The 133,878-nt window shown below is 39.9% G+C and overlaps 1 protein-coding gene across 3 annotated transcripts; it reads left to right on the top strand.

The window, feature by feature from the left end:
* The first annotated feature begins 12,249 nt into the window (after positions 1-12,249).
* On the top strand, positions 12,250-103,585 carry LOC307029140 (partitioning defective 3 homolog B-like). Of its 3 annotated transcripts, XM_079664808.1 has the most exons (8): positions 12,250-12,425; positions 12,553-12,915; positions 42,324-42,441; positions 80,100-80,176; positions 98,791-99,030; positions 99,061-99,081; positions 99,193-99,303; positions 99,419-103,585. In XM_079664808.1, exons 1-8 carry the CDS (start codon positions 12,265-12,267, stop codon positions 99,531-99,533), a joined length of 1,206 nt encoding a protein of 401 aa, XP_079520934.1. In that variant the 5' UTR covers positions 12,250-12,264; the 3' UTR covers positions 99,534-103,585. The 3 variants fall into 3 exon arrangements, with proteins under 3 accessions (XP_079520934.1, XP_079520933.1, XP_079520935.1); XM_079664807.1 differs by having other exon boundaries at positions 98,791-99,081; XM_079664809.1 differs by having other exon boundaries at positions 98,791-99,081; positions 99,193-99,336; positions 99,419-99,555.
* The last annotated feature ends 30,293 nt before the right edge of the window (positions 103,586-133,878 follow it).

Here is a 133,878-nt window from a genome sequence, read left to right as displayed (position 1 = left end):
GGAGCAACTGCCACAAAACCTTATGTCCCCCTGATAATTAAAAACAATTAAATTATGTAAGTTAATGATATCTACGGTAACGAACAACTCAATATCCTCTTAACATGAGGTCACAGTGTATACTGTCACACTGTAATTACAACAAACACCTTTATTTCATATCAACAAATCACATGATCCATCATCCCCAAAACGTAATTGTGTCAATAGGAGCACCTGCATTAGCACAATCTGTGCACAGTAATGCATTCACACTATATCAGACAAAAGTCACCCTTTAAAACATGAACACTGGGGACTTTTTTCCCTCTCTAACATGCACAAAAAGACCCCTCATAAGAGCAGTGCCCCAATTTCCTTCAGAGGCGCTGGAAGTAATCTGTCAGAACTATTTCATGTGATTAACTTTAAGACCATATCTTCCAGTGTGAATGGGACATTAACGTGGACACAGCCTGAATGGGGCAGAGTGTTCAACGAACACTTTGTACTTTCTACCTTAATTGCTACCTAAAATCTGGGGTGGGGGTTTCACCGTGGTTGTTTCTGAAATGGGATTTCACATGACCATTACATAGATAAACATCTTAGGAATAACACACAATTGTATCTAAAAATTGGAGCCGCAGCTTTTCCAAATACACTTACTGTACAAAAGCATTCTGTGTGAACCACATTACAGAAAAACACTTCCAGATTCAAAGTCCGACTATCACAGTAATTATATCTCAAAATTACATTTTACTTAAAGGGGCATTTTTACCAGAATTAGACCAATTTGCACATAGTTCACTTGATTTATTAAGCTCAGTGCTATTTTCTTTGAGGTCTCCACCTTTTTGTTAACCTTTTCACGTTGTTTTGCTAATTCTCACTTCAGCTTTCTCTCTCATACCCATAGGATTCAGTGATAAAGAAATGTTCTTATGGGAAGCAGAAATATTCCTTTTATGGTGTTAAAAAAAAAAAGAGTTAATAAATGACCCTTCATACCTAAACATGTTCAATAATCACATCTATTCAGATCTATTACACTGTACCAAACTGTACATTATGTTCTTCCCTTCTTTACCCACATGTTTTATTAGTAGTTTTACTTTAATGCCATACGGCGCAGTACCTACCTGCTTATCTTCCTCCCTCCATTCCCAAGGTGAAAGCTACCTGTCGTTACACAATATGCAACTCTGGATTGTATGTATGAAAAAAAAAACACATGACATTGCCTTTAGGATATTTTAAGATTATAAATATCATATATTTAGTCTTGAAGATGCAATTCTTCAAGACCTTTCGACATGGAAGAAAGCCCCTGGTCATCTGAATTTGATAAAGGGTCAGTTCACCCAAATCTTAAAAATTCTCTAACAATATATTTAATTAAGAACTGATTTCCACCAGCGATTATAAAAATCGTAGTATATAATTTAAAGTTGTGAAAGCATCCATACTAAGTTATGTTGTTATTTTCAGTAAAGTATTCTTCTATTTAAATATATATGTTTGTATCTTCCCATGTTTCGATAATCCCAAATGTTATCCTGTTCCCACTGCATTTTTACCCATAAACAAAAGAGAGGGCTTGTTCAAGAGTGAAAATATAAATATATATTTTTTATAATTTAGATGAACTGTCCCTTTTGAATTAATTCAATACAATTTCAAACCAGTTGTTTTTGTTCATAAAAAATATGTATTAGAGTTTTTGGATAGCAAATGAATAAGAAATTGAAATCTATAAGAACGCAAACACAACATTATATGCAGTGTAATACACAATGAAGGCCTCATCTGTAGAGTTGGGAACCGAAACTCGGTTCCAGATGAGAACCGATAAGAAAATGCCCCTGTGTTCTGTCGGCGAAACCGACCGTCTCAAGTCTCCTCTCGAGTTCCTAGAATATTGACCCAAATCTGACTCCATACAATCCCCCATTTATTTGGAGCTCCTTAAAAACTAAGCTGTAAAAGCCGTCTGACGTTCTATTTGGCACGATTTTCGAGCAATTGTAATTCTTTTGACAAACAGAAAAATAAAAATAGTTTCCAGGCATAACTTTAAAATGTTACGGGGAAAATCTGCATTTTGGTATTTTAGACAAAACCCTTAAAGTTGAAAATAAATGATAAATGCTGAATGTCCAGTATACTATGTTATGTCACCACTTATTATACTTAATTTACCTGGATATAGCTGTTATCCGACTCTCCTATAACCTTGATAATTACTTTCTAACGTCTTGTGCAGAAAGTCAAGCCATCTTGTTTTTTTAAATTGAGAAATTTGCCCATAGTAGTCAAACACAATTACATATGTATGCTGCTCTGCTTTGAATTTTGACTTTTACACACTGTGGTGTATGTTTCTTGGTTTTACGGACAAATATTCAAGCTACATGGTGGATCAAATGGATAATTGGTTGCACAATGTGATGAATTCCTATAAATGCACTGATTACACACCTCAGCTTCTCCATCATTTCCTCTCGGCTTACATTTTTATTCTATTGCATTTCCCTCTACAGCTCCAAGGCAATACATGACACATCTAAATGTTCTCCTGTCCTCGTTCCCTCTATGATCTGTCAGTCTTACCATTTTAGCAATGTTTGAAGTGCTTTAGTCTAGTAAAGGTTATGCCCAATCCCTTCTTTCCGTGTTCCTCCATCCCTCCTCCGCCTATCCGCCACATGTTATTATGGTCTGGACAACCTACGCATCACACCCAGAATATCTGCAGTTGAATCTGCCTCGATGCACCTATCCTTCCATTCACCCTTTCATCTAACCACTAATTCCCCCATCACATCTTGCCTTAAGTCCCTAAAGAAACCATATATTAGACTAAAGGATATTTTAGACCTTTCCTCTACACCCAACTCTCATCACCATAAGAGGGCCCTGATTGGAGCCCAGTGATAATCCTCTCCTCCCCCTCTTTCAAGACATATTTCTATAACCTCTCTCTTCACACCCCCAACCCCCGTAATTTTTGCATCATTCCAATTTGTTACTCTCCCTCCAGCTCCCCATCTGCATTTGATTGCATGTAATGAAGGTAGACTGAGAATGAAAATTGCTGTTATTCAGTACAGTTCGATCTGGGCCGTGCTGCTGATTTGTCATATTCATCCAAGGCCAGATTTGATTGGCCTAATGGTCCAGAGGAGAGGTGGTATGGGATACTCAACCTTACTCCAAGTTGTCTGGTTCTACAGTAATACATGTTAATGTGTATCATTGGTTAGTTCACACATTTGACACGCTATATGTTTTCTTTCTATGTCTATGCAGTAGCTACAAGGCCACATATTGGTATAATAGAGCGTTGCAGGAAGGACTCCAAACACATGCAAATTAGTTGGCATTTCCACTTTAGCCTCTTTTATCTCAAAGTAATTTTGTTAGCGTGTTCCATTATTTGTTGGTTCTACGACCTAACAAACGTCAGTAAATATCTCACTAGTCCAAAGCTTGTATGTCAAAGAAAATATGATAGCTAATATGTGGCTAAATGAGACTACAAAACGGCATCATATCGAACATTAGCGGCCTTAGCTTACTGGTGGTGATGCGCAGCTATGTATCATAAACGTGTGTTTGTCGAAGATCTTATTTTCCAATGTAACTTCCCATTGGTTTTTGGCGAGGCAGCCCTTATGATGATAACTTCTGGGTCGGCCTTCAATAATATGTCATCACTTAAGTCTATTACTGTCACTTTTCATTACCAAATGTCTATTGAAATGTACTGCAGAACTCCATTTATCGGTTTTTACTTATGAAACCGTTATAGTCCGAAAGGCCAAATTACATTAAGGTGTTTCACATTTATAAAGAGTGTAGAGAGTGAAAAAGTTGAATCGAATGAATGTCATTTCACATTTTTAACCCGGACATTAAAAACAGACTGTGAATGTTTGTTGAAAATGCCCTTTAAAGTGGACAGCTGGCTCCGTTACTGTGAACTGCCACCTGCCAATCAGTTGTGTGTGTGTGTGTGTGTGTGTGTGTGTGTGTGTGTGTGTGTGTGTGTGTGTGTGTGTGTGTGTGTGTGTGTGTGTGTGTGTGTGTGTGTGTGTGTGTGTGTGTGTGTGTGTGTGTGTGTGTGTGTGTGTGTGTGTGTGTGTGTGTGTGTGTGTGTGTGTGTGTGTGTGTGTGTGTGTGTGTGTGTGTGTGACTATACAACCGTCATGAATAATCATGTGGTGATAAAACATGATTGGTCACACAGTCAGATGGTTGGCATATAGTTGGCACGTGGCGGCTATGAATGTTCCTCAGACAGACTGTGTGTGTGTGTGTGTGTGTGTGTGTGTGTGTGTGTGTGTGTGTGTGTGTGTGTGTGTGTGTGTGTGTGTGTGTGTGTGTGTGTGTGTGTGTGTGTGTGTGTGTGTGTGTGTGTGTGTGTGTGTGTGTGTGTGTGTGTGTGTGTGTGTGTGTGTGGGTGTGTCCGCGTGTGTGTGTGTGTGTGTGTGTGTCTAAATGATCTGCAGTTTTGTGGCTCTTTGTTCATGTATGATCTTTTTTTCCCGGACATTTAAGGTTGATATTCGAACTAAATCTGGCAATTCTTTAAATATTCATATATTGCACATACAAATACAACCATACCGTAACTTAACGCTCGACAAACATAATTAACATGGGTTGAGAGTATGGTATTCCGAGCTGTTCTGTCGTGTGTGTGTGTGTGTGTGTGTGTGTGTGTGTGTGTGTGTGTGTGTGTGTGTGTGTGTGTGTGTGTGTGTGTGTGTGTGTGTGTGTGTGTGTGTGTGTGTGTGTGTGTGTGTGTGTGTGTGTGTGTGTGTGTGTGTGTGTGTGTGTGTGTGTGTGTGTGGCTGGAAATGTACAAGGTCTACCAGAAACATGAAGGGGACAGGCGCTGCTGTTATGCCAGTGCGTCATGTTTATGCAAGTGTTGATGGCCTTCGTAAATTATGTGTGCATGCTGTTCATTTTCAGTTTTCAAATTGTGTGAATCTCTTAGAATCTTTGGTAATAAATGCACCGTTGTCTGCTTGGTCGTAATTGTGATGCTGTACTGATCTACATCATCTAATTGTCTGTGGTTTTTCTGTCCACGGACATACAGTATATGTCGACTATTTGATGTTTTTTAACCAAAAAAGTACAAATAACTTCAGATTATAATTAGAGCCCCATCATTTTCTTTGAAAGCATTGAGTCTGCTTTTTTTTACCTCTCATTGAGGCAAATAATGTCACGCTGTGCCACATTATTTACCTATTTTTTCCCCTGTCTTTCTCCTCTCCCTGTCTCCAGCTGGTCATAATGCATTACCTCTGTTACACCATTAGTGCTCCATCCTTAGGATCATTATCCGTTTTCTCAGCGATGAGGGGGCTTTACCTAGCCATTGCTAATTAGCAAGGATATCTATTTTTCCCCTTCTCATTATTCCAAAACCAAGATAATCATTACAGCAAGGCATTGTATAAACGGTTTTAACCCTATTTAGAAGTGCAACAATGTGAACACATTGTATTGTGTTGCACTGTTGGAGGAGCCTGTGACCGAAGATTTTCGTTTTCATAACTACATTGTAGCTATGTACGTATGACTAATAAATGCCTTGAACCTTGAACACAGGTCAAAAGAGGATAAATAGGAAATACAGCGCACTAAAAATGAAACAAAAAAGGGAAATAAGAAAGTGTTTCTGTTCAAAATGTATTGAATTTGAAATCTCTCCAGTCATAACGTTTGGTGAAAATGATTCCCCTATGAACGATCTGAAGTGCACTTGCGTAAGGCATTGATGGAGGTTTTTTTTCAATATCATCTTCATACCTTGATGATGTCATCCTTTAAATAGCCTGCTGATCATTTGGTTTCAAAGCTCAATGATAAACAAAATATTTGATCGGATTCTCACATTTGTCCAGGACATTGAAATCTGCTCGGGCACCAATTTTTCATTCAAAGGAAACGTGAAATAAATAAAGAGAAATTAATAATAAAGATACAGTTTACTGACATTAAAGGAATACAGATATTTAAGTCTTTTGAGGACTTTTGATTAGCAATAATTTCCACTTTGTGGCAGCCGAACAAAATATGGTCAGGTTTGGGTGACGGCAACTGGAAATGTGGTGAAAGGAAGCTGTTTGGAGCTCTTTAAGTAGGTAAAACCCCGTCTTTTGACCAGACATTTACTGTCATTGTTTCATAATTAGAGAGCAAATGGTTGAAAGGAGGGGGGAGTACCCAGCAGCTGCCAATCAAATGACAGAAAGTCATTGAAGTGTCACACACTGATGTCATGCCTGTCAATCATCTCCCAAGTGTTAGCGAGTGTGTCTGTGTGTTTGCTTGCATTTGAATGTGCGCATCCTGACAGAGTCTGCATGCATGTGCTTGTTATCGCAGAAGACTTGTCAATCACCCATTCCCCCAGGGATCCATTTACCAATGATAGCAAAGGGGGGCGTGTCTACAGAGTGGCAGAGGGAGGGAGTGAAAGGAATCAGAAGAATAGAATGAATAGGTGAAGTGAGAGTCACAGATGTTTGCACTAATTTTCTGCTCGTTTGTCAGTGGCTTTTTCTTCTTGTGTACTATTCAGAAGCATAAGTGTGGAACAGCCCCTAGGTTCTCTCACTGTTCACTATTACATGTGGAATGTGTGTTTAAGCATTAAGTGTGGTGAGAAAATATAACGAGGTATCAGTCCCCTTTTTACCTTCCAACCCATCATTGTTCTGCTTTGATCAGTCAATGATTCCCTTAGAAAAGGTAGTTATTTTGTGTGCATTTTGGTTAAAAATCAAAAAGCCCTTTAAGCATAAATCAGGCAACACATTTTTAAAAGAGTAAAGAACAAACAAGCATGTTAATCTTGACAACCAGCACCTGTCTTTGACAAATGTAAGCCTAGGGTTAGGGTTAAGGCCCAGAATGACAGAGCAGTCAGGTTCGTACAGTCTATCTCATCATCTGCAATGTTGGTGTACCCAGAAGACATTTTGAAATATTTGGAGTGACTATAGCGTTTCTTACAGTGATAGACTGTTTTAGGCCCTGGCACACCCAGCTGATCAACCAACACATTACTTAAAGGGGACCTATCATGCAAAATGCACTTTGTGATGTCTTTTCTACATAAATGTGTGTCCCCGGTGCGTCGGGGAACTCATGTAGCGTCAGAAAAATAAAACCCTCTCTCTTTTACACCGGTACTCCAACAGATTTGCTGCCGATCTGACGTCAAATCGGCGGCGGACCCACAGAGAGTTGCTATTAGAAACAATGCCTGACGTGTTTTGGACGTAATCTCGTCTTTGACGAGCTAGCCTCGCTAACACTCAGAGCTAACCTGTACTAGAGCACATGTGTTTTAAAAAGCAGGAAATAAAAAAAGAACTCACCTTGTGATAAACCCGCAGGAGAAAAAGCATTTGAGCTCCATACTGTTTCAGAAATAATCCTAAATGTGGTTTAGAACAGGATGGCGTTTTATCACAGCAGAATTTAACTTTATATCCGATAGAATTCTGAACAGACATTTTTTTTTTTAGCTAAGGACCCAAAATCCGTGTTTCTCTAACAGGGCTTCAAAAGAGTGTTATGAGCAGTATGAGGCATGGTTACAATGGGTGATCTGTTTGGTATTTTAAGCCAAACACTTCACAGGCATGTTTTGTATAGGTATGGCCCTACAATATAATTTTCCAATAGAGCATGAGAGGTCCACTTTAAGTCAAGAGGGCACACACGGAGTCTTTTTACATTTGTTGTCTTCATCTCATCTGATCAATCCAACATGGCGATTTTGAACAAAGCTTAGTGGTGAGGGAGAGTGGTGTAAAAATGGTCTGCAAAAGCTGCTTTGTTTTAATTTTGGAATCATTACATCAGATGGTTTATCTTCTGTACAACATTTTTCTGAATTGCCTTTTTAAATGAGGATTCATATTGATATTGGTTACAGTATTACCTCTCACACAGGCAAAACGTATGAGATTGTTTATTGACTGTAGTGTTAGCTGGGTTTTCAGATATGACTCTTTGGCCAAGATGCCAAAGCCAAGTTGATTCTGCCAAAATGTTATTTTGGTTTGATCTGTCAGAGTCTTTACACTGTAACTGTTGCTGGTTGCTCTGTTAGATAAAGCTGATTTAGACATACGTATATTCAAGTAGACTGGCAAGGAACAAAGTGAGTTTAGTTTAAAAATCTTCTTGGTGCATAATTTCTTTTTTTTCATCAGATTTTGTGGTAAACACATGTTTTTTACCTGGAACTGTTTGGTAGCCCAACAAAATCCACATGAAAAGAACCAATAATTGTTTAAGATATATTTGTCCTTTGTCAGACATTAGATTCGATGGTTGACAGATTTTTTCCTCCTACCTTTTCCTACACAGATGGAGGCTTTAAAGAACCTGTGTATACGTCTAATTAAATCTTTCTCGCATGCTAATGAGTAGCCGTACACCTTCCATACAGATTGTGGTGTTACGTCATGAATATTCATAAGACATCATTCTGTTCCCAGTAATGGCAGAACAAGAGGTGATTTATTCATTCTAACTGGCTGTTAATCAGCTGTTTTTACTCTCACATCTCTCGTGAAATTCTGTCCAGGCGACAATGTCGTAACGTGTCAAATGTGAAACGTCTTCAGGACGCCTAGGCTACGTTCGCCAGCATGTGTGTATGATGGGCCTAAGAAATGTACTTGTTTTTCTATTATTAAACCCCATAGTCTCGCTCTATTTTCCACTTTTAAATGTATTCTTCAAAAAAAACAATATCTAAACATTAGTAATACAATTGGTATCTCTAGCACCTCCACGTTTTTACATGTGCACCACTAATAATTGGTGATTTAATTTTCTGATAACTTTAGATTTTAGAGGGCTAACAATTGAACATTTTCAGGAATTGCCTGTTCCTTGGTGAAGGTAGAGCAAAAAGGTCAGAGATGAGTGCCATGACATATGCCTATTTGCTTCCTAGTTACTTCACTTTTTTTCTAAATGGACTGGAGAGAGAGAGTAGATCTAATTTAGCTGACCATTATCTTATTCACTCTGTATCTTACCCACTGTTCCCTTCCATTTACTGTTACATATAGGCGACTCAAACATAGTTATGTTAATTGTAATTGGTCATGTTCATATTCACTGTAGAACTTGACCCTTTGGAGAAAAAGCCTCCACTGTCGTGGTTCAGAATGGCAGAGAATTAAGGAATGATGACATAAAAACAGATGATGGAAATGAAGAAAGTCTTGTGTGTCCAGAAGGCATAACACAAGCCTAAAACTGAGGGCACTTGTCTCAATAGCATGTTTTAAATTGAAGTTGTCTGAAGTCCTTACCACCAGCTGCTCTTGCAGTAATAAGTAGTGTACCTTTCTTACTGTCCTAATGTGCACAATGTAGTGACTGCTTTTTCGTCTTTTGTTTTCTTAGTTATATTCTCTGTATTGGATATGTTTGTGTTATGTGTAATGTGTAACGCTGCTGCCTTCTTGGCCAGGTCAGCATTGAAAATGAGATTTTATCTCAATGCTTTTATCTGATTAAATAAAGGTTAAATAAACATACTGTCAAGATAACTCCAAAACCATGTTAAGTATTTGTTAAATGCCCTCTTGACACAAGGTGCTTTTGTTACTTGTATTTTATCCAATGCCCCTATTTGTTTTCTTCCAAAGCCCTTATTGACTCTTGACCTACAATAATTGTCTTCCTTTTTCACATAGGCAAAAGTGTGCGTATTATTTGTTATTTTTCATGATGGATTTATGAGTCTGATTCAAAATATAGATGTTGATTTACCTTATGTATCTTTCTATACCAGTACATTTTCATCTCATGTCCAAATCCCTAGAACAAATAATATGTTGATATTGTGCAGAGATGGTCTCTGATGGATAATGTAGGCAAATAGTTGGATTGATCCTATTGTTTTTTTTGTATCAATCCATCCACCTGCATTATACAGTATATTGCCAATGTGTCGTTATGTGTATGGACTCTCATCTTGACTTGATAGTCATGAGGGTATAGGGTAACGATTTTCAGGGTTTTGAAATTAGTTTTCTGTTAGTTTTTTTATCAGAGGAGTCCGATTTCCTATCACTCCTTATATCTCTTGAAAGTAATACAAACATCCTGTAATCCAGCTTTTACCTTAATACCTTTCTTGCCTTTCACTTGCTGTTTGAACGCAGGAAAAGGGAACTGGGATGACAGCATAGAGGAGAGGAGGAGTTGGCAAAGGTTAAGTGCTGTGAGAGAAGTGTTTGGTACCGAGGGGCGACACGCCGAGCGAGGCATGGAGATGAAGGGGTGAAGGGGAGGTAAGCTCTGGATAGGAAAGGAACAGAAACGAGGTTAATGAGAGAAGGGAGGGAAAAAAGGAGGAAAAAGGTAACAAGGAGCGGTGAAAGAGGGGGAAGAAGGAGAGTTGAAGGAAAACGTAAGCCTCCAGTAGGTAGGTAGCAGTAATTATAGCGAGGCTTGTCCCCTGTGAGGCAAACACACACTCACGCTGTTAATGCACACACACACTTATCGCCCTTTGTTCCCCATTGAGCCCCCCTATGCGTGGTGAATATGCTCCTTTACCTCCCATTCCACATTTCAAAGAAACATTACCTTAGTGTACATACTACATCTTCTTTCCAGCAATGCACAAGCTGTATACTACAAAACAGTCACACATTTTTAAATGACCACAAATCTCGTCATAAATAATGCACAAACAGGTACTTCAAAAACATCAGTAGCAGTGGGTAGCGGAAGTGTAAACCAGAGGGTAATACATCAATACATTCAGCAGATAAATAAAACATAAGGCGTGTTATAAGGTCACGGTTTGCACGTTGGAGATATTAACTATTTAGCAGTTTTAACTGGCTCAATTAACCATATCCTACTCACTGTGTAGCTGCTGGGGTGTGGAGTTTAATAAGCTTCTATTATAGAGTCCCCTCGTTCGTAGCCTCAGCTTGTCTCCCTCCTAATGGCTCCTGATAACTATATCAATATTACTTTCAGTGCTTTACATCTTTATCTTGGATTAAGAAGGAAAAACTGCATACTGTAAAACACTTCATATCTCAATGTACATATTTTCCTTTTTTACGCCATTTTGATGCATTTATCCATGCATAGTTGCATTGGTACTGAAGAGAAATAGAGCATTTCTGACCAAAAGTGTATTTCTTTAAGGCATTAAACCTGTGTCTGATTCAGAGTATTCATTTATATTTCATTATGAATTGAAGGTGTGTGTGTGTGTGTGTGTGTGTGTGTGTGTGTGTGTGTGTGTGTGTGTGTGTGTGTGTGTGTGTGTGTGTGTGTGTGTGTGTGTGTGTGTGTGTGTGTGTGTGTGTGTGTGTGTGTGTGTGTGTGTGTGTGTGTGTGTGTGTGTGTGTGTGTGTGTGTGTGTGTGTGTGTGTGTGTGTGTGTGTGTGTGTGTGTGTGTGTGTGTGTGTGTGTGTGTGTGTGTGTGTGTGTGAAAAAGCCTTGTACAGGTAATGAGTGTCCAGTAGTGCTGAGTATGCTGTTGATGCTGACCACACACTCTATTGAGTGGTGTGGTTTGAGTATTGATATGTGGTCACTTAAAGGGCCTCTTAGTCTATTGTGTGTATGCCATCTTTTAATTTAGATTAGGCTATACAGAGTGCAATTGCCTACCTCCTTCTAATTTATTGAACTACTTACCCACCATTTATTCCACTGCTCAGTGCATTGCAAAGCCACTCTATGGGCTTGTTAATTATTGTTGATCTGTTTTTAAAAATATGTATCCTTAAACTCCTCACATTCCAGTGGTCTCCATGATATCTCAAACATGTATGTTAATAAACAGCAACGCCTGAAACGACTCCATTAAAATCATTTGTTTAAATCTGGAGCATAGTGTCATCAATGTGTAACACTTGCACTTATGTTGGCTAGCACTCTAACTCATTGTAGGTGATAGGCTAATGGGCGGGACATCTCTAAGTGGTTGACCAATCACAGCTGAGCCAGCCAGCTAACCAATAAGAGGGCTCTTGTTTCAGACAGAGGGTGAAAGAGGTGCTGCAGCAAAGGCACTATGAGCAATATAAATACCTTTTTGAACATTAAAGCATTCAAACCAGAATGAGCTGCCTTTAATGGAGAGGACATTTTGTAATACCAGCCATGTGTGTCAATGTTTGTTCCTCATCTGCTTCAACAGAACCACATCATGTTAAGGCTGTTAAACTTCCCATATTAAATTATTATATCATGATGTTTCTCTCTGATTTCCTTCATTGTGTCTTTTTGTCTCTGTCCAGATTTGGCAAGAAAAAAGATGAGAAGAAGGATGCAAAAGCAGCTCTACAGCGACAGAAGTCAGACGTCCTGAGTGATCATGAGTTCGAGAGGATGAAAGACGAGAGAGAAAGGTGGGGGGCTTTGAGTGGGGGGCTATTTGCATGTGCTTTAAATTTGCCGGAATACTCAGAGTATTTTCTCTTTCCGTTTGCATATCAAGAACATTTCTAGACGTGTCACTCTTCCTCCCTCTGTCAGGATCGAGGCGGGGCATCCTGAGTTGAGGCCCAGAGACCAGCAAGTTGGCGGGACATCCTATCCAGAATTTGAAGATGATGACGCAGACCCCAACTACGCCCGAATACAGACCTTCAGGGACCGTGATACGGCTCCGTTTCCGCAGCCACCATCTCAGTCACCTCCCTACAGTACCATTCAGCACGCCCATGCTGCAAACCCTCCCCCCCAAGGCCCTCCTGTCTTCCCAGGACATGCAAATCACGTTAACGACCCTGGAGCCATCCCTGACGACGACCCACTCGATAGGCTGTACGCCAAAGTCAATAAACCGAGGGGAGCTGGAACTACATCTCCTCCTGTCTCTGCTACTGCCAACGACAGGTAAGGCACCATGACCTTCTCAGGGCAAACTCACTTTTTGTCACTCTCTCAGGAGTTTGACAAAACAAGTTAAAGGGGGTAGATTGTGCACATGATCGTAATGGTTTGGTTCATCAGTTCAACCCACAGTGGTAAGTTTGGTACAATTTGCTGAACAACTATTATTATAACTTTACATTGTATGGCATTTAGCTGACACTTTTAACCAAAGCTACTTGCAATAAGTGCAATCAACCATAGGATATACATTCAGAAAAGACATTTCCTGCAAATATATTTTCTTCTAACAAGGCAGACCTTGTTTAAAAAAAGGGCCCTATTATGCTTTTGGGGTTTTTTCTCTTTCCTGTAGTGTGTTATAAAGGTTTATGTGCATGTAAATGTTCTGCAAAGGCAACAATCCCAAAGTTCCCTCCAGAGGGAGTTTCTCTTCCACACACTCCCCCCCCTTCCTGAAATGCCTCAATTAGACTCCTTTTTTTTCTTCTGTAACATAGTGACATCACTATGTACCACATGCACTTGTAATTGCTAGCGCTCCAACACATTGTAGGTGATATGCTAAGGGTCAGACCATCTTTAGGCAGTTGGCCAACCACAGCAGCTAACCAATCAGAGCAGACTCTGGTTTCAGACAGAGGGTGAAAAGAGGCGCTGCAGCACAGGCAGTATGAGAAAAATAAATACCTGTTTGAACATCAAAGCATGGACACATGTCACATTAACCTGGAAATGAGCATAATAGGGCCCCTTTAAGTGCCTCGTAGAGAAATATTGCATTTTTTTTTTGATGGCCAATTTGAGGTTAAAACATGTTGATGTTCAGTCTGAAAGGGAAGATGTGAGACCTGATATATAAATAGGGAGCTCATTCCACCACTTTAAAGCCAGTATAGCAAACAGTGGTGTTTTTGTTGAGGAACAACCAACTGGTGTCCCATTCACAGTGAGGGAGTGGTGGCCAATGCAGAACAGAGTACAGGTGCTAATGGTAGGATTTATCCATGTCCTGCATGTAGGAACATATAGAATATCTGCTAAACTATGAGTTTTGCCTTTTTGTATCACATCCTGGAGCTAGGCCTAGGCTGAAAGCTCTGAGGTTTCTTCCTGCTCTCTTCTTCTCTCCCACTTTACTTTTAAAGTACAGTATGACCGTGCTGATGCTCCATATTTCTCTCCCTCTCCTTTCCCATCAGCTGTCTTATTCAAGTTCATCTGCCAAAGGCCAGTTTGTGTGTGTGTTTGAGAACAAGAGAGAGAAAGAGACAGACAGACAAAAAGGGAAATATTGAATTGTTTGTGCTTGCTTTGAGCTTCAGTGTGAGAGCTTGTGTACTCCCATGCCCACTGACATGCATATTGTGTGTGTGTGTGTGTGTGTGTGTGTGTGTGTGTGTGTGTGTGTGTGTGTGTGTGTGTGTGTGTGTGTGTGTGTGTGTGTGTGTGTGTGTGTGTGTGTGTGTGTGTGTGTGTGTGTGTGTGTGTGTGTGTGTGTGTGTGTGTGTGTGTGTGTGTGTCCAATATAAATATCACCACAGGGCTCAATGTGTTCCTCTCAGCTCCACAATCCTTACTCCTTACCTTTATTATGTCAGTCACAGCTCACTTACTCTTCAATATATCTACCAGTACAGATATTTTCACACACACACACACACACACACACACACACACACACACACACACACACACACACACACACACACACACACACACACACACACACACACACACACACACACACACACACACACACACACACACACACACACACACACTTTATGTCTGCACCTGTCTTCATGTGGGGAAGTGAACCTGTTTGATGGACACTTCCAAGGCTTCATTGAGATGTTTCCTTACACAGTATTTGTCTTTGTGTTTCCTCCCTGCATAAATACTATGTTATTATGGAAAGCCAAGACGCAGTTGACCGTGGGTTGCAGGGTAGACCTTTTTAGTGAAGTAACCTCAAAACAAAATGGTGTAAATGCAAAAAACAGAATGGGTTACAACTAAGTTTATTGCAAATAAAGGTCATTTGCTTGAGCTTCAATGTACAACTAATAAGCCTATCACCGAAGACAGTTTAATATATGTAATACTAAAGCATCACATGTTTGTTTATTTTATATGTAATGCCAATGTTTCAGTTTCATACACTAACTTCTAACAATAACTGTATTCAGAAATCTCATAATTAACTGCAGCAGATGAATTAGTAGCTTTTGTTGCTACTTAGTTACATTCAACCAATATGCATGAACTTAAATGTTCCGTCGTTGTAAGAAGTAACAGGAGTCGGAGAATGTCTTGATTTTGTAGAAACCGTTATCCATGGCCACAGCAGTGCTGGCAGTGCTATTCATTTATCATCACTTCCTGAAACCTGATGATGCAGACAGAAGCAAGTCCAGGTATTGGCTGACAGTAATCGATGGTGCCAAAAAAAGAATGCAGTTGTGTCAGCGGTGTGTGTAGGTGTGTGTGTGCGTTTGTGTGCTTGACTTGCTGTTCCTGTACGTCAAGGCAGGCCAGAGCCCCGCTGTGCATGTGGGAAACGGAGATAAACAAAAACGAAAAGGACTCCATTCCATCAGCACCTCAGCTGGGCAAAGACAACACACACTCTTACACACTCATATACATTAAGAGTAATGCTGCAACAAAAACATGGAGCCAAACATTTACAAAGTTGTATGTGTGTGTGAATGCAGACAAAATAAAATATATAGATGGATTGCTCTCGGTTAGGAAGCATGTCATGGATATTAAAACTAAACCAACCATCCAACCAAAGCCAATACAAGTTTGAAGAGTCCGTGGAACTAATAACTTTAAGTAGGTTTTTATTCAAAAGTAAAGATCAGCTCAAATATTTGGCAGACTTCATAATTACGTGTGTGTGTGTGTGTGTGTGTGTGTGTGTGTGTGTGTGTGTGTGTGTGTGTGTGTGTGTGTGTGTGTGTGTGTGTGTGTGTGTGTGTGTGTGTGTGTGTGTGTGTGTGTGTGTGTGTGTGTGTGTGTGTGTGTGTGTGTGTGTGTGTGTGTGTGTGTGTGTGTGTGTGTGTGTGTGTGTGTGTGTGTGTGTGTGTGTGTGTGTGTGTGTGAGAGAGAGATGTATGTTTGTTATCAGTGCCTTACTTTAAACAGCATCATTATGGAAGGGTGGTTATTAAACCATGCAGCACTGTAATATATCACACTGTCTGCTTCTCATACAGCCCACCATCTTTAATTCTAAAGGCCAACGCCAGCTCAATTCCTTATGCATGGAAGAGTTTAATTCAGACTCATTTAGTAAACCCATTACACACCCACATTCACACAGACACACATCACACATTTGGTAAAGATTACAGTATGCATATATGAAGGCGTGAAAGTGTGTCTCACACTGGCCAAAATATAATCTAGTCTATTAAATGTTCTCTAAATGCTTTTCGCTCATATCATACCTCATCATCCTTGACGAGGCAAACTCCACTATCCGGTGTCTATTTTTAAAAACTTTATGTGAAACAATGGGGTGCTGTTTTCATGGGATATCAATGAAAGTCATCTAGCAAAATGCAAATAGATGCCGCTGAATGACAGCACCTTAAATATTTGATTCGCTGTATGACTTTTTTTTATAAATGATCACAGATTGGAATAGACACCGACAGAAAATGGTCTTCCTATACTTATTTCCACGCAGCCCCAGTCCAGGCTTATGTCATCGTCTTCACATTTACCGAATTCTAAAGACTGTTTTCAAAAGTCTCTCCGAGGTCAAAAGGTGGGTCTGGATAGAGTGCTAATCAGAAGGAAAACAAGATGCCTTTTCAAATGTAGCTAGCTTAGTGTAGACAAACAGTCGTTCTCCGGTTGTCCATCCTCGTTCATCTCTTCAGCTTCTCCTCTATCCCTGTGCACAGATGGACAGATTGGAGGGCCTAAGGGGCTCACATAGGGAAGGAAGTAGCAGTGGGAACCAGGCTTGGAGAAAAAAGGACACATGCAGATGAGCTCTTTAGAAGATTGTCAAGTGAAGGCTAGAAATCTTTGCCCACCCTCTGCTCTCACGCACATATATACCCACATGCACACCATCTTTCCTACTTGCTCCATGTCTTGTCTTATTCACTCTCTTAGGTGCATGTACACAACTGAGGTAGTTAGGATGTCAAACACACAAACATACACACACTCGCGCAGAGACACACTGAGTCCATTTTCTGAAGTGGCCACCCAAGCCTTGGATGAGTGCTGCCCTCCGTTTTTCTTGAGTGGGTGCCCCCTCCCACTCTCGCCCAACCACTACCACTACCACCACTACCTAACCCGACCAAGTGCCCCTTGCAGGTTACCATAACAACCACGACCTCTGGCACTCCACCAATTAGAAAACAATCAGTCTGGAGAGTGAGCTCCAGAGATAGAGGGGTACTGTAGCGCAGGAGTGCTAGATAAGTAGAGAGCAAATAACATGGAGAATGAAAGAAAGAAACATAAAGGCTAAAGTGGATTTATTAAGGAAGCCGAGCTCCTACCAACCTAAGAAAATATAAAGCAAGATGCAGCCATAATTATCAAAAATGTATATTGAAATTGAATGCAGTGGCCTTGCAACAGGTGGGTGTAGTCAGATTGTTGTTCAAAATAATCAGATTTGTGTTTTGAAGGCCAGACAGTCTACTTTTTTCTTCAAACATATTTTAGTACACATTTAAGGCCACAAAAACAAAAAGGATTTTACACTAGCCCTTCATTCCAGTGGTCATACCAAATCAAGCGAAATAAACATCTGCTACGTTGATAACGTCCCTGATCCTATCCCCGAACCCCCGACATCCTCCTTAGTGTTTCTCCATATGTATTTGTTTTTTGGGTCTGCTTGACTAAAGAGGATAAACATATTGGAAGTGATTTTGCTTTCACTTTTCCAACCATCTGCCATTGAAACTCTGACAAACTTTTGGTTTTATTTTTCGGGGAGAACTGCAATTATCTGACTGCTTAAATCAGATAGTAGAGTGATGACGTTTTTTTTTAGGCCAACCCAAAAGTTAGCACGCAGTGCCACCTCAATAAAAAGCAATTGTGTGTTTCCTTTGGATTTTGGAATATGGCAGAAAATAGGATTATTGGCAAAGAAACATTCATGATACTTACATATTTTGTTTAGCAGATAATCTCCACAAATTAACACCATGTATACATGTTGATAAAGTGGACATGTAATTGCCAGATGTAAACTGCTAACATAGGCTCTAAACCAGTGGTCACCAACCTTTTTAAGCCAAGATCCCCGACCTCGGCCCTGGTGAAAGGCGAGATCTACCTTTTGCAGAATTGAGTGAAACAGACAGCTAAAACAGTACTTCTAATTTGAGGCCGTTTACAGTATGTAGGCTAATTGCATCTGAATTACATCAAATAATTTGGTGCAACTTCCAATTTGATTAAACCAAGAACACAACATAACTAACATGTTAAAAATGATAAATATATATATTTACATCATACCTATCATTTTAAGTTTCATTCATTCCTTCATTACACTCCTAAATATAAATGTACCTAGCTTATTTTCCATTTGTTTGAGTGAATGAACATTATTTTGTTGACAGCAACAGCAACAAAGAAAAAAATAACATCTTGCAGTGAGCAGATAACATAAAGTGCCATTTTAACTGTGAGGCTTATCCACTGAATGCAAATTCAGTTGAATCAGAAAACCAAAACCGCAGCCGTTAGCTGTTAGCACTCAGAGCTCACAGCTCCTCATATCTGTTCAGAAACTGGACAAAAGTTAAACAAGTACAAACCGCAGACTTTCTGTGTCATGGCGAATACAGTCGCTGCTTTATTTCTGTCTTTAGGACGTTGTTGTGAGTTTGGACGGAGCAGCTATAACGTTATTTTAGCCCAGTGGTTCTCAAATGTCAAGCCCCCCGTTTGGAGAAAAAACACTGAGAGAGTCCTTTAGTTCACTGAGACTCTCAGTCTGACAGGAGAGGGCTCTCCTCCACTTTGTTGTTGAAAAAGCTCCTTATATCCGATAGCGTAGCTCGCTAGCACCAGAAGCTAACAACAACGATCTCCGGTACCGGTGCGCTCTCTCTCTCTCGCGCGCGCGTACGTACACAAAATGGCTCGTTCCACACACACACAGCGCCAAGCTTGAATGAAACACAGAGAACCAGACGTACTTGTACGGTGCTGTATCATATTATTTTCGAATCAATCATTTTTGAAATTATGATTATTATTTTTTTAAAACAATTGTTTCTCCTGGTCTCTCGCGCCCCCCATGTCATGCCTCTGCGCCCCCCACTTTGAGAAACGCTGGTTTAGCCTGATCGATCCGATCTCCATTCAGAAAACATGCATTTTAAATGTTTGTTTGCCTGCAGGCTTGTCAAAGCATTAATTCATGTTTTTAACTAACCGGTATCAGTATGTAATTATTCCGGCATCATTTTGAAACGTGTATTACAATTAAATCACGCTAAAATATGCTCATTTTGTTGTAGTTGGTATACTGTGCCATAAGAGCAGTTAGTTAAAAAATATGCAGCATCACTTGAAGTCAGTCTATTATTGTCTGGAGTGACAAGGAATGTCTCCAGATACGTCAATCGAGTGGCACCTGCTAACGGGGTGGTGGATGATAGGCTTACATCTAAAAAACTTTATTTAAAGTAAATAGGGGGCTCCGTATGTTTGCGACCACCGTTTAGTAAAAGCTTCACTAATTACCTTATTTTGTGAATCCGACCTAGAACTTCATCGACTTTGATAAGAGCATCCCTGAAGTGGTAAAATACTACTTCACTCTACAGGCTTTTCGTCTGTATAGCAACTGACCAGTTTTCTTGTTAAGTGTACTATTAAGTGTGACTCCTGATAAGATGTAGAGTCAAAATGGCTAGACTTCTTTCTTTCATTTATTGTATCTTACCTATCATATTTCACATGCTTATTGCGCTCGACTTACTTAACAGAGTGCATGAAGGGAAACAACACGCGCTCCCAAAATGCATATTAAGAATTGGGATGATGAAATAGATGCCACAAGAGACTGAGAGGGAGCTCATAAAGGAGAGTAAGATGAGCTTTGAGTATTGCTTGGCTAGCCACTGGAGAGGCTTTCTTCCCTCCATGATAATTAATCAGATGTTCTCTCAGCTCAATGAGGGCCACACACACACGCAGGCCATTTTTTACACAGTAATACATAATCACTGTCTTTATCTTGCACACGTCCGACACACACTAAGGGAGCTTTTAGTGGGTGCCAGGCTGGTGTGTGTGAGTTCTGCTTTCTTCATTACTCTGTTCTTGTAGGTAATTAGTTTTGTTGGGGTGGGGCCGTTTGTATGTGTGGGGGATGCATATTTAATAGCTTTGACATGTTTTTGCCACAAATAAGCATTAAAGCAAAGTCGAGAAGAAAAGCTCATTAGTGAATGAACAACTGAGGTAACATTTTTACAAAATGGTCTGAAATATAACTGCAGCAAGTTCATTAATTTAGAGGTCCGATTTGTTAAGATTTTAATCACCTTTCAGTTTATACTTAAGGGATTTTATGCAATTTCTATTGACTCTTTGTGAAATAGCCAAATGTATCTCATTGCCCTTTGACACGCTTCAATATCAAATAGCCAATTTTATTTCCTAACCGACTTCTACCGACAAATACCACAATCGTTACCTAATCTTAACTAATTAGTTTTATTTTATATATGTAAGCAAAAGAACATTTTAATATTATAAAAAATCTTTGGAAAGGGATTTGGAATTTCTTTCTAAATTAAAAACTCAGAAAAGCAAGCCGTTTCAAGGACCATGGCGGAAACGAGAGAAGTTTGGAGTTTTTCGGGAACTAGAAAGAATGTGGGGAAAGGGGTGAAATATAAGAGAGGTAGGGAGAAGAAAGAGCTAGGATAAGTGTTTCGGAACTGAAGGAACAAATTAGAAGAAGAAGGAAGTGTTGAAGAAAAGCGAGGATTTTATTCTAAAAGCTGGACAAAAAGTGGGGGATAAAGGTTAGGGAAAGCAGAGAAAATGGACAAAAGAACAGAATGAAAAGAAAATAGGAGCAACATGAGAAGGGACAGATGCATGTTTAGAGCTCTAAAAAAAGAAAGAACACACAAGGGATGATTTGAGGAATAGAAGGTCACATTTTTATAGCCTAAAAGGAAGCATAAGTGGACTCAAATAATTGCAGGAATGAGAAAAGAGGATAAATTAATGAAGGAAAAAAGAAGAAAATAAGAGGTAGCTGGGGTAAAAGGGGCTAAGTGGATGTTTAGGATAATTCAGATGAAAATAGGGAAAGAGTGAGGACATGCAAGGGGGGAAAGGAAGGGGTCAAGGAATATCAAGGACTAACGAATTCAACTAAAAAAAGAAATTGGAAAGTAGAAATAAGTAGACTGAATTGAGAGGACTCAAAGAGAGGAATGGGAAGAGGTTGGGGGAGCACGAGATGGAGAGCAGACGAGAAAAGGCCCAGAGTTTGTGTTTTCCGGACTCAAAGCGTGTGATTCAGCGCGGCTAATAAGAGAAAGCTCTCAAGAGGCACTCGTCGGCTCCATCCCTTCCTCCCACTTGCTCTCCTTCCCTTCAATATACCCTTTCTGTGTCTCTCTTCCCCCCGTTGAACTCTCTTCCTCTCATTTATGATTTCCGCCTCTCGTATTTGCACAAGTACTTCTCAATGAAGAATAAATTCCATGCAAAGGACATCCGCCCGCACTGGAGCACGCACGGTAAAAGGACACATGAGCATAATAACTCTCAAAAGGACACGCACAAGTTTTGAGCCACAAAATGTACACGCTCAGGGACGGCTCTCAATGTTATTTCCCTTCTACCTTCTTGTTGTTCCTTTACTTTTTTTTTATCTTTTACCCGTTTCATTCATTAGAGACTTGAAAAACTAAATGAAAATAGAAATTCAGGATTAACCTGTAGCTAAGCAACATGTGTTCTCTGTCTTTTGTGTGTATGTGATCAGATTATACTTGGCAAAGACCTTTATAATTTATACAAAGTGTATATATTTGCCTCTGTGCAATTACTTTTTGCACAGAAGAAATGTTTGAAGTATGTTTTTGGGTTAATGTTAGTAATTATACTTGGTTGGGTAAAATGATTCGGGTTTAAACACATTTAAATAGGGATAAATCACAGTCATGTATATTTCAACCAGTTGAATATAGCACTCAACACTAAACAATCCAAACCTGTGACTCATTGGGCATCTGTTCACCCCTTTTGTCAGGTATGAATCCAGCTTTAGAGAGATTCTATCAACTGCCATTGTGGTTGGCAGAAGCATTACACACATTGGCCTCCAGTCACACACGCATGGCTACTAGAGTCAAAGGGGAATGTTGAGCCAGACAGCCTGCCTACATTAATTTATGCCTGCCAGTTTACCACCTGTAGCTCTGCCTCGCTCTGTCTCTCACACACACACAGAGGGCTTGTCTAAATAATGTTATGCAAGACAATTTCAACCCGTACAATACACACACACACACACACACACACACACACACACACACACACACACTGACTATCATGGGGATAAAATGGCATCCTCTTCTGCCTCTGCGAGTGTCTCTATAGCACACGGCCACATTTAGACAGCTAGTCTGATTGATGTCATGGCAGTCAATAGAGCGCTAATTACTCCCCGTGCTTTGATGGCGCCGTGCAAGGAGCAATGTCACATCCTGTCAGCTGCGTCTTCAAAAACACGTGTCACTTCCTGTTAGCCTGTAGAGGCAACGGAGCATCCTGACAGCACATACACAATCTCACTGTTACATTTTCTTTCAAACTCTCTCTCTAGTCTTGCCCCCTTTTCCTTTTTCCTTCCCCCCGACCCACCTGCCAAGCTTTGGTGATCTTTTGTTGTCAGACTTCATTAGCGGCAATGTCAGCTAATTAGATCCTTGCAAAAGCTTGGGAGATTAGGAGGAGGGAGGGAGATATGGAGGGAGAGGGGATGGAGACGAGCAGATGAAGAAGAGATTAAGATGGAGTGGGAGGGAAGGATAGATGGATGGTATCAAAGTATGGATGGAAATGACGGCAAAGATGATTACCTGCATAAACTGTGGAGGGAAGGCTAGCGAGCGGGTAAGAGGATGAATTGAAACGGGACAGAACTGTGAATATTCTCCGCACTAAATGAGTCACAGTGAAGGAAAACGTGCAAGGCAATGTCAACACATAATATAGGTAAAAGCCAATATCCACGTCAACGCTTGACAGAAAATAACTCACATTGATTAAGTTGTTTGTGTGACTTGCAAGTAATCCTGTGATCGTGTATGTGTGTGAGAGCCGAGTAAGATACTAGATACAGGCAGGCAGAGAGATAATGCATTGACCTGAGTCCGCTGTTGTTATCCACCTAATCCTTGTAAGACACGGCTGCTAACGATCCTCCACACCACAACTAGACACCGGGGAGAACACACAAACCAGCGCACATTTGTGTATGTCCGGAAAGAAAAAAAAGACTACAACTCCCTCTTGTCACCATCAGTCAATATTAAACTCAATTTCCTCTGCTCAGTTATTGTCATGCCAAGGGATGATACCAACCGTAAAAATAACAATGTCGAATGGCTGGTATTGTTTTCGAGACTTAATCAGTGTGTTTTGTCATGACAAAATGTAAACCTGGAGACATCTACTCTAGCGGGAACTAGAAAAAAAAGTGAAATATGTCTGTTTTGTATTTGTCTGTGGACCAATTTTTTCGTGACTTTCGTAATGTCGTAACTGTGCAAAACGCAGTTTGAAAAGTTTTTACTTGAATAGTTGAGATTTCAAAAAAGTCTTAATAAAAAAATGGGCATGTTCAGTACGGGTGGTGAGCCGTGATTTTTATACCTACTGTAGGCCCTCTGACCCCCCCCTTCCCTCGAAAAAAAAAGAAGAGTTATTACATCACGTATACTTCTGCAGAATATCAAAACAGCGGCCTGGGGTGTAAAACGCATCAATGACAGCGACCCTCTACCACACAAAACAACACCATTTATATACACACATATCATGACAGGGAACCCACAGCAAAGTAACAATTACAAATGAATTAAGTCCGCACAGCGGCCCACATTGAAAATGACTTAACTTTGATGATCAAATCACTTAAACACAAAGTCCATCCTCCTGTCCTTTTGGATGAAGCACTTGATGGCGGGTCATGCAGCTGATCCTTTGCCACTCCAATTTATCATTGTAACTCAATCTTCAAAAAGACTCAATGTAATCACTATCACTGAAGTGAGCCATTATGAACAAACTTATGCTAATCATAAATCTATCAATCATAAATCTATCGATCAGATTTATGATTCGAAAATTATAAAAGTAGGTAGACATGTGGATATTATCCGGCTGAACAAAACATGCATTTATCTAACAGGTTCGTTTTCCACAGACCATATTTCGAGCTATTTTCCAAAACCCTATGGAGAAATCCAAGACCCCAGGAAGTGCGCCGGATTCAGATGAAAATATTCGTGCTGGCCAAACGGCGGTACTACACTTCCGTTTGGTTGCCAGGCCCGGAAACACTTTTTCCCATTGACTTACATGGGGAAAGAGTGGTCTGTAAATCGTTGGATAATTTTTTTTAAACTAAATAAACTACCCAGTATGAACGTTTGTATAGCCCTTATTAAAAACATTCGTTCCTCAAGTTGTAATAATGTGCTAATAACGTTATTCTGAGAGTTATATCCCTCTGCGTTATGAACGCGCATCTAACCCACGGGACCGCGCCGCCCGGCACGTTCATGTTACGTGTCCCGACTGTCCCGACCAATCAGAGCACACTGTGCTCACAGGGAGGGTGGGGGCTGGAGCTATTGGAGCTACAACGAGCCGTTAAAGGCAGAGAGTGAAATTCAGTGAATACACGTAGTTTACAGAGCTGCTGTTTGAGAAACCAATGTAAGTTGCGTTTATCTTTACCCATGGATGCACAATAAGAACGGACCCATATCGTCTTACTGCCATCCCACGGAGCTGTAATAATGGATATATTGCACATGTTTGCTGTAATTCATTATCATGGGCTGTATGATTAAATCGTGTACCGTAAATGTTGTATTAAATAAAGTTAATATTACCGACGTCAGATTAACGTCCCTGTAGCTTCTTATTGCACTAAGAAGCGTATTGCACTATACATATATATATACAGTGCAATCATTCTTTCATGCTAAATGAAGCTCTGTTGCTTGGATATCACTAGATCCTGTTACAGCGTAATATAAGTACATAACGATTGATGTGTACATTAGCGTAATTACTAGCTAGCCGCTAGCTGCTAGCTGCCGCCTCGTTAATATCAAATCCATCATAATAACAAATCATTACCATGCTGTTATGAACGTGCGGTGCTGTTACGTGTACGCAAATTGACGTGCTTGATGTGTGAACGAGCATTTTGGTTAAAGTTGCGCATGCTCTATGAGATCACATACGGGTACTTCTCAGGCATGCCGGGTAATCTGTGACGTTTCGCTCTCTCAAAAGTTGGGCCATTTTATCATCATGCGCCAATGAGCAACTCTCAGAGGAATGAATGAGGCCCCGCCTCCCACGCTGTATCCAGTTCTTATTATACATCCATGGAGAAATCCCATTGCTTTTTTGTCGAGGGAACCCATGCGCAGCTTACTTCCGGGTTTTAGGACGCGTCACTGCACCACTTTATACACATACATAAACTTCACCGCGGGCGGAACTTGTCATAAAGTCCGCGAAAATAAAGCCCACCCATTTAGAGGGAAGATATGATTGGTCAATTGTACTGTCATTTGACATTACTCTCTCGTGGAGTTACTATTGCGGGCCCTCTGTGAATTTACAGCAGGACCACCAATCAGCTCCTCTCTTCACAGTAACTCGCAGAAACGAGCTTCTTCAATTTAACCCTTCACATTCCAACAGAAACTGAACAGGCAGATTTGAAGGATTTATTTATTTGGAAAGGTTATTTTAAATACAATAAAATGAAGTTATTTTGGTCAAACTAATGAAAAATATAACTAAACAAATATTTAATAAAAAGATATTTTAAAATAAATCTTTTTTTTTTTTTTTCATGTTTTCAAATATAATTTTTTAGAATATCTTAGGCCCTCAGAGAGGGCCCTGACGGCTCACCACTGGTCAGAGCACAGGGGGACATAGGGGCCATCAGCCCGACCACTTTACGCTCATGGGCATTTTTTATTTCATGCATAAGAATCGGACTATCATTTTTGAATTGCTCATTTACGATTTCAAAATGCTTAAATACATACAAATGGTTTGCGCTGTGTAGCAATTTGATGTTTTGTTTAGTTGAATTACGTTATTTTGTATAACTAATATATGTATTGCTATATGTTTGTTGTTTACAAATGTTTTAAGGTTATTTCCTTTTTCAATCTCGTACAGAGTGGTTGTTGCATTGAAAAGGTTAAGACATTCATCTGTAACTGACATTTCTAAAGCACCGTTCTGTGCTGTATTGATTAATATCAGCAGGATGCAAATGCTCTCTTTCTATTCATATACAGTGTGTACCGTCTTTAAAGCTTTTAAATCAATTGGGGTTTATGTTCCGAAGCTATATTGATTTTTCCAAATGGCTATCATTACTATTAGCCGGTGCTGATAAAAGGAAATCCTACTATTACCACTGCCTCATCTTTTTTCAGAAGGTCAACAGCCCTGCAAATGGGGAGCATTTTTACCCTTTTCTTGTCTTTGCTCCTTGCAAGAATATACAACTGGCACTCTCTTACATGCATATTGTAATATTTGGAAGAACACTTATACTCCCTGTGAGAAGTAATGCCAGTAGACCATCAAACACAAATTATTTCCACAGGTTTTTCAATATTAGTTTTTTGTTTCTTTCGTAGCTTCTCGTTTTTCTCCACACTCTCACACACTTGCATTTGCCAAGATGTGATAAATCAGACCAAGCTGAGTCTGAATGACATATTCCCCCTGTGCCACATCTAAGAGTACACTATACATCACGTGTGTGTGTGTGTGCGTGTGTGTGTGTGTGTGTGTGTGTGTGTGTGTGTGTGTGTGTGTGTGTGTGTGTGTGTGTGTGTGTGTGTGTGTGTGTGTGTGTGTGTGTGTGTGTGTGTGTGTGTGTGTGTGTGTGTGTGTGTGTGTGTGTGTGTGTGTGTGTGTGTGTGTGTGTGTGTGTGTGTGTGTGTGTGTGTGTGTGTGTGTGTGTGTCAGAGCGTCAGAGCGTCAGAGCGTTGGCCATTTTGTGTCAGATTTATGAAACATTTCAGCTCAAAGTCATATGTTAGAAAGCACACCAAAAAAACATGCCTGACCTGTCCTTCCTCTCTTTCTTAGTCTTACTCTTATTGTATTATATCCATGTATTCATCTCTGTCTTTCTTAGTATGCATCCATTTTATTTTTTCTGATGGAAGGAGAAAACTAACAACTGATCAGGTGGACATTACAACATTGCTGTTTTCCTTTACCAGCACTGTGATGGCAATATATTTTCCACGGCGTGTTTACTTGAATTATTTATATGGTTATTAAGTCTAGCTTAAAGTGAGCCCAGCTGGTAATGCCTTTCCAAGGTATTTACACTTAATGTGGGCATTAGAGTGTAAATAAATAAAGCACATTTCCAAGTATGTATACCTATGCATAGTATATGTTCCCTAAATGGATTGTGTTTGCACAGGCTTTGACAGATCTAGTCATTAATAATTCATGTTTAATATACATGACCTATGGTCACGTCACAATCCAAAAAAGGGTTTTTGCTTCAATTGCACCTTCCAAAACCAAGCTGAGGTACCAGGGTAAATATGTATAAACTTTATTACAGAAACATATTTCACATTTTTATTAATGGAACATAAGTCTTAATTATTAATAGCAGCATTATTAACAGCTATGCTGGAATATGATTCTGATTTTAAACATTTATGGAATTATTATTGGTGTGGCAGAGCAAGAGCAGGAGATTGATCTCCCTTGTGTTGTGTGTATGTGTGTGCATGTACATGTCTTGCTATATTTGTGAGGACCACATTTTGAGAAACAACCTGTTCTGTGAGGACATATCAGTGTGTGTGTGTGTGTGTGTGTGTGTGTGTGTGTGTGTGTGTGTGTGTGTGTGTGTGTGTGTGTGTGTGTGTGTGTGTGTGTGTGTGTGTGTGTGTGTGTGTGTGTGTGTGTGTGTGTGTGTGTGTGTGTGTGTGTGTGTGTGTGTGTGTGTGTGTGTGTGTGTGTGAGAGAGAGAGAGATATAGTTCAAATCAAGCTTGTGCTATCATTTTTGAAACATGTAAGCTTTATATACAAATGATCAATCTTATATATAAATAATCAGAAACAAAAGTTCCTGTTCCTGATATGAGATGTAGGTAGTTGAGGAAAGAAACACAAAGGCAAATGTTTTCAGTAGGGAGTCATCTACTGAATCACACACAAACACAGAACAATGCCTTTAGGCTATAAACACAGGAACCTACCCTGTTGCTGTTTAATGACCGAGAGGTAGTTAAAAAGTGAAGTCACACAAGTATTTTCTTTTCTTTTTTTTACGGTTTTGTTTTTATTAAGCTAATCAATAGCTTTCTTAGTCTGTGGTTGTGGAACTATTTGCATAAATGTGTGCGTGTGTTTGTGTGACTGTTGTGTTATTGCTTTGTTTATCATATTTATTTATTCTTGAGCCCACCTTCTTCTTTTTATACCGGGTCATAAATCGTATAAAGTACCCTTTGTGTGCGAGCGTGTGCACTTGTGTGTGTCTGTTGTATGTGATCATTTCTACTGTGATGCATAAACATGAAACAGCACAGCAGAAAGCTCAGAAAAGAGCAAAGCAGGACAAAGAATCAGGACAAAGAATCGCATAGGAATAGAATCAGTGGTTGCGTTAGACTTTTTTGTTGTCCGTTTTTGACGGACAGGATCGTAACATTTCCGTCATAATCCATTATTACCCGTCATTTTATTTTTCATGTTTTAATGATGAAAAGAGAAATATTTAATATTTATGTTTGGGTACTGAGCAGCAAATGTTCATTCATTCATTTTTTTGTAATGATTCATACAGAGCTTTTAATTAAGGGCATGGAGAAAAAAAAGATGAACAGCGACACCGACCGTGTGGTCACTTCTCATGTCAACACGAACATGAATGATTTATTTTTTCCTGGACTGGCAGCACAGTAGAGGGGGGCAGAGGCCGCTAAAAACACCACGACCATTGTGCCTAAACAGGCAAATATGAATAATGCCATCATTTTAAATGAGACAATTACAATCAAAATATGAACAAAACATTTACAAGAACAATTCAATTGACCTGCTGTAGCCTAGCCTGAACGCTGATTTCTGCATCGTTGCGCACCCTCAAACAAATCCGTTACTCATCTTACCTTTTCTACAGATGTCGCAGAACATTTTGCCATCTTCCCTCCTCAGCCACTTAAACTCTTGCTCCCACTGAACCCGGTACTCCAGCTTGAACTCCTTGCCACTTGCTTGCCCCTCTGCCACTGGCTAAACGTTGTCAGTTTCAGTCTTACTGGCTCATCCTCCACTGCATCAATCCCTCTTTTTTCACCTCGTTTATCCACACCATCACAATTACTGGGCTTATTAAGAAAGCTTCGGACGATCAGCTACCGTGACATTTTGTGATTGCTAAAGCCGGTTAAGCAACGGTGTAATCAACGAAAGGTGAGAGGTTGAAGTTCATGTGGAGAGGAGGCTTCAGTAGTCTGTCTGCACTCTGTTTAGTTGTGCTATCTTACAATCAATATAGTAAATGTGAGGTAAAGTGTGTCACCAATGTAACCGGTTAGAACTCAAAGTTGCGATGAGGTCTTAAAATGTATGGAAAGGGTCTTAAAAAAGGTCTTAAAAGGTATTAAATTTGACCTCAGGTTTCCTGCTGAATATACACACACTCGCCACCAACTGGACAGGGGTGTGAATGACTAAATAATAGTTACAGACTAAAGTAGAGTACAGTAGATCGCCCTCAGTCTACCTGGCCACTAAGGATGTAATATAATGTGGGCCGCTGGTGGACATTTTGGCGCTGTTCCGAGTTGTGTTCTAATCCGTCAAAATGACGGACTGCTTTCAGATTTTTCTGTCATTGTTAGAAATAATCCGTCATTGACAGAAAATATTTGTTTAACGCGACCTCCGAATAGAGAAGAATAAATTAAAAGCTTTTTCACAAAAAATATATTTACTGGCACATGTTCATTTTAACATAATTTCTGAAATATATGTATATGTATACGCATCCTAAGCCAATACTAATCAACATCCCGCCCCCTCTGTGACCCATGGTTTGTCTGTAAGTGTTTCCCGAGCCAGTGAGCAACGGAATTTCACAATCATAATTTTAATTTAAAAGCAAATGCGTTAATGACAATAAAATAATTGTAGGAGTTAATCAATTAATACATTAAAGTGATAACACGTAACTAGCCCAGTATATATATGTATATATATATTTTACTAAAACGCTATGTAAATTGTGGGGTGTACATATATAGATATAGCGATTCATTTCAGACAGTTTGAAACGCGAGGGCCGTGATTGGTACGTGATCTGCCCTCGCTCAAGGGAAAACCTCCAGCTTGACTTGAGACCGCCCCTGTGATAGATAAATGTAATTATAATGAAGCCAGCTGCAATGGATCATTGATCCACCAGGGGGTGCAGTGGGGTTCCACACTGGAGCTCATGTGAAATAAAGTCAGATACAGTACGCTGGATGTACAGCGGAACTTTGTTAAGATCCATATGTCACGGATATCATACTACTCTGCTAAATAAGCGACATGTAATCATTTACAAAACATCACCATGTTGTTATTTAACAAAATAATGTTGTTTAGTCGAAAAAAACGATAAGGAGGAAATGCAGCCCGGCTCTCGATTTTTAATCCTAGTTTAATCATCATCTTCACCACGATCATTTATGTTTATGTTCGCCGAATTGACATGAAATCACTGACACATATGAATATACTGTATTCAACTTCATTAAAACGTTATTAACGTGCCTAAACTCAGTAATTCACTAAAAATATTTATATTTTAATGGGGCCTCGTCGGCAGATCAGGATCCCAAAGCGTGGTGGAGGGATCCTGATCTGCATGACGGATGCTATTTTCCCCATAAGGAACAAATCGCTGCAAATTATCCCGCTTATTACACGGCCACATTCTCAACAAAGTAACGACATGATTCCCAGTATTAATTGAAATGCTTTTATGGATTTAGAAAATGTTTTTATTGATTTAAAAAATAGTTGTATGTATTGATTTAAATTGACATGCATCCGCTAAGAAAAACAGTCAGTTGTTACCATTTTTTAAACAGTCTGAATGAAACGGCAGCTCTCAGCTGTGTATTTACACAACTAAAGGCCCATCAACCACAGCTCTCTCCCCCCCCCCCCCCCTCCCCCCCTGATCTTTCTTCTCCAGCAGCTAAATTAACTGTAGGTTACTCTGAGTAAACAACACTGTCATTGCAAGTGACCCTCAGTTAGTTGACTTTTATGTTCAACTGCTAAATTCGTGACTAATAAAAAAGGGCTTCTACTGTATCTAATTACCTTAACACTAGAACCACCAGATGTTTTTGTATAGGCCTACCTAAACCTGTCAAATCCCGCTATTAGAATGCAATTTTTAACAACATAGGGTGCTACATAACACACTTTCAGGAAAAGTCACGGACTGGGAGACTTTAATATTTTATTGAAAAAAAGTTACATTGCACACACACAACACACATCACACAAATTGACCCGATTGGTGGTTCTAGTGTTAAATAAACTCACTAATTAATGAAACCAGTTAAATACGCATTATTATATTCTTATCATTCTTTATGAGCGCAGAAATAGTCTTAAAATCAGATCTGTTTTTTAAATGAAATCTGACGGCAGGCAGTTAGCTCTGATCACCTATGATAAATGCGCCACACCTAATCTGGCCATTCAGCCACAGAGGTCCCTCTATACAAATCAAACTGTAGACGGTGTGAAAGCACCTATTGTTTAAAATAATGGTCGGAATGTGACCTGTGAGCCTTCTGAATTACCGTGGGACAGCACATTCTAAAATACTAAAATGTTCAATCAATAAAGTAACATCTTATCTTATCTTAATAATATCTTCATATTAATAATAATAATAAATCATACAGTATGTGTCCGAAAGGGAGCAGGAGGAAGCAAACACAAAAATATACAAAAAATATACTGCATATTAAAGCAAACGATTGTAAAGGTAAAAGTATGAGCATAACAAATAAATAAGTGTAATGTAAACATTTACATTATAATTATGATTATTTAATATATAAAGACTATATATTATTGAATTACAAGATTAGATATACTTTAGTTGATCTAAAATATTGATGTGTTCAAATGCTCTTCAAAACAAAACTGAAAGTCCATGAAACTTGTCTTTCTGTATTTGTGAATTAAGCGCCATCTCCTGGTTAAAACCTGAAATTGAAAATCTGGCAACGCCCTCTTGGAAAATAGTGGGAGGGCTTAACATTCCTCTATACTGGTTTTAGGCAGGTCGTAGGCAGGAAGCTGTAAGCTGGAGTCTGAAATTCAGTGCTATATCTAGTTAGGATGCCACCTGGGCGCCTCCCTAGGGAGGTGTTCCAGGCACGTCCAGCTGGGAAGAGACCAAGGGGTAGACCTAGAACCAGATGGAGGGATTATATCTCTTCTCTGGCCTGGGAGCGCCTTGGGATCCCCCAGTCAGAGCTGGTTGATGTGGCCAGGGAAAAGAAAGTTTGGGGCTCTCTGCTGGAACTGCTACCTCCGCGACCCGACCACGGATAAGCGGGAGAAGATGGATGGATGGATGGATGGATCTGTATACTATCACAGTTTTCCTAAAAGTTGCAATATACATTATCTTCTTCTCTACATTATGGCAGTATATTCTATTATAACCCCTGCCAGAATATTGGCAACACACACCCCTAATTTAAAGTGGCTCCATTCAAAGAGACCATTATAACACTTGTGCCTTATTCTTTTCATGAGAACCCAGCGTAAACCACATAAAACATAAAACACTGACAACAATAGTGTAGTTTAATGAGGATTACCACTTCATCATGATGTTGGTTTGTGAGGTGATAGGGTTGGCCCATGATGCAGAACATGGCAATAAATGGGTATTTGGTATTTTTCTTTCCATGAGCACATGCATTCACGAAGGGGTGGTCAGAAGGTGAAGGCAAAAAGAAAGGGAAGATGTGGAATGTGAATTGATTTCCTATAAATGGGAATGTGTATTTCCATCCTTGTGATTCTCTTGTGATGAGCTGCCAGCTCGCCTAAGGTATTTCTCTGCCTTTTACATTGTGGGATACTACAGTGCATCCGGAAAGTATTCATACGCCTTAACTTTTTTCACATTTTGTTATGTTAAAGCCTTATTTCTGAATTGATTAAACTGATTTTTGTTCTCAATATCCCACACACAATACCCCATAATGACAAAGCAAAAACGTTTTAAAAGATTTTTTGCAAACGTGTTAAAAATAATTAAATGAAATATCACATAAGTATTCACACCCTTTGCTTTGACACTGAAAATTGAGCTCAAGTGCATCCCGTTTCCACATCCTTGAAATGTTTCTGTAACTTGATTGGAGTCCACTTGTGGTAAACTAAATTGATTGGACATGACTTGGAAAAGAACACAGCTGTCTATATGAGGTCCCACAGTTGACAGTGCTTATCAGAGCACAAACCAAGGAATTGGTCACTTGTGAGCAGTGTTTGGACTAACGCGTTACAAACTATACCTTTTGCGGTAACTAATAACGTTACTAGTTACCTATTCCCATTCAGTAACGCTGTTATAGTTCCTGTGATTTAAATGGGTGCGTTACTGCGTTACATTATGTGATCCAACTGAACCGAATCTCCCTGCGGATGTAACTTACAGGTGAATACAGTGATGTCCTCTCACAGCACCATGGAAAAGTGAAAGTGACCAGAGAAGAGTGATGATTGGTTAACGCGGGGTAACATTTCAGGGTAAATTACTAGTTACTTTGTTAGTAACTAAATTATAAAAGTAACTAGTAACAAGTTACTTTACTTTAAAAAATAATAACAATAAAAATACAAGTTTTTGTGTTGTTCTGTGTCACAGTAAGAGAAAAGACAACTCCCCACATGTACATTACTTAGGTCAGGGGTTGGCAACCCGCGGCCCATGGGCCGCATGCGGCCCTTTAAACCCTCTGCTCTGTCTCCCTTGAGCTTAGACAAAAATAAGAAGGAAATAAAATAAAAGTACTTTTTATATTTTGTTGCACAGTTGAAAATGTTTCGTATCTTGTGTTTTGAGGTGATACTGTGACACATAAATAAAAAACAAAACGGTTTTAATTAGGTCAACTAAAATATGCGTCACATCCTGCTAGGGTCCCGCGCGAGTGCCTTTTCTTGAAAGCACTCGCGCGGGGACCCCTGGCTCGATGAGCGAACTATGGATAAATCAAAGAAAAGTACCGGAGGAACACAGGATTGAATTCTGTGTGGACAGAGTTATATGCTTTCACAGCAAACGATGCTGGTTTACCGGTATGTTTGATATCTAGAGAGAAGTTGTCAAAGGTGCTGCCGCCTTTACGTATCGAGGAACAACACGGGAGAGGAAGACAGCTAACAATCTTCAGTCATAATTCAATGGGGTATGTAATTTATTTCAGAAAACACTTTTTGTTATATTCCATGGAATGCTCTTAACGTCCCGATAGCAATGAATATATTAAATGCTTTGACAATAAATACATACAAAAATTCATCTCTGGAAGCCGTAGCGCTATAAAAAGCACGACCAATCATTTTAGCCGACCCGGCTAAAATAACTGGATGGCCTACCTGCCTGTCAGCCTTCCATCTCTGTTCCATCTGTGCACAAACTTATCTCGTGGCCTCATTGATGATGCGCGTTAGTATGTGTTGGAGGAGGGACTCTGTAAGAAAGTCTGAAGGAAGAGGCCTATTTTTTCCGGTTGTGTATTTTCAAATCCTAGCGCACTCGAGCTGGTTTCTCCATTCTTACCTACCCTACCTTTAACTCTTTTTAGGGTGCAGCTATATGTTTTATTTATTTCAAAGTGGGCCCATTTTAATAATATTTGTTTGCCTTCAAATGTTCAGAGGACTCCCCAAGTGCTGTGTTTAATTTATTTTAAAGTAGGCCTGTGTATTATTTGTAATTCTCCTTATAGGAGTTCTTTGTTTCTTATTAGAGGTTAACAGTTGTATATAATGTAATAAATAGCCTAATAAATGCAAAAAAACTGTAGTTTTTGTCTGATATAACAATAAATACAACTTTATTAGCTATCAAGCTATGAAATATGTTTTGCGGCTCCAGACAAAAAGAATTGGGGGAAAAAGGAGCAAAATGGCTCTTTTGGTCAAAAAGGTTGCAGACCCCTGACTAAGGTGCTTCAGGAGATTGGCATTGCTATTTTTCGATGTGGACAATGCTTTCTGTCCTGCACACAGTTTACATTTTACCGTAATATTTTTTGCGTCCTTTATCCCCACAAATTGAAAATAGTGGTTATATTTCCAAGTTGTAAATGCGCTGCTGCTCTCGCTCAAAGAGCCGGCTCTTTTAAGTGAACGACGGGAGCCGGCTCGCTCGTTTTTTATTTATTTTTTGCGGAGGGATCTAGATCGGCATGAATGGACATTATGCAATGTGCAATGTGCACATTATCCCGCTTATTACATGGCCACATTCTCAACAAAGTAACGACATGACTCCCAATATTAATTGAAATGCTTTTATGGATTTAGAAAATGATTTTATTGATTTAAAGAATGTCTATGTCTGGACCGCTGCGTAAAAAGGAGGGTTTCTGCCCCATTACTTCTCTTCTTACTTCTATAAGAATAAAACACGGAGGAGGGAGATCTCTTTTTCTCCCCTCTTCTAACAGCCCAGCAGCTGATCTCAAAGCACGCTCCCCTGCCCTCAGCAAAGATTTGATGTCAGCTGTTGCTGTCTTTTTTTCTATAGGTAATAGTTACTGAAATAAAGCCCTGCTGTTTTATCAGGGCCTTTTCTTTAAATATAATTTTAAAATGTCGATACAGTAGCCCTTTTTTAAAATAGTTTTTATAGGTGTTGCTATCTGTTTTGTGTAGCGTGGTTCTACAAGCAAGTCAGTGCATTCATTGGGTGGTATCAGAGAGTTACAAGGGTCTGTAAATGCAATGAAAACATTTGGCCACAGCAAATCATTTATATTAAACATGTAATTTTTACTTTTGAATACTTCAGTACAAATTATGTATTGAATAATTTAAGTGATATATGTACACATATACATCATTCATTAGTCAAAACAGGGCTACATTTCATTCAATTAAAAGGTATAATATGTGGTAAACTGAAGAGCCGTTTGGGAGCCGAAAGAGCCAGCTCTTCTTGGTGAGCCGAGCCAAATGATCCGGCTCACCAAGAAGAGCCGGAATTCCCATCACTAGTGTGTGTTAGCATTAGCAAGTGTTTGTGTGTATTTTCCCCATAAGGCAAGACCCGCCCAACTCTGTCTCTGATTGGCTTACCCTGAAATGTTACCCCACGTTAACCAATCATCACTCCTCTCTGGTTACTTTCACTTTGCCATGGTGCTGTGAGAGGACATCGCTGTATTCACCTGTAAGTTACATCCGCAGGGAGATTTGTTTCAGTTGGATCATATAATGTAACGCAGTAACGCATCCATTTAAATCACAGTAACTATAACGGCGCTACTTAATGGGAATAGGTAACTAGTAACGCTATTAGTTACCACAACAAGTAATTGCGTTACAGTAACGCGTTACTGTGTAACGCGTTAGTCCCAACACTGCTTATAAGGCTGAAAGCACCTCTTCTTGAGTTTATCCACCATTATTGATTTAGTTTATGCTAAATGGCCAGATGTGAGGTAAATTATTTCACTGTTAGTTTGTTTTTGTGAGGCTGAAAATAGTTTGTTTGTCTTCAGTGTCAGTCTGACAGTTTATTATGTATTTAATTGTTACTGCCAAAAGAGTGTAGTTCTTGTTTAATTGTTACACTGCCAAAAGAGTGTAGTTGTTTTTATTTCATATTGCACTACAAGTGCACTACTTAGAACTTGATTGTTGAGGCTACAATAAAGATGCCTGTCAAAATGTCTAAACATATCTTTTGTGTTTTATTGTTCCACTACATTTCATAATGATAATTGCTACAATGATTGGGGAGTTGTATTTTCTCTTACTGTGCCACAGAACAACACAAAAACTTGTATTTTTGTTGTTATTATTTTTAAAGTAAAGTAAAGTAACTTGTTACTTTTATAATGTAGTAACTAATAAACTAACTAGTTACTTTTTTGAGAGCAGTAACTATAACTATTACAAGTTACTTTTTAAAAGTAACTTGCCCAACACTGCTTGTGAGCAAACCCTTCACGCGATGGCAGAGCGAACAGGTACAGCGAACAGGTACAGCCAGGGCCGGGCCGAGACAATAAGTCAGGCCAGAAATTATACACCCAGCCAGGCAACTACCAGTTATTTTTTTGTGCCATTTTGCTGGATTTATTTGTCAATATTTACAGCGTTGCTGCCCATAGTGATAGCCCTATAGTTTAAATCCACTACCCAAAAATAAACATATGGAGATGGGTTACTATTTAAATAAAATGGTAAATGTATTTAGGAACCTGTCCATGTGATTTTAAGTGGGGGTGGACCTGAAATCCTCTAGAGGGGTCCGGGGCATGCCCTCCCCGTAAGATTTGTTTTTAAATGTTGGAGTTGCATGCATCAATCTGGTGCACTTTGAGGGGAAAATAAAGAGACTAGATTTATGGGAACAGAACACCTATATGAAACAGAACTGTATTTCAATAATCATAAAATCATGGCCATAACCAATAACACACCATATCCAATATGAAAACACACTGAAACTTGTTTATTTATTTATTTTTGTTTCATTTATCGTTGTGAGTGTGTCTGGGCTCCTGAATCAGCCTCACCTATCTCCCCTCTCTCCCCCCTCTCCTCCCTTCTCCTCTTTGAGGCAGCAGCAAAGACTATTTTTAGCTCTCAACAAGTTTTAAAAGTGTATATTACCTTTTTTCACCTAGTTAACTTTTTATTCATGCATATTTGACTAATCACTACCCCCTCAAATGGAAATATGTGTTTACATAATTGGTGACCAAACCGTTTGAGACCCACTGAGAACTTAGACTAAGTTAACTATCGAGTCCTTTACCTCACCTGAGCTGTAGTTATCCCGAGCTTGAATGACACACAGAGACCAATCAAGGGCTTTGATTTATGATCTGTATGACCGTGGCCATGTCGGCAGGCCACATCATGTGGACAGCCAGTCACACTGTGTGAGGCAGACCCACATTTGCGCAGCGTTGCGCTCACAATACATACAAAAAATTAAATAAAAACGTCTTTTTTTTTTTAAAATGGGTCGCGAAATATACAGTACCTGGGCGGCCCGCCCAAGTAAAGTCTATGTGTGGGAAACCCTGTTCTAAGTAAGAATGTTTTGTGAAGGTGAGAGCACATGCAGTAGACCAGGGGTTCCCAACCTTTTTTCCTGAGAGCCCCCCCAAATGACTCATGTTGGAAGTTGCGACTTTAATTACCGCTGTTAATTAAAGTTTAAAAGTCTCAGAAATGCTACAACTACTGTCACAAACTGGATGAATGTGAATTATTTTGTTAAAGGAGGATGAAAGCGTAATTAAGGAGCATTATTGGAGTGACTTTGATTGTTATTGTACTCAGGATTAATTAATTAACAAGTGGAAAGAATTCACAAAGGGATTAAACTGTTTCAAACACATGCTCAAAATAGGCCGGATTTTGCTGATGTGTTTATGTGGATTCAAAAGTCATAAATAATCTACAAAATGGAGGAGACCGATCTGATCGGAGCAAGGCTGCAGTCGAATAGTCCATTTAGCTTAGGAACCTTCCTAACCGAGTGAAATGACCCGGAAGTCCCTCAGTGGCAGCCATAATAAGTGCCGTTCGAATTCTCTAGAAGACAGGAAAGGAGGTTTCAAACTTCCTTTATAACCTCCTTTAGCTTAGGAACCACTGGACCTCCCTTGACGAAAGGAGAGGAGAAAATGCTGCCCCACAATGCCTTGCAGCCGCAGCATTTGCCGTCACTCAACAGTCGGCACGGGAACAACCGATTATGAAAGTTACGGTGCTTATTAAGTATTTTAAAACATATGTGGTAACTTGCAAAAGTGCTTTGTTTTGAACGTTCATCAGTATTATAATCAAAAAGAGAAATATGAACGTTAGTTTTACTAAAATTATCAAATAAAGTCAGCATTTCACAGTCTTCACTGAGCTGTGTGGGGGTTGTTCAACTTTTAAAAGATGTTTGAATGGTGATATACACAGTGATAGATGTTAAGGACTAACGTTTATAATAAATACATTTGTATTGATTTTAAGATCTTTTCATAGTTCATACAATCTTTGGGATCATTTGTATTAATGTGGACCAGAGGGAGAGGGTGACGAGCATAAGTTTCACTTTCCTTTTTTATTTCAATTCCAACTTTGGTCATGAAGAATATGTTTCTCTGTTGTCCACCTTCATAAAGCATAAAACAACAGCATCAGAACACGGTGCAGAGTCTCTAGATGAGTCCCTCGTTCTTATTAAACATCCATGTAGTCCGTTGTATAGAACACTGTAGTTTCCAATTTCCCCACAGCAGCAGACGCACATTAATGACGTCCGCTGGCGCATCATAAACACGTCGGATAGTGAAAGTGCATTCGGATTCTCTAAAGTACCGCAGTCTCTTCTCCTAAATCCTTTTGAGTTCTCCTATCCACTATCCCTTAACCCCATGACGTTTCACTCAGAGGTCAAGGAATAGGAGATAGGGTTAGAACTTAGGAGCTGATTTTTGGACCATTCGACTGCAGCCCAACTGTGAGAAATAATCCAACTGAAACCGGCATGGAAAATGACTATATTTAAAAAATGCGCTTATCCGGAAAAGCCTGGTTTGGACACTTTACGGGCAGAAGAAACATTTATATTAAAGAAAGAATTATACATGTATGTCTTTTTATGCCTTTAATAGCTACTAACTTGAATTGTTATTCAAATTAATTAATCAATTATTTTTTATATTTTATTGTAATGTAGAGACAAGGCTTTTATCATGTATTGCCTTACAATTATATGTAAAAAAAAAAAAAAAGTAGACGATTCATACAGTAGATGATTTGTGAAGTGAGAGCGCTGTAATGTGTTTTTCAGCACTGCTGCTATTATAGTCATTCACACACCACTCTGGATTCATAGGTTCAAGGAGAGGAAGGGGAATGAAGAGGTGAAAGCAAAATAAGTGAGAGGGTGAAGAAAAAGCGTGATAATGAATTTTAAACCTGTTAAATAAAAATAATAACTGCATTGAATGCTAGGTTTATTGTTCCAAAATAATATTTAACAATATGACAGGTTGTCTTCTGGGATACTCCTCAAAAAATGAAACAATACAAGTTTGCATGCTAATATGCTAGCCATTTAATTCATTTTCTTCTAGCATGTTGCAAAGCCTTTATAATCACACACATTTGATTGAAATAGCAATATGGACTAGTGCAATATTCAAATTGCAGGAAGCACATTAAATGTGAGAGGCTAATTATGAGTTAATTTAGCATTTTGAATAAAGTATTGTGGAGCTGCAGCAATATCCCGGCAAATTAAATCACATTATACAGACTTGACAAAACACATTTGTTTGGTAAAGATCATTCTTAAAAATTACACCATTATCATTTTAATATATTTTTTAATGATAATGACAATTATGATGCACACATTATCAATCCCTCCAACATTGGGACATATATCTACATTCCAATATCAGTGAAATAATCGCAAGTGAGCTGCCCTAGTATAAAGTATGGTATAATTCAGTTTTTCATTATGACTGTGGAATATATCTGTTTCTTACCTGAAATATATACATCCACACACAGTCAGTGTGGATTGTTTTCTGTTATGTATTGGCTGTGCGTACATTTACAATGCTGCTAATAAGACCTCTTTTTTGTGTATACCTCAGGGATTGTAGCCTAAAACAAGACCCCAGTTAGGAATGCAATATCCCAAACTTTATTACAGGATTTACTAACCTCTCTCCACAGCAGCAGGGTTTCCCTCCAAAGTGTGAAACACAGTAATGCTGTCCCGTGTCTACAGTTAGTTAGTTTTACAGTAATGAATGGCAGCAAATTGCATTACCAGTCACATGCTGACTGGTGGCAATGCAACACTCTCAGAAGGCACAGTGTGGTTCACAGATTTTATGGAGACAGAAAGAAAGTGCTTTTTCTGACTTTTCATAAATGTTGAATCAATGCATTTTGTGTGCTTCCATCAACTCTAATGGACATGTTTATTATCTGACTTTCCACAATTCCATTATGTGTGTGTGTGTGTGTGTGTGTGTGTGTGTGTGTGTGTGTGTGTGTGTGTGTGTGTGTGTGTGTGTGTGTGTGTGTGTGTGTGTGTGTGTGTGTGTGTGTGTGTGTGTGTGTGTGTGTGTGTGTGTGTGTGTGTGTGTGTGTGTGTGTGTGTGTGTGTGTGTGTGTGTGTGTGTGTGTGTGTGTGTGTGTGTGTGCGCGCAAGGGTGCCCAGGGGTCAGTGTTGATGTGCTGTATATGTTATCTGTTGACAGAGAGAAAGAATATTCATACGATTGATATTTTTGTTTTTGTGCCTTTTGCAAGAGAAAGATGAATACTAAGTTATAGATGAAGGCAGTCAGAATGATCAAGAGCTCGATCTTGTTGTGAGTGTGTAGTGTGTACATGCACATGCACAAGTGAGTGTGATTCATTTTATTTCTGCAGGCTGATTCAGGTAGAATTATTATTTGAATAAAGATGGCTTCTATTGGTTGGTTCATCATCAGGAAAGCTTCTGTCGAGATCCAGATGCAACTTCCCACAGTGACACCAAAGGTTCACTTTTTTATTTTGTTTTGTCTTTTTGCTTGTTGACTGTTGAAATAAGAATACTTATAAAGTCTACTAAAAGCACAACTTCGAAACAGGAATATCATAAACGTTCTTGTTCATTTAATTGTAGGAAGCCACAATCTGGATTGCTATTTACATTTGATTAATTCTTCTACTCTACCTGTTGGTTCTTATATTTCTCCAAATTCAGTTAAGAGGTGTAAAAGCTTAATTAACCGTGTTGTTTTTCTTTTCTTATGTGTTTGTTAGTGTGGACAGGATCCAGCAGCTAAGGAGAGAGTATCAGCAGGCGAGGAGAGAAGGAAGTGTGCCGCCGTATGAAGAACCAGACCCACGACGCAGAGGACATGAGAACGAAGTACACAGGGTGAGGAACTCACACACAAACACAGACACATACACGTGCAAGTCATGTGAACAGCCAGCCTCATCATCTCTCCGGCAGTGGCTCAGTCAGTAGGGGCTTGGACTGTGAGCCGTAGGGTTGCCGGTTCAAGTCCCCGAACAGACCTAAATGTGGAGTGTGGACTGCTACTTGGAGAGGTCCCAGTTGGTGGTGCCCTTGAGCAAGGCACCAGACAACCCCCTTCCCCCCCCACTCACATTGCTCCCCGGGCGCTGTACAATAGCTGCACACTGCCCCTAGTACTAGACTCCTGGTACTAGGATGGGTTAAATACAGAGCACACATTTCACTGTGTGTGCTGTGTGCTCTGCATGTGTTACCATTAAAGAGGGTGTCATCCCTCCCATTCTATTCTATTCTAAATCTGACATTTGTTCAAGCTTTCCTCAGTCTGTCAGTGTGTCCGCGGGGTCTTAAAAAGTATTAAAAGTTGATAAATCAATTTAGCGAAAATTAAGGCTTAAAAAACGGCATTTTCCAAAGTATTAAGAAGTCCCACAGCAACAACAACATGAAACACCCTTTAATTTACTGCAACGACATGTCGGGAAACCCCCTCAAGGCGGCCCCATGCATAGCACGCCGTAAAATGCTGCTTCTTATTTTAAGTTTCGTTGCCTTGCTCCGCTCTGGGGGGCGGGGGAAAGAGTGTGTGGGGGCACAACTGATGGTGAAAGCTGGTTCGACAGACTCTAGAATCGCCACTGTCGATGGGGATCAAAGCTGTCCTGTTCCACATGCTAACGGAGCGTCCACACAGCAGCGTGCGTTGACGCTTGGCGGTGGGCGTGTCTGAAGCTTGGGGAGTCAACGCGACCAACAACCAATCACATGAATCTCCCGCCCCCGACATACAAAGCAAAAAACATTCCATGCTAGCTATATATACTGTATATGCCTGCTAGCTGTCCATTCAATGTTAAAACGAGGTACACTGGATATAAACTCCCCAAACAGGCAAAAACCTACCAGTTTCACCCACTATCTCTGCTACCTCCCTCCATGCCTCCGGTTTGTATCCCGGTAGATGAACAGAGACTGATCATACATCTACCGCAATGATTATTTACTCCTCCATTTTATGGAACAGCATACACGCGGTTTGATTGGCTAGCAGTTGTACTAGGCTAGCAGTTGTACTGGCAGATTTTCATAAACGGGATTTGATTGGCTGACGCTTCCGTCGAAGCTTCAAAAGTTGAACATACGCGAGCAACGCATAGCTACACTCCCCACAATGCGGTTCGGCGAAGCGTGACGTCACCCCATTCAAAGTGAATGGGCAGAAGCGTTGAAGCTTCAACGCACGCCGCTGTGTGGACGGGCCGTAAGTGCTAGCCAGAAAGCCGCAGCGTTTAAGTCCTGACTCTCCAGATGTCCAATCAGTGCCTCCCCTGACTGCACGTCGCTGACACACACCGCTGCAATGCAGACTCTCTGCACGGAGGAGCCGCCGAGGAGCAGCGGAGTCCGGGGGCCTTTCTCACTTCTCTTATTTTTCATTTCCTCGCTCCTCGGTCTCGGTCTCACCGGAAGTTGATTTGTCTGCGCCATCTTGAGTAGCGTCCCAATGGCCTTATTTTTGTCGGAGGAGCGATAATGGAGGAGCTATAATCGAGGAACCACCAGACCATCCTCCGATGAAATCCTCAGACACTCACCCCGCCCCCTTACTGTGTATCGCTCACTGATTGGACGACGCAGTGCATGCACTGATGGGATGCTTCTTGACATGAGAGCAGTTTCCCAGCGGAGTGAAGAAAATACATGAACCTAACGGGAGTCACTCCTCAGTTTATACCATCTTTTGTGTCAATTAATGTATCATTTAGTTACAAATATGTGATATATCTGAACAACAAAGTGGTCAAAAATAATTTTATTAATTTTTTTGAAACATTTTCATGATCGCTTTTTTCGTTTTACATTTTCATTTATTATCATTTCCATTCAGTCAGTCATTAAGTGCTATTTCAAATGTTAATTTGCTACATATCCAAACAAACAAACGAAGTGTGCAATCCAATGAATGGTAATCTAACTGGGTTTTAATAGATAACATATCTCTTTTTCTTCTCTCAATTATTTTATTTGTTTTGTGCTCTCAATATCAATCAAACTATTGTTCGTTTATATATTAGTAAAATGTACCCGCTATTGATTTGCAATGTACAATGTTCTTTTATTTATCATACAGAACAGTGAGTTTTGCTCGTACAGGGATGAAACGTATACCAATAGAATTTGTGGACTCTCAGCTTTTCATATGATATAGTTTGTGCAGATAGCATGATCGTATAAAATATCCCTACCAGTGCTGATTTAAACGCTTTGTGTTAGACTTGTGTTTTGTTTAGGTACAAATCTCTCTATCTCTCTATCTATCTATCTATAACTATCTATCGATCCATCTGTAATGTTCTGTTCTATGGACATATAATTGTCTACATAAACAGACAACGCGGACAGGACTACTTCTCTCATTCCGAGAGTCCATCTTTATTCAACTGGCACATAACCTGCACACATGCATTACGTCCTTAACGTGAGCTCAGTCATCCAAGATCTTGTATTCTCCAAGATGTTACACTATCTATAACTATCTATCTCTCTCTCTCTCTCTCTCTCTCTCTCTATCTATCAATATATCTATCTATCTATATCTATCTATCTATCTCTTTATCTATAAGGAACCGCAGTAGACAAAAGGCGTTGCTATCGCAACAAGTCATGTTTACGCTGCATTTTCTATGAGGTAAATATTACCCGCTGGCGGATATGGGTATAAATGTCAATTTTTTTGGCGATTTCAATTTCAATCTGACTTCCTATTGACCATTTTTAACAACAGAGGGTGCTATATAACACACTTTCAGGAAAAGGCACGGACTGGGAGACTTTAATATGTTATGGAAAAAAAGTTACATACAATCAAAAAACAGCTGTGGGTAAAATGTACCCGTTGGCGGTTCTAGTGTTAAAGTAAAGTCAACACATATCAACCCTAAATATAGTCTATATTAAGAATGAGAAAAGTCTTAAGATACAATATGTTTTTTGTAAACATATGACAAATGTGCGAGGGTCATGACGTCAGAGCATCGTCCTATGTGCCGGGGCTTAGCCCCTTGTGGCTAAAGCTCACCAAAGTTTAATATACCGGTATTTCATAGTTCAAAGTTTTGTCAATTGTTTTGTTTATTTGTCAAATACTGGTTTCTGAGGAGTTTTACTGGAATGAAAGAGCACAAAGTCTACAGAAGCAAAAAAGCAGCATACTGCATTAAACCTGACCTTCACAGAGAGGTTGAAGTTCATGTGGAGAGGAGGCTTCAGTAGTCTGTCTGTTTTATCTCTTGGGATCAATGCCTAAATCATACTACGTTCTAATGGTTTATTTTTCTAATAAACCTTGCATTGGGTTGGTCTCACAATTCATTCTCTTGTGCTTTGTTCTCTCTGAATTATGATAAGGAGTTATCACATACTGTTTAGTTTACTATCTTACAATCAATACTACTAATAATACTATATTGTAAATGTGAGGTAAAGTGTGTCGCCAATATAACCGGTTAGAACTCGAAGTTGCGAATGTGTTCTTAAAATGTATGGGAAGGGTCTTAAAAAAGGTCTTGAAAGGTATTACATTTGACTTCAGAATTCCTGCATATACCCTGTCTGTCCATCATCATGTTGTCTTTCCATAAGGTAATTAGTGTAAATGTTTACCAAGAATTCCCTTCTTATTCCAGATTATCCATTATAAGGATCACTGTTTGATTTGATTGTGATCAACTGTTGCTCTCAGTCTCAAGCTGCTCTTTGACGTGATGTTGCCTGTAGGCGTTGATAGAACTGAGGATACGGATGCAGAGGAGATAAATAGAGGTTTTACTCACTTTTCGTCCTGCAGGTGCTGTTTTTCAAATCTCTGAACTATAATCACATTGTCACAGATCTACTCCTGAGCTCAGGTTGGCTGAGTCATGCTGGAAGGTTCTAAAAAAAAAAGGCTTCCATAATAACCGATAACTTAATTACGTTGCACGTCACGTCACGTTGGTTACCTGCCTTGACTCAGTTTACCGTCCATTGTAATATCTCTACTGTCAGTTTACATGTCTGTATATTAGTTTACATTTTATAATCATTCCGTTTTAGTTTTCTTGGCTCTATCTTGTCATCAGAAACATATTCATTTCATGGCTCTCGGTTACCATTATATCATGCTTCCGTTAACAGTATGTTTCTTTAAGCCACTAAACAATTTTTTGTGGGTACATTGTTATTATAGCAGGTGCATAGCAAACCTGTCAAATGTTAACAGCTTAGCATCGGGCTAGTGATGTATACCTGGGTTTAAAACGCTCTGAAAAAATCTTGTTTTGACTTTTTCCGACACTGTTTTATTTATATTGCACTCTTTGATTGTTTTAAAACAACGCCTGTGTCCGAAAATTGACATAATCGAAAATGCACACTGAGTTGTTGTCAGTGGAAATAAATCCCTGTAGGGATAGGAAGCAGTGCACATGATTTAAAGCTCCTTATTTGGACAAATCCAGTTAACAAAAACACACTTTAATCAGTCCTCTCAGGTATCGATGAGTACAGTTATTTTTTCAGGACACACACAGTGCTCGGTCTCTTACTTTAAAACCAATTTTATTACTGTGAACGCCAGGTGCTTCCTGGACTTCACCTTCCTGTCACACTGACATTTAATCCCCCGTGGCTTTTTGAGAAAAAATCTCTGTGAGCGTCTGAAATTAGTCTTCACGGTGGACCTAAAATGAATCCGCTTCACCAAACTAGTTTATTTATTGCAGGACATCAAAGTTTTACCACTGCATCATGTCCTTGTCATGAAATACAAACCATACCATGTGTGTGCTTTGGCTACACATTGGCAGCAATCAGCTCAGAGGTTCTACATTCTAAGGAAGGGCCCTGTAAGAACCAGTCATCGTGTGTGTTGTGCATTACTAAGAGAAACTGCAATACGCTGGGCCAAAAGTCAGCGTTGCATAAGATAAATACATTGTGGGTAAATACAGTAGAAGCCAGTTCTGCCTTCAGGAATTCACATACTAAGAAGTCATGTTCGAAATGCCACAACTAAGTCAATGCATGAATTAGATTTTTGATATTCTCAGTAACGAGAACATGTTGTGTAAACAGGTTGAGTCAGCATGATTTCATACAGTACTCATTAGCATCCAACTAAAGAATGCTCTTACATAGAGCGCCTTCGAGTTTTGGGTGACCTAGATCATTAAATGAAAGGAGTAAAATAAAAGGTAGTAGAATTGGAGTGAATTGTTTGATGTTGAACTGTTAAAGTATGTTCCGGGGCATAAAGGCCCCAACGGACAAGACCTGCCTCCCCCTCGATCTTTAATCTTGACTGTGGAATAGATTACTGCCGAGGATCTCAGATTTAACAGTTCCATTATGTAGACAGGTGCCAAGCCGTTTTTATTGTGAACCCATCATGTGGTTTCAGTTAGAAACTCTGCAGCTGACAGTTTTTTCACCAGATGTAGCCAGCTCGATTTTTGAATTTCATTCGTATCATAATATGCACATTAGCTAGCTTAGTTGTAAGCAATACACATCTTAAATCCTGAGCCGTCATATAGCTCAATTGGTAGAGCTGTCCGATGTACCGGAAAGGACCAGCGTTCAAATCCGGACCATGACCATTTGCTGTGTGTCATCCAAACGTTTCAACTATGTCTCTACAACAAAGCACTGGTTGTCCAAAAAAGTCCCAATCTCTGACAGTGAAACAACATTTGTATTTAAGACCAGGGCTCAACGCTAACTTTTAAAAGTGGGTGCCAGGCTGGCAACCTAGCTTTTAGTTGCCAAAACTGAAAATACGGTTGCCATTTTTAGTCACCTTATATTTTAAATAATTAAGATACTATACAGTTATACATCAACTTAATAATGAAAATGTGACACAAAAGAATGTTTAAATGCTACATTAAGTAATTAACACAATTATTTGAAACCTAGGTGGTAGTAAACTTGTCCCTCAATTGCTGGTATACTAAATACCAGTACTGCAGCTGTTGTCCTGTTCTTCACAGATCCCTCACAAATGAATCGTGCAAGTCACTAGTTTCTTGGTCATCCGTTGTCTCCCTTTCAAATGTGGGTTTTCTTGACCTTTGTGCTGACCCCCACCATAGATCCACTGGCCCTTCAGCATCGAAGTCTTGGATTGGCCAGACTAATACATTTATGATGTTATATAAATGAAAACCATTCACAGTTAAGAATTAGATATTAATTATTTGAATGCTGTAAATTACCTTTTAATATGTCCAACTATATTTAAAATGTGTTACCTTTTTATAGAAGTGATTATCATGTTATGCCAATATTTTCCTGTGGTAAAGTTTCGTTTTGCACTTTTATTTTGGTAATAATAAGATTTTGAAGGAACTTTTACCCGAAGTGAATGGACAACATTCCTCTTTGCTTTTCGTTTGGGTTCACCGACCTTGCGCTTTATCAGTTGAACACTTTGAACATTCGTTTGAGATGTTGACAGGTTGGCCGAGCTTTTTACCCCACAGTCAAACAATTTAATTTGCGTCGCCATTTTTTGTAAAACAAACACACGGCGCGCCGCGCACGCAAGTAAACGTGCATCGCTTTCTGGCTCCGTAATCACACCAATGCACGTGCAACTTAAGTATCAGGTTCCGACTGGTCACAACAATAATTAAATATCACTCTTAATACAACAAATAATTAACATTTATCTAGTTTGGGGTGCATATTTAGCTGTTTGCTGTCCTTATTTCTTTATGTTAAAAACTGGTTGCCATCAATGGCAACCTGGCAACCGTTACTGTCGAGCCCTGAAGACATAAAAACAAATGTACAAGTAAAATAGTGCAAGTTGAATATTACACCGCAATCTAGTATTACATCAATATAACAGTATTTCACTTTTGTTTTGAATGCAGCATACACTTTGTTGTTAAACAACATTTAAAAAATCAATAAACCTTTAAATCAACCCAAATAAATGTGTCAAATATTTTTTCATGGCTCTAGCATTGTTTTGCTATTCAATGCCTTATGTGGAAATTCATATATTTTGGTTTCTGACTATTTGTCAGACAAAGGTAGACTTTAAAGACCTCACCTATTTCCTGACATTTATTAGACCATACTATTAATCAACTAAATAAATGATAACCCTAACCCCTGCTCTAAATTCATTGTGTTATGCAAGTGGTATGAAATCCTTATATTAATATTGAGTGATTCAAGCGCAAGGGCCTTTGTCATTGTATCCCCAAAGTGTGTTTACTCTTATCCCCGGCCCACTTTAATTCAGATCTTAAAGTCATTCGGTTTGTGACCAGCCAGGGGCAATCTCCTTTCCCTCTGCGATCGATAGCCGCACATTACACCGCTCTCAGCTTCCAAATGAGAAAACTTTGTTGTTGTTTATAAAGCTGAGAGGCGAGAGCAATTAGCATGCTTCAGAGGTGGAAATTAAGTTTGAAAGTTAAAAAGTGGAAAAGCAAATCAAAAGAAAAACAGACCAGTAGCAATAGTGCCTAACAAGCCCCTCTCATTAAGCTTGATGCATTTATTAATTAAAGCAGAAGCGATTATTTACCTGCCTGGCATTCTGCGGAAGTGCTGAGGGAGAAGTCATGGTTATGGAGCCTTGCCGACGGCCAACTAATTAAATTTCATTTTTATTGGTTTGTTTGTTTCTCCATAAGACCTTTTTATTTGTCGTATAGGATTTGCTGAATGAGTAAAAGCAACTTAAATATAGAGGCTAAAAGGGAGGGAGAGTTCCTCATGCGATATTGCCACACTATACTGAGTGTTTCCCCCCCCCCCACCCAGCATGGCTCCATTACCATCTCGTTGATTCATGGTTATGGGTTAGCTGTCTCTGCTAGCAAAATTATGTTTGCCTAAAAAACAATTATCAAACAACAAGAGCCACGCCACAAGTTTGTTTCCAAGTGAGAGCATTGTGTGCTTGTGGGTGGCAGTGTGTTTTTTGGAAGACAACAACAGACTTTCTCCCTATGGAGGGGGGGGGGGGGGATAAATCAACAGGGCGCTGTGGCTGTTGTCACGTGCACACACATCCACACACTATCCTACACGGAGGGTATGGAAGCATATTGTTATAGTGGGCAGTTTGACACAGCCTTTATTATAACAGTTAATTACAAGGAAAAGCTTTCTTCTATCTATTTTATTTTCCCATACTTACGACTTAAATAGGTGTTAATTGCCAAAGGTATAGAGGCAATTTGTATTTAATTCGAAACAAAATGGCATGGAAGCATTGTTTTTAGAACATACTAAAGCACTGCGCATTTCTGCTGACTTTTGTCTGATACGTTTGTTCCGATTTGTTGAAAGACCTTTATTTTTGTATGAAGTTCTTACTTACTAGTTGTGGGTATACAAACTGTTCCTACTTATTTGTTTTTTCAAATGATATTCATTCTTTCTTACACAAAACTTAGGGGACTTCAAGCAAGGTAAAAATTGTGTGATTTTCCACTTGAAAGGTTTCAAAACAGAATGAAAAGATCCTTATCACACTTTTACCACATGAAGCACATGTGTACACATACTGAGTTCCTTTTATATATGGGGTTGATTTTTCTTTGGAAGATTAATAATGCGTTAACACATTTTTCAAAGGCATTCATGACATAAACAGAAAAAAAGTGTGCATATTTGAAACTAAATGGAAAATCAAATGTTCTTAGACTCAGACCTTCCCATCCCATGTAATTAATACTATACCTGTAATATTCATCCACTGCTTCCAGCATCAAGTCACGAATAGAAGCTCAATGGCACAAACTAAAAGTGTTGTCGGAATCTACCTGCTGGTTTCATAGTTTAAGATGTATTCCCTTCACCATACATTAGCAAGAGTTGTTAAGGCATAGATTGTTAATGAAACACTCATCAGCTATTTAATATTCTTCTGTGTTTCATTAACCTGTATTCTTACTAATAAACAGTCTGATTTAAAAAGAAGTGGTATTGACAGCACTCATAATGTGCGCCGTGTCTTTCAGCCCTCCCGTAGTTACTAAATATTGACTTTGTGTTGAAGCTAATTATTCATGGTGGCTAAACAGTGGAACTACAATTTCCGTGTCAGTCATAAGATACTATTGGGTCCAAAAACACTTTTTCCCGTTGACTTACTTTGGTAAAGAGACGTCTGTAATGTATTGTTTATTTATATGTAGCTCTCATTTAAATCTTATAGACCTAAAAGTTGAAACATTAGCTTAAAGCCAAACACAAAGGATATTTTCCCCCCTCCATTCATTTGATTTAACCAAAACTGGACGTGACGTTTCTGTGATGAAGCAGATTGGAGGCGGGGCTTGAGGGAAATGCAATCTTGCATGCTCTATGGGCCCATATCCTGGTCATGTTGTACTCGAGTCAGGCCATGTTGGCTTCATGCCTACTGAACAACACCCATAGGGGCCAGACCTTCAATGCTCTATCCAGTTATTGGATTTTATCTATCCATATTCAGTATTAGGGGGTATGGAGCCAATCCCAGCATGCATTGGGATAGGGGAGTTACAGCATGGCCAGGTCGACAGTCTATCAAAGTGCTAAGACATACTAAGAAAACCACACTCTCATATTCTTACGTACAAAAGGATTTCATTTAGTCTAATATGGGTGTCTTTGGACTGCGGTTACAAAAAAAGAGCGAAACATGCAAATTGTGGGCATGGAAACAAAACGCAACTATTTGTAATGTATCCACTTCTGTCACTGTATGAATGTTTGTGCGTGATTCCAGCCAGCTGTTCCGTGCAGTCCTTTGGTTGTCCAAGCCAATATAATGTTCTGTACTGATCATTCATATTTTAAATCAGACTGAAGGGTTTCCAACCAGACAGTCAGAAGGCTTTTATTTACTCATTTGATATTGAATGTCTCTTTTGCTCACATAAAAAAAGACATGCAAGAATAAGCTAAGAGCCGGGCAAGCCCTTCAGTCATGTTCATGATCATATTAGTCATTTAGTTTGAATTAACATAAACTAATTACCGTCCTTCTGGTGTCAAACACTGTATTATTGGGTAATTAGAATTGTTTGCTCAGTCATTTTTTTATTCAAGCATTGCAACTTATCTTTTAGAAATTGGTTGATAAATAGATGGCTTAATCTCACTTTTCCACGTTGAAGATTTTACAATACCAACCTTTGTTGTTGTAATTGATACATAATTCACCTATAATATTTGTTCATTCACCCTTTGTGTTCTAGCTGAAATAATATTTGCTTTCCTCAGATGGTTATAGGCAACATGTAAAAGCAGAAGTCATTATTGCTTTCGACAGTTCTAGGAAAACATGTGGAATAAATTCAGTTTGGTTATTTTTGCAAAGAAAATCTAAATACAGTAAGTTAATGCTCGCGGACATAAAGCTAGAATAATTGCTCAACTGTGCCGCCTCCAAATCCTGCTCATGCAGAGTTTAAGAGGATCTTGTATCGTATCCTGTTGACTGAATTCCCTGTACTCTCAGAACTAAGCATGCCTACTGTGCATCCGCTTTTTTTGTGTTTGCAACGTTTCTTTTTTTAAGTATTCAATTTTGTAGTGTGTGTGTTTCTGGAATTTCTCTTTGTCTTTTGGTTCAAGGTCTCAGTCCTCTGAACTGGGTCCAATATGCTCTGTAACCTTGTCACTGCTACTGCCCAGAGACAAGCAAACCATTGTCTGATTCACAATAGCATTTGGGGGAAATCCCAGCATGTGATTCCCATAACCTTTCTTAATTTTATTTTTACTTTTTCCATCATTTGAACTAATTTATGTGAAAAAAAAATCCAGACTTTCATTTTCCTTTCTATATATCACACCATACCTTTTAAGGACTCCATAATGGCATCAACAATTGCCAGTATAGAAAAGTGATATTTGTGGCATAATCACCACAACTATCACTTATTAATCAATATGAAGTGTAATAGGTCAGAACTATTGGATCGCTGACCCACTGTTGACCTGTGCAAAGACAGAGACCCTTTTCAAAATCATAACTCAATTATGTGCCACAACCAGCGTTTTTGTGGGTACATTAGTGACTCATGAGTATCACCCTCTGAGACCCATGACTAACAATGAGCTCAATTTTTCCATCCTGTAAAAGCACAATAAAACAGTGCCCCTGTGTGTTCTATTTGCAGGGTGAATTAAGGTTAAGTATCATTCTTATGGGTATCCTTTTTTCAGATTGTTCTCATGCACACACAGAGAAGAGTTGTATCCTGTGCAAGAGTCAACTGGTCTCATTGTGTTAAATATATGCCAGGAATATATGAAGTACATTTTATACTGACCTTTGTAACTCACCTGCATTCAATTATGTACAATATATGTTGGCTATATCTTTCAAAAAGATCAAGAATGGACATGTCAAAACTTACGCTTTTATAATTAAGATAAAGATATGCTTTTTTTTCTGGATAATCAAACAAAAACCCGAAGGCTTCACAGTCTGAACCAAGATGGCAAATTGTATTTCTCCTTAAAAAAATTACAAAAAGCAGAACACCACAGATCCAATCCTTTTGCTTTTACCTTTAGCAGTAAAAGCACCAGACATTGCGTAACTTTTTTATCCGAGTCAAATCCACTTTAGTGAAGTATTTCACTAAAAAGCAACCTTATCAAACAGGAAATTATGCCAATTCACATTTTAAGAATTAGCAAGCACCTATCTATTTTCAAAGGTTTTATTTAGCTAATTGTTGCAAAATTGCTACTGTATTTCTTTAATGCAAAATATTTAGCATTTTTTTGTTGTTTACTCTCTCATGATTTTAAGTTATTTCAGGTTGAAAATATCCCATACAACCACAAATTAAAAAGGGCTTCGGTACAGGATTAGTGTAGCATCAGTGTGGACTTGTATCATGTCTCTGCTGTTATGTATGGGTGACTACAAGGGATCCAAATTAAGTTTATTATCAGAGATATTGAAGTTAATTGATTTAAATTGATTTTCTACATAAAAGGAAGGCTCCCTGCATATTTGCTTGAGCTTGAATTTATAGTATAGTCCCTTTTCATCCCTTTATAACCATTTATTGCCACCACGACAAAGAAATGGTGTGCATATCTCTTAAAATGTAATAATTCCAATATTATGTTCTGCTCGGATACAACTTGTTATATCCTTAGAGCCATTTAAAATGAGTTGTTTTCTCCATACCATGGAGTCTAAATGGGTAAACCTTTGTATTTGTAATTGTACAGCCATGCTAGGACAAACAAAACCCCTTTGCCCATGTTCTCTCTGCACTCTCTGTCACACACACAACATAACCCTTTCTTTGCATGACCTCTAAAATGTCCATGTGAGCCACTAAAGAACAGAAAAAAAGCTGCGCTACCTTGGGCGTTTTATATGTGGACAGGCAGGGAATCAAACCCCAACCCTCTACAAGTGGAAAGGGACAGCGGTGAACCTTGTAATTGTGTGCAGCCCTTTGTTATAACAGCGAGGGTTAAGAGAGCCGTTTGTGCTCTAAATGGAACTGTTTTCCAACTCCCTCTTTGGTTTGCATTCTTTCAGCATTTTGTCCCTCTCTAAACCTCTCTGTTCCCCATTCTTCTTTCTCCAATAAGAGGTGCATCATTATTTTCTATTAAATATGACATTGGGGAATAAAACGCTTTTGTTGTTTTGTTGATAGTTCCATCCATTTATACATACTTCATCCTCCTGCCACGGAGTTCAAGCACTTAGACTTAGAGAGTTGGGCGGGGAACAAATATTATGCTCGTCACAACCATGTAAGTATGTATTTGAAGACAAAAAAAAAAAATGTTTTCTTCAGCATGCAGACTGTGCCAGGTAAAGCCATATTCCCCCAGTCTCTGTATTAATGCTAGCGCTGGGTAACCATAAATCCATTGGAATATACTATACCACACCACCCAATCACCAAAGACTGCCCTGCTGGCAACACACACACACACACACACACACACACACACACACACACACACACACACACACACACACACACACACACACACACACACACACACACACACACACACACACACACACACACACACACACGGCACACACACACACACACACACACACACACACACACACACGGCACACTCACATTACTAATATGTTGATTGGAAGGTGATACATATCAAACAGGACTAAATTGTAATGTTTTACTCAATCAGCACTCACTAATCACAACAATAACAAAGCACAATTTCAAAAGACACATATAGTCACATTCAAACAATCTTAGCATGCTAACACATGCATAGACAGTATGCTCACCAAAAATGCACTGCCAAGTTCTGACACAAACCACAGGTTTTTCTCCTGGAAAACCCCATTAGAGCCTCTCTGTCTGAATTCAGCCTGAATATAATGAACTTGTTTTTAACTAGCTGCTGGATTGCATTAGAGTGGATTTTTGGCTGTGAGGACTTTCCCTTGCGCTGCTAAGCGTTCCTGGAAAAAATAACCTTAATTTACTTTGTTGACAGATACCACTAGTAATTGAATCACTTGCCTATTGTTCAAATTGGATATGGGTCAATTTATCATCTGTCAAATCAGAAATGTACCGTGTTGACTTCAGTAAGTGCAAGAATGGGTGGAGAACTGAATGCTAATAAAGAAGGTATGTCAGACTGAGCAAAGATCTGCATTACTAAGATAAGCTGGTTTGTAAAGGTATGTGGCGCAGGAATGGCAAAGAAAGCCTCTCTCCAAGAAACACACACATACTGCAGACACATGATCATAGTCACACACATTGTTGTGCATCTGCAGACAAGTGCATATTTTGCAGTCAGAAACTGGTGTATGGTCATGGGGTTGAGTCCCAGGCTCTTGCCTTATAAGGACAAGTGGAGCGTTGAAACTGTACAAATGTGCTGAATCTAATGGAACAGAAAGGAAACTAGAATTCCACTGATGGTCCAGAACAACTGTGAGATGAATAAAATGAGGGATCATGACAGAAAATAAGAAGGGAGAGTGAAGATGGCAAGAGAGAAGATATTCCATATTTGATAAGCTTTCCTTTTTAGTTTGATGATGTTCTACAAAGCAAAAAGTCAGGGAAGAGCCATTTAATGTGGGATCAGAATTTGGAACACAAGTCTAAAATGTGATGACTCGAACAATAGCAACTCAAAACCCACATAGCAAAATGTGTCAAGAGGGCATTATGACTTGTTAAGGACTCAAATCTCAAAGATAAGAGCTTGGGACTACCCTCAGGACTTATCAGCCTCGACTTGGGCCCACAACCTGTGATGTGAATATTCCCAAACATCCTTCCATGTCCTTTATTATTGTCTTTACTACCTTTCTAAACCTCCCTTCCTCCTTCTTTCATCTATTTCCTTCTGCTCTATCCATGTCTGTGTTGATGTGTGTGAGCACGCCCAGCAGCAGGTCAGGGGGTTGTAATCCCCGAGTCAGACAAGATGGGATCAGTGCCGACTCAGTGGACCCAGACATATAGCCGCGTCTTCTGGGGACTTATTCAGAGACACACACACACACACACACACACACACACACACACACACACACACACACACTACAGATATGATATACATCCTTTCACTGCCTCGGTCAATAATGGAGACACTCTCATGCTCCGACAAATATTGTTCCTCTGTCTATCCTCTCTCTGTCTCTTTTCAGTCCCTCTGGACCACTGTGCCTTTGAGCTAAACTCTCTCTCTCTCTCTCTCTCTCTCTCTCTCTCTCTCTCTCTCTCTCTCTCTCTCTCTCTCTCACACACACACACACCACACTGAGTCATGAGGTAATATTCAGCAAGGTTCGTTGGTTATGACTGACTGAAGCAATTAAGGACTGACTCATCGTCAAGGATTTGGGGCCATTAACGGTTACATCTTTCATACCGACTGACCATATAAGATAGTGTGTGTCTGAGTGTGGGTGTGTGTATTAACGTCTGCGTGTGTGCTTAAGTGGGGCGGTGTAATGGCACATGTAGGCACCAAGAGAATGCCAGGGTGGCTCCCAAAATAGGATGTGTGTGTGTGTGTGTGTGTGTGTGTGTGTGTGTGTGTGTGTGTGTGTGTGTGTGTGTGTGTGTGTGTGTGTGTGTGTGTGTGTGTGTGTGTGTGTGTGTGTGTGTGTGTGTGTGTGTGTGTGTGTGTGTGTGTGTGTGTGTGTGTGTGTGTGTGTGTGTGTGTGTGTGTGTGTGTGTGTGTGTGTGTGTGTGAGACTTCAGGCTCATATGAAAGCAGCTAGAGCCACTGCAGAACATCAAGCCAAAACGCATAACCATTATGAGTCAGGCTGGTCGAAGCCAAGTCACACAGCCTCCATTTGAGTTGGCCGGAGAATAGTGGAAGCAAACCTGGTGCTGATTGAGATCCCCTTACACCCCTCACACACACATGCACACCAAGCAAGTATACATTCTTAAAACAATATCAACAGGACCTACAGTAGGCCTACTCCTGTCACACTTTTCCAACACACTGCAATCCTAAGACTCAACGCACTGATAGAGTTGCAGTGGAACTTTTCAAACAATTTAACCAGAAGAATCTTGAAGTTTACATCAAACAGTCATCCATGTGATATTTCCTCATCAAATAATTAAACGTATAACCACAGCGTTCTGCTTCTTCTTTCGGTTCAGAAATAGATGCTTATCTAAAAAGGAAAAAATCTGACTCTGAATAAATATAAGTATGAAAAAGTATCTTCTTATGGAAAGATAGAAACAGTTTTTTATCATCCCATAAACCTTGTGAATTTCAGTTGAACTGACTCAACTTAAACTGTTAAATAGACCGATCTATTACTCTGTACATAATCTTTAGCCAGTTGATAATTTTGTCTATTCATTGTCAGAAAAGTAAATGAAAACTTCACAGTGACATATTTCAATGTCTCGTTTGGGTTTTCCAACAGTCTAAAAACTCAAATAGATTCAGTTTACTAACTTTTTAGCAAATCATTTAATTGGAGAAGCTGAATGAGAGACCATTCTGTACCTCTTCTTGAAAAGTTACATACATGATTATTCAATTATCTTAATAGTTGCCATTTCATTTTCCCTGATCAACTAATTGTCTCAGTTGCAGTCACGAGCCAGAGTTTAAATACTTAATTGTTTCCATGGTTAAACAATAACAAATATCTAATCTTCTGAAAAGTATTTGCAGAATCTTTCTTAGGAGAATTGGTGTATTTTAAGACTAAAAAAATGCTGGTGTTAGCTACCCCACTTCCTCAAAAGGTGTAACAACATATCACTTCATGTTTAATGCACCACACACACAATTAATGACCCATAACCCACAAATGGAGGAACACTAACATGGTTCATTGAACTCAGGGACGGGAACAGCAACTATTCCACCCAAGTATTTTCCAAATGAAAGACTTGCTCACAAATGAGTGTGTTACTTATTGCCAGTGCAATACATAGTTGTATTGCAATATGTTGTTGCATAAATAATGACATTTTAAAATGATGCCTTTAAAATGTTTGTCCATCATGACCACACCCACTGGCTATGCCTTGTGCAAATACTTCATCATGGCCCATAATCCTTTGCCCTTGGGTTTCATTTTTGCCACCAACTGGTAGTTCAGACAACAACATAATACACAATGTAATTTGAAAGGTTCTATAAAAAAAAGGTGGGATGAGAGAAGTCATCGCCAGTTGGAAAGAGTTAGACATAGAGTTCATGAAGGAAAACATTAGGAAATAATTTCAACAAATGAGAACACTGTTGAGGGTCGAAGATGGACATAATACATGTAGTTATAAAAACATAGTTGAAAGAAGGGATGAGGTAAATGAAATCAAGAAAAGGAAAATAGATAGACAGGGAATGGTGGGGTGAAGGAAGTGGAAAGCATGATGGGTGGATGGAGGGAAAGAGAAAAAGAGCGAAAAGGGAGAGTTATGCATTGGGTCATTATGAAGGAATGTTAATATGATTAGTGAATGACTCTGACCTCGCTGTCTGGAACTGGTGCCAGGCTGGTCTGATGACTGCTGAACGTCTGACACACACACAATAGAAGACACGGATGCAAACATACATCACATACATATGCCAGAACACTCATACACACACACACACACACACACACACACACACACACACACACGCACGCACGAACAAAATGCATGCTTCCACATTAACTCAGAGGCACGGAAGCATGTCTAAATACACATATTTCCTCTTAAAACACAGCGAGACAGAGACATACACACACTCCCTCGCTGGTATGTGTGATTTGTGTCTTCTCTCTGCCAGCAGGGCAGGATGAGACAACATGTTGTGACTTATTATCTGTTTTTAACATGCATGATTCCCAACAGTCTGGCCTCATAAAGCAGGGGTCAAGATCAAATACTGCTCATGAATCTGGGGCGGTTCAGTCATTTGTTCGTGGCTAAGTCCCAAGGGTGAAAGACATCATTTATCGTGTAGGCCCTGACAGGAAAAACTGAAGAAGCCTTGATTGAAATATTTGAATATGAACCAGTAACCTCCATGAAGTTTATTGAGGTTTACAAGTTTTGGAAACATGAAGTTACAGTTTTTGCACATCACAAAAAAGACTGTTCTTCTTTTCACTGTCTTTTCACAACAAATAACTTGTGCCAAATTCATTCAATATTGTTGTTCCATTCCTTTCATGCATATAACGGACAAGTTTTATGTGTGTGTGATTATTTTGTACCAGCGTGGTGTCATGTGCATGTAATTTGATAAAGGTGTTACAGTATGGCACTGCTCTATAGCGCTGCAACTTTTAAATCCAAGGCTGTTGATCTATCAACACATCCGTCTTTCTGCCAAATAACTCATGCAGACAGCTTTACTGACTATCCAAATTAAATGTTCATTTGGATTCCAATTTAAATGCACCTACTGGTTGACGACAGTTTTATTTAAATTGTTTATTTAAATGTGAAACTTTTTTTTTTTTCATTGTTGCACATTTGCTCCCAAACTGACAGCAAATTGACGTGGAGCAAGACACCGACATGTTTTTGACACGTCTATATGCAGCAAACAAGACCCAATTTAACCAAAATACCATCAAATCGCTTTGCGCTGCCTCATTTGCATAAACCACCCACCTGTTTGTGACTCGTCAGCCATCTGTGCACCGTGAGCTCTCCATTGGCACCACGACACCACACATATGGGCAACACATGTTTAACGTCAGGACAATACTGAACACTTGTGTGCTGGTAGGTACAAAAGTAGGTCCTCAAATGTTAATGTAAACAACTCTTTAGCATCCAAGAAGTTCCAATCATAAACCTTTATGACTGCTTCCCAAAACTGTTCGTGAAACAGTAGCAGGGCATATTGTCCATGTATGAATGCTAGCTCAACTTACTTTATGACAGCTCTGAAAACAGAACTGACATCTGATACGTGGAAAAAATAACAAAAAAGAGTAGTGGTACTAAAAACACCTACCAAGAGAGGTACCCCAACAAACAAAATATCTAAAAGTTGAGCATTGGAAGCTTTTTTTGTCATTTAAGAAATTGGAATAGGTCTCTTAATTTCTGAATTGTATATGTGAAATGGATTTATCACATTGCCTTGCTTACTGCTGGATTATATTATACTAATCTACCACATGTCGGGCAGTTTGACCTTCAACAGGTATGTATACAGTATACATTTTATTTATTTACACAGACATATACTGTATACAGTACACTATGGAGATAGTGCATGTTAGTTACCTTGTATCTTTTCACCTCATGGTCCTTATGTCTCAGCACATAGGTTATTGTGGAATGTGTATAATAACAACATAGCATGCCACCATGCAGCTAAAACATGCAACATTGGTTAATATATTATACTTGTTGTGTGTGTTGGTTGTAAGGGTAAGGATGAAGAATTTGTTTTTTTATCCTAAAACTACAAGAGACATATCAAACCAGATATTTACCCACAAACAAAACTAATAGTATTCCATTGTATAAAATGGCCATGCTTGTTTCTAGACAAGGTCATGCAAAGTATACAACACCCATACACACAATGGCCATTGCTCCCAGAGATCCAAGCCCTGCATGTGTTTCCATCTGCTCCATGGTCATAGTCAGCAATGGGCCATATCAATATCACATGCAAAAATAGAAATGATCCTTTAATCTAGCATGAAAGCCTCTCTTGTTGCAGTGCTGTTGGCAGCATCGGTTGGAATAATACAGTTTATAGAGGTCACATTTGTGGAAAACCTATCTGCAGTTGTGGCCATGGTTGTGGGTTTTGATGTGTGAGTGTGTGGTCATCCTTTTTAGGTATTTGTATGCATCTAGATGTTACCTTAGTTTTCATGACTTCTATTCGGGCTTTGAAAAAGATGCCAAGGGCCAAACACACACACATTCTCATCCAGGTGTGTGTGTTAAGAGTGATGAGTTTTGGTCCAATGGAGAGTGTTATCACCACTGGCCACTGTACGTTGGACAGGACATATAGCCAACTGCCGTGCATGTGTGTGTGTGTGTACATGTGTTTCTAGATTGTTGGCTCAGCTGAGTTGTGGAGGACATACACACACACACACACACACACACACACACACACACACACACACACACACACACACATTTAAGTGTCAAATATGTGTACCTGTGAGCACACGGTCTACACACTTGTCAGTGTGTGAGCAAGTGAGGATAAAGTGTGTGTGTATTTGGAGATTGTCAGCGATTCTTAAAGCAGCATGCAGCTTTTGAGCTTCTGAGAGAGAAATATCTGACGTTGAAATATGGTGAGTCAACTGATAGATAAGGAATACTGAAAGATGGAGAGGAAAGCACCGTGAGAGATTGAGAGTCAAACAGGAGTGAGAGTCAGTGAGTTTCGCAATAATAGAAGGTTTAAAAAAAGGCTGGACGAGTGATGGAGTGGGAGATGAAGAGTCACTTGGAAGTTGTTCCGAGGCAAGGTGCTGGAAAGCATAGAAACATGCCCTTTTGAACTTGTGTTAAAGGGGCCCTATTGTGCCTTTTGGGGGGTTTCCCTTTCCTGCAGTGTGTTATATAGGTTTGTGTGCATGTGAATGTTCTGCAAAGTCTAAAATCCCAAATGTCATGCCAGAGGAAGATTCTCTCCCACACCCTTACCCTGCCTGAAACATGTCCTTTGTTTACATCACTATGTAACACTTGCACTTCTATTGGCTAGCACATTGTAGGTGATACGCTAAGGTGCCGGACATCTCTAAGCGGTTGATCCATCACAACAGAGACGACCAGCTAACCAATCAGAGCAGACTGGGCTCTGGTTTCAGATAGATGGTGAAATAATGTGCACTTTTTAACATTAAAGCATGTCAACATGTCACATTAGATGCACAAAATACAAATATGAACCTAAACATTTGCATAATACGTCCTCTTTAAAACAGAAGTTAGCATAAGCTACATTCCCCAACAATGGTAATCCTCCCTGGGGCCCGTTGAATGAAACTATGTCTCAGCACCAAAACAGAAAAAGGCTTGTGGTTTATTTGTGGTCAGATTTAAAATTGTGCATAAAGCATGCTTCTGCTTCAGCCATTGAGGAAGCATGGGCACAAGCCTGATATCACTCAAGCAATTTGTCCTTAATTGATGTACAAATGCCCTTTCTCCAGTTTGAATACAGCCTCTAGAGTTAGTTCAACCTTGAATGTCCTCACAATATTATTTTACTCACATCCAGCTTCAAAAAATCTGTGTGAATGCCATGTCCAAAGTATGTATAGTCTCATTGCATTCTTTTAAAAATACCTCAGATTGGTTGGTAATGAAAGACTCAAAACCCTCTTGTTCATTTCGTCTTTGTTGACCTAGGTTTGTGAATGTAAGTTAAGTAGATTGTAAAGTTATAGATTCGTACCTCTAATTCAGTCAGAGGGGAATGTGAGTGTGAATGGTTGACTGTCTATATAAATGAGCTCTATGGTAACCTGCTCATGTCGTACCTTGCCCAATGTAAGATGTAACACTGTATAGGTTCTAGTTCTACGGTTACAGAACATTGATGGATATAGTTAGGACTTATGCCGAATGTATTTCAGGTAAAATGTCATGGATCTTAATTGTGTTACCTTCGATCAAATCTACATTTATTTTAAGCTCTCATGACTTCTATTTAAGCTTTGAGAAATAGTCCAACAGGCTATACATACACAGTTAGCTTTGCATAGGTAAAGTAGGTGTATAGACCTTCTTGCATAGATTTCCCATGAATTTTGCATGCTTTGCATAGAGGTAAAAACATTAATACAAACATAAAACTCTTATGATCTTTATTTGTTTCTCTTTATTTGTTGTTTTGTTGCAACTACTACATTTTTCCATCCACATTTGTTTTATTTATTGCTTTCCTCTTGTATTTCCCTGTCAGCAGAGACAGGCTTTCATGCCGAGCAAACTGAAATTGCAATTTAGGGAGAGAGTGTTATCTTGAAACATGGGAAGAGTGTGTGTCAGGGAAAGATTCAGTGAGAGTTGCACAGCAATAGAGGAAACTTGAGTCACATGCAGAGATACTGGGAGAGGGGGAGCTTATGTAAGTGTGGCATTTCAATACAGCTGTCCAAAATGCTGACTGAAAGAAAGTCAGTTTCACTTAATGTTTTTTTGTGATAAAAAAATAGACACTACTGCTCAAATGCTGAGAGAGGGTTCACTGTAAATCAGTGTAACTAGTGAGGCAAGGGAGGCTTTTCCACTTCCACTCTGGTCTGCATTTTGTGGTGTTTTCTTTATGCAGCTTTCCAGCCCTGTGGGCCTTTCCATTTACAACTGAACTTTCACAATTTGCAAACTTTTACTTTGTGCTTTGATGATTCTATTAGTTTTAATGTGAAGCAGAGCTAAACTGAAATTTTAATAAGAAGAATGATTGTAATTCAGTTGAAACTGGACCTCTGCTACATATAAAACATTCACATTGAAAAAATGAAAACAAAATGTAACATGTTATAGGTAGAAACATTTTTAAATGACATGCCACTTTATTAATTATATGATTCACATTTTGTTTTTGTTGCCAACATTAAATATATATATTTAAACATTTGCTGGCAACTTATCATTACATTCAATATATGTATTTTCCATCTTAAAAGGTGGAAGATTACGTGTTTAACTTTTTGTACTGGCAATGTAAGGCTCCTATTGGTTGCTTATAAATGGAGAGATTTGTGTCCAACTGCTAACTCAAAACTAGCCAACCTCTTCAGTGAAGATGTCTCAATAGTGTTAGGGAATTCAGGCCAAGTCCCACACAAACACACACAAACACACACACACACACACACACACACACACACACACACACACACACACACACACACACACACACACACACACACACACACACACACACACACACACACACACACACACACACACACACACACACACACACACAAACACTCTCTCTGTCCCCCATCTGTGAGTTCAGATGAACAGAAGTCTCCCGGGGCTTTTCATTGGCCGAGCTCCACACTAAGAGGCTAGCTAATTGGCCAGCTGGGGCCCAGCCGGTTGGTGGAGGAATGGCATTGGCCGAGAGAAGGGTCAAGTGACATGTCATTGGTCAGATTGGCTGGTAACCTGGCAACACTTCAGGCTTTCCCTCTTGAGAAAAGCTTGGTGAAAAGAGAAAGAAAAACTGGGAAAGACTGTTGAGCATAATTTGGCAACAGCTTTTCTGAAAAACTGTTAGTTAATTTGCAGCTTTTTTGTGATGTTAAAGTGTGTATTTGTGGGAGGTGTAAGTCCTTGCAGTCCTCGTGTGAATTTGCAAATAACCCTCAATCACGAGTTCCAAAATGGTTGGAGGCACTGTTTCAGATGTTCAATCTGTTGCTCTTTCACTCAAATGAGACAAGATATTGATAATAGCAATTAATTAAGTTTTCCCATCTTCAGTTATCTTTCTACCTCTATTTGATTTTAATCTACCACCACCTATTACCATTTATTTCTGCGTGTTCCAATTTTTTCAAGGCCTCATAAATGAAAATAAAATATACGTGGGTCCTAGAATCCCATCTAGATGCTTAAGGCTTTGTCCACCCCAATGTTCTCCTTATAAGGTTTTCTGGAACTACAACTACGTCACTTTACCAAAGTCCACCTTCCACCAACAGTAATCGTTCAAAAAGCCAAAAGACATCCCATGAAAATATAGGCAGGTCATTTTAAATTTTTGAATCCATGGCCAATGTTGTCATTTCAAGAAGGACAATCTCCAGTCACAAAGAGATAATCTCCCTACGCTTTCTCTCTCCGTCTGTAGGTTAATATCTATCTACCTCCACCTTCTTTATTAAGTAGCAGAGTAAGTAATCCAGAGGAAATGAGAGGTGGAGGTTAGTCACCAAGGATTAGTCTGGTTCCAGGACATCAAACATTCCATTCCCACCCAGGAGATAATCATAGCCAGGTTAGCCAGGAAATTAAGTGACTGCCTTTCTGAGGGTCTCTAATCCCTGTCTCGCTCTCTCCTTACATTTCTCTTTCTTTCCCACCCTTCCCGCTTTCTCTAATTCTGTCCTCCTCCCCTGCCCATCCCCCCTTCCTCTCCCCCACCTGGACCAGAGCTAAGTCTTCATACTGGCCAATCTGCTACAGACTGCTTGTGTCTGCAAGAAAACTTCCATCTCCATTTCCTGGAGGGTATTTGATAGATGACACTATCCACCACTTACACTGGAGGTAATATCTGACCATGCAGCCAAGTCAGAGCTTTCAGACAAATTGAAAACTGTTCAGAGATGTTTCTTATATCTTTATCAGAATGATGTGTGTACTACATGCTGTCATTTGTCTTAAGATATAGTTTTCCTATTTATGCTGATAATCACACCGTATCAGCCCAACCATATCAACGGAATTGGAAACTAGGTCAGCATTTACAGTAAGTAGTGTCATACAAGCACTTTTTTGGTCAATATCTGGAAACAATTTGCGACTAGAAGGTTTCTCAGGGGTCATGCAATATAGGTCAAAAAAAGACTTAAGCTTTAAAGACTTTATAGTAAGGGTTTATTTGTGTGCATTATTTCAATGCAAGACCCCCGGGTAGATTAAATGACGGTGGACTCTGTCTGTACATGTGTTACAAATCTGTTCATGGTTTCAGGTCCAAATACAGGACAAAAGCTCAGCGTGGCAAGTGGATTTCTGCCTCCTTCCACAGCATGTCACCAGTACAACGGCAAATATTGCCTCCATTTTCCACACTTCTTTGTCCATTGTCCCCTTTTTTTCTTGAGCACATTATTCTTCGTCTTTCACGATGTTCCCAGTCAACCACACTCTATAAACCAACATTGCACACACACATGCACAAATAACCAATCTTGGATGAATGTACTTTGTAGTTGTTTTACATATTTCGCTCTATATTTCATATTATTAGGTATTTTCGAGACCTCGTCAGCATAGAGTGCCACAGTGACGCGTCCTAAAACCCGGAAGTAAGCTGCGCATGGGTTACTTCGACAAAAAAGCAATGCAATTTCTCCATAGGATTTTGGAAAATAGCTTGAAATAAGGTCTGTGGTTGACACACATTTAAGAGACGGATCACGTTTTGTTCAGCCGGATAATATCCACATGTCTACCCTACTTTTATAATTTTCAAATCATAAACCTATTGATCATAAATCTATCGATTAGATGTTTTAGGACGCGTCACTGTGGCACTCTATTAGGAGTCGAGGTATGACTTTGAGGTCAATTTGAGTTCAATGTTTATCGAAGTCAATTTAATTGAGCTAAGCTAGATTTGATTTATGATCAGATATTTTTTGCACACCATTGCACAAAATATTGACTCATTTGTGACACCAAACAGCTCACCCACTGACGTTACTTGCGAAAAATGTGCACAAAAGGAATTTACCACATTTCTATTCTCATTGATAAATCTGCCACTTCCGTATTGACAATAGCCCAAAACGCATAGAGAAATCAATGTAATACTAGGTATTGCTTTTGTCAGTTAAGACTAGGCCATCATTTAGTTATGGGTTCCCGACTTAAAACTATTGTATTTTATTTGATAATATTGGCCTGATTTATATCTCCATTTATGAATGTTTAAAAGTCCAGATAATGATATGCTGTGTAATGTTAAGCATTGTAATAAAACCTGTTTTTATCAATTTGGGAGCCAATGTAGATATTTATACCTGAACTGACATTTAAAACAAGAGGGATTTTATAGACGACAGAAGAAAATTAACAAAAGAGATGAGAAGGGGAAAAAAGAACAGTGATAAAATGTAAAGGACAAGATATAAAACATGCAGAGACCAGAACAGTAAGACACAGGCAAGAGGAGAGAAGAGGTCAGGTCTTTCATGAGATTAGAAAAGATAAAAAATAGAGGAAATAGAGGATCGAATAGAAAAGACACCCGGACCATCACGACCCCACATCTGGAGCCAATCACCTGAGAGAGGAAGAGAGTGTGTGAGGGAGGCAGAAAGAGAAAAGTGACACTTTCATCCTATTAGAGCTCCATCTAACCTGCCACTGTAGCCACCTGCTCCCACCATCACACACAATCATACACACTCAAAACAACCTGGAACCTTTTTCTGCATTCGCAATCTCCACACGCACGCACACACGCACAAACACACACACACACACACACACACACACACACACACACACACACACACACACACACACATACACACACACACACACACACACACACACACACATACACACACACACACACACACACACACACACACACACACACACACACACTTACATTATAAAGGTAGCAGTGCTGCTCTTATGTGCTTATGGTCTTATGCTAAGTCCTGCTCCTGAGATATCATAGAGAAATAATAGGAGAATCCAGAAATAAAAACCCAGAAGAGACATTCCTATACCCAAGGCGCCGACATTATAAAATTGGCAGAGGGAGTAAAAAAAGTGCCCCGCTCTCCTTTCTCTCCCTCTCCCATCATCGGTCCGTACATTGTGTCCCCTTTAACCCTTACCTCTTTACACTGCCCCATGCTTCTTGCTCCTTGCTCCCTCTCTTCCGCTACCTCGGTTTTCCTTGGAATCCACCTTTCTTTGTTCCCCCCTAATCCTCAAAGGGGAACTTTTTTAAGTCGGGAAGTTTAGGGTATAGAGATGGAGAGTGGAGTTCGGGGGGGTTGAGGTAGACGGATATAGTATCTGGGTGGGGGCTTAACGAAACTAAATTATCTTCCTCACTTTTCCAGCTCCCCTCATCCTTCTCTCTGTCCCTCTATATACAGTATGCCACCCCCCACCCCTGACTCTCTTTCTCTCTCTGTCCCCTTATCAACTCCCCACCTTGCACTTTTTCAAGGGCAAGCTTAACTGTTAAGAACACTAAGGATTGGTTAAACCTGTGTGTGTGTGTGTGTGTGATTCTGTGAGTCCTCTGTCTTTTATTTTATTTTTACTACATTTAATATGTGTCTTTGTCGTTGGTAGGGTGTGCACTTAGCTAAATTGTATCTGTGTTGGTTTTTTTGTGTATTTTTCTAAAGGCTTTGCAGCAGAGACTAATCCTATCCGCTCTGCTATCGCCTTACCTTCCTTCTTACTATCATTTATTTATCCCCATCTCTCCCAGCACACTCACTATGTCCCCTTCTTTCTTTCTTTCTCTTTCTTTTATTTATATCCCTCCCTTTCCACACTCTTTATACCCTAAATATATACAAATACAAACACATAGCAGCATTTTGAACTGTAAAGATGCACATCTAGCTCCTATTTCACTGTTCAGGATCACATTTTTGTTGTCATTGTGTCCTAGATTGTGCATTTTGTATTAATTTTGTTGTAACAACAAACATCTCTTGACATATTCTCACAGGGTACTCTGTTTCTATTTGAGGACAAATAGTTAGCCCCAAATCTAAATCTGTTTAGTGGTCTATGTCTGGGATGGTGTGAAAGCCGTGGATTGGACTCTGCTTTGGACTCGGTCCACTTCCAAACAGACTTTAGTTAAGTGTGTTGTGTGATAGCAAAGCAGACCCAGCACGGAACTGTGAACTACTATTGAATCAATCTGCTGTTCATAAACTGCTAAGAGATATCTAGACCCCTATAACCAAGTGTAGCGAAAACTCATAGAAGATAACTATTGTGATATTCCCATGGAGGACAGTGACGGGGTAATAATGCAGCCAGCTATATGTACAATTAATTAGTTGCCTTCAATGTGACTTCATGTTTACTCCTCTTGGTTGTTATAGCCTAAACTCAATAAGGACCATTTTTGTTTCCTTTAAAATGACCAGGGAAAGTTCATGCTGCATTCACATGCTCCTTAGATGGTCGCATACCCTGAGTTGGAAAGTTGTTGATCTTGTTTTGGTGTTTTCATAAGTCGTAATGTTGAAACAACATTGACGCTACAAAGTAGATGTGTTTTATTTTAATGCCCAAAGTTCAACAAAGCGTAACTATTTCTGAGTTCTTCCCACTAGAGGTGGCATTCACGTGAATTCCCCAAGTCTGGAAATACTTGCTCAAATCACACCAACACCCCATGATTGCAACCCAAGTGCCCTGTTTCGCAATGTTAACAAACTTTACAAATAGTTCCTGTATCTGCCTGACTATCTGACTGGGATCCGCTCCAAAGAGTAATGGGTTTTTTCTTGGCCCATGCTTCACCTTTAAACAAGCTTCATGAAAATAGGGCCAGTAGTTTTTCCGTAATCCTGCTGACAAACAAACAAGGGTAATTAACCGAACACCAGGTGGTAAAATACCTCACATTTTGGGTTTAAAACTTGGTTTCTGGTTTCAGGATTAGAGTTATGTTTGGGTTTTAACAGATAGTGGTTATAGTTATGTTGAAGCTCTAGGGAATGATGACAAAGCACATGTTGGTGTATCAGGGCGTGTTGCTTTCTGCTAAAAAAGCATTGGGCTATCACCTCCCTGGTAACTTTTAAATGCCATTTAAAAGCGAAAAAAATGATTTAATTTGATTGATAGGTCAACCTACTGATATGCATACTAACAAACACACTCCAAAACATTCCTCACAAACCTACACTTAATCAACAGGATGCACTTTGCATTAAGTAGTATTAATCACTGCATTCATAGGAGTCACACTAAGCTGCGTGCTTTTGGGAAAATTGACCTTCTGTGGTCTTAATTGTTCGAGAGGCTCAATAGCGCTGTGACATTTAGCTGTGCTCCAGTCTTAATTCTTAGCCCTTTATTCTAGTGCCTCGCTGACATTTCAGTGGGATGGGGTTTGTGAATAAAGATGATTGGTGCGTCTTTGGTGTTGTAAACAAATAAGCACATTTGCCAAGGATAATTTTATTCTTTAACCCTTTTTCTCTGCCTTTCAAATACTTTTGCTCAGTTCTATATCAGCCTCACTGTTTTGGTGGTTTCTCTCAGCAGGGGAGATTCAAAGCCCAATAGCAGGCAGTGACCATCATGGTGTATATATCTGCAGAGGGATCACAATGTTGTTTATCGATAGCAATGACTCAGCGATTGCTTTGCCAGATGCTGAGATTTCTGGTTTTCAAACTATTTACCAGCCCATGGCTTTTATTGTGTTTTGTAAACACCCAAAGAAAAACCACCAATTGAAATGCATTTAGTTTAATCAAAATGGATCATGATGCTGCAAGCAGGTAAAAAACTGTCCAACATATGTTGTGCTACAGCTTAGAGAAGAAGAAACAAAAATTGTATTATTCTAGATAAATGGTTAAAAGTGATCTTCTCTTTTTAATTCTGAGCTACCTTACTAATGTAGGGTATAGGAAGACAGTATGTTTTGGTTGTATATTTCTTAAGGAATACTTGCACTGATTTATAAAACTAATACCAATTAGCTTAGCTTAGCATACATTATACAAATCTGGGGACAACAACTAGCCTTTATCCATCCAATGGTAACAACATCTGAATAAAATCACCTCTAAAGATAACTAATTAACATGTGTTATCTCTTTTGTTTAATACCTAGAAACAACCTATTCAAATGTTTTGTTGTATGTACCAAACAGATGAACAGGACATAGTTGACTTTGGTAGAGAGACCGTCCCCCGTGTGGTCAACACAGTCTCATTAGAAGAATGATGAACTACTGAAAGACCTCATTAGAACAGCCGTGTGTGTGTGTGTGTGTGCGTGCGTGCGTGCGTGCGTGCGTGCGTGCGTGCGTGCGTGCGTGCGTGCGTGCTGAGGTTAAATTGTGTGTGTGTGTGAATGTGAATGGGCATGTACTTGTGAGTGTGCTCGTCTACTCTCTCCCTCCTTTAGTGCTACTTTGTTAAGAGCCTGTAGTAATTAGCCTGTGGAAATGGATGGCTTTTCACCAGCAGCTGCAATTACTGCTTTCTCTAGAACGAATGGATGGATGGATGGGTTGACCGAGGGATGGCATATAGTATTAAATGAATGGATAGAGAGTTATATTGGGAACAGTAAATAAAGCCTGCGATGGAGGGCAGGGGTGATGGAATGGAAGGAAGTGGCATGGTTATGGAGAAGTGGGGGAAAGGAACTTTTTTTTAACTTGTCATCTTGTTTTGTACTGCTTGAGTGGAAGTGAATGGCATAACTGATGTGTGCAGGTGACCATGAATGGATATAGGCTGAATCTAATGTGAGATTAGGAATTAAATGAAGGAAAAGATAATAAAAGTTGACATAAGGTCTTTGTAATGCCTGCCATTAGAAGAGCTGAAGCATAGCTCACTTCACACAGACAGGCGTTAGATTCCTTTCCACCTCACTAGAGATTAAAATCACATGTTACTTGTGAGCCTCTCCGCTCACACGGAAAGAGCAGGGTTTAGGTTGAACACAGGCGTTTATTAGCACCAAAACCAAGTATACACAGGTCTCAAAACGTTGCCCGTGTGGGAACCTTCACAGGTCCTTTAGCGACCTTCCAGGATCCCGCCTACTGTAAGACCCACCAGAACCAGGTTACGACATGATTTTTTTCAGTCACTGATTACCTGATTCCGATCAGCTGTCTGGCCTCCGGCCGAGCCACTCCCTTCACTCCAGCAGCCGGCGCCCTAACAAGGTGCATTAGTCTATCACACAGATTCCTTAACGCTTTACATGTACAAGTACCCATTCACACCCATTCAGGGCAACATGCCACTTGCTCAAGGAAGCCAACATTCACACACAGGTGTCCCTCGACATGTTGAGCTCTCCTACCTTCATGGTTTGCATCATTTTAATTTTGTTAAGAGAAAAGAGTCCCATCTTTTCATGTTTCAAGGACTTTTGCTGAAGCAAGATGTTCTTTAAATGCTGCTGATATATATGTTTTCAAGTCCCAACCACTTGTGATGTTTATTGATGTCAAATGATATGCATTTTTACACTGCACCACACGGCAAGGCAAGTTTATTTACAGAATGCTCACTCTTGTCTTTTAGTGTTTACATTCAGAGACAAGTGGCTTCAGGTGGTCCTCCTCCAAATACACCATCCGTGACACTGCCTGGCTACACCACACACACACGCACACACACACACACACACACACACACACACACACACACACACACACACACACACACACACACACACACACACACACACACACACACACACACACACACACACACACACACACAAATTGCACCATCCTCAGAGCTGTGTTTTTAATTGAGTCAGCCAGAAGTGCTGGCTGAGCAGAAAGATATGACTGATACGGATTAGAACCAGCCTTCCCTTATACATTGATTTCTGCTACGGGTGGGAGGCAGGGTGGGGGTCCGGATGGAGGGATGACACAAAGGAAGCTAAATCTTTTTCTCAATCGATTTAGGAAAGGAGAAAAGGACATTGGGAGTGAGGCAGATGGACTGAAAGCAAGGTATGAAAGGCAGAGACTGGGGTAGAGGACTGGAACTGAAGTGACGGATAGAGATTATACTGTTCCTCTCCGTCATCATTGATTTTAGAAGGGAATGGGTAGAAAGACAATAAGGGACTAGAAGGAAATAATGGAAGACCATTGAAAGGATGCAAGTCAATTGAAAGGCTGCAAAGAGAGTTGTAAATTCAGCGATGAATGATAGATGCATGGCAAGGAGAAATTAGGTGAGGTAAGATGAAAACATTAAAGAAATGGGGAGGAAAAAAAGAGACCTTAACTAATATTGAAGATTTAAGAGTACTCAAAGGAACCCTTTATTTCACTTAAGGAGAGTTGGTTAATGAAGGGGATAGATGAGGTGTGGATAAGGATGCTTGGGGGAGGTGAGTCAGGAAAGGGGGATGAAGAGGGAAATGACAGAGAAGCGTTGAAGAGGAGCACAGTAAGAGTTGAAGAGAGAAAAAAGTCACTTCACATTTGGTCTAAGTAGTCCCATCGAAGCAGTATGCGGCTCAAATGCTCTGTGTCGATCTAAATCCCTTTGAAATCCTCCAAACAGCTCGAGCGAAAAGAGTCTGTGCGTAAGACGGAGAGGGAAAAGACGCTAAGATACCAAGAGACAGACTTTGAGTGTGTGCTGGAAGTGATGCGGTGCTTTGTTTTATGGGTAAACACAAGGGTCTGCTGGAAGAGAGACGAATGCTGTGCAAGTATGGAAGAATATTGATGACAAATTTGAGTTGAGACTGCGAATCTGAGCTCTACTCAGTCTGAAAGTCAACAAGCGCGTGTGAACAGTAAGAGCTGAAATACTGTAGATTAGTAAGCAAGGGAACACAGAATTGTTAGCGGGACATAATGATCTCAGAGGGAAGAGGAGTTATGTCACTACATTTGAGCAAACTGATTGAAAGCTCCTCAAGCTCAATTTTACTCGTCTGAATCCTCTCTGTGCAAACTAAATATCAGTTTGATTTCACCAGTATGTGGAATCGAACACTTCCTTGTACTTTCAAAATAAAAGCTCTGACAGTGGTGTTTTTCTATTCTCCAAATAATTTTTTTTAGCCGTATTTGTTTTCTGTAGTATATTAAAAATCCAAACTTGTTGACTTTAAAAGCCAAAAACGATCACATTTTTTTATGGGTTACTAAATGATCTAGCTTTCAAGCAATGTTGGCGTATTTTGACAATCATTTGAAAGTAACTTTATTTATTTTGTTAGCTTAAAGGTGGGGTAGGTAATTCACTTCAGAAACACTTTTTGTTATATTCCATGGAATGCTCTTAACATCCCGATAGCAATGAATATATTAAGTGCTTTGACAATAAATCCATAAAAATAATTCATCTGTGGAAGCCGTAGTACTGTAAAAAGCACGACCAATCATTTTAGCCCGCCCGGCTAAAATAACTGGATGGCCTACCTGCCTGTTAGCCTTCCATCTGTTCACAAACTTCTCTCGTGCCCTCATTGGTCATGTGCACGTTCGTGTGTGTTGTAGGAGGGGCTCTGTAAGGATGTCTGAAGGAAGAGGCAGATTTTTGTCGGCTGCGTACTTTCAAATTCTAGCGCACTCGAGCTGGTTTCTCCACTCTTACCTACCCTGCCTTTAAGTTAAGCTATATGTTTGGAGATTTTTGTCTGACCCAAGACTTTGTTAAACAGAGGAAAAATACAAATATTTAAAAAATGAAATAAAACATATTTTACTGTCTGATCCTTCACCTTTTGGCATTCAGAAAACAAATATATTAATTTAAATATAATAATAATAAAATATATTCATAATATTCATAAAGTGATGTTGGACTCTAAAATAAAATAATCCTAAATAACCATATGGTCGCCATGACTCCTTACTGAGGAGCTGACTATTCCCTGGGTGGATTTAAAGAAAGACATGAGCCTGACGTCCAGATGTGGGTTTGTTGCAGCTTGCTTGTTAAAAATGTTGGCAAGCGACCTCTTGCGAATTCAAGTAGTCTGTCGCTGCCAAAACATCTGGAGCAAAGTGAGGAAGCACACGTAGAAACGAATGTGCGCTAATTGTACGCTCAAATGTCATCCTGCTCTCTCAAATCTGTACCTTTGCGATTTCAAAGGTTGACGTTTGCGCTCTCGGTGTGTCTGTGTAACTTTATTTGTGTGTGTGCCTCCTCTCCCGTCAGTATCAGTCTCTTCTGCTTGATTTCCGTGCTCCTCTCTGCCTCTCCTCTGCTCACCATGCCGTGAAATGGTTTTTCACTAGACCATTACCCCAACCAGTGCACTACACTACTGCCACAGCCCTCTGTCAGCGAGGTTGTGTGTGTGTGTGTGTGTGTGTGTGTGTGTGTGTGTGTGTGTGTGTGTGTGTGTGTGTGTGTGTGTGTGTGTGTGTGTGTGTGTGTGTGTGTGTGTGTGTGTGTGTGTGTGTGTGTGTGTGTGTGTGTGTGTGTGTGTGTGTGTGTGTGTGTGTGTGTGTGTGTGTGTGTGTGTGTCCGTGTGCGTGTGTGTGTGTGTGTGTCCGTGTGCTTGGAGACAGTGAGGGGAGTGTGTGGGGCTGTGTGCATGATGCTTGTGTACTCTAGCTGCACTGAGAGAAAGGTAGCACTTGTGTATGTGCGGGGATAATTCATTGTGTGCACGTGTATGCGTGTACAGTACGACCCACGCAAGCTCAGTTGTCATGGTTTTTGCCCTGCACTGTACTCCTGTCACAGCTGTGAATGCTGGGAGTCTACTAACATCTGAAATGTCACACACACGAACAAACACACACACACACACCAAGCTACAGGCAGCTCTAGTCGTAGCAGGCGTTTTCTTCTGCTCACTAACAAACTGAGTGATCATCTGTCACTGCCTGAGTTGTTTTTGGAATTGTCAAATGTTAAGCTATAAGCATCTTTCAGTAACGACTGCTACAGTGCCCAAAAATGTTGTTTAAAGTGGAAAATGTCAAGCTGATGACAAGCTTGATTCATTTTGTGTTCAGATTTGAATGTATTTTCTTAACCTCTCTAGTCAAATAGTCATGTTTACAAAAAATCATTATTTGTGTTGAAATGTAGACTGTGTATTTGCTGTGCAGTTTAAATAGGCCCTTTTATTCCCATTTTTACGTTCATATTTTTATTTTTTGTGTCTACTGTGACATGTTTACATGCTTTATGTTTAAAAAAAAGCTCTTTATTGTTCTCATATTTCTGCTGCAGCACCTCTTTTCACCCTCTGTCTGAAACCAGAGCCCAGTCTGCTCTGATTGGTTAGCTGGCTGACTCTCTTGTGATTGGTCAACCACTTAGTGATGTCCCGCCCCTTAGCCTATCACCTACAATGTGTTGGAGCGCTAGCCAATATAAGTGAAAGGGTAACGTAGTGATGTGATTATGTTACAGAAAATAATCAAAGGACTAAAATATAGGCGTTTCAGGCCGGGTCGGAGTGTGTGGGAGAGAAACCTCCTTTGCAGACCATTTACATGCACACAAACCTGCAACACACTACAGTAACGGGAACACCCAAAATACCATAATTACGTAAAGTGTGGCTTTCTTCTGAATCCACATTTCCAAACTGATTTTGCTGCCTCCTTAAGCAGAACTGTATCAAAGCTGTATCCAGAAGACACACTGAGAGGTTTGTACAACTTATTTTTAGCTGAATAAACACAATAAAGAATATCAGTTAAATAAATTACTATTTGCAATTCCTCACTTAGTCCAACTGCCTCTGTAGAAATTTATATACACTCCCTCACTTCATATTCATACGTGCACATTCATTCTGTGCTCATTTATTTGTGTTTACTCAGTCTGTGGCATCGCACAGTAATCTGCTCTTAATCCATGTGTATGGAAACACACAAAGACATGCACACTTGAGCAGAAGAGCACCAAACCATAAATTCTCAGTCCAATCCTGTCTCCCACAACATGACGTTCCATAATTAGTTGAGGGATAACAATTGAACACGTGGTAAGCTTTATCAATTTAAACAAAATAAACGCTGAAAAAATACTTGGTTATGTATTGGTCACAAAAACACTTGGTTCAGAAAAAGGTATTGTTTAAGATTAGTACTTTTGTTAAAACATTGTTTTATCAACGGACCTTATTTATATACTACGTATTCAAATATATGAAATGGTTCATACAGGATACGAACAGAAGTCTCCTGAGAGGAATTCCTGTGTTCGGTTTACCCTCACATTAACCCCTACATACTCACTCCTCTGAATTCCCCAGACTTTGATTAGAAACACATTTGTCTACTATGAGAATATCAGCCAGATGATTCTGTCTTAACTCGGGAACATATAGGTTTGGGGTTAGAAAAACACTAGAAAACAAAGGGTATTTCTTCTTATTACCTACAAATCCCATTTTAAGACCAAAAAAAACAGTGAACTGATCCTACTAACACACTTGTGTAGCCAAAGCCGATGTTTTGTTATTCATCAGTGCAAAAAACCTATATGGTAATATATATTTTTTTCTTAATTATATACTGTGAACACGCGCAATTTAATTAATGTAAGTCAATCCGCATACCGCCACCATAAATACTTGCTCTAGTGCATCATATGTTGTTTTTCTGTTGAGAACTACAGTGTCCCGCTGTCTCAGGAAATAATTGAGCCTTTATTGAACATTAAATTATGTATTTGTGAGATTTTTCTAAAGAGTTATGTCTCCATATGAACCAATAGTCTTTGATTTTTGCCTAAGGAAGTCAGAAGGTATTTACAGACAAATGCATTATTTGTTTTGTTTTTTCATGAGATTCATAGACAATAACAAGATATTGAACCACGCCATCCGTTTCCCCTCAAGTACACTTCCACCAAAGCTACCTGACTACTTCCACCAAAGCTACCTGACTGCTTCCCATCCTTCATCTCTCTGAAGCCGGCCTCCCTAATCCTCCATGTTGTCTTTACCCCTCCAAACATGACTCTTTGCTTTTTATTCACCCCATCCGCTTACTCATCTCTCTCACCTCTCAGCCTCCCCCGGATGTCGCAGTCATTTACCCCCTCGCTCTCTCGCCTTCCCTCTTTGAACACCGTGTTGAAATTGTGCCATTGGTGTCCCTTTCACCTCCCCACTCCGTCGTCCTCGCCTTCACCCCATTCCCTCCCTTGGTTCATAATTCACCTCTCTCCCCTCGAACTCTCCCTGCCACTTCTCAATGGCTTCATAATATCCCTCCTCCTCTCTATATCGCTGTTCTTCATTCAAACTCATTTACTTCTCATTCGCTCCATCTCTCTTCCCCTCCTTTCTTCCCCCTCTAATGCCTTTTCATTCTTTCGCTCCACCTCTCTATTCCCACCTAATATCCCGCTGTCTCTCTACCTGAGATATTGAAGCTATAAAGACAGGTGTTCAAAAGAAAGCAGGGCCAGCAAATCTGTTTTGTATGCCTCCTGGTATCGGAGAGAAGAAGAAAAAGTGATGGTCTGTAATATCGAATTTGGTTGACAGTATTAACTTGAGTGGAGGAGAGGAGAAGAACATAGTTTCCTATAAAACTTTCAACTGTCTTTACCCCTTGGGACTAACACTTCACCTTCTTGCATTTTCTACTTTTGGATCTAATCACACTCTTCAACTTGTTTTTATACTATATGGGGACCACGTGTACACGTATCTCTTACAGGAAAGAGACAACAAACAGTAATGTTTTATCAGGGATACAACATTGTACTTAGATAAATATATATGTTAGGCAATTGTATCTAATAGAGATGTGTATTATCAACAAATATTTTCCAAAACTCTGAATTTCACACAACCTGAAAGGACTCTATAATGCTCCATATTATTTTCTTTTTTTACTGTTAGAGTTTAGCATGTATGCAGAGTCACAACACTCAATCATCTGAATCATATCTCACTCCCTCACCCCAAGTTATGTTCAACTGAGTCTCATTCCCAGTATTCACAGAACATGGCCTGTGTGTAGTTCAATGTGTGTATGTATGTGTGTGTTAATGGAGGTTGTTGACGTTTGGGGTTTAGTCGGTCTCTTTAAGGAACGGCGCGGCAGCTGGAATCTCCCTAGTGAATAGACCGGGATAATCTCTGAGCGAGCAAATGTGTGTGTGTGTATATATATATGTGTGAGAGGGAAAAAAGTGAGTAATGGGAATAAGTGAGAAGAGAACGAGATGTGTAGGTGAGGGAGAACCAGTGAGATGTAGAGTCAAAAAGGAAGTCGTAGAGATTGAACTGTCAGCAGCTTGACTTAATCTGTTACTTCTCAAGATGGAGACGAGACTCTGCATATGTATGACTTTTTTGTGTGTGTGTATGACCAACCATCCTGTTTTGAAGTAACCTAATCTAGGACTGAGGCCTCATCCCCACCCCCCCTTAGAAAAAACCCTCAGAAGACCAAAACTCTAAATCCCTAATAAATAGCCTTTGTCAATCCTAACTGACTACAAACACACACAGAAACGCAGGCGCAAACACACACATAAGGAAAGAGGCTTATGGCTATGCAATACGCAAGCTTAGGCTCACACATTCTTCACAGTTTATTCATATTTCAGGCAGGGAAATATATACTTTTACTTAAATCAACACTAATAAATTGCTCTCTCTTTACCAGATGCCGGTCAGAGCGACAGATCCTCGGTTGGCACCACGATATGAAGAAGTGGAACGTCAGTACGCCTCATTACCAAGGTACTACTTTCTCTGCTTCCCTCATGTGAGGAGGTCAGAAAAGTAAGATGTTTTATCATTCCTCTCCTCTTCCCTTCTTTTTCTCTTTGAAGCCGCTAATTAAATCTGTGAAGTCTGTATGTCTTTCGGGTGTCTCTGGAGGCCTCAGTCTAAGCCAGGAACTCACCTTTCCCCTCCCTGGGGAACACACACTGAGACGGGGGGTGAAATGTAACCCCAGATCTGCTCCCCCACAGAAACATACTTTGGTTTAAGCTCAATCAGTAATTTTCTGGCATGTCGATGAGTGGAGTCTCTGTGTGTGTTTTTTAACCCTCTAACTTCAAACCTCAGCAATTATATTTTGGTGTCTTCCTGTAGTTTTGAACCAGAAAGGCACCATTTCTTTACTTTTTTACTTTTAACGTTTCACTCGGTCAGACATTACATTTTGCTCCACTGTATTTCTCTATGTATTTAGACAGTTTAAAAGCCAGGAGGCACGTGAGTGGAGGACACAGGAGACACAGCTATGGTCAGAGTTGACTGTCATGGAGAAACGTAGCTTCTCGACTCTCTCTGAGCAGCGTGCATTAGCCTATTGCCCGGCGCGTTCTGCTGTTTCCCTCCCTGGACAGCATGAAATATCACTAACATTAGCCAGCAAAAGACCAATAACAGCTTCCTGAGTATACTAATCAATTCCTGAAGGATTCTTTCCATTTATTTCTCATGATGCGTTGTCAAATGCAATCAGATACATATCCAAGTCCAGGGCCGCCATAGCTGTTTAAAAGTATGTCTGAAATGAGCTTGGAACATGTTTAAAAGCACAGCTGTTCACTGACCATTCAAACGTCAAATTCAAATGTCCGCCTTAATGTGAAACACAGTAGAAGACATCTTATATTCTACTGCCATCATCAGTCACGTCCTGCAGCATCTCATTTTTCATTTGCACCCTTTCCACTTTCACTGCCTGAAAGGCCTCAACTCTAATTATCTTTTTTTCACTCCTTAAATCTATTTTTTTCTTTCTGCTACCTCCTATATTCATTCCTGTTCCTTGCTCTACAGTGCCTTAGTTGTTAAATGTATTTCCTATTATTTGTTTATCGTTCTATGGTAAGGGGCTTAAATGAAGCCCTAAACTGTATCCAAAAATAAAACTCATTCAACAAAAATAGGTGTGCCAACTTTAACAGTAGAAACTCTGAGAAGTTGTTACTAGCTTTTTCTCACCTTGTTTTATGTTGCTGTTAAGAACCAACACCTTAGCAGACTAACAAGCCAACAACAAATGTTTTTTTTTGTGTGTGTGTGTGTGTGTGTGTGTGTGTGTGTGTGTGTGTGTGTGTGTGTGTGTGTGTGTGTGTGTGTGTGTGTGTGTGTGTGTGTGTGTGTGTGTGTGTGTGTGTGTGTGTGTGTGTGTGTGTGTGTGTGTGTGTGTGTGTGTGTGTGTGTGTGTGTGTGTGTGTGTGTGTGTGTGTGTGTGTGACAGAGTGAGAGAGAGGGGCAGTCAATGTGTGGAATGACAGACAGAAGTTTAGAACGTTAGACACTTTATAGCCAGGTTCCCACCCCTGTTCAAATGGTGAGGGATGGCTGTTTCACACCTATTTTTGTGTGTGTGTGTGTGTGTGTGTGTGTGTGTGTGTGTGTGTGTGTGTGTGTGTGTGTGTGTGTGTGTGTGTGTGTGTGTGTGTGTGTGTGTGTGTGTGTGTGTGTGTGTGTGTGTGTGTGTGTGTGTGTGTGTGTGTGTGTGTGTGTGTGTGTGTGTGTGTGTGTGTGTGTGTGTGTGTGAGAGAGTCTGTGTGTGTGATGACTTTGGCAGATGGGAGCGAGAACAGTGATGATAGTTTTGAGGGCTGGCTGTGGTATCTGAAAAGCCATGGGAAATTGGACACACACACACTCACATACAGTACACCCTGTCTCTGTTTCCACTTTCAGACGTGCACTGTAATCCCAAATCGCTGTGCCAATTTTACATGTAGGCCTCGTGTTTGAAAAGCACCCCAGTCATTTATCAAATAAAACTCATTCTGATAATCTGCCTTATTATAACGGTAATGGTTCTCAAACATTCTCTGCATGGCTCAATTATGATTTATAACAGTTACATTGCCCAGAGCCAGGGCCGGAACTACACACAGGCTCTCTTGGCACATTGTGCCTGGGGCCCTCTCCCACTGAGGGGTGAAAAACATGAAATGCTTACATAATTAAAATATGTTAAACATTATTCAATGCAGGCTTCATACAAAAAAAAAAGACAGACAGACATATATAGGCTTTATGATACTCATTCTCATGTAGGCCATTGGTAGGCGCTACAATTTACCAATATACCATTTATGATGATTTAACGGTATCAAAAGACAATTGGTTCGATGACCAGCATCACACCCTGTAACAACATAAAGCTAATTTAAAGAATTAAACATTTAAATAAGATTGTCACACAAGAACAATGCAAATTTATTTTTGACTTGTTAACAAATCTGTCACAATCAACAGGTGAGGAACGTAGCAAACAGCTGTTTCAAGATATAGTGACACTGTGTGAATCTGCTGTGACATCATCCTTAACATAACAAGCAGAAGAACGTATCCACTTCTTCTTATAACTTGGTCGGCATACAAACAAATTATAATCGCTTTGAACAGTAGGTTTGCTTTTTAAAAATCAGACCATTGGCAGGATGTACAAGTGATTATTTTCTCTGACTAATTAAAGGTCTGAAGTGTTTAAAAGAACCGCGATCAAAGACATTCCAAGAAAATGTAATAGCCACAACTTTTGCTAATGTTAAACCACAAAAGAGTTGACTTGAGTGTGTGTGTGCTGAACCATGTAGTGTCATTGCAGCATTAGAGAGAACAGTGGCTGAGTTTCAGTTTACAGCCTTGTAGATACATGCAGTTAATAGCCATGTATTGCATAGTGTCATGTGGCTGGTGCCAAATATTAAGCGAACGTTACATTTATATCCTAACAGCCTCTCATATTTGAAGTGAGTATGTATTCAACAACAAACACAGAAATCGTAAAGCCAAAAAACTCTCCCAGGTTTACTCAAAAATGTTTACCTATTGACTCTTTCTCCTGCTGTCTTTATGTATTCGTCCCTCCTGTCTCTGCATTTCTCCTGCTGTCAATTAACTCTGGAAATATTTCAGCAGCCAGCGAGTCAGAGAAACAGAGATCATGTTTGGAAACCACATCCAGGCTGTTGACCTTATCAAAACATATTATTTAGCTACCGGTCCAGAAATAGCTAGCAGGCTGTGTGTATCAGGTGTCTGCATGCCTGTGTACCTGTGTGCCTGTGGAGGAGGGACCAGGTGTGTGTGTGTTTATATGATTCCATATGAACCATACGTTGCTCCAGGGTTGCTTAGTCAGGCACTGTACGCTTGACTCGAAGGCAGGAGCACTGGACCTGTGTGTGTGTGTGTGTGTGTGTGTGTGTGTGTGTGTGTGTGTGTGTGTGTGTGTGTGTGTGTGTGTGTGTGTGTGTGTGTGTGTGTGTGTGTGTGTGTGTGTGTGTGTGTGTGTGTGTGTGTGTGTGTGTGTGTGTGTGTGTGTGTGTGTGTGTGTGTGTGTGTGTGTGTGTGTGTGTGTGTGTGTGTATTTTTGTCAAGATTTTGATGGCTCTAAAATTAAAACATGACCCAACAGTGGATGATGTTTCCCTGCCTAAAGCACAAACGCTACCTCACTAACTGTCAGCAAATTCACAGCATAAAATAGAGAACGTATATTTTGCTACTCAGTAAAACTTTTAAGTGTCTCAGTGAAAACATATATCAGACTAAAAGATAAACAAGTGTATACGTCAATTGTGGCCAAAGTAATTAAACTTGAATTAAAACAAAGCTTTGATTTTATACAAAATTATACAAATTTGACAAACTTTTGTATCATAATAATCATACTTCCCTTGCTAAAAATAGTAAATTCAGTAAGAAAAATGTCAAATACTCTTTAGTTTTAAAGTAGAATAAATGTTCTTAATAGCTGAGGGATGCACGTTGTTCATGTATGGAAGAGGATAAGGGCCACAATAGGACCAAGAGAAAAGAGAAAAGTCAAAATGTTTGTTTTTTTCAGAATTCGATAAAATATTGGAACTCTGACTCTGAAAACGTAAAAAAATCTGAATTCTGGGAATAAAGTCTAAATCATTGTTTTCCTCATAACTCATACTGTAATCTCAGAGTAAAAAAACCTATACATGAGTCTTCTCCCTTATTCATGGATAATGATCAGTGACATCAGAAGACAAAATGGGGGACACAACATGTGTCCTTTCACTTCAAATAACCCCAGGTCTTCTCTCATTGACCTCTTCTCAAAATAACCTCTCCATCCTCTTCCTCCCCCATCCTCCACATCTCACCTTCTCTCTATTTCAACATGTTCCTATTCTTCTCCCCCTCCATCTCACTTTCCCTCAGTGGTGTTATTATCCTGATACAAAAGACCCCCCTGTTGAGAGTGCGTGTCCCTCTTTGTTGAGGATTAAGACTATAATTTACATCTGTGTGCTTCAAGAGCGCCTAAATTAAAGCTGTATGTTTTCATTTAATGACATTAGTTAAGACGGGCTGAAACCACAAGGAGAGAGGTGATGTCACTCAGAAACATTACTGTGTGGAAACAAACCTTGAAAGCTGCAGATTTCAGTTTAATTCTATTTGCAACTTTTGTTAATATTTTGGATGCTGTAATCTGTGTGAAACCATTAGTTCGATGAGTGTGTGTGCACCTAAATGTGTGTGTGTGTGAGACTCGGTCAATCTGAGGTCAGTAGATGGCTATCTGACCGTGCGTATGGTCAACATTAGCAGGTTGCGCCCCTGCCATGTGTGCACCATTACTGCCCCATTTGCACATTATTGTTCTTGAACACACACACAAACAGCAATAGGCATGTTTGTTTTCTTCTGTATTATTCATATTAAAAAAAACAAAGCTAAGAAAAAAAGGGGGAACAATGTCAGAAGAAAGGAAAGATAGAAAGAAGAAAATAAAACAAGAAAGAAATAAACTGTTCGACCTAAAATAAATGGGTGGACAATAGCCACCATTGGTAATTGGTTCACATTTAAGTGTTATAACCCACTCATATCCATAAACTCATCCAATGTAGGTTTCAAAGCACACAGAACCGGACAAGTCACCTTTGATTAAGAACATGATGTCCCTCTCCAAGGATCTCTGTTGATAACAGCGATCAGTTGTTCTCAACTCAGCCTTGACCCAATTGGATTAGCTAAACACCCTTACCCATTTGTCCTCGTTATTACTCTTATTGGATTAAAGGAACCAATCAGAGTTGCTTTTCAGGTTTCTGGGAAGGCTGTCACTTCCTCATTACAATGATAATTGGACGGTTAGTAATTAGAAAGCAGATGTTATGTGCGCGCTGTCTCCGCGCGTCTCTCTTCGTTGCATATCTTCATTTATTTCCCTCCATTCTTTGCCATTCTTGTTTTGCATCCTCCTCCCTTCCAGGCCCTAGTTCTCATTCTCTCTGAACTTGGGGTGAAAAGGACATTGTTGAATACTGTTTCAGTCCGCTGAAGGGGGGGGAATTAAATGTCTCTCGCTTCTCGTTCTGTCTCTCTCTCGAGAAGAAGAAGAAGACCTCCCAACCAGGCCTGAGAGTTTCCCAGACCACTTTAAAACTGTGGCACAATCCCCCCCATTGTCCTGTTGTTTTTCTATGTGTCTCTGTACTCATGGAGCTTGTTTGTTGGCCATGAAGGGGATCCCAAGTAAGACCCTGCCTCTCATAGACTGCACCCCCCCCCCCTCCCCATTTTCCATCTCTCTTGACCCTATCTTGTTCCTAGCTTCTAGTATTTCTGATGTGTTCACCCTGTCGCTGCTTTAAAGAATTCTGGTCCCAGCTTTGATCTTGATCGTGGCCCCTAGAAAGTTGGGTTACAACCCATAATGTGTAGCAGAACCATAGGGTCCCCCCGTTTGACAAGAGTATGATATGCTTTCATATGTCTGGACCCTGGGGTGAGGGAGCAAGTTTCCCTTTCAGGTTCCAGCCGGCGAATGTTTAACAGGTTTTCTGGGGTATGCTGGAGTTGAGCTGGTGTTAAGTGATACTGTGCTCATGTGGAGTGAAGGGGATTTGCTACAAATTGCGAAATGTACCCAGATACACATTTTGAATAAAATAACTCCCAGGTGTACCCTTCGGTTGATAACTCACCACTTCCAAGATTGGTATCACACCTGGCTTTTTTAAGGGCCGGTAATGGTTCGCCTTTACTTTATGGCAGTTAACTCATCACCCAAAACGTGGGGAACACATCAAGTAATGTGACGTTATTATTTATGTCCGTCCAAAGAACAAAAAGATGGACTGTGCTTCATGCATCTCAACAGTTGCAGCTGTGAAAGTTAACATCTGGCAGCAGCCTAATGACCATCTGCGGCTCCTGAGCTGCTACAAGCTTCTTTTTCTAGGGATTCGCAAAGTTCTGCTGGAAAGTTAAACCATAATCTAAAGTGTTTTTGCTTCCATTCAAAGTCCTATTTCACAATTATAAAATCTATGAAAGGCATCAAGACGAATTTGCGGAAAGAGTTGAGCTCGTATCAAGTTATTTGACACCAAATGGAAGACACCATAAATTGTTGTGATGATTTATGAATCCTTTGGAGGAGGAAACATCTCACATTACCACAACAGGGACATGTTTGAAATAAAGCAGTGACTTAGTGTATGGAGGAACATGTTTACTTTCAGCTCCGGTATCCTACAACCAAAAGTTGCAAAATGGTTTTCTATGAAACTTGAAAATGAACACTGACAGAGCAGTACAGTTGTTTTTCTTAGGTATAGTGTAAGCCATAACTTTTGTTTAGACACTACCCCATATAGATTATCCTTAAAAGTCTTTGTATTATTCCATGACCATATTGTTCATATTGCTGTTTTTTTCTTACAAGCACAGTTTCAGAATGTCCCTTCATGCACCGGATTAGCGGCTATTGAGGGATCGTAATTGTGTCAGCAATTTGTATCCTGTGGTCATGCACAGAGCAAAATGTCCCCAGCTTGAAACTATTACATCTTGCTGAAGGGGGAACCTTATTGGCTCAAGATGTGAAATAATGTAGGGTTTCTTTGAATGGGAATGGGTATTATCAGTAATGGATTTCACGATGTTTCAGGATGTCACCTGTAAGTGGTTATGTATGACACTGCCATAACTAAATGTCATCCTTACTTTGAAGAATTCCAGCCCGTAGATATGGACATGGCCCATTCATGTACTTACAAGGTGCTGCGTATTCATTGCAAATGTGATGGATCTATTTTTATGGCTGCTGCACACTCAAATGTCCAAAAGTTGATATTGCTCTCGACTTGGTTTGCACCATTTAACAAGACTTATGGCCCCATTTGAAGTTACCATTTTCTATAGGCTCTCCCTGTGATAAGGTTATTATTTTCTCTTATAAGAGATTGTGAACATGTGTATATTGTAGAGGCGCATTTCAGAGCAGTCAAAGGAAATACCTTTAAGTATTTCCTTAAAACAAAACATTTAACCTTGATTGAATAACTGCATTTATACAGACTATACTTGCAATTTTTCTTTAATTATCTCGTAATTTAATTTAAAATGTAATAGTGAGGTTGAAATACGTTATTAGTACCCGTGGTATTTATAATGTTTAATTACATATTGGAGAGACATTTTATTGTAATTAGTTTGTTTCTTTGGCTGTTGATACCTACTTGTAAAAAAGACAGACTCATGCCGTAATTGCTATCTGCTGAAGAGGAGTAGGGTCGCATGTGTCAGAATAATAAGATTAGAGTCAGAATTCCGAGATAATTATTTTTCAAAAAATCTCAAAATGCTGATGTTTTTCTCAGAATTATGCCTTTTTTCTCAGAACTCCAAAAAATGCACTTTGATCAGATCCCTAAAAAAATATGTATCCGTCTAACTAGTTAGATTATAAATATATACTTAAATTATCTCAACTTCAACTTTTAGATTGTCTTTGAGTTCACTTGGTTGCAGCTGGAGTTGATGTCCAACGGTCAAGATGAGATAATGTGCTGGAAAAAGAGCTACAATGACATGAACCAAAGTCTTGAGGGCCATTCACCCCCCTGATTTGGTAGTCTTAGTATAGTTGTTAGTTTGTTTACCCATCAACTGAATTCTCATCTGACATGTTGATCAGAATATAGTCCATGAGGAGCTTGCTGCAGTAAATTGTGGCTCTCGACGATTTTTTGGCTGTAGCTTCATCGCTCGGTTTCCAAATGGCATGGCCGTATTATGATGGGATGCGAAACACCACTCCAAATCCCCATTGTTCTGCCCTCTCTCTGTTTCCGAGGCAACAGTCTCTTACCATCTGGAAGGCCCTCATCCCTCAGTTCCTCTCACTTTCCTCTAATGGGTTTCTCCTCTGTCCTTCTCCCATCTAATTTTCTTTTTCTTTCAGTACGGTTTCTCGTTTTATTCTCTCAGGCAATTTTCTTTTTTACTTTTATGGTGCTCTAATTTGATTCCCTCTCCTGTTTTCCCCTTTTTCTCGCTGTGGCTTTTTCTCATACTTTTCACTTTGAGTACTTACCATACGGCCGTGTTCTTTTTTTCGCTCTCCGCTATCCTCCTGTGGTCATTTTCATATCAATCCCTGCTGGCTCTGTCTTTATTTCATCTTAACACTTCAGATGTGTTCTTTTATACGAGTACTCTGTATTATGCACCCTCACACATTCACAGCCACACATGTTCATAGACTGAAACACACATGGTGTATTTGCAAGTTGTGCGTACATACACAATTACATACACAGGGGATGTAATCATGTAAGTTTCCTGGACCGGTCAGTTTGTAATTCATGACATCCAGGTGTATTAATCATATTTGAAAGAACTTTATTGACAAAGACAGATCGGCGCCCCTGAAAGGTGTTTAGTTTCATTCAAACGTGAGCTGAATGAGCAAGCGTCCGAGAGTGTGTGTGTCCGTGTGTGTGTTGTCTCTAAAGTAGGGCCCATTATTCTCAGCAGATGCTGACCTACAGCATGCCAGTTCTCTGGAGGGCAGCACTTGTCTCTCTTCCTTTTTTCCTCTTCTTCATCTCCCTTCTCCCCCACCCTTCCATCACTTTCCTTTGTTGTCCATCCCTTCTCATTTTCTGCTCCTTTCTTCCTCGTCCTTCTTTCATGTTTCATTCTGAGCTTCACAAGACATCCATCTGGGGAGGTTCAATCTCTCTTACTTGTAGTCATGTTTGTCATTCCTTTTTCTTCAGCTTTGAACTGTGAAACTCCTTTTCCTTCTTAATTTCCATCCCATGTCTTCTCCTCCTGTCCTCCACCTTTATTTTACACCCATTGCCTTCTCTTTTACTTGACTGTCTTGTTCACTTCTTCTGAACGTAATGGCTTGCATTGTCGGTACATATGGTTAAGTACTAGTTGCCAAGGACACTGCTTTGAGCTTGTTTCTAGATTGTAGAAACAAGATGGTAGATGGTCATCATAAGGAAACTCTGGAAAGATGGTAAGCTTAGGCATTGACCTCAAACTGTTGGGGTTAGGAACTGACATGGAATGGTTAGGGTTAGGTGTTGACCTCGAAAGGTTATGAATAGGCATTGACCTTGAAAATGTTAGGGTTAGGCATTGACCTTACAGTTGTTAGGTTTTGACCTAGAACTGTTAAGCTAGGCTCTGACCTGTCATTGCTAAGTTAGGGATTTTCCTATGTTTAAGGTTACGATGTCAGCATGTCCTGCAACATTTTTGCGAAAATTCCATAACCAAGTGTTACCATTTATACCAAATTATACTTCGGACCCTCTAATATGGAATGGAGGACACAGCCATTGTCTTTTCCCTTCCTCCTCTGTCTCAGACGTGCACGGTCACACCTATTTATCTTCTGTCAACACAATCTTCTTATCTTCTTTAAATTCATCTCCTTTCTCTCTGTCCTTTGCTCTTTAGTTGTTTCAAGGAATACAGATTAAGGTTGTATTCTATGGTGGCCTGCCCTGTTTCTAAAACTCAACTTTGTAGCCAGGTGTTTTAACCCAAAGTTCTTAGTTATTACATAGTTGGCACGTCCTACTAAACACTAAATTAGTATGCAGGTCAAAAGAGCGAGGGGTTGCATTTTCATTTCACTTAAACCTAAATGCATAACCCCCAGGTGAGATGCTGCCTGGTCTGTTTTTTGACCATCTTAATCCTCTTTTCAACAATATTTGACTAAAATGTGATTGATATTCAGGTTTGTATTTCATATAGCTATACACTTGTTGACCTAGGTCTCTCAACCTCAGGAACTCATTCAAAATGAGATTTGACAAGGAGTCTAGCCTTTAACATGTAACCTGTTTTATAATAAGAGGTTCTGAAACTGAGGCTGCATCACTTTCAACATTTAAGTCACATAAGTACAACACATAAGTAGCTTACTAGAGACTTAATAAACCTTTTTTTGTTTGTATACCTTTTTGCCTGTTGACTTGTAATATTTTGTCTAGTTTTATTTTCCGTGAGTGAATTGCCCTTAGAGGATTGGGAAATCAACTGGAGCCATGGTGCTACTGTAAATCTCAACGTAGAGAAACAAACAAGCAGCCCTGTCCTGCTACTTATTGGAAAGTTTACATTCCAGCAACTTGTGGTATTGAGCAACATATTAGCCAAATATCAAATGTCATCTTTCCTCATCCTTAAAGGATGTGATAGAACAAGCAACATTGTAATACTATTATTATTGTATTATTTGTACAAGGTAAAAAAAACTCCTATAACACGAGAGCTAACTATAGCTCTATCATACACGGACAATGCTGCTCCTTAGTTGGGCCCCCATCTGGTCAAATGTTCACTTTGTCCCTGTGAGTTGTAGTTTTTATACTCATTCCTTTAGTGTGATGTTATGTACACAGTCAACATATGCATATTTGAGATGTTTTAATTTTTCCATAGAAAATGAGCTGTATTAGCTAGAAATATTATTTTATAAATAACCATTTTTGCTTACTATTAGCCTATGCTAGTTAAAGCTTATTTTTTGCTCTAATGAGTAAATCACTGGTTAATCGACAAAAAACCATTAGGAATTTTGAAAGATAAATCCGACACTGTCATGAGTGTAAACTTATTTTGTTCTTGTGCAAGAATGGTATGCATAACAACAATTACTATGGGGCAGGGCTTGGGAAACAGGTGGTGCTTATCAAAATAAATAACAAAAAACTGTTTTAATGGTATTTATTAAGACTATTTCGAACATATAACACTGAGTTCAATAATAGGTCTATCGTGAGATCCTAAAAAATATCAGTTTTTAACCATATTCAATGTCCATAATAATGAACCATTCATTTAGCTTTTCTTCTACAGCAGCTTATGGGTAATCAATGGTCCAGTCCTCCACCAAATGATTGTCCACTTTACCAAATGGCATTCAGGGTTTTCAATGTTTTGTCTATGTATTTGGTATGCCCCTAATCCTAGTTGATAATACCCTTCCTTAGCCTTTGACCCCGTCTTCTAAGTGTTGGGTGGGAACTGATGGAGTATCATGTGACTTTAAGGGGTCAGGAGTCTAGGGAGGGTTAGGGCTTTCCAACACACACGCTCACACAATCACCAACACAAACCAGATTGACAGCTGAACCAACAGAATACCATCTCTGCCAAACACACACACTCACACACACACAGTATGTAACCACTTAACCATAAGTAGAAAAACAGCTTAGTGTGTTATTGGGCTTCTCCTTATAAAAACTCTCTCCTCTACTTCAAGCGTCACTCCTTAATGATTCAGCTCAGTTCTATTAAGAGTTTATTGTTTCACTGATCACAGTTTATACAGTTCCAGATGCCACAGAATGTACCTGTGCATTGTCCTCACGCAACAGCTGTGTGTCGTGTAACTCAAAAAGACAACTGTCAATCATGCTTAAAGCCTTTTCTGCTTGATTCTTTCAAATCTTTGTTATATTATTCTCACTCGGTTCCAAACACTGTTGCAGATGTTACACTTGGCGGTGTGCCCTTATGTTGTGTTTTTGAGTTTGGACACATTGTAGTAAGCCTTAATTGTAAGGCACAGTTCATGACAGCAACTTGATGATTACCTCTCAAGATGTTCCCTCAGGATCAGATGACATAATTGGATTTTGAAGCACTTTGCAATATAGATGTGCATATTCGTAAGTAACACCAGGTTTCCTCAGAACTCATTTAATGGTTTGAAGCCCATAATGATAGTACTGTGAAAAAGAAACATTTGCTTAACTCTTGTTGTTACTATGTGATATAGGCAGCTAATAATAATCCAATTATTTATAGATATATATGTTTCAACACGTGTTTTCATAGTGAGGACGCTTTGTCTTTTTGTAATTCCATTAGGCTTTTCTTTCAACTTTGTCAACGATTTTCGATTACCAAATCATGTTGACGATTTTTCTCAATAAATCCATAGATAACTTGACAATATCATTGACCTTGATAATTGACAGCATATTGATTTACTAAACTCTACAAAGTCATTTGCAGAAACGCCGCACGTTTTAATTATAATTCCAGTACATTCCTTCTACAAAATGACTCCCCCTCCCCTTTTCCACCCTTCCTTGGATAGAAGATAAAATATTTCTCCACCCTTCATTATTTCTCACTTAAGCTTTTATTGCCTCATTGTTTGGACGGTGATGCATCTGTGATTAAAGCTTCATAATGAAGTATCACATTAGGAAGATGGAACTAAGTTAAACTCATTTTAACTCCGGGGACGTTACATCACAGAGGCTCCATTTTCACTGCTGCTCACCAAATGACATTACAACAGCAGTTGTGGAACAATTTGAGCTATTAATCTGCTTTATTACCAGACTGTCAAAATATCGTGACTCTCATTGACAAAGAGTCTGACGCTTTTGAATGCAATTTGAATATATGAAGTGTTTTCCCAACACCAAGCCCAAAATCTCTTTTAAATTGATATAAGCAGGAGGTGAAGACTCGGCTCTATAAAGACTCATAAAGATATAACTGGATTAAAGCTGCAGTAGTTTATCTCCCCTCCTTTCCCCACTCACTTTGAATATCACTCCTTACTTCCCCCCCTTTCCCTCCCTTCTCTCGTTCTCACCTTCTATAACCCTCCCCCGCTCGTCTCAAACTTTTCCTCTCTTCTCATTTTGAGGCGGTGTTGTTTGTGTTTTTGCTTTTGGTTTTATTGAGACAATCCATCTGCAAAATGGCTGTCACGGGCTCTCAGGAGATTTTTTATGTGTCGTGTCACAACGCAACGTCGTGTCTCTCTTTCTTAAAGGTATTTGTGTCTCTCCGGGACAGGCTTGGATGATCGATGGCTGTGTGTGGGTATGTGTGTGTATGAGTTTGAGTGTGTTTCCAGTAGTCTAACAGCTGTATCCAGCCCTTTAAGAAAGAGTAAGTGAAAGTGTGAGTGTTTATGAGAGAGAGGGGCAGGTGCAGAAGACATATAACAAGTCCTTGTTTCCTCTAAATCCATCAGAAATCTCTTAAATACCAAGGAATTAGCAAGGATCACACTACTCTCAATTACTGTCAGACCAGGAGAAAATCTTCCCAATTATCCTTTCAAATATCCAACCTACGTACTATCCAGTGGTGGAATGTAACAAAGTACATTCAATCAAGTACTCTACTACTTACATATCATTTTGAGGTACCAGTAATTGTATCTACCTTTGTACTTCTACATTTTTGACAATATTGTACTTTTTACTGTAAATTGTTCTGACACCTTTAGATACTTACATTATTCAGATTATTAGCTAATACCAGTGGCAAACCGTGTCTATCACAACTGGACCTTCTGTAGACGCACAAACAACCCCTGCAACGTTTTTTGTTTTTTTTCTAACACAAAACCACTGAAATGCGTAGTGCATGGATGGACCGAGAAAGACAAACAAATCAACGTAACACTGTAATATTACAGATCAACAACACAGATACGATTCTCATGTATTCATTTTATTTACATTTTATACAATAGTATTTAAATAATTAAATCGATTTTGTGTTTGTTTTATCTGAGTGTTTCAGGGTATTCTCTGAATACCTTGAAGGCCCTGATGGTTCACCACTGGCTAATACACAATTTGAATCAACTAAAAGACAACACATTGACATATTATATACATGTCAATATATAGTTTACGATATAGCATCAATATACAAAGTAATTAAAAAGGACATATGTTGTGCCTCTACTGTGACATGTTTACATGCTTTAATGCTGAAAACATTCTTTATTTTTCTCATACTGCCTGGAGCACCTCTTTTCGCTGTCTGTCTGAAACCAGAGCCCAGCCTGCTCTGATTGGTTAACCGCTTAGATAGGTCCCTCCTATTAGCCTATTACTACAATGTGTTAGAGAACTAGCCAATATAAGCGCTAATGTTACAGAGTTCACTTTTTTCCAGAAGTAAACATGTAGTCCAATGGAGGCGTTTTAGGCAGGGGGGGGGGATGTGTGAGAGAAACCCCTTCTTGAGTGAACTTTGGTATTTTGACCTTTGCAGACTGTTTACATGCACAAAATCCTATATCACACACTAGAAAGGGAAGAAAACCCTAAAGGTGTAATACATAATAATGTATGCCTATACTGAAGTGAGATTTTAGACACAGGAGTTTTACTTGTAACAGAGTATTTTTACAATTTAGTATTGCTACTTTTACTTAAAAGATCTGAGTACCTCTACCAGCACTGGTACTATCCAACCTTAACATTGCACTAAAGACAAAGCTAACAACATAACTAAGTCGCCCCCTAACAGGTATTGCATAGTTGAATTTCACTTCAAACTGAGCCCCAAAGGCTTTTCCGTTCTGCTTGGAACGTTTTCAATTATTTCGCTTTGCTTTGATTACTCTCTCAATTATGTTAAACTAGTTGTTGCATGTGCCAGGAAGCTGTTCTCATGCATTGCATCTGTTTCTATCTTTCTCCCTGTCTCTGTAACACACATACATGAACGCAGACCACCAGCCTCCTCATTTGGTCTTAACTCATCTCCAGCTGTGTGCCAATTTGCCTCCTCCAGAGTACGTGGGGTTTGGGAGGGGTGATTAAGAGAAGGCACTGCGTTTAGGTTGCAGTGTGTATGTGAGTGTGTGTGTGCCAGTAATAGGTTCCATCCTCATTACCCCATAATCCCCAGCTGCTGTGCAGTGCTGACTGGGTTTCCTGGAGGGAGAATTCCAAACTTGTCACCGGATTTACAGTGGATTCCCTAAAGATCCCCACTGGATTTCCACCCCGTTTCCAATATGGCAACTCTCCCAAGGCTATAAATCTTCAGTTAATGATTATTCTCATGAATCTGTCAAGTTATTTTTTTTCTTTAGACTGATCGATTATTCGTTTAGTCCGAACAATATGAAAAGTACCCATCACATTTCCTTGACAAAGGGAACTTTTTAATTGCTTGTTTTGTCCAGCCAACGCCCCAGAAGATACCCTATTAAAAAGATGAAGTCAAACTTTAAATATTTCCAGCTTTCTCCAGCACCTGTTCAACACCAATCCTCCCATGGATCCAATAAACGTGACAATTTTTTCCATATGTTTTTCCACTTTACTTCCAGTCTATCATTGCCAACTGGCCGTGGCGGCGCATCACAAAGAAATCTAAGCAGGGCACAGGCAACCAATAAGCACAAATTGGTCAGAGCCATCCGATCCAGTACAGCAGTTTATAACTGTAACGAATGAAAGTGCACTTAGGTGGAAGAGAAGATAGGTAATGAGGTATTTTATGTGCCATATGGTCTTTTAAATTCTGGACAGCTTCTAATCCTCTTTGCCTATTCTAATCCATTTTTTATTTATCTTTAATCAACATTGTCTTATTGTATTTCACTCATTTCTACAGTTGTTAAATAACTACATTAGATTTGTTTTTGCGGTTTCAACCAGTGTCATTTGCTATAAATCCTAATGAATAAAATGTACGTTTAATAGAGTAATGCTAACATTATTCTATATTTCAAGTTGAATAAAGAAACATATATTCTCATATCATATATCTTATTGTCCACTGGCCTGTTCTGCTTCTTATTACGGTATTTACTTTTTATTTGAAGGTTTTTTTCAATTTACTTTTGGTACAATTTAATTTGAAAAATTGTTCAAAAGCTTAAAATATTTCAATTATTCATGATGCATTTTAAATAGGTAAACAATAAGTAAAGCATATGTCCAAATAGTTGAATAGTAGTACGAATTAGTCTTAATTATTTTAACATTTAAGGTGCCGTATGTCTTTTCTTTGTCTACTGCTTTTTTTATTGTTTGTTTCTCACCTCTTTACCCCACTCCTTATCTTTGTTTTCATCTGCATCTCCCCTTCAGTACATTTCTCCTTTCATCCCCTACTTAAGTTCTACCTTATCTCCCTCTGTCCGGCCTCCTTCACCCCCCCGTCACCTCTCCCCAGCCCCTTATCTCTGCCTTGGTGACACTATCGGTGCCAGGGACCGGTGACAGATTGACTGACTGATAGGGGAGCAGGTATAGAGGCTCGGGGATGGATAGCAGGCCATGCAGATTGGCTGGCAGGCAGACCTGTGCTCATAAAACCCTCTAAAAGGAGAGCAGGAGAGTCAGGCAGACACAAGGACAGCTGGCAGGCTCACTGTACGTGCTGCTAGCAGAAGAGAAGCGGCTGTAGCTATCAAGAAAGAAGACATTTGAGATATGTAGCTCATACCCTGAGCTACATACAATAAGTGTAGCAGAATAAGTCGAAAACCACAAGGCAGATGACAGTTGGGTTGACGTATGAGGAAAGCAGAAATGTGTGTGTTACTCTCTCACGCACACACACTCTCTGACAGCGGATATGGAGCCAGGAGGGGCACAAGCAGACATCCCGAACACGACGGGCATGCAGTTAGTTATACACTTTCCACTGCTGACCACCCAAATTGACACACACAGGCGTCAGCATGGAGACCACCAGCACTCTGAGTGTGTGCGCCAGTATTTATACATAAATCTGTGGTTGGTTCAGTCTGTCCTCCACATTAACATTATCTCCAGGCAACAGGTCAACACTGTGATTGGTTAATGTCTCTGCACCCACTAAACTGTGCATATCGGTGATAAGAGTCATTATGACACTTAATGGAGAGTAAAATGATTCTGCTCTGAACACATTTTAGCACAAGTACATGCTTCAGTACACATTATTTTGAAGCATATTAATAAAAATGATGAGTAGATAATAATCAAAATAGTGCATGATATTTAAAAAACACACTCATGGCAATTATGTATAGTACGCAAACAAAATATCATGAATACCCTTGCTAGAATAAGGCAAAAGGGGTAGAAGGAGAGGCCAAAAAAGCATTTAGGTAGATTGTGAGAGGACGGGAAATAAATGTAGACAGATAAGTAGACACAGAAAGACAGAGAGATAAAATGTAATACCTCATTATGTTAGCTATGTGGACGACATGTGTTTGTATACTTGCTTTCCACTGGGCACAAGACATCGATATCTATTAACAGGACTGTACTGGATTACCGCAGCTGTGTGTGTGTGTGTGTGTGTGTGTGTGTGTGTGTGTGTGTGTGTGTGTGTGTGTGTGTGTGTGTGTGTGTGTGTGTGTGTGTGTGTGTGTGTGTGTGTGTGTGTGTGTGTGTGTGTGTGTGTGTGTGTGTGTGTGTGTGTGTGTGTGTGTGTGTGTGTGTGTGTGTGTGTGTGTGTGTGTGTTAACTGAGCCCTAGCCTACTTAAAACTGTCAAATGTCACTTATATTCTGTTGCTATGTGATCTTTGGCCGGGATGAGCTCTTGGCTGCATGCATTCCTTTCCCTCTCTATGTCTGGTCCAAAATAAATAGTTTTTAGCAGATTTTCATGAATATTTAAGCCATTAAGTCAACACATTTGCCTAAGAAAATTACAAGAAGTTCAGCATTAGTATTTACTGACAATATCTTGAAAAAGGACAGGAAAAGAACATCACAAAGTGAACAAAAACAGCAAACTTCAACACAATGTTGGGGTTGGGGTTACGGTTGACAATTAGTTGTATTGTGGACAATTGGATTTGATTGAGAGGTTAGAACTCCATCGTATTGTCTTCCTGGCTAACTTTGTTTATTTCACTGAGTACCATTTATAACATGTACAGGTTTATATATTTATCTAAATGGTACTGTCCAGCACAATATGAAAGTATATTCTTTCTGTTGAACTTACTGTAGATAAAGCCATAATCTTCCAATACATCTTTTTTTTGCACCTGCCATCATGTGATTCATTGAATTAAATGTCATTGGTCGATAAACTCTAAAGTCTTAGTTCTGTTAACTAAATGGGCAATAACTTTATTTTGTAGGAGTTCATCCCATGGGAAACTTTCTCAGACAAGCTTTTTCCCCATCACCTCCCCCATTTAGAGAGTGAATCACCTGTACTTACTCTTTATATGTATTACAGTGCCATATCAAAATATTTTTTTTCTAGAAAATATAGAATATCACTTGTTGAACTTTGTCAACTTTGTGCTGTTTTCTGTTCCAGACGAGGCCCAATGGATCCAGTGGACTACCCCATTCAGCCCTGGGCAGGTCATTACCCCGGACCCCCTCAGGCCCCACAGGGATACCCTCAGTCCCCATCCTACCCTAACCCTAACTCCCAGTCGGCCCCGTCCTACCCTAGCTACCCGCCTGGTCAGCCATATCCCCGGCAGGTCGACCCCCGGGGCGTTGACCCCCGGGGCGTTGACCCCCGGGGCGTTGACCCCCGGGGCGTTGACCCCCGGGGCGTTGACCCCCGGGGCGTTGACCCTGGGTACCACCCCCACCCAAGGTAATGAAATGCAAAGTGACTTTATATAACATGACCCATAATGCTCAGAGGCTTTCATTCTGTTTTTCTTATATTGGGATAATGGTGGACCTTCCTGCTTTCTGCCTTCAGCTCTCAGCAGAGAGGCCCCTTGCGGCAGGACGTGCCCCCGTCTCCCACCCCTCCACTTCGTGGGCTGCGGTACGACACTATGACACGTGCAACAACGGGTGGGGGTTACAGGTAGGGGCGATTTGTGGATGAAGATGATCCCAGGTAAATTCTGCATCAATACATAATAAGAAAGAACATTAAAAAAGAAAAACTCTGCTCTAAGAACATGTTTGTTGGGTTACAGGCACATGGTGGATCCCGGTCCAGAACAATATGGCTACCCTGGGGAGGGAGGGCGACAGCAACACCAAAACCAAACCAACCCAAGACAGAAGAATGCCATGACAGCAGCTGTGTAGACGAATCAGCTCCAGACATGAGAATGAGCAGAATGCTAATTGCTTTGTGATTTGCAGCTCTTCTGCTTGCGGTACTCCAATGACATAGAATTGAAACCTCTAATTTGAATCACTATTATTATCAAACATTCTCTACGCCGTTTGAAGTATATGGTAATACACAGAAAGGTAAAGGAGGTTAATTATAGAGTGGTTGGCATAATGCATAATGTCTTTTTGTTTGAAGTCTTTTAAATTGATTTGAGCCTTCCCGCCGTATAAAATTAGCAGGGTTTTTACTTTTCAATGTACTCTGATTAAGTCGTCTCTTTCAAGAATCAGACAGAGCCACAAAGGTAATTGGGTCCATTTGAACTAAGGCGTTACATAAAGCTCTACATTTTCTGTATTGCACCTCATGGTTTTACTGCTGCCACACAAACAGGACAAAAGATAATAGATTCTAAAGTACAATATAGCATTGCTTTGTGGTCTTCTAACTCCATTCAAACATCTAAATCACACATTCTAGCATCAGTGTTCTTGTGCAATAAAGCCAAATGTAAAGACTATTTAGAGTGTTCCCAATAAAGTGGCTGTTAGTCTCCTCGAGTTGAGAAGTAGAAGATGATGTTGAAAATGTTCCAAAAATCCCATAGTTATTGTGATTTCATGTCATTCTACCACTTAGGTGTGTTTTTGAATATTTCACTTTCTTTTGAGTGACTTCTTCAATGAATGAAAACATATGTTTTACACTTACATTTTCCAAGTCATCGGTACTCAATTCATGGTACAACCTGTGTTTATTGAATCTATCCAATGTGACCTGAGTTTTGCTTAATTATGTCAGGCAATACATTCAGGGTCACTGTTTAACCTTTATCAAACCACGACAATCAGCCATTTGGTCATATCTCAGTCTTGTAGCAGGCTTTATGTGATGGAATGTTGACGATTGCAGAACCGATAGGTTAACGAAAAACCAACAGGACAAACATTAAGTCTCTGGGGGCAACTGACCCCGAGAAACTAGGTATAGCCTTATAATATCTGGGCTAAGATCTATTCTTCCTTGCGCTACTCAGAGTTTAGTAAAAAGGGATTCAACGAGAGAGTTAAGATATGACATGTACGACTTGATTGTTTGAGAAATAGCCAATTATCAAGCTAATAAAAAGCTCTATTATTGTAAGATAAATGCCGATGAGTTCCCCAGATTAAGTTTCGGCAATGTGTTCTGCCTATTTTTACTTCTGCCTGGAATATTTACCTGCATGCAACCAGAGCCTAATCAAACATCAACGGGAAATACCACTAGGACTCAAACCGGAAGCCAGAACCCTTCCGTTACCAGTATCTCGTCCAATCTAATCTGAAGATCAATATTCAGATATATCTATAAACTTTAATGACTTAGAGATGTTTATACTGTAAACCACTGCTGGGTAAACCAGGCATAAAAAAGGTAATCATGTAACTGACCAGTTGTCAGTGCTTATCTTCCCTCTGTGTTACTTAGCAGCCTCTTTTTCTCGTTGTCTGTGTATGCCATGTACTGTAGTTCGGTGTGATGGATGGCACATCTCTGTGACCTGGTGGTGTAGGCGTCACCGCGTGGTGGAGTGCTTACAAGCCTTGTTGAAACATGGATTGAGCTCCAGAGTGCTCTCCTCAGCACTGCACCACAGAGTATATCCATTTAGCCACTTACTCTACCATCAATTAAGTGAAACCGAGAGTGAGAGTCCAGCTCACCATTTCTGTGTTTCGCTCTACAAAGCTCAGCAGTATTAATTTCAATGGAGATTAAATGTTTAAAATTACTTTTCAGGATTAGGTGAATTGCATTTTATGAGATGAGGATGAAACCCACTGTAGTGAATGTAACAATAGGCGCTTTCACGCCAAGTAGTTTTCCTAGGAATAGTTCCCGGAATTAATTCCCCGGAACTCTTTAGTTCCTGAACTATCTAGTAGATCGCATTCACACCGGAATAAGTCCCTGAGGGAGGATTACGCAAATGAAGCCGCTGACGTCACTTCTTCTTATTCTGCTTTGGGATTACTGGCGGGCCGCAAACAACTTCACAGCGTATACTGCCAACCGAGTTTTACGGGGCGTGGTTTGCAAGTCGCCCAGCCAATCAGAAATTGGAACCTTTTCATCCCCAGGAAAGTACCACCTCTCTAGCAGGGACTAAAAAGGGGTGAAAAGGTTCCCGAAACACAATTCTATATCCAGATCTTTTTGGTGTGAACGCAAAATCCCAGGAACTATCGGAACTATTCCTGGGAAAAGTACTCCGGTGTGAAAGCGCCTATTGAAGTAATTTGACCGAACCCCATGCAAAGAAATGTGAAGTAGATTTTGTCTTAAACCATCTCAATCCAGGATGGTTTGATAGATCTGATAGGAAAGAAAAAAGATGAGAAATATGAAAAGAAAGGAAAAGTATCGACAGGTAGAGAAGAAATTATATAACAATAAAGCAAAAGGATGTAGGGAAGAAAGAATGATTAAAGAAAGACGTGATAGGCTAAAAGTATGCATGGAGGGAGGTGGAATAAATCGTAAAACATGTGCAGTGCCATAAAGGCCAAAGTCTTTGGGTCCGTAAGGGTTTGATTCAGAGGGTTTTTAAATGAGAACAAAGCAGAGAAAAGATTAAAAGTTCATAAATATTTGGGCGGCAGTTGTTCTGCAGTAGGAGGAGGGTTACAGGAGTGGGCTTTATTGATTGTATGAAGTTACTTTGGGAATCACTTAATGTGTGTGTTGTCAATATGTTATCACTCTTCAGTACCAGTACTGACATCAAAATTCAAATTAGTAGTGAAAGAACAATAATAAACCACAGTTTAAGGAGATTGGTCAGATGTTCAAGTTAACAGAAACCACATCCAAATGATTCACATGCCTCGTGAGATCATTCTCTCTCTTGCTTAGTCATTGTTTTTTGACTATGATATGATAGAAAGCAGAGAAAAGGCTGTACATCTCCATATTTCAGTGATTTAAACATTTTTGCTTGAAACAATTACTTTATGATATGATGACAAATATTTTTCTGTCAATTGAACAGTCAATTAGTCGACCTATTTTCTTAGCTCTGAGGACATATAATACATTAACTGAAATGATGAAATCCCTTGTTTTACACTCCAGGACCTTCAGTGTTGATAATGAGATTTTTTTTTAAATAATCATTTACATTGAGGAATTAAAATGTGCTAGTCTGTAACCAATATACCAAAAAGAGGTTTGTTCATTACCAAAACGTCAACTGTATTACTTTAGATTATCGTAGCTGCCTATATGCAATCCAGCATATTATGAAGCAGCAGAGAAATGATCTGCTTGGGTCACATGGACAATTTTGCTGTTATCATTCCAAAATGTTTTGCACCACTTTTAGACATAAAGATGGAATATGTATTTTTAGCCGTGTGTATCTGAATGCTGGGTAAAGCTTTTCATAGCTGCAGTTTATTGAGATGTGAACATTACATTATCCTTTGTTACCGGTACGCAATTTCGCATATATGTTGTTGTACTACTATTCAACTCTTTGAACGCATTTATTTGTATATGCATTTCTTTTTTATGATAGTCAGGGTTGTTGGAGTGTTGAGTTACCATGCTTCTGCAAGAAACCACCTTTATTTCAGTTATTTTAGTTTTCCCTCAGTATTGTATAAGCAATTTACATGAAAATAATCAACTTTACAGGTCAATTTCAACTTTATTTAAGAAGAAAACACATGGTACTTTGCATAGCATGGATAACATCAAACTCTGAGTTGTTTGGCAACACATAGTATGAGTTGCACAAGCTGAAGGTACTACCCAGTCTCCTGTATGAACAGTTCTGGTACTCCTAATATGAAGAAGCCAACTTAAAAATATCTATCATAGAAGTATAACATGTTTTTATTAAACTGCTTTTATCCCAAAAAATCATTTTATAATGTCGTAACAATAACAATGATTTATATTACTCTTTTCCTACATTTGATATATTTATGTATATAACATTACATTTTTGCATTAAAATATCCATTTTAAAAGATTGCTTGTCAAAGTTGTCTTTCTTAAAATGTTTTAAGCATGTCTTTTTTTCAATGCATGCCCAGCACATCTGCTAAGGTTAATTAAATATGAGTCAGGAGAAATTATTTCCCTCATGTCCCCCCATTCCGTGCAAGGTGAATCATTAACATTGCCAACCCAATTTAGTCCATCATTTAAGCTGCTGATAAATTGTACCTTTGTGATAAGAGATAGATGTTGGCCCCTAAATTAATGCAAGACTAATTATCAATTAGAAAAAGAAGATAAGGTACACTGATTGCTGCAGAAACTTTTTTTTTAAGTTTCTTTGGCGGGGTGCCATCACACTGCTAGGTCATATCCCTCCGATGAATAAGCATTTAGTCACAGGCTGTGGCTTTAAGGTGCTCTCTTATTTATCTCACTGGGTGCTGGACTCGCTCTGCAATCAGAGCAAGTTAGTAGTAATGAGACACAGAGGCCAAGGGACTGCTTTATCTGTCAAGACTTAATTAGCATATCCCAGACCTCTCGGCCAATGGGGAGCGGGAGAGGAAGTAATTCAATTCTCCCGAGTCACTGCCAAGGTTTATTTTGTGCACAGTGTTCAGTATGGATCTACAAAGTTTGTGTATTTTCCAATGTCCTGATTGTAATAGCTATTAAAGTACTTGTGTTTGTGTTAATGCATGTGAGAACTTAGTAGTAGTTACAAAGATTAATTGCAGTGTGCTTCTGGAGTCTTCTTTGTATCTGAATCTAACATGAAATGAAGCAAATGCAGAGTGTGGAAGAACTAAACAGTTTACTTTATACCTACTTATAAATGTTTGACTAAATTATATCTTTCCATACTTAGAATGTGTTCTCCAGTTTGGCACACGGGTAAAAATCCCACATCCCCTTGCTAATCTCTATATACCACTCTGGCTTCTTCTCTATCATTTAAACCAACCAATGTTGCTAAGATCTCCATTAGCCAATAAGGTTTTTGTCTGACTGAGTGGTCTCTGGTGGTCACCTCGGTGACCGATGCTGTGTTTGAGTGACTGTCAAACAGCCTAGTAGACTCGCTGACTGAATGAAGTAGTCACTGACTGACTGTGTGTGTAATTGCTCCAAACACCCTTCCAAGGCAGGTTGGCATGCTGTAATTATTAGCAGTTATTATTAGTATAGTTTTAATAATCATTGGAAGCCATTGTAATTAGGATTTTCCATTATGACTGCCTGCCAGTTTGTGTGTGTGTGTGTGTGTGTGTGTGTGTGTGTGTGTGTGTGTGTGTGTGTGTGTGTGTGTGTGTGTGTGTGTGTGTGTGTGTGTGTGTGTGTGTGTGTGTGTGTGTGTGTGTGTGTGTGTGTGTGTGTGTGTGTGTGTGTGTGTGTGTGTGTGTGTGTGTGTGTGTGTGTGTGTGTGTGTGTGTGTGTGTGTGTGTGTGTCTGCTTGGCAAGGTATTGTTCAGTTGCAGCAATTACTGGCAGCCTGGCAGTATGCTTTGTGTTCCCTTGACTTCTGATTGTTTTTCATGTACACTCTTTGTTTGAAGGCCGCCCTTGGAGCTGCCAGACCTCCCAAAATACTCATTAATTATCGTCAACTTACGATCTTGTTTTCTTTATGACTGTGTGTACTAATGATTAGAGTGTGACAAGCCCCGTCCAGAATCAGGAGTGTGTTGGGTGCACACACACATCCATTTAAAACATCTTAATACAAATATACCACCGTGTTCAGGGTCGTTGGAACTTCAATGAGTTTAAATCATCATTGACGGAAACCGATGGTGCAATTCAATACTGTATAAATCAGCATTGATACTGTATACAGAAGTGATACACAAGGCCAGATGTCTTTTTTCCATTTAGTCATCAGATCTAATCATCCCCTTCAGCACTTTGTATGCCCTCCAGAAAAAATATAGGAAAAGCTGCATTTTGGGTGTGGTTGTTTAAAAGGTTTATGAGATCCTGAATCTCTTGGACAAAAGCTGAAGTTCAAAGTTAGGTCAGAACAAGTTTATTTCCGAATATTGTTTTAACGTTGAGTGTTATTGTTACATTTGGGGAAATTAGGTATAGTCACTATATATATGTGTGTATTACGACTGTGTTGATTGCAAAAATAAGTCTGATTCCATAGAGGTCTATGAGAAAATGACACTACTTCTAATTTGATTTTCATTTTTTCAACATTTTCCTAAGGATGTTCTGAGATCTTATTTAAATACAGCATGATGTTCATTTTGTCTATTATGGTCAGATTAAGAGTTGAATATTAGAAAAAAGCAAGGTATGCTATAAGGGATAGCTCATTTGTAATTGACAAATTGCGACCATGATCACAAGGTGTGGCTGTCACAATGTGATTCAGCATTAGATTTTTTAGGTTAAGTACATTTTGTTTCAAGCATGATTTTCCGCTAGCCAACATTAGCATCTGAAATAATATCACAGTTAACCTGAATTAATAATGGACCTTCCAAACTAAGCTATTATTAGCATTAGCTGCTAAGGATTTGCTATTCAAGCAATACCTGACTGTATTGGGTCTCGATCCTTCAAGGCTCCATCGCCATAATATGGTCACTCCAAAAAAACACAATGGCGAAAGACCAAATGCCAAACTTTGGGCTTTCAAAATGGTAGTCTGCAAACTAAGGGGTTACAACATATGACTACTTCCATTACATTATAGGTTCTCAAGCTTTCTGATTTGCAACTCTTTAAAACAAAGCCCTATCATGTCTACTTTGTAACCAGTTAATGTCAACAGGTTGTGAAAAATTCCACCAAAGAGATGTAACACTGCTAGTGTAAATGAACCATTTGAGGGTGTTGACCACATACAGAAGAGCAGAAGTGGAACTGTTGATTATGGCAAATTCTGTGTGTCCCAAGATTCACATCCTGACAGGGTCATGGACAGTGTATTAAGAATACTGAGTGTGTCCTCTAAGTGCTTGTGTAAAAAAATACATTTGCTTTGTCCCATTTGCACAGTAATGACTTGTGGTAAACTCCACTGGCAGATGTTTCCCCTTTTCCCATTACACACACACACACAAACACACACACACACACACACACAAACACACACACACACACACACACACACACAAACAAACAGTGGTAACCTTGAGGCATCTTTCGAGCACACATACTGTACTCATGCTCTCTTTCTTGCTTCCTCCAGGTTGCTGAAGAGGTTTGTTTTAGTGTGTGTGTGTGTGTGTGTGTGTGCGTGTGTGTGTGTGCGTGTGCGTGTGCGTGTGCGTGTGCGTGCGCGTGCGCGTGCGCGTGCGTGTGCGTGTGCGGTTGCTGTGTTCGGCTGCTTGCCATCTTTGCCTCATGATGCCAGTTCAACCTGGGTCTTCCAGGACAGAGGAGAGCAGCCAGGAGGTTCACACAAACATCACTCAGGTATGAACAGTTGGCCACAAACTCCCACACTGCTGCGAGCAAAATCAAACACATGGGATGATAAACTCACTCAGACACAAACACAAAGTCTGTGAACCTGAACCTGGAAGAGTGTGCCCTGGCCACATGTGACTTTCTCAGTGATCTCACAAATGTAGAAACATCCCCGCAGGAAGCAAAGCCATCCAATATACATGCTGTTTCTTCTTGGCTTACAGTATATGTCCTCACCTTGTTCTTATGTATCTCTTATGTATTCCTCTATAGCAAGTACTGTTAGTATGTATAACATAACTCAGCAAAAGGTTTGACCTGCTCGTTTTAGTTATCAAAAACTGGTTCTTTCAAACAACTTACCTACTTAATCTCAGATTTGCCGTTTGATGGCTTTTTACATGTATTTTCCCTCACATGTGAATACGTTAAAGGCAGAAGAAGTAAGGTTTTTGCGGGTTGCTGTTTGTGAATAAAACATTTAAATGTAGCCCTTCCTTCCAGGATTATATGTTGTTATGGAACAGGTTTTTTTCTCCATGCTATGCTTGCCATTTTTTGTAGCTTCTCTAGGATGCATGCTTAAAACCTGACGGCGTGTTTTGTATAGGTCGAAGCCTAGAAATCCGACAAATATCCCAAACTACTACTACTACAGGGTCTCAGAAGATAGGGACATTACCAACATTTGGTCGGCTCTTGGGTACGAGCATTAGCAACCATCAGTTTGTTCACTTCAGTTCAATAAGGACTAGTACTGCATCTTTACTGTGTTTTTTTATTGTCAAGACATTTGAATGTCCTTTGTGGAGTGTTAGATATTTATAGACACACTATTCAACACCTGTGCATGTCTTCCTGATCTGTGGGAAACACATTATTCTTTACAGCAACACTATTTAGCTTGTCAAGAGGAGCTGATAAAAGGAGAAATGACACCATCAGAGAGAGAATAGACAAAGCGAGTGAGGACTGCTGCTTTTTCTCTAAAAAGGAAATGAAGTTGCTTTATTCACCTCAGCAATTGTCTACTTTTCTTTCATCTCTTTCCACTATGCCGACATAACTTGTCTTTTCATTGCTGATTCCTTTTCCTTTGTATCCACATTTCACAGAGCCCTTTCACTCTCTTATTTTTTATGACCTTGTAATATGATGGAATTTCAACAGAAAAATATGGTATTGAGTCTTTTTTTTTTTGTTATGTGTTTGCTGATATAGTCATAGAAAAATAACAAAATGGCCTCATTTTCCATAAATGTTCATTTGTCACTGAAAGTTTCCAGTGCAATCTAAAAGGATTTGATCGACTCTGCGGTCAAGAAACAAATTCAGCACACAAGCTAACATGACATTTCAATTAGAGAAATAAAACAGTGATGGAGTTATAAAGCTGTCAGTCAGCAGCTGTGACAACACTGGCATAGTCTTATCTGACTAATGAGTGTTATTGTTGTGAGTAATATTTTGTTTTCTAAAATAATTACAACAGAATAAGCCACACAGAGCTAATCATACAGAAATAACCAACCTTGAGTGTACTGAAAATGACTAGTCAAGTAAATTTATTTCTAGAGAAAACAACGATTGTTCCCCAAATTGCTTTATAGGATTGAAGGATCGAGACAGTGTTCATTTTAGCACCTGATATGGATTTAGTCTTCTGAAATGTATGAGTATAGGTACAATTTGGCTAGTATTAGTGAAGTGTAGTAAGAGATTATTAGAATGCTACTTGGCAGTAAAAGTAAAAGATTGGTAAAATGCTCTCCCTGCACCTTAGAGGCTTTAACCTTCAGCAACAAATCCTTGCTGATGTTTTGCTACTCTTGCACCATTCTTTCGATTTGTCTTTCAGCCGCACAAACCATAACCCACTAAACACATTTCAACAAGCAGAAAAACATTTTATATTTATATTACATAAACAGTTCTGAAGAAAAGTACTTTTAAATTAGATGTAGCTTTTTATTTGATGCTAACACCAAAGTTGTGCACAGACCCAAACAAGAGTCTCAATTCAGAGCTAAAATGAGCCATTAAACTTATTAGGTTACTTAAAAATAATGAACTCCAAGATGTTTAAAGTTGTTGCTGTCCCACTGAGTTTCTCGCACACACTTACAAACACGTTGTTGTGCCTCTACGCAGACGATGGCCGATGCTTTTAGGCTGTTTAAGTTTTGTGAACGTGATATCTCAGAAAAGCCGTGAGGAAGTCTCTTTTAATTTAGCCAAACATCCACTTGGATCATGACTGAACTAGTTCCAACTTTGTGCACTACTAGTGCATGGTTTGAAGACTTTCTTGCCTTGAGTTTAGCCTAACAGTATCTGCTGGGGTAACCACTGACTTTATCACACACTCACATATTGTACCGCCTGTACGCAGACGATGGCCGATGCTTTCGGGTTGACCATCAGTCCCAATCTTGTGTATGACTTTGGCGCAAATCTCCAGTTTTATTTAAGGATGAGCTCATATGATTTTTGAGGACAAAGCTCAAGGTCACCGTGACATAACAAAACGTGTTTTTGGCCATAACTTGTAAATTCATACCGATTTATGACCATTTCAATCAAATGAATAATAGGATAAAAGTGATGACATTACGAAAGACACAGATGTAAACTGCATCTTGAGTGGTTGGCGAAGGTGTTAAACTGTGGGGTGGTTATACGATCTCTTGGCTTACACACACACACACACACACACACACACACACACACACACACACACACACACACACACACATACATACACACACTAGTCAGTTAAAGTCAGTTTGACGGATGGGACCAGCATGACAGGAGCAATTATAATCTTCCCAAAATACATCTGCCTCTTTACACAGTCCCTGATCAAGCTTATAGACTCTGTAGTTGAGGATTTGTGTTCAAATCGCTCGAGGGGAAAAAGCAAGAGAGGCGACAGTGAAAGAGAGATGGGGTATAAACTTGCATCTACACATATATGCCTGTTTAATTTTCTAATCCCAAACCAGAGGTTGTAGTGAACACAATATCCTTATTGAGCACCCTCTATGAAACATCAAGCTACCCCACAGCACCCCCAAAAGAAATCTCTGGCATCGCCACTGAGCCTGCAACCCCGTTTTGAAGAAATGTGCAGTGCAAAACCAACACGTTCTCACTCCCAACCCGTCACATGTTGATGGACGGTCAGGGCCCCTCCCCGTCACTGTATTACGTACAGGGTACCCCTTGGAAGTCAGTTTTCAACGGGCAGGGCGTCCCATTGACTTGCATAGAGCTCCCTGAACGTTGGTAATAGAGGAGTTGGGATCGCGGTGAAATGCTCTCCGCAGATCCATTCTCACAGCGTTTATCAACCTTTTTCTTACTCAATATCAAGCCACACTTATTGTTTTTACTTCTTTATTTTAATTGAATAATAAACTGTTGTTGCCGTCAGTTATGGGGAGAGTAGGGGCTCAGAATACTGAAATCTGTATTGTTTCATGGTTCTTTCCTTCTAATTTTGTATTCTTTTCTAAACCACACACTGTTATTTACTCAACAATAACACATAATTATCCTTGTGTTTATTTATTTGTTTGATTAATAAACACAAGTTGGAGTCCGTCAGGACCGAGGGTCGGAGCAGCTCTAGTTGCTTTAGAGAATTTTACACCCGGAAGTAAGTATTCTCTCCGCTTCGCTTGACAAACCCCGTGATAGACCTCAAGCTCTGTGATTGGATATTTGAGTGTGCGCCGAGGGTTACGCCCTTCAGTCAAACAACACTTTGAAATGGGATGGGACCACAGCAGACTGTCCAAAACTGGATTTGAACGGGTCCCCCCCTCCCCCACCCCGTCCCCAGAACTACACATGCTGGCTATTGTGTGTTTTGCAAAATGATATGGCACGTCTCACCTGGGAATTGTAGTTTTAAAAGACGTTTTTGCATTTCCCATAATAAAAAGTTGCCAGTATTAAACTGTGTACATCCCTGGAAGTTTAGGGGATAGGAAACACTCAAATTTAAAACATATAATAAATGGGTGAAAATTGCTTGTGCCCATAATGGGCAGAATTAATATATACCCACATGAAAGCTAAGGTCAGAAGAGCTTTATTTAGCAGCTGGTCTTATGTCTGTGACCCCTCCTGTTGTTAATTGATAAGCCTGAAACATGCACTTGTCAAGGTTCAGAAGCAAATATGGCAGTAGCCATCGATCATTTTACATTACATTATATTGCATTTAGTTGACGCTAATATCCAAAGCGACTTACAATAAGTGCGTTCGACCAACAAGATGCAAACTTGAAGAAAACAGAATCATATAAGTACATCAGGTTTCATAGAGCTAAAACATTTCAAGTGCTACTCAACTGGCTTTAGATAAGCCAGTCCTTTATTAGTATATAAGTGCTTTGTTAGTAATTCTATCCCTCGAGTCGAAAGAGATGAGATATACTTTATTGATCCTAAGTTTGCATTTGCGTTACATCAGCATGTGTAACAGTAGTAAATATGCAGTGGTGTTTATTTGTAAATCATCAATCAACAGGAAGTCCGGTTAACTATAATGTCCGTGCGCAACAATGCCCCAACCCATAGATCCGCGGGTGAATAATAATCACCACATTACACACATCCCTTCACATTTAAATTTAAATTTACATTAAAGTATTTCGTGAGGCCTTCTAAAATGTTTTTTAATATAATTAGGGTTGTAGTTGAAGAGTTTGTAAATTATTGCGTTGCGCAATCGCACAACGGCACGTCCATTAATTCCACAACCACACACATGGATTAACATGGATTTAATATTTAATGTAGCCTTTGTTTCTGCTAAAAGAGGTGTCAACCAGCTGGGGCAACAAGAAAATCGGCGAAATCGAGTGTGACTATTAAAAAATAAATAATTATTATATTAATATTGACAATAACAACAGGCCGTCGGGGTAGCATTTGCTAGGGAGCGTTCTAATGGCGTCTATTATCAATGCTATGGGAGGTCTATGAAGGTCTATGGAACGCCCTGCCCATTGAAAACTGACTTCCAAGGGGTACCCTGTATGTAATAGAGTGACGGGGAGGGGCCCTGACCGTCCGTCAATATGTGACGGGTTGGGAGTGAGAACGTGTTGCCAAAACAGGCTCATTGCAGCCACTAATGCTGTGACAATGGACACTTTCTTGCCAAATATCATGATTTTCCTTCTTTTCATTTTTTTGCACAGATTGCAAAGTGGCAAAGTATTATAACTTATTGTTTTAGCAAAGGGATTGCACAATTGTATTATGTATTTTTTTTTGTTTGACCACACAGACTTATGGAGCATTGTTTTATTATCACTGTTCTAGCAAAGTGAATGATCACGTTCATATTGATGTATTTTAATAAATGTTAAAGGAGACCTATCATGCAAAATGCACTTTTGTACGTCTTTTATACGTGAATATGTGTCCCCAGTGTGTCAGGGAACTCACCAAGTGTCAGAGAACACAACCCTCTCTATCTTTTCCTCCATACCCAAATCTCTAAAAACGGGGCTGCAACGGATCTGATACAGACTGATACAGATTCGAAAATTCTCTGACGTCAGAAAAGGGGAGCTCCGCCTACATGGGCAACTCTCCACCTATCAGGGAAATGAGAGACCGCTCGAAAGCGCTGGAGACGCTGTAGTACATATGCCAGGCCTGTAAGTGGCGCTGTAGTCTGCCACAAAAGCAGCGAAGAAGACTTCCCTCGCATGGTTGCCACGGTTGCCCTTCTGTTTATTCTCCGCTGTGGACGCTCTGGCTCTTTTTCTCCCTCCCCGAGGCAAGCGTTTGCTCCCGCTGCTGTAATTCAATGCAATCCCTCCCCGTTGAGGCAAGCACTGTAATTCTCTCTGGTAGTCCAACAGCAGATGACAAACACCCACCTCTCCGCCTCTTCCGGAAAAAATTAGAAAAGTGCCGGTCAAAGGTCTTCTTTGTTATTTATTGAGCTTTAAAACAAATGAATAATGACTCTATATAATCATAAAATAAAAGACGGAGGGCGGAGATCTCTTTTTCTCCCCCTCTTCTGACAGCCCAGCAGCTGATCTCAAATTACGCTCCCCTCTCCTGCAGGGGGGCGTGGTCAGCTGCAGCTCATTTGCATTAAAACTACGTCATAGAATCAGCCTTTGCAAAAACAGGGCTGGAATGCATCAAATAGAGCGAAATGAGGCATGGCTAAAATGCAGGATCTGTTTGGTATTTTGAAAAAAAAACTTCCAGACATGTTTTATATAGGTATGGCCCTACAATATATTTTTCAAATATAGCATGATAGGTCCACTTTAACTTGGCCCATTACGTGACTATTTGTGTTGGGGGGGGCCCGACTTTGTTTCTCCAAAGCGGGGACCTGACAGAAAAAGTTTGAGAACCTCTGCATTAATTCAACAACAAGAGTGATTCACCTTGTGGATTTAATTTGATGAAAGTTTTAAAATTGCGAGGTATTTATTTATTTCAATGGCAATTCTTTTTCAGTTTTCTTTTTGTTTACCTTTGATAAGAAAAATGCATTTGTTGTAACTTCTTTAATTTAGGTTTTTCTTTCTAGTTTGACAAAATATTTTTAAAATACTTTTAAAAATATAATATAACTTTTGAGTTTTTTTTTTTTTATAGTCAATGATAGTCAGTCAGTAGTGAACCTAGTCCCCTAAAAATGACATTCCCATATAAAGAAAGTGCGTAATAATTATATGAATTATATTAATGGAATGACACCAATGGATTTGTTGGATTTTCTACGTTCACGTCCTTTCATACCGCCATTTCATATATAAACAGCTTTTAGTGCACTTCTGAAAGATGGTTGGTATCAGTTTGATTTTCTAGTTTTTAGTTTAAGAATTGAGTTCAGACAGTGAAGAAGGTCGGGACTGAACGCAATTCTGCGTGTCTCAGAAATAAGCCAAACTTTGAAGCTTCTTTTAGAGCATTAGAGGGACCATTTTTGCAATGGATTGCTGGATTTTCTGGTTAAATGTAATTTCTTCAACAGATACTGATGTCATTGATCTAGCACTAAACATGTTCTCGAACGGGAGTCTCTTGAGTTCTCCAGCTCAATGTTAGTTAACTAACAGTTGAGGTTCAGAGTTTGTTAAACCATCTTTCTTGAACAGGCCCCAGTGCCATCCCTCTAAGACTTCCCAAACTCCAGATGGTCAGCGCAGCTCCGGTCTGACTCGCTGCTAGAGCCATAAGTTGATCTTCTCATGAATGAGTGCCATGTGCTGGCATGGAGAAATGGTGGACAGATTCTCTCCTAAAGCCTGTTTTATCCTCTGGAAGGCAGTCGGGGCAGAGCGGAGGAGATAGGGAGGGTGGGAGCGAAAGAGAGAGGTTTTAGGACCCTCCAAATGTCACCCACTTTCTTCTCTCCATCTGTCTCGCTGTAGCTGTGTTCTCTGTAAAACGTGCGAAACAATGTACAAAATGTCAAACAAACACAGTTTCACCAGTTGAGGTTAAACCTGCGGTTTTGCAGATACTTGGATGATCTGTCTTATATCCGATGTGTTGCAGGTCATATGACAAGAGGCGGTTTGGAGAGCGAGGAATGAAAGGAAGAGCTAAACATGGATAAAGGAGTTAGAAAGGATAAAGAGTGTGACAGGATGAGGATTAGCTGTTGTTTTCTCCATGGAAGATTTGGTTTGTCACCAGACTCTGTGTGTTTACGTTTGTGTTAGTCTTTGAGAGACTGTAGTTGTTTCTAGTTATTTTCCTAAAAGAGACAAATTATTCTTCCTTTGGATTATATGTAACAGTATCAATATTTCATGATTTGACCCAAACTTCACTCTGCATGTTGCAAATTGAGTTTATTATTAACATTGAACAATAACTGTTAACCCACAGAGGCCATACTGACATGACTTCATAACTTTTGTTTCAGTTGCATTTGCTTGTCTGTCTCTGAGTCTGTGCTAACACACTCGGCTGTCCTCATGATGGCGGCCTCAATTTCCCATTAGTTGGCAGTTTTGGCATCATAAGGTCTTCTCAGAACCATGGTTTCTAACATCTTAATATGATGCTATTATCCTTAGCAACACATAAGTATTAATGAACCAAAAGAGGTTGTGTTTTCCAGTTTGTTTGTTTGTTTGTTTGTTTGGTTGGTTGTATTTCTTTCTATCTGTCATCAGGATTACAAGAACAAATACTGTTCCGATTAAAATGGAAATTTGAGCCCAATCCTGTGGCCGATACACGGAAAATTGTTCCCCAATGGTAACGGCCTTGGGAGAAGTCTCTAACTAATGTTTGTTCATATAAAATTGTCTCTTGTATTTATACACAAAAAAGGAAAAGGTGAAGCCTTTATAATTAATAAAGAGATTTTTAGGCAGGATATGAAGAGAGATTATCATTGACAGCTCAATTAGGAAGAGAATTAGAGCATTCAATGTCCTCTTGTCCATGTGTTACTCTGCTAATTATTGTAAAGAGCATGTTTTGTCAAAAGGGTTTTGTTAAATAACATGAACTAAAAAGCAAGGTTTTGAGTTATTTTATTTGTATATATTTTTTTAGCTGTTTTTAACCGTAATTGTTGGTAGCGTGGTAGAGTTTATGTGGAGTGGAGTGTTTTCATCCATTGTATCTCAATAGACATTACGAACATCAATGGTTAAACACTCATGGGAATGGAAAAGACGAGCAGGCAAGAATTATTAGGGTTTTGTATGAACAACATTTACGATATGTATATGTACATTTGTATGAACAAGGCAGAGAGATCACTAATAACTGTTACTGTCGGAACATGAAAAGGAAAGAGAAAGCAAATTGAAAAGGAAGAACAATGAGGAAAGACCAGAGTGTGTTTGAGGTTAGGATCTTTTTTTGTTGACTATCTTAATGTCGGATCAACAATAATCTCTGAGTGTGTGCTTTGGTTTGAAAGGACTATTTGGCGTGGGGGTATTGGTGAATTTGGGTAATACCGGCGACAAAGCCCCTCTGCTCGCGCCAGACCACGTCTCGGTGTGTGCTGTGATGAAAGGCCGCTGGCGGTGGCTACGACTTTCTCGGGGAAACTGATATGGAACTAATCCATGGAGCCCGAAAGCATTTGAAATGGAGAGAGCTCAAGAGAGCCTCTTAAATAACGCTCATCAGCGCTCAACCACACACACACACACACACACACACACACACACACACACACACACACACACACACACACACACACACACACACACACACACACACACTCACACACACACATTTACTCTTACAGAACATTGTCCCCATGGAGGAACGTTTCACACTCCACAGCCATCAGAGAATTTAGAGCTATACATTTGCAACAAGCATTTAAGGGCACTGATGATACTGAAGATATGTGTTTTACAGCCAACGGGGACTTAATTAATTTTCCAGAATGAGGCGTCCATCGCAGCTCTGCTCTGTGTGCCCATTCTGAAATGCAAATGAGCTATCAAGCAAAGTGTGACATTATTCTCTGTGTCGCTTCACTTTAAGCTCTGCAGCAATTGTCCATTATTCACTTGAATGAGGTTTTGCAATGTGGTAAAGTATAATGGGCCAAATGAGAGTAAGAGACTAAAAGTGGAGCCTTGAAAATCTTTATTTGTATGTGTTTGTGTGCAATATAATACAAATGTATTGTAAACACTGATTTTCAACTGTCTTGTTGAACAGTTTTTTGTACATCCTGTTGTATTAATGTTGCATTTTTCATGCTAAACGTGTACAAAGTGTCTGTGTGGAGGCTTGAAGGACTGAATGTTTCCACTGCTGTCTGAAGAGACTCATCCGTCTTCCGTAGGACACTCAAGTGTTTGTGGGGGTGTGTGTGTGTGTGTGTGTGTGTGTGTGTGTGTGTGTGTGTGTGTGTGTGTGTGTGTGTGTGTGTGTGTGTGTGTGTGTGTGTGTGTGTGTGTGTGTGTGTGTGTGTGTGTGTGTGTGTGTGTGTGTGTGTGTGTGTGTGTGTGTGTGTGTGTGTGTGTGTGTGTGTGTGTGTGCAGGTTTGTGGTTATGCATACACATTGTAGGAATGTGTAAAGACTCCTCATGCCTCTCATCACCACAAACACTTAGACATGCATTTACACATACGCAAAGGAAAGACAGAGTCCAGAGGGCAGGAGACGGGAATATAAACAGTCCTGACAGGAACATTTACAACAAGATGTCCCTTTAACACTTAGTGTATTCTCTCCTATACTGTATGTGTCACTCTGCAGTCACTCTCACCTCTGTGCACTTGCAAAAAAAAAATAGTTATGTAAAATATTTGTTAACTTGTGAAAACGTGGATTGTTGAAAAGGTAACATTCACAATTGCTGAGATTAACACAGCACACTGCTTCTTTTCAGTGATTGCTTATTGAAACAAGCGAAACAAGGCCCTTTGAATTTCAAATGACATACACAGATGCATAAAAGCGAATTAAAGCCACATGAGGTTATTTATTTTTGATCTGGTCAAAAGACATTGTCAGTCAGAATTATTAGAACAAACTTCAAAAAGTCAGATATCTGAGAACAAAAGTCTGAATATGAGATTAAAGTAAGAATTCAGACTTGTTTTCTCAGAATCCTGACTTTAATCTAAAAAAAAAAAAAAAAACCTTTCAGTCAGATCACAAACATGAATACCAACAGTAAAACAGCTACAGCATAGAGAATAAGATGAGCAATTCCTGTCATTGATTTTGGATTATAAAACGGACAAGTCAAATCAAGCAATCTGATTGGTTCTTAGCCGTGATATACTGAGCGTCTACCACGGGTAGAATTGTAAATTACTTTTCACAACAAGTCAGTATCCCTCCGCGTCTGAGAAAAACAGTATACCGTTGGATTGACAGGCAGTTTGCTTTTCATACTGGAACAAGAAAGCAGCGGAGAAGTAACGGGGCAGAAGCCCTCCTTTTTGACGCAGCGGTCCAGACATAGACATCAAAAGGCAAAACATATTCAGTGTGCAGTTCCTTTGGCATTAGGGCAGGGATATCTAGATACTTTTGAAGGTTTAACATAATGAATTGTGCTACTTTTAAAGCAAGCAACGATGTTTTCAAATCTGTAATCAAAGAGGTCCACAAAAACGCTATCGACCAATCAGATTGCTTGATTTGACTTGTCAGTTTTATAAATATATTTAAATTTCTTCCGTTACGAAACAAACTTACAAAGCGTAAAATGGAAACATTTAAGATTAACTTCGACCTCCGGTGGGGTCTTACTATAGCAGGGGTCGGCAACCCCTGGCACGCGTGCCATCATTGGCACGCGGCCCCGTAACCAGTGGCACACTAGGAATAAGTGGTCTAAGCGTCTCCCGTTACCTGCAGAAGGAAGCCATCATGGGCGCGGGAAGGGGGGTGCTGAGGGCGCTGCAGCACCCCCTAGCGGCAGGCAGGGGGTGCGGAGCTCCCCTGTCTGAATTATTATTTGACGGTTATTGCTGCTCCCGCTGTGCATAATCTGTGTAATATGTAGCCAATAAATTCCACATTGTTGGTAAAATAATATTTTGGCCTGCCCCGAAGGTTTTTTCTGGAGCCCCGGACAATTCTACCTCAATAATATAATACATTAACAGTGCTTTACGTGAACCTCATCAAGACACTAGAAAGGACGGCAGGAATGTAATTTCCCGTGTTCAGTGAATGCAACAGAGGCAAGACACCAGACCAATCAGAGAGTTGCATGGAAATAAAAGTGTGCTTGTGTCATTCAAGCTCGCGGCTATGTGTGTGTGCGGAAATAGCGCATTTAGTGTGTGTGAGAGAGGGGGAGAGAGAGAGGGACCGGTGCCAGCAGCAGGGACCGTGTTGTTAGCATCTGGTTAGCTAGCTGCACTAACGGACATACGGAGCTGTTTGTTCCACAACAAGCTGGAGGAGAGCTCTCCTCTCAGACTGAGAGGCTCAGGTGAGCTAAAGGACTCTCTGAGTGTTTAGATAGTTAACTTTAGTCTAAGTTATCTCAGTGGGTCTCAAACGGTTTGGTCAAAGATTATTCAAAAGATTATTTCCGCGGCACACCTTCATATGATCATTATAGTTATAAGAAAAAGAGAATAAAGGAAAAACAGTTATGAAATACTATATGGCAGTAAAACAAGAATACAGTTTGAAAGGGGAGTGATTTGTAAAATATCCATAAAGAAAAAGAACATCTGCTTACAGTTGTGTTTCATCTGGGTGTTGAGAGATGTATCCATAGATCTCTTAATGTTGCTCTCAAAGTGCACCAGATTGATGCTTTTAACTTCAATATTTTAAAAAAATCTTCCCGGGGGAGCATTCCCCCGGACCCCCCTAGAGGAGGTGAGGTCCGCTCCCCACTCGTAAAAAATAGCACTTTACCCCTGCCTATATGCCGTGAGCTGATTATCGAGCCTTCATTGTAACAGTCGCGGGTTTACTGTGTGTTTGCAGTGGTGGGCCGTCAGGGCCAGCAAGGCCTTCTCTGCTGGCCTAAACATCATCAGAATATAAATTAAATTTTGATATATTTTTTCCACAAATATGTATTAAATTATTCCCTGTAGTCTATTCTCTTCATTTCATAGCTTTCCTCTTGGTTGCGCTGCTTCCAGCCTCAGAACGAGATTTGGAGGGTTGGCCTTTATGTTAGAGCTTTTATCCAATCATATTTCAGCCATAATGTGTTGCCAGGGTCCAAGAAATCTGCCCTTAGGCCTTCAGAATCAACAGTGCGGGCGCCTGTAGATTAAAGTCAACGGAAACAAAACTGTGGCGTTAACCAATCAGATTTTGAGTTGGCGACAACGGGCCAGCTAGCAGGCGTACGATGACGTTAGCACGTGCACGTCTTTTGATTGGATACGCACTATTGAGAGGCAGAGCTATGTAGAGCTAGCAAACTGAACTTGAATTTGAACGAGCTAATTTGTGTAGATTTCTACAAGCTGTTTTTTTTCAACCCACAATGGCTGAAGGAGGAGAAGAGATCGATTTGGTCGCAGATATAATTACAACGCCATTTTCAAGACGAACTTTTCAAGAAAAGCTAGACATCGTGAGAAGAGAACGGCCAACCCCGACGCTAGCGAGCCTATCACAGCGGGGGAAAGGGTTTGTCCGCCACTTTCAAATCACTAACTACGAGCGGTACCCCTGGCTCACAGCCTCCGAGAGGCACTGCAAATTGTAATGCTGGGAATGCCCGCTATTTGCAACTGATCGATTTGGTGTTTGGAGCCACACTGGATTTGCAAACTTGAGTTGTCTAACCAAGGCAGCAACGAGACACCAAAGCACGGCTGGGCACTTACAAGCAATGGTGCTTTTGAAAACCTTTGGGGACACCCGAGTGGATCTACAGCTCAACGAACAAGTGCGCCGGGAAACGGAGCTCCACAACGAAAGGGTGAACAAAAATAGGGAAATATTGAAAAGACTGATTGATTGTGTCCTGTTTTTGGGTAAACAGGAACTTTCATTTAGGGGACACGATGAAAGCGCCGAGTCCAGAAACAGAGGAAACTACGTGGAGCTTCTTTCTATGCTTGCTGAGAACAACACAGACTTGCATTACCACCTGTCCACAAACAAAGTGTTTACTGGGACGTCAGGCAAAATACAAAACGACCTGATTTATGCTATTGCTGAAGTGATGGGAGAAGAGATCAAAATGGAGATTAAAAAAGCACCCTTTGTCGCTGTTATGGTGGACGAAACGACAGACGTGGGTAATGTAGCACAACTGGCACTTGTCCTGCGTTATGTGACGGACACAGGTGTCAAGGAGCGGTTTGTCAGATTTGAAGATGTTACAAGCGGCAAGCGAGCTGATGACATTGCCGCTCTTATTTTCCGTTTCATGGAGGAATATGAATGTAGTCTGGATAAAGTTGTGGCACAGTGTTATGATGGCGCAGCGGTCATGACATCTGGACTAAACGGGGTGCAGGCTAAAGTTAAGGAGAGGGCACCTATGGCCTTATTCATTCACTGCTATGCACATCGACTAAATTTAGTACTGACTCAAGGGGCCTCAAAGCTTAAAGAATGCAAGGTCTTTTTTGCCAGCCTCAATGGCCTTGCAGCATTTTTCTCCAGATCCCCTAAGCGCACGCAACTGCTGGATGACATTTGCAAGCGTCGTCTTCCTAATGTTGCACCAACGCGGTGGCAATATACATCGAGATTGGTCAATGCAGTCTTTGAGAAGAGAGTTTCCCTAAAGGAGGTGTTTGACCACATACTGGAACATCATGAGGAGTATGATGGGGATACTATGCTTAGCGCTGATGGATTTAATGCACGTCTGGATGATTTTGAGTTTTGTTTTTTGCTTGAAACATTCAATGGGATTTTTAAGCATTCAGATGTGCTCTTTGGAATACTACAGAAACAAACATTGGATGTACAATTCTGTCTGACAAGGGTGAACGAGTTTTGTGACACAATTGAGCGAGAGAGGTGCCAGTTTCGTCAGATCGAGGACGAGGACACAGCGCGCATCTCAAGTGGTCCGAGCGCACGCAGAGGCCCACGTAGGCTACAGCACAAGGAGACCTTCGCGCATACTACCAACAACTCCACAGCAATATTCTGGACAACATTCTTTGCCAGATACGGAGTAGGTTTCAAGACCACGAAAAATTAATGTTTCTCTCCCTCCTGGACCCCCAGCACTTTCAGACCTACCGGAAAAAATTCCCGCATACAGCCTTAGCCAAATTAACACAGAGTCACGGAACACTGTTCGATCTGTCCCGGCTAAAAACAGAACTGACTGTAATGTATGCCATGACTGATTTTGAAGGGAAAAGTCCCATTGATCTCCTTGATTTCCTTAAGCAGAAAAATCTGAGTGAGAGCATGGGGCAGCTTTACACATTGGCATGTGTGGCAGTGACTATCCCTGTGTCCACTGCTTCTGTCGAGCGGTAATTCTCGGCCTTAAAGCGAATTAAAACTTATGCCAGAAATTCTACTGGACAGACTAGGCTTTCATCATTAGCCTTCATGTCTATAGAAAATGACTTATTGGTGGAACTGAAACGCACAGATAAACTGTACAACAGAGTCATTGAAGTCTTCTTGAGGAAAGAAAGGAGGATGGATTTTGTATTCAAATAATCAGTTGTTTTGGTGAGTACAAAGCATTTTATTTTTTATTTTATTTTAATATATTTTTGTCATTTTATGTCGTTAATATTAAATCAATATTAACGAATTAATATATATGTAATTAAAATGACAAATATATAAAAAAATAAATGTTTGATGCTTCTGCAAGAGATATAGAGATGTGTGTGGCGCACTGGCTCAGCTGTGCAGTAAAAGTACTCAAGGAGACTTGTTGAATTGTTTTGGTTTAACCTTTATCAAAGTGGACATTCAGTGCTAGGAATACACTTTCACCACTGTCGCAAATATATCCTCATGAACAAATGCAAATTATTTGTTTGTTTTCTTTTATTTTCAGTGAATAGTTTGTGTCTTTATCGTCACGTTTCTTAAATGAAACTGCTTTGGGTGCGACAATGCGCTGTTAACAAACTTGGTTTGGTGGACTTAATAAAACTTTGTAGACTAATGCCTTAAAAGCCCCTTTTATTTTTAAGTTTTGACCGTATCCAAGCGATCTTAAAGCTGGTAGTTTAACACTCTTAATTGTAAATGCGGATATATTGATTATAAATGCTTCGGAAATATTAATATAACTCTGTTGTACTTGACTATGTTAAGGTGATGCAACGCCCGGTTATACTGCGTTTCTGTCTAAATGTATAGTTTCTAGAGCCATGGCGTCATAATGATGGTATTAAGAGGTGGAATAATTCAGGTAGGACTGTAGGACATCACTGAAGGCCTAGGTGTGAAATGCACGGCCCGCCACTGTGTGTTTGCGTCTGGGGAGTTTTTTTGTGCGTGCTCTAGTGCCCGTAATAGTGTTCACTGGAGTCCAGCACCTCAGCACCCCCACTCAAAATACCTTCCCGCGCCTCTGGAAGCCATGCACGCAACGCAGCCCCGCTCTCTTTATCTCCAGGTGACTTTCTGCCGCTTTCCTCCCTGGTGCAGTGCTGATCGTTTCAACACGGAGGAAAGCACTTCACTAATTGCAGTACCCATAAGGAGCTGTACAAATGCCGCAGTTTTTGCGTGGCTGTGCATTCAGTTGAAAGCCCAGTGGCGATCTGCTCATCTCTCATCGAAATAATATGCTACAAAGGGGGCGGACTGGCCATCTGTGTGTTGAACTTTCCTGTCGTCTCCCAGACCGTAGTCGAGGTGGGCAGAAGCAACAAGCTTCAGGTTCAATAACCCACTTTAGCTTAAATGACTGGAGAGAGGTGAGCTCTTCTTGGGAGGCCGTTGCATTTATTTAGCTGTTCTTCTGTTTCACAAAATACATCACAGACCTCTGTTTTTCTGCTTTCCCGTTTCACTTCCAGAAACACGCTCGCTCACTGTCGCTCTACCATCCACAAACACATGCACAAGCCACACCCCTCTCTCTCTATCTCTCTCTCTTAAAGGGACAGCGATCTCATCTCACTCTGCATGACCCAACGCGACCCTAATATCATAACATGTGGGCTCTGGAGAATCACAGAACGGACGATCGTCCTTATTATTATGCCGTTTAAACCAATTACTTGAATTTGTTTGTTAAATTCGGCATCGTGTATGTTGCGACACTGCTTCCCCGCAGCAAGGCTCCCCCGCCCTCCTGCTGATAGTTGACGAGCGTTAAGCTCCTCAATCCCCCCCCCCCCCCCCCCCCCCCCCGTTGATAATTCTCGATAGTTGGCACGCTGATAACAATTTTTTTTTTAAATGGCACTTCATATCAAAAAGGTTGCCGACCCCTGTACTATAGTATGGAGGAGTGGATTGAGCAGTGCCTATCTCCAGAAAAAAAAGCACCTAAACTACGAAATGCAGAGCTACGTGAAGAGCAGGTCAGACCAACTGGAAAAGTACCACCATTCAAAAGCTTTCTGATGCGGGTCTTGAAACAAATCAGATAAATTATGACCGTTAATGGCCACAGGCGCGAAAGCTCTCTCCAGAGCTACTGGAAGCCGAGTCTCGGGGACCGGAGAAAGTGGAGCAATATTCTCGCCACGCCAAGCAACAGCCTCGAACAACCTCAACCTATACAAGTGACCACGTAAGCCATGCTACTGATGCTGGACAGTTTTTCAGTGGATGCACAATAAACAGCAACATACACATTAATGTAAATAAACAGCCAAATAATGGATTAACGCTCTCTGTCTAATATGTTCGCTTGCTGTTAGTGTTGTTGCATAGCAACCACCTTGCACTATGTTTTGTGCAGAAGGCAACGGAGGGACTATTTTATTTTGAACATCATTATTTACTAATAAAAACTATTTAAATTAGAGTGTGTATTTTTCCACACTTGGTAACCGTTTTATAAAAGCAATAGCTCACTTCAGGCCGTGATATATGCTCATTATATCACAGCTAATAAGGGGTTGTCGACCCTCCGCTTCGCGTCGGGCCGAACCACGCCCCTTAGCTGTGATATAATGAGCATATACCACGGCCTGTCGTGAGCTATTGCTTAAATATAACACTGCTAGTTTAATCAGGGAAGTCATGTGAGCCAATCATGTGAGGGCTTATTAGACTCCACTCATGGTGTGGCCTGTTTCCTCTGCTGCACAGAGGCCCCTTTCGATCATTTTGTCATAATTACTGAATCTTGCTTGTGGATTTTTTTCAAATGTAAGTTTTCAAAATCGTTGATATTGAAGATCTTTTGAATAGCGTTTTAGGCTTACAACCTTAACTGTTGGACCACTGAGAAGCTCACTTACTGCTCCCATTCATTTTTTATACCCACACATTTGTACTGCCTCCCTCTTTCAAAACTCTTCCATGTGTCCAATTATGGAAGCTTATTTTTCATAGCCTCTTATATTTTGGTGAAGGTGTGCTGATGTGAATTACTGGATCTTTTCCGCAGGGGTTCTGCTCTGTGTCAAACATCAAGCCTACATGTTCCCCCGAGAGTTGGGGCTTTTATCCTTCAAACAGACATTTTACACACAAACGGAGCATATATCTACGCGATGAGGAATCTGTGCCTTCGCTCACATCTAAACACACAAGCGTGAGAAATGGTTTTCACCTGGCACAGATAGAGTTTCATCCTTTTCAGCCACAAGAGTTTATTAGCTGCTTAAAACATTACCGCAGAGGGAGTTTCCCGACGCTCCAGAGTGCTGCATTCCTCACAAACACACACACGGGAAACTGAACCTTCTCTTTCCATCCTTCTGTCTCCATCAGGCCAGTCTCCGTCTCTCGGTCTGTTACACACTCCACCTCCCTCCTCCTCCCCTCCCATCACTCAGACACCCACACACTCCTGTAGGTGTAGCGTTACGATGCGGCCTGTTAACATTCCCGGGCCTGCTGAAGCTTTCCAGATTGTTCTGTTTACACAAACGCGCAGGGGACAGAGGAGGTAAGCGATGGGGGGAATTGAGATAGCACGGGAAAATATGAATAAACACACGTGTGCAAGCATTCAACAACTGACAAGCAAAGAAATATCTTTGTAAACAAATGGAGCGAGGCACACACGGGTGTGTTTTCAGGTACACCGATTTCCATACATCCTGCAGAAGGAGCCCTGGCTATCTTATTATGCTGTTCAAATGTCAGCCTTGTTAAAGTGGCCTATTTGACTTAATTGAGAAGCAGAGTGTAAATAAATGCTTCAGTCCGGTTTGTTTTCACTGCTCTCACCAGCACTTGGCTCTCATTCCAAACCTATTCATCAAAGAACCCTTCACTCTGCGGCTTTACTTTATTTCCTTCCGTTTTTCCCTCTTCCCATCTTTTGCCTTCAGTCCTTTTTAGATTTTCACCTTTTCTTAGTCACTCTCAATTTACGATGTCTTCTCTCTTCCTCGCCCTCTCGCTGAGGACAAACATCTGAATGTTTTCAGCGCTAACCGGTCTCGTTCTTTGCTTTTCTTCTAGGCAAACGCCCTGGAGAAAGTAAACGGCTCTAACTATTGGGAAGGAGGCAGTACATCAATCTTGATTTTAATAAGCAACCTCTCTAACTTAGCATTTTGGCTGTGTGGTGGGATCACTCCTACACAAAGTATCCATCAAATGTCAAAAGTGCAAAGTTACAACCACTGTAAATAGCTGGTAAAGCACCCACTCACAGCTCCGTATGGAAGCTTTAAGACTTTGTTTTCTGGCACCCGGATCATTTAAACACTCTTATTTAAGTCAAGAACATGTTTCCTTAGGCATGTATATGTATACTTTCCAGTTTGTGCCTCTCGTATAATCTTTGTCATGCATTTTGTCACTTCTTTTAGATTTAGACTAATGCATTGATAAATTAAACAAACATTAAAACATTTCTTAAAACCTTATATCACGAGACTTTTGTGCAGACAGCGAAAACGACGACTTATTCCTGTATGCATCTTTTACTATTTAAAAAAAGAATTTGTCATTTGACAGGCTATATTTATTTTTTATTTATATTTTCAAACATTTGTAAATGTTATCCGACTACCTGCTCTGCTGGGAGGCTTACATCTGTTACTATAATCAGAACATTCTTCAATGTAAAACAAAGCAAAACATAGTTTGATTGTTCCTACAAATGCTTTTTAGAAGCTTGCTGTTTTTTACTGTAGGAACAAAGTTCATTATATAGCAAACCCAAGTTCCAACTGTGTATCAGGGTGATTGTTATGAAAAAGGAATGGAGAAGTGATTTCTTTACAAGTTTTAACAATGTATTATTGTATTTCTCCTCATAAAACCTGAACACATTCCAATTCCATTTCAGCCCTGACTTATTATTTCTCATCTTGAAGGAGGCCCATGTGACCGAGGAGCTAATGTGTTAATGAACTGACCGTCCCTAGTTTCAGTCTTTTGTTAGATTATTATTCAAATCTCCTCTTTTTTCCTCCATCTCTCTAATGTCAGCTACCTGATTGAGGCATAAACTGACCCAGAAATAATAATAATAAGAGAACTTCTAGAGATAAGTACAAATGCTGCTTTTATACCTTAAACACAAAACTTTAAACATACTTAGAGCCTCCACATGCTGTTGGATATTTATCCTCCACTCTTACTTAAATCACTTAAAGTGTCTGTGTTTACAATTTGTAGACAAGTGGCTTCTTGTGGTTGTAATGTCTGGCGCTCTCAATGGTAGAATGAGTGTGTCATTCTACGACCAGGCGGCAAAATGTTCCTGTTCAGTTTGGAGTGAGATAGTCAAATGACCTCGGATTTCTCCAAGATATAGTCATTCTGAAAATAACTCTGAAAACTTCATAAAACCTCTGAATGTTTCTACACATATTCTACTTGACGCTCATCCCTCCTACTTCTCTTTTCAAACATGTCCACCTCTTCATCCACCCTCTCCACTTCCTCTCAGCTTATTTCTCCTTCTAGAGTTACGTGCTGCCGCTCTGACACACTGAACCTCCTGTGTGTGAAACAAACACTGGCAGTGAAGCAAAGAGACAGGAGTGAATGCTCGATTGCTCGCTCTTGCTAGACGCAGACCAACTCGTTGACCCATGCTCCCTCGCAGACTGACGAGGAAATACGGCCTGCGCTCACAGACACACACAGACACACACACACACACACACACACACACACACACACACACACACACACACACAGCCTTACACACTCTTAAATGCAGGCGCAAATGTCACACTCCAAATCCTCTCATTTCCTCTTTCCTGTGGCTGGTCAGTCAGGCGTGTGTGACACTGAGAGTATCGATAGCAGGGCCACGTTAAGCTAGCCCTCTGAGACACACACACACGGGGACAATCACACACACATACTCTCTCTTGCAAATATATGCCCACACACTTGCAACACTGTGGCCGCTACAGATGTGGTTCATATCCTGCCTAACGACCCGGAGCCTGACCCAGGTGTGTGTGTTTTTCCTGGACGGTCAGCTGTATATTTTAGTGCCAGGTGATAATGAGCTCCTAGCTGACTGCACTATCATGTCACTGCAGGGTTTTATGTGTGTGTGAGAGTGTGTGTGTCCAGACAGGTCACGGGCTGTGGCTCTGAAGTGAACCTTTTGCCAGACAGCGGCCGTCACCTGTGGAGGCTCTGTCTCCTCCAGTGTTTGGCTTTGGCTTGGCTCAGCGTGTCCATGTCTGAGCGTGTGTTTGCGCTCTAAATGTTCTCATCTTCTTGCATGTACGACCTCAATAGTGATTCAAGTTATGTAAGTGGATGAATTTGAAAACATCCAAACCAAAACAACTACGGAAGAGAATTAGGGCCACATGTGAAAAACATTTTGAGATCTGACCACAGTGAGTAGTTTTTTTAGTACTGGGATTACAGTTAGAATTCTGAGATTATAGTCAGAACTGTGAGAGGAAATCGAACATTCTGAATTTAATATCAGAGTTCTTGAAAAAGAAAATCTGAATTTGTAGAAAAAAGTGAGAATTCTGACATTAATCTCAAAACTAAATGTCAATTTGTGTCACTTTCTTTCACATCTTTGAACCATTAAAACTGAGCAATTTGAAAATGCTGCTGACCCTGTTTTTATTCAAAACATCGAGGATGGATTTTTAGTCTAGACGCTCAGAAACAGAGCAGTATGAGCTTCTCAGTGATCCAGCAGTCAAGGTTATAAGCCTAATACACTTCTCAAAAGTTACTCCTTGTCGTAGCTCGAAAATCAACCATTTCTAAAACTTTAATTTGAGAAAAATCTTCATCCACAAGCAGGATACAGTAATTATGACAAGATGATCGAAAGGGGCCTCTGTACAGAAGAGGATAAGGGCCACATCATGAGTGGAGACTAGACACTCAGAAACAAAGTCCTTTGAAAATGTTGACGCAGACACCCTCACATCCTGATTGGCTCACGCTCACCTTATTCTCTATGTGAAAAGCTGGTTTGCTGTTCAATGCCATTAAAGACATCGCTTGTCTTCATTTTTGTGAACCATTGATTAGAAATCAACCAGTCAACTGCTGATTCATGTTTTTTCTTACCGTGAACACCGGCACGCCCAGTAAATATGAACGTTTTCAGGCATGTTGGTATGGAGGAGATGATATCGGAAACATTGCTAAAATGCTCGTGGAGATCTGTGTTTCTTCTAAATCCCATTTTTAAGCAAACAAAGGTTGAAGTTGCCTTTCCATCCTGTAGCTATAAGTAATGTAAACTTTGATAATAACCTTTGATGTCCTCAGTTTGGATTGATATTTCAAAGCTGATGTGAAAGCATGCATGACAGAAATACGTGGGACATTAGAACGTTTAGACAGCAGGACAAACAAAAGTTTGATGAGTCAATCAATAATCAATAAGTCGCTGAAATAAACTGACATTCAGTTATTTCTGTTTACACACACTTTAGAGTTGCGCTGACCTACATACAAAAATACTACAATATTGATCCCACTCTGATCACACAAACTTCCAAAAACATTGAGCTTATACACACGATCATTATGTTTCATATTTATTTAAAGGCACATGTGAATGTTGAGTAACAGAATGAAGCACAATGAATTGATGTATATGCAGATGCTCACACATTCATGCACAGTATTGATTGCTCTATGTTGCACTGATCCCCATATTGATCAGAATAACCTTGTTTTCTTCTCTGCATACGCACGGGTACTCTCAAACACTAACACCTACACTTTGCTGCAGACAGACACATTGAACATGTGTACAGAAATAATGAAACCTCTTTACTTCCAAAATGTCTTGTCCTCAGGAACTCACTGCCCTAATTTAAATCTCTTAAAACTGTCTATGTTTACATTTTTCTGGCAAGTGGCTTCTCAGGACGGTAACGTAATTAGAGTTTCTTTATAACATGGCTGCCAACTTTTCAATTAGATTTGGAGTGACATAGTAAAGAAACTATACATTGTTATAGTTACGGTAATTCTGAACATGACTACAAAACCTCAGAAGGAAACCGTTGTTATGGTTGTTAAAATAAAAATGTGTTGTATGTATTGATTTTCCCTTTAATTTTCTAAAAACACACAAAAAAACTGGACAGTAAAATAACTTAAACGTTTCCAAACACATCTAAATGTAACATTTCCGACAGCCTTTACAATGAACGTTTATTTGTTTAAAAATATAGATGTTGTTTTACAATATCATTTAAGCTAACTGTATTTGTCAATTGTTCAAATCTTCAAATATTGTGTTTCCAACAAATCTTACTAATTGTGCCTGTGCAAAAACAACCACTCTGTCACTTTCTCTCTCAGAGCATCTCTTGTGTCTCTGTTCTACCCTGTACAAAATCAATAAGGCATCATCACTCCATTGCACGGCTGTTTTGTATCTATGTTACAGAGGGATCACTTAATGCCTGACCTTCTGGACACCAACAGTTGATCTTTGGTACAAATACCCAGGGTCAGTAAAGACGATGTAGTAACAGATGAATGATCAGATAAGCATTCTTCCCTGTGTTGTTGTGTAGTTGGCATTGCTTTACATCATGTACAGTGTGTCAGAGCCTCAGTGAGCTGTGTGTAGGCGGAGAGGAAGCCTCACTAATCCTGCTACCGTAAAGCGAGTGTTAACAGGAGCGAGGGTACGAGTGCTTGTGTGTTTGTGTTGCTCTCGCAGATTACACATTTGTCTGATTTGTGTGTGTTTGGGGTCTTGCCTGCATGCGTTTCTCTGTGTGCTTAATAAACGAGGAAGGGCAACAAAGGTTGAGCATAGCGCTTGCTCCCCAGCTGGCTTCGTTGTATCATAGCAACTCCACATGAATAATAATCATAAACACACACACAAACACACACACAATAATGAGCCATTCTTCTCCAGCTACTCTGGTTAATCTCTCTCAGCTGTTTATACTCCGCACTGAGATGCAGTTTACAGTAAACACTTGTTTACTTTGGATAAACCCAGACGGTGATTTAGATTTGAAATGATTTTGGGATTTTAGCCGTAATGAGCCGAGTAACGGAAAAGGTGCCTGTACTATTAGAACCAAAAAAGAAATCCTACTAGTCTTTTGTTATTTTCTCTCCTTGCTTTTTCTTCTTTTGGTGGGTCTTTAATGAATATTATGTGACAATGATTAGATTCTGCTCTTCAATCAATCAATCAATCAATCAATCAATCAATCAATGTTTATTTATATAGCCCAATATCACAAATGTTACATTTGTCTCAGTGGACTTCACAGTTTGTACAGAATATCAGTATGACAATACGACACCCTCTGTCCTTAGACCCTCACATCGTACAAGGAAAAACTTCTGGAGAAAACCCACAGTTTAAAGGGAAAAATGGGAGAAACCTCTGGGAGAGCAACAGAGGAGGGATCCCTCTCCCAGGACAGACAGACGTGCAATAGATGCCGTGTGTAAATTGAAAAGATAATACATTTGCAACATAGGTAGTCCAAATGTTTGGAAATGAATGTGTGTATAATAGGAAGATGAATCCACGAGGATATCCATCCAGGACTTATGATCCAGGACCACAGCCACGACTCAAGATCCAGGACTCACGATCCATGACACAGGACCGCAGGATCATCCATGACTCCGGATCCCGGCGTATATAGACACCAAAAAGAAAGAAATTTGGGGAAGCTGGGTTAATCGGAACATGAGAGTACACAGGTATAGACAGAGAGAAGGAAGAAGTAAGATGTCCCCCGACAAACTAAGCCTGTATCAGCAAAACTAGGGGCTGAATCTAATCAGCCCTAACTATAAGCTTTATCAAAAAGGAAGGTCTTAAGCGCACTCTTAAAAACGGATAGGGTGTCTGCCGTCCGAACACAAACTGGAAGCTGATTCCACAAAAGTGGAGCTTGATAAGAAAAGGCTCTGGCTCCCATTGTACTTTTAGAGACTCTAAGAACAACCAACAACCCTGCATTCTTGGAACGCAATGCCCTAGTAGGACAGTAGGGTATAATGAGTTCTTTAAGGTAAGATGGCGCCTGCCCATCTTCAGTCCGTCATCAATTTTGTCAAAATGCAAAATTGAAATGATTTGCCTGTATCATCAAGATTTAAGCCAGACATTAAGGCACAAGATACACACTCACACTCTCCAAACATTTAGGTAACTTTCCAATCAACGACAATCCTACCTTTACAACCACCTTAGAAAAAGTGTTTTGCTCTCTATAGATCTCTCATTTTTTAACTATTTTGTCACTTTTCAAATAAACATTGAGTGCAACGTGGCTTCATCAAATTAGCTGGTGAGATTTCAGGGGGGAGTCCTCCCAGCTGGTGGTTGGTGATGGTTTTCACTGATCCATTCTGTACTACGTCCTGCTGTTTGCCACTCGTCCTGAGGTTTATTTAACCAATGTTGTGTCTGAAAGCTTGTTGAAAACCAATATCCATACAAGGGATACTTTAAACATGCGGCGTAACTGTTTTCAAGGAGATACGGACATTCAAATGTGCACTATATCATGCTTCCCTATCTCTATGACTCTATATCTACTCCGCCTTCCAGTGTGGCCCCACTGTAAACATTTGGATTTCTGGCATAGTGCGACAACATGTCATCAAAACTGTTATCCTCTGGCGTAAACTGGCCCTCAGACAGAGACTTTCATTGTGAACATTCTTCTTTTAATCTGTTCTCTCTGGATCTGCAATATTAAACTGCTGAAGTCTTTTAAGATTTGCAATGATGTAGTTTCCTGTCGAACAAGAGCCCGAGTCATCCTCCCTTTTTAAAAATGTTTAGTCCGAACGTTCCACTGTGGTCGGCACTTTTCTGTCCAACACTTCCTTTTGGCTTTTTGTCGATACAAGAAGAACACCAACTTTAAAGTCGACCCAGGAATGAGAGGTACATTGCAGTTCTCTTCAAAGGTGATAAAATGGAAGCCAATAAAAGTCGTTTGGACAGTTCTGACAGAAACCAGTAAAGCATCACTCACTCTGTCCAACACTGGTGAAATCACAATATAACTGTGCTCTTAAGAGTGTGTATATCTTGGAAGGAAAATAGTAGTTGAATGAAAAGTGTTCTTTTACTGACCCCGACTGTCTATCTGTTGGGTTTTCTGCCAAATGCTGTAAACGCACTCTGAATGAAGCCAAAACATTAAAAACATAAACTATTTCAGAAGTTTAACCAGCAGCTGCAGTTGTAAAGTTCAGCCATGGGCTCTTCCTGCCAGAACAAACAGTACCCAGTATTAACTGTTATTGTTTAATGTTTAAAAAGGCCGGTGTAAAGAAATGTTGGTTGCAGCCAATTTAAGTTGTTGGTACAACTACACATTTTCTGTCTTTCTTCGTTTCCAAGTTCAGTAAAGTAAAGCTTGGCAGTAAATAATTGTTTTATCAAGCTTGTGTGTGTTTGCCATGACGCTTCTTTCTCACTGAGCCTTGTTCAGCCGGCTGTTGTAGTGTTTGGGTCTCCGTCTCTTCCCAAGTCAAACAGAAAACGTTGGGTCAGAGGGCTGGACGCGCCGGGACTGTTCCAGCAGTCAACATGACGGAAGAAAAAGAAAACAAACCGTTTCTTAGAGAAGTTGGGAAATAAAGAGAGAGATCAGGGATTGTTTGTCACACACACTTCCTCCTTTTTTCAAACACTTGACCTTTGCTCGTCTCTCTTTTCATCCGCTGCTCTCCCGTTTCCTCCTCTTCCTCCCTTCTGTCGTTTTGACACCCAAGCGACTCTTCCGCCTCCCCTCTCCATCACTGTCAACGCTCCATGTCTGTCCTCCCACTCTGTTTCAGGATGTCATACACTCGGACTGCACACAAAAAATCCGACACCACAAACAAACACACACACAAAAAAATTGACCCTGTTTAATAAACAAGCAAC

This window comes from Notothenia rossii, assembly GCF_949606895.1.
Source record: "Notothenia rossii genome assembly, chromosome: 2".
In the NCBI taxonomy this organism is placed as follows: domain Eukaryota; kingdom Metazoa; phylum Chordata; class Actinopteri; order Perciformes; family Nototheniidae; genus Notothenia; species Notothenia rossii.
The sequence above is the reverse complement of the archived record's forward strand: the minus strand, read 5'-3'. Positions and strand labels throughout refer to the sequence as shown.

Excerpts from the sequence above, each read along its gene's own strand:
- LOC307029140 (XM_079664807.1), top strand. The coding sequence starts at position 12,265 with ATGATGTTTCTCTCTGATTTCCTTCATTGTGTCTTTTTGTCTCTGTCC. Across the intron at positions 42,442-80,099 it reads ATGAGAACGAAGTACACAGG|ATGCCGGTCAGAGCGACAGA; the intron begins GTGAGGAACTCA and ends TCTCTTTACCAG. Across the intron at positions 99,304-99,418 it reads ACAACGGGTGGGGGTTACAG|GCACATGGTGGATCCCGGTC; the intron begins GTAGGGGCGATT and ends GTTGGGTTACAG.